The following is a 138,102-nucleotide window of genomic DNA, read 5'->3' as shown; positions in this document are numbered from 1 at the left end:
TAAAAGCTTGAACAATGAAATAATGTTGCACAAAAAGATGACATTAATTAATTTATTTCTGCAACGACTCGTTATATAATACAACAAGCTGTATTCTAAGTATTAATTATTTTACTTGACGACTAAAATAAGAGTAAAGTACATTAAGGCTGAGTAAGGCCGAAACATGCGCGCGCGGTATGACAAAAGTTTAGTCAAAGCAGTTGGCGTACTCTTGAAATTTACTGACCCACCCCCTGTTGGTTTGTCTTTGATTTCCAAAGTAGGCTACCGTTGGGAAAAAATGTCATCAGTGACAATTTGCCGACTGAATCCGATTTGATTCGAGTATAATTTTGCGAAACCGGACGGAAAAATCCCTAAGGCCAGCCAACAAAAGGATCATTGTCTTAAAAAATTTAAACCATAACAATAGGCAAAGTTTCATGTTACAGTATTTTTGGCGCTCGAGACAATTCACTTGCTTAATTTGTATTCTCCTTGGCTTCTTGTAATAATTTCCTATGTACTGTTTGGCTGTTGTGATAAATTTGGTTTTGGTTTCATAAAAATCAATCGAAAAGCACTCTATGATGAGGGCAACGGTGTGTGTCTTTGCTTTATGAAGTGGAAGAAGGAAAAAGTGAGCCTGCTAATAAATCAAAATCCGTAGCGATCAGCCTAATTTACGGTGAACTGTTCCGTGTGCTCGAGTTTGATTTGTTTACCCATTTGACTTTGGCTTAATTGTCTCCACAGGTACCAGGATCTGTAGAGGAGGGAATTTATGAAGAAGTAGGTAACTTTCTGTTCACAAAGCGCGCATTTACATCTGTATAACTTTTTTGCGATTTTCAGGTGGGGAGCTACGGCAAAGGTGTGGGGTTTTCTTTAGAGAACTCAAAATTTAGAGCGAACAGCCCATTTTATTATTGCATATACCTAACCGCTTTTCAAAACAACCACGGCCTAAACTTTGGAAGTTTGGAAAGACTCGGGTCGATTTTGTTTCTTTGAGGCTGTGATTCGTTAATGCTAAAGATAGGAATCTGTCTTTGTATGTGTAACAACCATTCACCGAATTTGAGGTGACTAGTGATGGATGTTAACCGAGCTGCGAAATGTCCCGGTAAATATCCACCGCTGGCCACCGACACTAAGGTGAATAGTTGTTTTAGTAAAAACTTGAACAATGAAATAATGTTGCACAAAAAGATGACATTAATTAATTTATTTCTGCAACGATTACAGTATTTTTGGGCGCAAATCCCGCGCGAGTTGCGCCGAATTGAATAAGAAGGGTTATTCGGAGTTTGAGTAGCCAATCAGAGCGCCCCTTCAACGCCATCCGCTGGTTTAATATATACTAAGTTTTGATTACCTACAATGTTAAAAGCTTAATTTACAATGCAACCTTTGACGTTTATTTTAACTATAACGATCTAATTAGGCCCCACCTTCCAATAAAACAAAGTCCAGAGCGATCACCCTAATTAATGTAGTAAACTGTTACGTGTTTCGTTTTTTTTCGTTTTTTGTTCGGCTAAGTAGAATTAGTTATTAGTTATCTTGGTCTATTTGGTGATTACCATAAGGTTATGAGCTTAATTTTAAGTTGAAATTTTAATATTCATTTCAGTTACGCAATCTAACCAGCCCCCGCCTAGAATTTCAGTATTTGAATATTCTTTTCTCGTCGCTGGGTCCGCCCTCTCCTCCTCGTCTCCTAGACACTGCACAAAATCTGAAGCAAAATCATCGCTTAAAATAACAATGCCATTATTACGCTTTGCGAATTTTAGACTTTAGGCTTGTTATTAATATTAGCTGGGAGGCATATTAATCCAAAATACTCTTTAACCCTATCGGCACTTTAAAATAAGAACCCTTATGAGGGTGGAAAGTAATACACACATATTGTTTCGTTTGTGTCATTGTTTCAGAGGCCAGTAAATATGTGTTATCTTTGGATGCGAGGTATCAGAGAGAGTCTGCTAGAGAATTGAATTGGCAATAATAAATTTTAAAAAGACAGCGCTAAATTTTTCAGAGGCGAACAGAATTTTTTTTTTAAAACAGCCATTTAGACCAGGAAAAAATGCTGCATCAGAAAAAAATGCTGCTGTGTTAGGTTAGAGGTTATCTTACCTGTCATTGTGAAAAGTCATGGTGACTAAAGGGAGATATTCTGGTATACATAAAGGTTGAAGAGTAATATATCCGTTTATATCTACTTGCTAGAGCTCATCTGACGGTGTTAACATGTCCAAGCACTGGACGCTTTTTAATAGTGACTTGATTTTCAATTTTTTACCTGGTTTTAGGAACACCGAAAAATGTCTACCTTCTTAGATAAGTCAGTTATTCTATCACCATCAATTTGTTTATTAAACAGCAAATGCAACTTGGTAATCACAGAAATGAGATTTTTCCCATTTTATCTCATCAATTTTGTACTTGTCAAGATGATAAACATTTTTTCATACAATAAAGGCAATTTTGTAGCAACTCGATCGCACCGTTCATGGTTTATACTTTTTGAAAAAATCCGGAGCGATCACCCTAATTGATATGGTGAACTGTTCCGTGTGTACTCGCGTTTGAATTGTTTACCCATTTGATATTTGCTTAATTGTATTAAGCGCATTTCATTATTGCTTATACCAAACTGGGTCCGCCCTCTTCTAAATAACTGCTATGCTATCATTATGCTTTGCGAATTTTTAGGTTGTAAGCTTGTTATTAATTTTAGGTGGGACGCATATCAGTCCAAAATATACTTTAACCTTATCTGCACTTTAATATGAACCCTTAAGGGCGTGGAAGGTAATACATGTTGCTTCGTTTGTGTAATTGTTTCAGAGGCCAGTAATTACGTCTTTACTTTTGGATGCGAGGTACCTGAGCGAGTCTGCTAGAGACTCGAATTGGTAATGATAAATTTTCAGATGCAAACGGAGTTTCATTTCTTCCTTTTCAGCTGTTTGCAGCAGAAAAAAATGCTGCACCAGAAAAAAATGTTGCACCAGAAAAAATTGCTGCACCAGAAAAAAATGCTGCACCAGAAAAAAATGCTGCTGCGGTAAGTAAGTGGTTATCTTACCTGTCGTTGTGAAAAATCATGGTGACCAAAGGAAGGTATCCTGGTATACTTTGGGGTTGAAGAATAATATATCTAATTGATAGAGTTCATCTGACGGTGTTGATATGTCCAAGCACTGGATGCATTTCAATAATGACCTGATTTTCAGTTTTTATCTGGTATTAGGAATACCATAAAATGCCAGAAAAAAGTTTACCTACTTAGATGAGTCAGCTAGTCCAACGCAACCGATTTTTTTATGCAACGGCAGATGCATCTTGGTAATAACAGAAATTACACTCACAGAGGAGGCTTTTTATTTCATCAATTTTGTACTTAATTAGATGATAAACATTTATTCATACAATAAAGGCAATTTTGTAGCATTTTGATCGCATCGTTCATGGTTAATACTTGTTATGAGAAAACAAGTTTTCAATTAGGTGTATACTGCAACATTCAAAAGTTACTGGTGTAGTGGAGAAGACAATCCGAACGCACAATATAAATCACGGTTTAATCAAGTGAAGTACGTAAACAAAATTACATACGAAAATAAGGAGATCGCTACTAAAAGAAAATGCAACAGAAACTAAACTAAGAAAATATCCCTGAGAAATGTAACACTAGCCTAATTAAAAATGAAGCAATTATAGAGTGAACTGAAAGCGAGAAATAGATCGATATACGGATCAAAAAAAAGAGGAAATATATTAAATGTGAAATAAAGAAAAACTTACTTTGGTCTAGCTCCTAATGATTATAGGTAAATCGCCAATAGCGGATCGCACATGAATAGCAGAGAAAATAAGTGGCGTCGACAGCAACTTATAGCGATGAAATATGAAATATAATATCTTGTACATGTGCTTAAATGAAACTGATTTAAATTAAAAAACTTATTAAGTAATAATCATTAACCAACGAAGAAATAATAGACCGGAACAAACCTAACAGAAAAGTACACAAGTTACGCGTTTCGAAACTAACACATACTTTTGATGTTGCATTCATCTATACAGAGGTCAGTGTTGTCACCTGGAACTAGAGTGGTAGGAAAATATGATTTCAGGCGTAGAACAAGAGAGGTAAGCTTTTAAATGATTTTACAAAAAATTGACCTGTGCTTGAGCATAGTTAGTAGTACTAACTATGGCTTGAGGGAGTGGTGATGTTACAATGCTCACTGATTACTCAACATTTATTTATTTTTCTTTTGCAAACTAGAACACACAAAGTAATCCGTTATTAACACAAAGAAGAAAAAACTCTCTTGAGACTGTGTTTCATCAGTTCATTACGATTTTTAACAAGGAAAATATTGATTAGCCGAAAACTGAGCCTACAATTTCAGTTTGTACTGTAGCTACTTTCGTTTATGAACAAAAAGGGACAAAGCTAATTAGCTAGTTCTTCAAAGTTCTATTTCAGGATGTGATGGAAACAAATCACGGATGGGATTGAGGGCTGACAGATCTAATTTTTGATTTAGGACTTGCCGTTTAGAAAGGGAGAATTTCTCGTCATTGAAAGTGTTACTAGGGTGAGTCATATAAAAACTTTGCAAAACTGTTTTGCATTTTCCCGGCTGTTTTGTGCGTTATGCTAGCTTATGGAACTCACGTGGAAAAAGGTATATTTTCGTGCTTCCTCTTGTTTGTGAGATGGGTCATTTCTAGTATTAATTTCCGGTGAGACTCACCTTTCTCGGGTTGAAAATTTCTCGGAAGTTTGGGGACGAGCGTGGCTGCCGAGTGGATAACATGATGAAATGGGGTTTCGGTTTGTTCATATAGTTTTATGTTATCAAGTTGAACCTATGAGTGTAAATGACCTGCATTTACTGCGCTTACGGATTAGTCTGTCTAACAGGCGTCTACACAAGGATAGAGCATTAATGATGTTCATACGTACCCTCCGAGACTCGAGCCTTGACCTCCTTCACCGTTACTCGGCGCTTTATTAGCTGAGCACACCAGTCGGCAGATTCAGTTGGTTACTGAGGTCTCGGATCAGTGAAAGTCAGTCTTGTAATCAATAACATATAAATATCTCGGAAGATATCTTAGAGATGTAAGGTAATTTCAATTTGGGTTTATCTGACGGATATTGTTAATTCTGTCTCTTGTCTGTTTTCTCTAGGACCCCTACTGGTATAGAGTAGTTAATTGTAATGGACGAAGAGGGTTCATTCCTTACAACTTTGTTAAGGAACTAAGCCCTGTGGAATTCATGCCCATGCCGTAAGTTAATTTTTTTGAATGCCCTCGGAAGAGTTAGATCTCAATGTTTGCAAATCGCCAAGTTTGCTAAAATGTTGTAGACTTTGAAGATTGTATTATAGTTCAGCTTGATAATCAAATAATTCTCTTGACCGCGCAAAGGCTTAGCGTTAACCAAAATATAGTGATTGGCAATAGTGGCAGGTGCTAAGCACGAACTTTCAATTTGAGTGAAAATGGCCGCACTAGAGGGGTTACGCGTATTATGAAGGTCAGAAGTGATAACAAAGAAGATGGTGATGCCAACGAAGACTATGATAAACTCTTTCGCAATGCGTGGTAAACAGATAAAACTGTATCTATGTTAACAGTTCCTTTACCTTCCGGATTGCGATTTCTTTTAACTTAATTGTTCTTGATAAGTTGCATGATCTTTTCAAACCTTTAATTTTTTTAATCCACCTGCCGGCTTGTGCATTTTTGATGAATGTATTGAATCGTAGAAGCCACTCGTAGTTGCAGCTTAGATTATCAATTCGTAACTGGAAGCTATCGTTGATTTTTTTTTTCGATCAAAATCACAGATGGTTTCATGGAGATATACGCAGAATAGAGGCTGAGAAGCTCCTCAACCCTTGCGAAGACGGAATGTTTCTGATAAGGAACAGCGGCAACTTTAAGGGGGACTATGCTCTTTCGGTCTGGTATGTCTGTAGGTTATCGTAATTACCGGACTACAAAGTTAACTCTTGAAGATTTTGAAGAGACAAACGCTTCGCTCATCGCAAGGTGTCACTGGCGAACTCGTTACGTAATGTTCTTAGAAATTTGGTCGTGATAACCCCTAGGTGGTACGTAGTCATCACTTAGCTCTTTGAGGTGATTCCTCGGAAGAAATAGTTATCTAACGATTTTTCTTAAACTTTCCTTAAACGTTCCCTACGATTGTCTGTTTCGGAAAATAATAAGAGGTGTAATAGGCTCGTCTTACCCCATTTATGCCTGTGCTGTAGTGGCTAATTTTCCTCTTATTTACTATTTGGCAGTCTACATGGAAATGCCTTTACTGTTGATCCCCTATTGTGTGCATTCTGCAGCTTTAACACATCAATCAATTCACCGTTTCGACATCATAGCCTACCGCTCACAAGTTTACATATCCTGCATTCCTCTTCACAGCTATGCTAACAAGATTGAACACTACAGAATCAGGACGACGGATGACGGAAAACTTACAGTTGACGATGAAGTTGTTTTTGAAAGTCTTTTTGAATTTGTAGAGGTAAGAAGGGTATTTATATTAAGGTGTATTATAATCAGTGCTCCAGTATAATTGTTATAGGACTTCAATGATATTTTCGTAACTAGGTCAAGACTCTTGCAAATGTTAACCACCAGGCGCAGTTGCCATGACGTCATGACATCATAAAATTAGTTTAATTTACTTCCATTTCAATTACGGAAAGACCTCGAGTATTTGGAGTTTTCGCCCTATTGCGAGTTCGCTACCCATCACCTTGGGGAGATCGCGTCCTGAGATAAAAAAATGCCCCCCCTCTCTTACAAATTAATTCTCACTGAAATCTTTCGGCTTGTTTCTTTACAAAGAAAAGTATTCTACTGTATGTTAGAGTCACTGTGCCTCGAATGGCGGAGCAGAACACTAAGAAGAGAGCAAACGAAGCTCGGAGCAAAGCAAAACAAACTAAACGAAGCATAGAAGGACATGGCAAATATTTGATTGATTCAACCTATACTGCTCCAGACACGTGAATCTCTCTTAAAAAAAAAAACACGTGCTCTCACTACATTTTGTTCATTTGACCTGTTCCCAACGTTCGCTCCTTTGCATTACGGTGTGGCTTTTCTTAGCGTTATTCAAGGTCAGCGGATGGACTTTGCACGAGGCTAGCAAAACCCTTGCATAGCGGAACATTTAACTCTGGTGTTTCTCGAAGTTCCTTTTACAAAGGTAAGCAGCCAAACAAGATCTGATTATTGATCTAATAATTGCTGATAAGTAACTATGACGCCCTTGAGGTGACATAACTTTTTGGAATCTCTATTTTTTTTTTATCGTAGGCTCTGGTAACGGGAAAATGTTTTACCTTCAACGGATGATTTTGCCTAAATATTTTTTGTTAATTTTTATAAAAAAAATTAGGTTTGAGTAATATGGGTAATCTCCACTTCATTTTCCTTGTAAAAAAGTTAACTGGTTGAGGAATTTTTTGTTTCCGAATCTCCTAGTTATTTTAACCTCAAACCTTTGGCCTACTCATGGAGGAAGGCTCAGTCATTAGACGCTCTTACAAAAAATTCATCTCTCCTTGCTAAAAGAGCAGCGTATAAATATTTTCCATATTATTGTTATTTTTACTGGTTGTTTGTATTTTGACAAGCACAACCCATAAAAGTACTCAGCGATACTACACACCAAAACGTCTGATGAGATATATATATATATATATATATATATTGTACAGTTGGTTATTTTTACTGTAAAAGACCTGTTTAACCTGTAAGCTGCGCGCGCTGCGCTTCTCTATCTGCTTTGTTTAATGCGCATCCATTACAAGGTAGGAAAAGCGAAGTAGATAGAGAAGCGTAGCATGGCCAATTGACCGGTTAAACAGGTAATTATTACAGTATGAAATATAAAACTGTCCAATTATTGCGTGATATTTGTACTCTATTCGCGGGTTACTGGTACTCTACACAGTTGGGCAATAAGTTGAAGTATACACTAACGCTAGTAAATGGTACGTAACCTCAAGTTGTAGTGAGTGGGCAGTTTGAGATCATTGGATGCGATTAACGTGGCACAGGTTAACCAAAAAGTAGAATCTTTACCAAATTTGTTTTATTTTCAGGCGGATGGGAAATAAAACGCAGTTGCCTTTATTCCAAGGATTGCATAAGAAGAGGAGACTTCGGGAGTAAGTATAAATAATCACTCTCTATTTGATTTACATTTGCCGTGAGGGTACATAATGTTGCTTGAGCTTCAAGCTCAGAAGCGCGTCCTCTCTGGGCTTTGTAGGGACTACCTCTGCGAGTAAAAAGTCGTTAGCTTTCTCGCATCCACACGAGCACCTACAAAGTATCTGACGAAGAAAGCTGCTGTACGTTTCCAAAACCGGTTTTGCTACCTATATCAGTTATTTAAGGAAACATTGGCCACCATTGACGACAGTAAAAGTAACGCATATTCGCTGAAGTGAGTCCGTGTTAAGAAGGGTTTTGCTACGCTCACTGAGAACAAACGCGGTTAAGGAATCTTTTAATTTAGAAAAGAGAGAAGTTTTAACTCACCCTATAGAACGAGACTATCCTCAGGACCTCGTCGAAAAGATCTTAGCCCAAGTACAATTCTCATCACGCAACACGGCTTTGAAAAAACGAACCGAAAACAACTAAAAATATTTTGCCGTTCTTTATGACTTTCAACCCTGCTAACCTGAATCTTAAAAAGATTCTTATGAAACACTAGTATTCTATTTCAGACAACAATACCCTAGTGCAAAATATCCTAATTCCCCCAACTGTTGCTTACCGGAAAGTCAGGTCTCTAAAAGTTTCTCTTGTCAGAGCATACCTTCCGTCACTTTAATTACACAATAATATTTTAGGAGTTACACACTGTAAGGGTGTTATAACAATACTACAACACTTACATAGGATATTACCAAATGTGTAGATGGATAGATAGGCCAACAGATAGAAAGATAAGAAAGAATATGAATGAATCGATTCATTGAGAGATCAAGGTTTTTTCAATGAGTGAAATTTGCGAAACTAAATGAAGAAAAAAAATTAGCAGATTGACCCCCAACTCATTGGATTCTGGGGCTTATAGATAATCACCAAGTGACATGCCCTAAACGGTCCTAAACGGACTTTTATCCCTACACCCGTGATACCCTACCACAGTAACCAGGCCTTGTTATATTTCTTGCCCACGAGATATTCATTTCACCCTTTATCACGAGCTCATTCGCGGGAAGTAGCATTTGTTAAGTAGACATGTAATTTTAGTGAGGAGAAAATTAGAGCAGTTAGCTGTAGGTGCATGGAAACATAATTTACCTTAATATCGAAACTAGGATTGATCGATTATTCATTAACCCCTCAGATATTTTTCAAGCTGAATACCTTGATCAGAAGGTGGCTGTGAAAAAATATTCACCAGAGATTTATCAAGATGTTCAGGCGTTTTTAATAGAGGCTGCCATCATGACGTATGTAAAGCGTGACATTGTACTGTTGTAGTGCTAGGGCTTTTTGCTTCTTTAGTGAGTTTGTTATCTTCAAAGGGCAATATTTCAAGCACGTTGATCTCTTACCTGGCTTGTCCTGTGAACATCCATTTGTGAAGGTAAATAGGTAATTACAAGAGAATATAATTATATTCTCATGGTAACTAACGTGACGAAGTGCATTAAAGGAAAGTTCTTGTATCTCCATTGGCTGTATATACGGAGGCGATCGGATTATATTTCAAACATTACCATAGTTCGCAAGGTCTTTTAAAATAAAGATTTGAAGGAACGGTTGCTCATGTCACTTTTTCTTGATAGAGGACTTAATAAATTGGTGTTTATCAAGCTAATTCTCAACTTTTTGTTCAGAAATAGAAACATTGACAGGCTGACAGGCAACTGTGCTTGCCTTTTATGTTTTGCAGGAGTTTACAACACAGGAATATTGTGACATTACTTGGAGTGTCTATGGCCGAAAACCCTTTTTACCTTGTGACAGAGTTTTGTGGCAAGGTAAGCGTTTCCGCGCCATGTGAAAACTTGCTTTTGATCGAAAAGTTGCAGGTCATTTCAATTGAACTTTCAGCAACATGTCCACAACAGTGAAAAATCAACAGACTTCGGGAATTTAATGTCTTTTAAGTGTGCACCGAGTTTTGTAAAGTTGTACTGATGTAATATGTATTGATCCATATTTCCTCGAGTCAGTTCTAAACTTGAAGAATATCGATAACATTGTTGCGAGACTTAAATTAAAAAAGTGTCAATGCATAGAGATAGACGTCCGTCAATGATTAATCTGCGTGTTTGGAGAGTGGAAAGTTTGATGGTACTTGACTGTATAATGATAAAGAGAGGTCCAATATAATGTTTGTGAAAGGATGAAATGTGCTATTGGGCCAAAAGCCGTACAGAGTCGGCTTTCCAGTCAGTTAATTGAGGTCTATTTCATTTGATTATATTACTTATCATTTTTGGATTAGTATTCCCTTTCAAATTATGGTAAATATTTTCTACCTTTTTTCTAGGGAAATTTATTAGAGTTCTTGTCGAAAACAGGCCCGGGTACAATCCAAGAAGATGATCTCGTGAGACTTGCTGAGTAAGGAAATTGACCTCACTAAACATTTATTGAGAGGCTAGATTCAATTTTTTTATTTTTTTTTTTTATCTTTACTATCCATGGTTATTCCAAATGTTACGAGCAAATAATTTGATTAAAAGGCGTATTTTCCTGTGTGAAGGATCAAATCAAGGGGTGGTGTGTCTGCAACCGTACTTATAGCGTTATTTTTGTTTGTTTTTGTTTTGTTTTTCTTATTTTTTTTCGAAAAAATGTCTCTTTTCGAAAAGAACGAAAGATTCTTTGCGGTGAGCAATGCAGCTGTTTACTCCTTACTCGTTCTCAGTATGTCTTGCTCTGAAAGCTTGCTTGAAACAAAAAAAACACAAGCGAACAAAACCTATTTTGGGGAAGTGATTCATGACAACTCAAATTGAAGAAAAAGAGAGACCACTAAGCAACCTTTATTCTGTATGCGTTAACCTTTTCACCCCCAAGATCTCATCAGTAATTCTCCTTATTATTTGCCATGCAATTCTTATGATATTAGTTTGGAGAATTTTAGGCATTGGATCGACTAAAAATCCCCTTATCGCTATTTTTCTCTATTCTCATCACTTTTCTGCTAAATATTGGATTGAAAATGTAAGGAGAAATTCTCTCTTGGTCACTCATGGGAGTGAAAGTGTTAAACGGCGAAAAAGTTGCACGTGAAAGCGGTCCAATGATAAGTTTCAATTAAAATGATTTCTTACTTAGCTTTTTTGCTTCGAAATTAACTTGTAAAAACGTTCCGTTCCACAGGGATGTAGCCGATGGTATGAGGTATTTACAATCCAAAGATGTGGTTCACAGGTAAAATTTCTTGCAACCAACAAGTGGAACACTGAGGTATAAAATAACGACACATGATGACAAATTTTGGGGAGCTTGGATTTTTAGTTGAAAGATTCATAAGAGACACGATTGAATCGTACCCGTATTTTGATCGGTTCTCACTTGTGATCTATTGGGGGATAGACGTATAGATGACGTCACCATTAGCAGCATTTTTTTCTTGGTATCGTGGGTCTGTACGGTAATAAATCACAGAAGACGTCAAAATGAGATAAAAACATTAGTGACCAACTCAGCGGCGCCTGTGTGCCACCTTGTTGTTCTTGCCACATTTTGACCTAATCTGTGATCCATTACTGAAAAGACGCACCGCAGCACGGAATCAAACGAACCGAGTGCATTTCGGGATTTATGAGCATAAGTGATATTTTGAAAACCTATCAAAACATCACAAGTGGCCTTCAACACCAAATGTTTTTGATTTATTGCACCCTTAACAAAACTCTCCTAACGAACACTATGCTGTCTTTAAATTGATCATTTAAGAAACTTAAAGTAGAAATGGTGCGATACGCAAACGATATCTTCGAGAAGAGAAAGTGCTTAGAAACATTACGAATCGTATCACTAGTAATGTAACCTTGAGAGCTATTGATAAAAATTCTGAGGTAAAAAAGGGTATTTTTTTTTTTTGCTCGGAGTGAAATGAACTGGGATATGCTCTCAATATTTGCGGCTCTTTTTATCCTAACTATCACCTCTTTTCATATTTATATATTTTCCCTCCAGGGCGTTAATGGCGAGGAATATTCTGATCGATGAAGATGGAACAGCAAAAGTAAGGTTCTTCATGAATATAGCTAACATGGAGCTATACTGTTATATAAGATGAGGAAATAGCTTGACTTCCCCAGCTGTCATCTATTCTGTGATAAGGTTAAGAGAGTGAAACATTATTCAGACTCCACAACTTACTTTTAAACGTCAGATCGCGGAAGTTGTCTTCTGTCCACAGAGGCTTTGAGAACTATGGTTTATTTGCTTTCTGTAATCTAACAGCTTCAAACTGACTAGCTCAGACGATGCCTTTTAAAAAATTGCGAAGCCGAGTGTGGGTCACTTTTCAAGAATTCCTGCATGTGCACGGATGCCATCAGTGTTTTGTCGTCTTTCTCTCTTTGTTAGGTGTCAGAGTTTGGACTCGCACAGGTACCATCTTCAAGCTCTGAGCGGAAAACTACTTCTGACAAGTGGACAGCTCCAGAGGCAATCAGATGGGAGGTACGGCGTACTTTACGATGAATTGCACAAGTAGTACAATTTAAAGAATATCCAAGGATACAAATGTTCTTAATCAATAATTTTGTTGTTGTCTTTGTTGTTATTTTTTTCATATTTCATTTTTATTTGCATTAATTAAAACTCTTTGGTATAGATGGATATTTTTTCGTCTGTCGAGGAGAAAAGTTTCATAACATGTTTGCTACCGGACTTTAGGTCACACGTAACAATTATCCTTTCGAGGAACGTGCTGTATATACAAAGCGCGCACATCATAACTGTAAACCAGGTTTCGGCGAATAATTGGTCCAGATTTGTTGGTTTGGTTTTATCTACAGATATTTTCCTCCCGGTCCGATGTATGGAGTTATGGCGTCTTATTATGGGTGCTTTTTTCATTTGGTGAAAATCCGTATTCCGACCTGGTTAGTGTTGAGTTTGATTAATTTCAGATTACGTAGCTGGTAACGTTAAAACTTTTGATTTCGAATCGTGTAGTTTATTCTCATTTGCATTTCAATTGACTTTATAAAACCCCAATATGACGAAACAAGAAAGAAAAGCTATGCCATTCTTGTAAGTTCAAAGTTAAAAGCTTAAAGTCCAAACAGTTCAAATAAATAGACAAATGAGAGGTTTACTGTTGTATTTTTTTACTCTGGATTTATTTGGAAAGTAAAAATTGGAATGAAAGTATTTCACCATGGTTGCTTCTAATTGGGGTCTGGTTTAAGCCCGCAGATCATTTAGTCGACGAGATCGAAAGAGGATATCGAATGGAATGTCCTAAAGGATGTAATACCGTCATCTATGATATGATGAGCAACTGCTGGGATATTGATCCAAAGCGACGTCCAAATTTCAAAGAGATTTGTAAATTATTGACTGATTTTTATTACGGTTAGTATTCTCATGTATTATAACTGTGCCATAAATTTTTCCACTGAAATCTCTTTTGCAATGAAAAATCTTTTCGGATAAGCGTTTAAGATTATTTTTTTTAATTTTTGTTTAGCAGTTGGTCTGTAATAAGTCACTTTTTTGAGATTTATTGAGCGTATTTACCATTTCATCAACGCTTTCTTCAGATGTCGTGTCAAGTTTGATGTTTTGTTCCCCACTCGCTGCTTTGTGGTTCACGAAGTTCTTTATAACTTTGTTGCCAATACATTTGATCGATTGAGTTTTGTTATTGTAAGAATTTATGGGTATTTGTCAGTGTCTTACCGAATTAAGGTAACATTGTAACTGGAATAAAGTGGGGCTATTGTCTTATTCATATAAATAGACGAGGTGCCTCAAGAGATTCGTGCACGGGGACGTTTGGCTTTAAGAGCATACAAAAAGGCCTTGTCAGAGGGGAGGACATGTATCAAACGCGTGCCAATCATGTTAATTGGACAGGACCGCTCCGGAAAAACCAGCTTGGCGAAATCTCTCAAAGGAGAGCGATTCAATCCAGAGGAGGATAGCACCGTAGGCATAGACGTTGATCCTTCTCATTTCAAAGTGTCAACTGAGATTTGGAAACCAGGAGAGAAAGACGAACAACGAAATGTTGAGAGGGCATGGTCTTATGAGCATCATGCAGCGCGCTTGGTCGTCCAACATCTGAGTGAGAAAAAAAGTGCTCCCAAAGAAGAGAGTCTAGAATCTGATGAATCCGAACTTGTGCCGGTGGAATCAGTCGAGGTAAGCGTAAGCGAAGCTATCGTTTCAACATCGTGTGCACGAGATGAGAATATGGTAGATAGCTGTTCACAATCAGAAGAGGACTTATATCCCATCCCCGCAGCTTCAGTAGCATCTAATACATCCAGCCATGACTCTGTTTCCAACTCTGTGCCTGAGGATTCACTTGTGGGTTCGGATTCCATCTCTATTTCACAAGATCACACAATCAGCGATCAAAGCCCTGCTGGCGATATTCAAACTGTGCCAGATGATGTTGCAAGTTTAGTTGAGGTTTTCTTGCGCGAAGATAAGGACTTAGAACGCGAAGAGGATATATACTCCGTTTTGTGGGATTTTGGCGGACAGACAGTTTACTATACTACACACCCACTCTTCCTTACGTCGAGAGCAATATACCTTTTGGTGAATGACCTCAGCCGGCCCCTGCACGATAAAGCCAAATCAGTTATGAAACAAGGAATGTTCACGAAATTACAGGACAGCTTTCGTTTGAAAACGAATGCCGATTATCTTGATTTTTGGATGTCATCTGTTGCGTCTCTCGCCATTCAGGACGAAAGTCATTCTAAAAAGACGAAATCTGACTTGTTGCCTGAACTTCCACCGGTATTTTTAGTGTGCACTCACGCTGACAAACCTTGTGATGGAGGAGATCCTCGTGAGCTGGGCCGGATGGTATTTGGTCACCTACAGACCAAACCCTACAAGACGCACCTACATGATGTCTTTATTGTGGATAATACCAAGTCTGGCCATGAACTGGAATGTCCAGAAGTCTTGCGCTTGCGCCAGGAAATACGTACCGTCGCCAAGGAGCTACCCCACATGAAAGAAGCAGTGCCAATCAAGTGGCTCAAGTTTGAAAAAGAAATGCAAGCCAAGAAAGATGAGGGTAACAAGTGGATTTCCCTTGAAGAGACAAAAGAAGTTGCTCGGGAGGTGTGTAACGTTTTTGACGAAGAAGAATTTATAACTTTACTAAATTTTTTGCATGATCAAAGAGTTTTAATACACTTTGATGAGACTCCAGAGCTGAGTAAAATGGTAGTCTTGGACACTCAGTGGTTGATCAATGTTTTTAAGGAGGTTATTACCATTCGGCCATTTGACAGCAAGGAGAAAAAATTCAAAGAGCTCTGGTTTAGGCTTGAAAAAGAAGGAGTCTTGGAGGAACCTCTTTTAGAACATGTTTGGGGTCCTTTATATCGCGAAGAGGATACTTGCCAAAGTCTCATTGCTATCATGGAGAAGTTCAGTTTACTTTGCTCTTGGCCTTCTTCGGATGGCTCACGTGGTAAGCAGTACCTAGTGCCTTCCATGTTAATGTCACACCCACCAGATGAAATAATGGAGCTGATTGAATCTGCAGAAATTCCCTCTCTTTTTCTTAAATTTGAGACTGGACAAGTTCCACCTGGCCTGTTTCCCCGACTAGTGCTGCAGTTTTTACAATGGTGCAAACAAGAATGTTCCAGCCCAGAGCACCCTCAGCTATACCACAATTTTGTCAGAATTTACCATTCTGAAGAAGTAAATTGCTCCGTAATCCTTCTGTGCCATATGTCATCAATTGAAGTCATTGTTCATAGAGGCAATGGCGGTGACGAGGTGGCCCACTGTTCTATGTCTGCGAGTAGTTCGCTTGTAAATAATAACCATGACACCTTTGCTTGTGCAGTACTTAGGCAACTCAAATTGATGCTTGAGTCCATGCGAGGGGAATTCTGTTGGCTACAGAATATGAAATATGAAGTGAGTTTCTTGTGCCCTGTTTGTTGTGAAGGAGGTGTCGTCAGCTACTGCCGCACACATCTTTTAAAAGGCTGCAAGCAAGAAGAATGCTTGCACTTCTGGCCCGAGTCAGAGTTTTGCAGCGGAAAGAAGATAATAGGTTGCACCAGATCTGCAGTTGCTAAGATGAACAGGGTGTTGGTGAAAGACTTCGAGCCTTGGTTTTCTCCTATGAGAAATCAGGTAAATAATTGTAGATAACATGTGACCGTTTTCGGAGGTGACTTCCTTTTTGTAAAGATTAACAGAAAACTTGGAAACGTTGTATTTGTCATCAAAAGATGAGATGAGACCACGAACGCTTACTGAAAGCGGCAGAAGTCGGGTCCATAGAGATGATAAAGGCACTTGTGGTTGGGTTCAGTTGCAACAGTTAGAGATCTGAAATATGCTATGTTTCCTTAAAGTAAGCCAAGTAATCGCCCTATCACACTTGCCTAAGGTAACTATTGTATTGAATATCAAGCAAAAAGTTTCCTCATTAAACGTACAACAGTTCAGAAATGTTGCATTTCCATGATGATGTTTCATTATCCTTCTTTCTTTCCAACAGCTGACTATTGATAAATGTGATGGCGGAAACTTAGCGTCAGTTGAAGGTAACATTACTGTATAAGTTTTTTGGTGGTTCTCTCTAGATAACGGAAAGAGAAAAAAATTCATTTTGTTTGAAAAATGCATTTCATTTGACATACCAGAAGAAGCAAATAGTGCATGGCTAAGAAATTGTCATCTTTTATTTGTTTTAAGACGATGAGGAAACTTTTTCTGCCGACGAGGTTCTACAAATCCGTTTAACACAACAGCGAGACGACCAAACTATTTCGCCGCAGTTAAAGGGGAGTCTGCAGCTGGAGGGAGCCTGTCCTGATACCCCGGACTTTGAGTCCAAAAGTGGTGAAATGTTGCCTAATCTAGGTAAAACTACCGGTGAGTGCATCTCATACTTCCCCTTTGGGATTTTTTTTTATATGAATATAACGGCTAAAAATATTCGCTATTTTATTCAAGCATAATACGAATAAATGATATGGAAAGGTTCTAAGCTATATTCGTGTAACTTTGCTGATATCGTGTTGGGATATTGTGTAATTACTAATGTGCTGAAAATCTCCGAAGCAGTCGTCAATAATTTCCGAAGAACGTATGCTGTGAAAACTTATATTTAATTATCATTGATTTATGACTGGTCTTTTCCTTTTGTTTTTTCTAAGCAACCACCGAAATTTGCCTACCTGATAATGTTGAACAATCCCTTCTGTCAGCGTCGTGCGACGCCAAAGAGATTGTTCATCAACTGAAGGAGAAGCTGCAATTAAACAAAGACGTTCTTGAAAGGCCAGACTATGACACTAAGAAAATAATCCGTAGTCTGGCACAGAGAGCAAAAGATTTAAAGAGGCTTGATGTCTTCGAACATCTAAGAGAGATTACACCGGCTGGAACTGCTGGTTAGTTACTTATCTCGCGAAACCTATCTGCCATGAAACTATGGGATACGTGAGAGTGCTGCAGAAATCAAATCAAAATCACGAAGAAAACATAAACTCTTGCAAATTTTTGATTTGAAGCGGATGTTTGACCTGACGAACTACATTTTTTGAAGTCTCTTTATTATGCGTTAGCAGACTTACTAGCCGTGTCCCAAAGAAAGACTGACTAGTAGTGGGTTCAAGGTGTTTGTTTGCGCTAAAACAAATTTTCATGTATATTTCTGATGATTTTTCAACTATTTATCTTCCTATATTAACAAAAGGTTTCTTTTTCCATTATTAGGTCCTTTACTTCCTGAAAACCTTCCTGTTCAAGACATGCCAATCATTAAAGTCAGGGACCTTACAATCCGCTTATCTGGTAAGCTTTGCTATTTATTTCACAAATAGTTTTGGAAGAAATTTCTTGCAAGCACAACTATATTTTAATTCATGTGCATTTTTAATTTGAAATGTCAGTTCTAAAATTAAATTCCAAGTTTACACTTCTTTTTACAATAGACTTAATTGAAAATCTTTTATGTATCTTCAGAGGCTGTTTATCATAGTTATTCATAGGCGGACACAGTTAGTGTGTCATTTTGCTCACTTTAACTGGGTGCCATTTCACTCGCTGCCGTGCCTTTTCGCTAACTTAAACTGCGTATTGTTCTTGTTGACGCGCACCTTTATTTTTGTCGTGCTCTTTCTACAAAGGAAAAATTTTTACGAAGTCTTGCCATCGGACACGCCGCTCTGAAGCCACCACGCACTGCCTATTGTTTAGGGTGCCATTTTACCTTGCCCGTGCGTTCACCTGATCAGGTCACATTTGGTTGAAAAAATATTATTTATGCAATTTATAATTCTTGATACGTATTCGGAATATTGTTATAAGAACATAAAAAGAATCAAGCAAACAAACAGATAAAAAACCCCTTTGATTTAGGTGGCGATGAGTGGATGGAGCTTGCTGAAGGACTTGGACTGACTCCATCAGAGATTCGTTTTCTTGACAAGCGTACACGGAACCCAATGGTAGCAGCTTTATCTTTTATAACCAAAGAGCGCTTCGTAAGCGTGGGTGAGCTGTACGAATTGTTGAATGAACGTGACCTTCCTATGTTGGCTGATCTTTTGTAGGAGGATTGTCTGACCTCAGCGTATTGTTGATTTTAGGTAACGGTCATTCTGAGTTCTTCAAGGACCCTATATGCCTGAATGTTTGAGCTTATATCTTTGCTTCGCCCAAAAAGAAAAAAAAAACAGAAAAAAAAAACTAGGAAGTGAGGTTTAAAACCCCTCATTATTATGCTGGGGATCCGCTAGAAGGCTTTAGAACTGATACACTTGGTAATATTAGGGACTTTAGCTTTATGTATTATACTTTTGAGGAGTTTTTCGTTCGGTTCTATGCCTTGTCTGTTAGACATAGGACTGCCAACCATTTGCCCATTGCTATTCGGTCATCGTTAGTTGTACGCGAGATTAACAAAATTGAACCACTGCAAAGTGGGACTCCGCTTTGTTTATCACAGATATGATCACGGACCGAATTAGACGACACTAAGTCTTGTTGCCAAGCAATCCTAACCATTGCAATTTCCGAGAAAAATAAAGTGGATTAATTGAAAGAGGGGCTCGTTATTCTTATTTTGAAACACATTACCTCATGGAGAGGAACATTGAAAAGCTCTAAACATAGTGTCTCCAGCTTGGGATGGCAAGCCATTGCCATGGTTATTCGAATCAATTCAGTGATCGATGGATTCATTTGAGTATACCAATTTGATCGATCACACTGTCCAAGTACAATTCTACAGATTTATTAGTAAGAAATAAAGGAGTTCATCCACCAATCACATTCGAAGAAATTGTAATGGTTATAATTTGTGATATAAGGAAAACTTTCTCAAGGCGTTTTATAGAGTACTCGATATAGTAAGATTTGGGTAATGTTTGGTAAAGGACTGGTATATCCATTTAAGTAAAATGACATAGTGGAGATGGAGTATCACTGCTTTAAGAATTTCTGATTCATTTTTGTTGGCTATAAAGTTAATGAAAGGACCTAGAAGTTTCAAAGTGAATTATACTTCTTTGGAAAGTTATTGCGTCGATGAAATTCAGATTCTTACCTCGTAGTATTTCAATACAGTTAATGTCTGATGAATCTGGTGTTTTAAATGTAAAGGTAAACTAATCGTATATTAGAGATACTTACTTAAGTACCAAAAGTTACATGGAGCGCGAAATTCGAATAATGTTGTCCTCTGAGGCAATGAATGAAGCTATTCACAGATTTTTAATTAAGTAACGTTTGCATTTCAATGGTTGCACTCAGTTCTCAAAATCATGATTAAATAAGCGCTTGCCATCGGTCACAGCGGTTTACGTTTGAAAACAAACTAAGGCTTGGTTGATCTTTTAGAGAAAAAAATAATTCATTTCTTGCCTCTTTGAGGAAAGCTTTTGAGATATTACGCATATCTGAAATGAATTAGACTTTTCGATGTAGTTTCCAAAAAATAAACCTTTTGGAGTGTTTATCATTTGTGCTGTTGACTTGTTGTGGTGTGATCACCAGTATTTCCCCCGCAAAGAATCCCTTCTAACTTTATCTGAACGCTAGAGGCAGTCTGATTTCAAGGGGTTTCCGACACAGCACGCAGATTCACCAACAATAAAGGGTTGTGCTTGGAATTCCATCCTTCTGGATATGTAGTAACGTGTGGACAACTTTGTTTTCTTGGAAATCTTTTATCAAATATATGTAAGGATTCATAAGGGATACAAGCTTATGACAGAAATGACATATACTCCAGTATTCAAGCAATCTTTGGAGTAAAGTTTCGTACGCATGGAGCTCAACACATTTTCAGCGAAGCGAAACGGATGGAACAGTAACGCAGCCAGTAACTTAGCATGTGCAAAGAAATGAAACGGACGGAGCAGTAACATGGCCAGTAACTTACGCATGCGCAAAGCGTAGTGACTATACCCTCCTTTAGATTATTGGTCTCCAATTGTTTGTGCGCTTGCATTTCAATAGTTTGTTAAATTTTAAACATTGATGACTTCCCCTTAATTTGTTGAGACTTTCTTGGGCACATTCTTGAAATCCCACAAATATTGAAAGCTACTTTTATTTACAAGAGAACTCACCCGGAAAGATAGTTTTCTCAGGTGGGCCGAAAAGCTAGATCACATAATACAAACTAATTTGAGAACAAGTGCAGCACTCGGAATCTGGATGATACGCACACGACTTGAGGTATATGTTTGTAGTTACGTCGAGTAGTCCTCCATGAAGGTTGATCAATTGTTTTTTTCAAAGATGACAACCAGAGGCGAGATTTCTCTTCGGGATATTGCTCATAAGATAACATTCTTTCGAAGCCTTGCATGTTTCATTTGTCTGAAACATTTGTTGTTGAAAACATTAGATGTAAATATCGCCAAATTATGCAATATCTGATTTTTGAGCTTCATTCGCGAATTGCCCCTAGTATAGGCAGGCTTACAGAACATGAACATGATAAAGAAACCGTTGCGTACATTAGAATTTCAATTAAAACGATAACTAAAGAGAAGATCAAAGGGCTCTTGAAGCCAGCTTATTCATGTTATGGCTTAAGTTTGTATTGATTTCTTGGACTTGTTGATTATAGGTACGGTTGACTACGGTTTATGTGAACTTTCAAGAATTATGGAATAAATTTTCTTTTATTTTTTGGTAGTTGTGTGATAACAAAACTTGTGTATTCGTCGTGATGGGAATTAGAAAAAAAGTTGTGTGGGCTGGAGGTGGGATGGGCAGGGGTCATTAGGCAGACAGTGTCCTTTTTGTCGGTGTGTGTGGGTGTGTTTGTGGGGCGGAGGGTGGGCTGGGTGGGTATAATCAGGCATCAAATGTTGCTCTAGAAGCAAAATATTAATAACCCTCATCTTTCACGATCATTTGCACTATTGTGAAATATTCCTTGCCCGTTTCATGATATCTTTTGTTTTAAACAAAGCGACTATTGCATTTTGTTTTTAAAAACGAGGCCCCAATCGTTCTTAATAGTATTTCAAGCCTTCATGTAGTCTGATTTTCACATATTGATATTTGCGTAGTCACCGAACAAATGAGAAATAAAACCACCAGGAAAGTAAATAAATGACCAGCCACGAAAACAACACTTCGCTTTTCCCTATCAAAATCGCCACTTCCTCATGTAAGCCAATAACAATATAAGGAACACATGTGAAAATCAGTGCGTGTACACCTGTGAACAGTTTTGGTCTTGGTCCGCATTTTGGTCAACAAAATGAATACATATCGGTTAAAAAGATGAAACGTATGGACCACGTGCAAAGCTGTCAACTGTTTCTCGAATATTGCGCGTTTAAAATAAAGAATAATACATGGGCGCGCGTGGATATGAAATTTCTCTTCGAGTGTTGCAGAGCGCAGCGAACGAGTGAGATGTCGAGTTGAACACGAGAAGAGAAATTCCATATCTTCAAGCAACCATGTATTATTTTGTTATCATATAAACACAATAGCCCTTTAATGGGAAGAAAAATCGATTTCATTAATGAATGAAAATAAATGAGTCGACAATCCTCGAATAACAATCGTAGAGTGCGTTGGTGTTGATTCTTAAGATGGAAAAATGCGTTGAATCATGACTACAAAAACAAAAATGGTCGTAATTTTCAATTTACAAAATTCTCATTTATTGACTTTGTCCTTACCGATAGATGAAGGTCTTCAGGTAAACGGCCAAGATCGGCCAGAAGCAAATCTTCCTGTTGTCGATTTTCATTCTCAGCCGAAAGAAATGCTAACACCAAAGCCACGGAATACACAAATTTCGGTTTTTCTTTTAATATATTGGTTTTATTCCCCTTCTAGGAAAGTTTGAACCTTACCGTCTATCAACGATACGGATTTTTTATTGTTTTAGACGCCATAATTTGAGAAAGCTCCGACAAACAACTCGTATTGAGAATCATGAAGGCTTGGCCGTTCATTCATCAACCTGACCGGGTGGCGCCAAAGGCAAGTGACGTGTAAGCAGCCGATTGGCTATATCAACACACGTGAAAAAATACGATATTTTTTCACGAATGTTGTTACGGCTTTTCTCCGGGCCAGACAACCTTGTACAACGCCGGAGTTTATGTGATAAATATTCAATTTACATCTGCAACCAGTTTTATTAATTTGGTAAATTCTGTACAGACATCACACCAACCAACTCGCGCGCAAAGTGAGAACACTGTGTGGAAACTTGAAATTATATTAAGAACGATTGTGATAAAGAAACAGGCAAAGAATATTCCACAATAGTGCAAATAATAGTGAGATGGTCGCGGAAAAAGCATTGCGTGACGCTCGGTTAGTTGTAAGATGAAATGTTATCACGTATCAGACGAAAAAACAGTATAAATTCTCAGTCTGCATTTTGTACCCAGTCTGCAGTCTGCATTTTGAGCCTAATCTGCATTTTGTACCCGGTCTGCAGTCTGCAGTCTGCATTTTGTACTGACCAGATTGGTATCGCTGGTTATGTTCGAGCGAGCCTGAAGTCCGGACCGAAATATCGGAGCTCGAAAAAAAAAATTTAGTGAGACTGTATGTTGAAGAGCTCCCGAGGACAAGCACAATGATAGAACAATGATTACTTTATACCAACTGAGGACGAACGCAGATGCGTGGCTCTTATAGTGCTTCTAAATAAGATGTAATAAGCTTAATGTTCCTTTGCCGCGCACAAACTATTACAAAAATATCTTTAGCTATAGTGGCACCACTCTTTGGATTAGACTTCCCCGTGACATAAGACAAGCAGAGTCCCTTGGGTTATTAAAGCGTTTAATTAAAGAAGTACGTTCAGGCACGGCATTCTTGGAAAGCAGCTTTAGTTAGGTTTGTGCTTTAAGTATAGTTTTTATCATATCTTATCCATTTAATGCATGTTTATATGTTTGAATGTTTTTATGGCTGATGAATTGTCCATGGGTAAATAAAGATTATCTACCTACCTATGTGCCTCAATTTTATCGCTTAACAAAAGATAAAATAAGTACGTTTGGCTCTTTTGTTAAAGTTGTACTTTAAATACGTCCCATCTCCTGTTCTAAAACTTTCTTCATGCCCATTGACAATGGCAGGTCCGACTTGACTTCTTCCCACATTTCCTTAAGGACCATGACAGTGTTGATTTCCTGTCTTCTCAGGTGGTCAAGTACAGAATTTACTTTCCCTTGTTCGGTCCAGTGGTGCTTTTGCATGAGACGGGCAAAGAACCTCTCAACACTGTCTGCTCCACTTTTTGGTTCTGTGGAATGATTGCAACTAGCTATCTTATTATTTTCTTCCTAAAAATATTCAGTTGGATAGGGTAGGCTGGAAATAACAGTAGACAACCATTGGCGTATTTTCATTTGGCACACTGGGTAATGAAATTTTATGCATTTCAAATACACATCTTCCCGTTGAAATTAGTGTGTGCTTATTAAACCTCTATGCAAAACCCAACAATGATATGAGAGAGAGTAAGTGAAAGCAATGATTGTTGTTTTAGTCATTGTTGGCGTTTTCACTTTACCTCTTCAATGTGATTGTTTGTTTGTTTAATGGTTGATCCCATCCTAAGAACGTATAACAACCCATTACATGTCTCTTTCAACGGGAAACAGATAGGTTTGTTTCACCTTGGTGTGATTGAGACGCTGTTTTCAAACATTGCTCGCCCAGTTACAAATTTAATTGACGCGGGAATAGTCTCACTAAGATATATTTTCGCATTGTGAAAGGAAACATGAAGCCATTTTCTTCATGAGTGCTGGATATAACTGTTTACTTTTTATCAGAGGGTTCAGTAACGAACTCTGAAATCCTGCAATCTGATTGATTCATCAGCCTAGGTCGGTCTTCATTGGGATAAACTGTGGCCGAGGTCGTGAGGCCTTGGGCGGTGCTTAAGACAGAGGGCACAGTTTTTCCCGATACAGACCTCCTGGCTACTGTAGGCATTAGTTTAGTACCTGAGGCCATTATTTCCCTTTCTATCTGATTTTTCTCTTTCTGCTTGTGTACTCGTATGAAGCTTTCAGCAGAAATTAAGGCAGACTCCAAAATGTCAAGAGCGCTTCTTTCTACTGCAAGAATCCTGCAGTTATTTTCTTTATTCTTTAGAAATGAGGTGAGTTCTTCCTCCTGGACCGCCAGTTACCCTAGCTGCCAAGTAACACGCATCTCTTTGGTCCTCTTCAGTTTTCAGTTTGTCCAGACACGTGATTACGGTTACAGGAGCGTGACCTGGTATAGATGAAATGAGGTGTGATGCATCTATGTCACGTGCAAAATAGCAAATTAATCAAAGTTCCTACCCTGTTTGTCTCAGAAGTACCCTCAATCTTTGGTCGTAGCATGACAGACTAACTAGGTGAGCTAAAATGCAAGCAAATCATTGAAACATTTTACTTTCGCTATTACCTTTTCAAAAAGGTGCCCAAATTAATAACACCAAAATGACATACTTGCAAAAACAATTTTACAATTTTGTCCAAACATTTCTTGGTGGCAAGCACTAATTGCGTTGTTTGTCTGAATTTGTAAATACATGCACTTCACTATAAATTTGCACAAAACTACTGGTAGATAATGACTGAGTCAGCGGAGAAGGCTGACAGATTGCTTTGTTTTGTTTTTAATTATTATTATTTTTTGGACAAAACCATGCACAACGCGAGGGGGCACCTCACATATATTGCAGTTGCACAGTTTCTACCGGTGATTTTTCCCCAGTCCTCTCCGACAAGACACTTCTACTAAACATGATAATTGCCATAAAGTTACGTAATGAATTATTAGTAAAATTTTGCTTTCATAATCTGATTATATGATTGTATGAGCTCCTACCATTTCTTTGAAAGTGAGCCCGGATTTTCCTAAGCGGCTCAGTGTAAATGCCTTTTTCCAGTCGACGGTCGTTTCCTTTTACGACAAAAATTACAGCGTGTACGCATTTAGAGAGCGGAGAAGTCTTCTTTGTTGTCTTCATCGGGTCCTGCCCTCCATCGCTAGAGCGATTTTCAGATTTTTCGTGTTCTCTCTCAATTTCCTCTCCAGGGCGAATTCTGTTCACAAATGAATCAACACAGGATTTAATTTTAGGAAACTTGCACATATAACTTTTGCAACCTAAGGGCCCTTACGAAACTTCCCTTCGAGGCTGCAATAGCGCAGGTTGTTTGGCAATTCCATGAATGAGAATCGGAGATAAAAAAAAATGTAGTTGATCATGCAGCATTCAAACTTAAAAAATTTCCAGCATGTGCATATAACCGCATTTGCATTGAGTTTTTCACAGACAGAAAGAAGGGTTGATATTTCAGAGGAAAGGGGGTCAAGATTTAGTTGCTTAAGTACTGTTTCCACAGCTGTTTCGTTTAAGCCCGAATTTAGATTTAGTTGAGGAATGCTTGGCCAAACCGCGCACCAAATATATTGACTGTTTATTCTTTTTCATCGTCATGATAATTCATTCCAAAACATTGCATGATAAATAATGGTAATAGGACTGAATGGAGTCCAATTCGGTCTGTAATCAAACGAGTGATCAACAAAATCGGACGACCGTGAAGCGGGAGTCCGATTCGTTAATCACGAGTATGATTACGGACAGAATTGCACGACACGAAGTCCTGTTACCGATTAATCATAACCAGTACAATTTTCGAAAAAAAAAAAACATCAAGAACAAATATCTCCAATAGAAACAATATCATTTTCAAGGTAAATATTTTTCCATTTTGGAAATTCCCCAGTTTTTACCCAGGATAAGTACTTGTTGCTATGGTTATTGTGATCAATTCTGTGATTGGTGGATTTAGCTGAGTGGACTAAGTATGATTGGCTCTTTCAACTGTCCGATTGCAGGTGTCCGCTTATAGTCAAGTATCCGATTATACTGTCCGATTACAACTCTACAAAATGGTTAGTGAAAAATTAAGCAGTCAGTGCACCAATCACATTTGGGGAAATTGTAATGGGTAGGATTTTAATGGTTTGCAGTGTTGATGTCTCATGTTTTAACAATAGCCTACATCTCGGATATTTATCTGCGGAGGTTCAGTGTTCGATCCGAGATGTAAGCAGTTTTCGGAGAGCGAAGCTCAGTTAGGAGCATATGATATTCACGGAAGTACAAGCGTGACCTTGCTTCTTTAACAACAGCATAACGCTTTCCATCTTGAATGAAATTTGAAAAGAAGACTTATATTATCGGTTGGTATTTTCCCCTTGTAGCTGGGGCAAATTCGGTCGTGGAAAGCGCTTAGACCAACCGCGTGCGGACTAAAGTATTTGACATATCTTATATAGATGTTATGCTTTGTCTTCGATTTTCATCGGAGCCAAGCTTTTCACACGTTTCCCCGCTGCAGGATTATAAAATTATGTTTATTTACCTTCCTGTCAGGATGTCCAGGCATTCATCCACAAGCTTTTCGTCCTGAGCGAAAAATCCCCTCGTGTCTAGCATCCGAATATATTTTTGCACGTAATATTCATGGAGCAGAATAGTACCTTCTCCTCCAAGTCCATGTTCGAAAGCGCTTTGAGTTTCTCCGATGGCTCGCTGTAGTGTTCCTGGTAAAAATTTTGATAAGAAGATGGAATTGGGGATGAATACGTACAGATAATAATTACTATTTTTCGCATCCAATTCTGTGAGCTCTATTTGAAAGCAAATAAACAAACCAAGATCAAAATAAAACAAAAGCATTGAAAATTGACACAAAAAAAGTAAAGTTGTAACGCATCACGAAGTCATCGTGAGTTAAAATTTCCAACGCTGTAAGTTTTACTATGAAGTGAAGTGTAAGACATCCAGTTTACTTTTAATTAACAATAACAGTTAACTGAAAGGCCTGAAAATCCTGGTCAAGAACCTGGCTGGACGTATCGCAATATGAAAGATGAAACAAAGCACTTCTCATTCTGCCTGAATAAACTTTATTCTTACCTATGAAACTGGTCTTTCCGGAACCTGCTGGCCCGATTAAGGCAATGCGGATTAATTCAATGTCGTCTACCTGCAAATCAAGGAAGGCTTCTTTCCTGATAAGTGGGCGACATTGAAAGTCGTAATTCATCAGTGTTTCTTTTAATTTGAGCATTTTTTCCTCTTCCTTTAGTTCTCTCGCTAACCTCTCTGCTTCGCGTCGTTGGACATCCAAATTCTCTCTTTGTTCTTCGTCTTCAATTCTAGTAGTTTCTTCGGCGTCACGCAACGCTTGCAAACGCAGTCTCTCTAACTCATCTTGCAACATTTTCATTTTCCTCTCGTGCTCCTCTTGGGCTCTGAGCCGACCTTGTTCGCGCACTTTCGGATCCACGCTGTCTGTTCCTGAGTATTCCTTATTGAAGTAAAACAAAACAAATAAATATGCAAAACATTATAGAAACTTGTTAGGATCTCTAAATATGTGAAAATTTTCAACGAAAACAGGTTAGTGTTCCTGGGCAATCTCCTTGCTAAGATAATACTACCGCATCTATTTGTTCTGGGACGATATTGGGAAGGATACGTCAGTATCAAATTAAAATTGACTTGTTCTAGACTTGTGTATTACTGAAAACTTTTGTGAATGGGAGAGAGGCTTACTTTGTTGATGTGTTATCAAACTTGAATTAAAATCCCTGTTCCGGTGACAAGTTTTATCTGTTCGCTTCAAGGGGCTGTTTCCATGAGCGGCGGCAATGACCATCTCAGAAGAAAGGAAACCCATCGATTTTTTGATCCAATTTTTGATAGTATAGCACATTGACAGAGGTGTTTTTTCTTAGAAAGTTCACGGAAGTCGCCTTTAATATGTCTTGAGGTAGCGACAATAGAAAATTCATTGTGGCCATGGAATAACGATAATGTCTTGCGATTGATGTTGAAGTTTTTGGATTCATCATCTTAGTAACCGTACTCCTCAGCTGATGTTTTGTTAAAGGAAACAAGGCGAACTTCAACATCAATTGAATGTTTATTCGAAGCGCCGCAAGGAATTCGAAAGTAATTGGAATTGGCGCATTGCCTGCTTCCATGGCAATTCCCATGCATCATTACTAAAGTTAAGTCTTTAGAATCAAATTTACATATACTCACAATTTTTGACTCTTCACTTCCCATTTTGAAATAGGAGACGATTTTGCAACACTCTTTCTCTTCTAAACTGACTGCACGATACAACGCTTTACGCTTTTCGTGGGACTTTGATTCTAGGAAATGACGTAGTTGACCCCAGATCTCCGGCCGTTCGTTTCTAGTTTAGCTCAGATTGCTTTGTTGTACATAACGTAGATAGTGAATAAGACATTTAAAGATCATTTCCCTAACTAAGGAGAAAATTATCTGCATTTGCCGACGTCGGCGACACTAGAAGGTTATCAGCGAAGTTTGCAATCTCAGCTAAATATTCGCTTCAGACCTTCTTTAGTGCTTCAATGTCGGGAAAACTGTAGTAAGATTTATGGTAGAACTCGATCCTCGGGAAATTGACAGGTCCGCTGATGATTTTTCAAAAAAAAATTATCCAAATCAGTTCATCGATCATATAGTACAATTCACTAGCTTCAATTTATTTGGTGGCCGTGAATTTATGATAAGCATCGTCTGAAATGATGAGATAGTACGCTATTACGTTACGACTAAGGACTTATTTCTCAGAAATAGTTTCCTCCCTGTCTGGAAGTTTGACGTTTCAATGACTTTCCACTGGCTGGCATTTCTTTCTAAAAGTACCTTAATAAATAAATAAGTATCGGCTAGAGATAAATCACACGGAATAAACAAAGTTAATTGTCGCCACCGTCTTGTGAGCGGAAGAGAGCCTTCTTAAGGAAACCAAGCCGCTCGGTGTCACGCACCTCCTGTCTGTTTGCGTGACGTTCTGTTTACCGGCATGTATTTTTCTCAGAAACAACGTTATTCCGGTTTCACAGAAAATAGCTGTTAAACATGGATAGACAGAGCGAAATAGAGCGATGTCGCAAACGACGATAGGTTGTCGCAAACGTGTCCTACTTTTTAACTGCGACCAAACGTACAGTTTTTAGCCGGTGGAGAAACTGCCTCGATATGGAGGCGGTATTAGATAAGAACTCAACCTAGACATGGCTAAGACGTATATTTTTGTTTGGCGAGAATAGGTTCAACATCCGACGAGGAATTGCGATTTCCTTGCATTCAGCAAGCTAGTACATAATTGAGCTACGAGACGGCTTACTCATATCGTCGACCGAGTCATAAATCAGGTAAATCGTTAGTAGGCTAAATGCTCGCTCTATGCAGTTAAAATCATCGGTGCATACAATATGAGTATGATCAATTTTGAATGAAAAGCATCTCTAAAGTCTACCGTAACATGATCTACATAAAGGGTCATCAAGAAAACTACGTAAATAAGGACTACTGTGTACGAGCATGGTCATTTTCAAACGTTTGAGACCAAATCTTCAAATTATAGCTGGGTAAAGTAGACTGTAGATTTTTTGTAAAGTGTAAGGATGTTCTATTAAACATGGGTTTTAAGGAATACATTTACGTAATATTAATTCTGTCTTGTGCTTTTGATAATAAGTGCTCAAAGCTGTTTGCATGGCGGCTAATCGAAGATCAGTTTCATTGTTTGACATCTGTAGCTTGGTTCATTTCCTGCCTCATCTGTCATTTTAGATTATCTGATGTTATTCGTTATATTTTGTTTCCTTCAATTGGGGGGAAGATGTCTCGTGCCGCGTTTGTAAACATTTAATTTAAAAAATATCTGTGAATAAGAAATTCCCGGTATAATCTCGGTAAAACAATAAAAGCACCACATAGTCTGGCAGATATGTTTTTGTATTTGGAGAAAATGCACACTGTAAAGGACAACATTATGTTGGAATGAGTTTGTGCGCTTGAATATATCATAACATGAAAGGAATAAGCAACCCTAGTGACTTAGAACAAGTAATACATGTTGGAAATGAACGTTACAGTAGCTTGTCACAACTAGCGAGACAATCGTATTTACTGCTAACTGAATTACCAACAATGCTCTCATATCAGAAGATAATTACCAACTGGAATACAGTGAAAGCTATAGTGGTAGAGTTCATGGCGAGGTCACCATTGAGGACATTTAAGGGATATGAGTACTGTGTAGGCTTTAAAAGAGCTTTTGAGTCATTGAAATCAGAGAAATACAGATCATTTATTTTGGCAACAATTGCTTTTGTTTACTCCCCTAATAATGAACATTTTAAAGTGTTTGACACTCATGCTAGAGATATTTATGGTAAGAGTCATTCTCAAGGAACTTGTGTACTGTTAGACATATCATCTAAGCACTACGTAGTACAATACTTTCAAAATTTATATGGAATGACTGAATTATGTGGGGTTAAAGGTTTTTATAAAGTTATATATAGAAATAGTTTTCGCGGAATATTTGTTTCTCTATTACTAGTAACCGATCGGAGCAGAGCTAAGACGATGCTCATTTATATGTATGACTTGAAAATTGGAATCTTTGATACCAGTAGTGTAAGCATGGAAGAATGATCTGATTTATTAGATGAAAATTGTGCGAATTATGATATGCGGGAATTATGTTTCGCGGGAAATCTAGTTATGAAAACAAAATAAAACGGGAAAGGGTTGACTCAAGCGTAAAGCACATATGGAGTTCCGAGTAAGAAGTTCCTTTGTTTGTTTGGTCATGCTCAAATTGTATGCACCGATGATTTTCACAAAGAGCCAGCATTTAGCCTATCAACGATTTACCTGATTTGTTATTCGGTATACATAATTTTTGTATTTATGTGACTTCAGCTCTTATTATTATTGCATTTAACACGTTTTTCTGAAATTGAGTACTTTATCAATTTTTTCTTTTCGCCATTGGGTCCCAGTAACTGTTTTCAGTAACTGGCACCCTTTACCTCATGACTGCAATGGTTCCAATACCTACACGCATACCACCGAAAAAATAACTCGCTCTTTACTACTTATATACTCCTCAAGCAAGCTCAAGTTAACGCTTTCAACAGCGTCTTGTTCTATTATGTCTCCCATATCGAAATTTTAGAGGGGTAACAATGAGCCCGATCACCACAAAAATCCCTTTCCTTCACTAACATGGAGAGATTCCATTACCGTTTACGTGACCGAAGCCATAATTAGATTGTCCCTCATGTAAGAACTGAATTTTTAGGAAAACCATTGTAAGTAAGTGATTATTTAGATTTGATTGATCACATTTATCACAGTTTAGTAATCAATCAAATCGTAAAATGTGCACGTTTGTTGCACATTTCGGGCAATATTTATTTTTTTCTTCGTTTATGATTTTTTTTTGTTATATTTTATAAAGGCTTCAACCATTCTAAAAAAAATATTGGATTTCCCTTGCATAAAAGCAATGAACAGAGCTCGGAGATTGGCGATACACTTGAGAGCACTCAGGGGTTGAACAAACATTTCCAACCACGAAATCAGATTTTAGGCTAGTTCGGGGAAGATTCGTTGTTCAAACTTTGAAATAGATCGAAACAACTTTTGGACAAACCATGCTAAGTTTTATGCAACACAGCAGTAGTTGAAATAACTGAGAAATTTAGGTTGCCTTTAGGTTTGTCGTGTAGAAAGTAAATTCCAAAATTATGTTATCGAACATCCACAAAATTGAGACGATTCGACAGAATAGGTGGTTTGTATCTCAACCAGATTGTCCGTTCGCTTTCTTCTGTAACAATAAAATGTTAACTCACTAACTTCCTGCTTGAGATAAATCACTTGCAACGAATAAAATTAGTTAATGCCACCGTTTACGCGAGCTGAAGGAACCAAACCGCTCGGTGTCACGCACTTCCTGTCTGTTCGCGTGACGTTCTATTTACCGTCATGCATTTTTCTCAGAAACAACGACATTTTCATTTTCACGGTAAACAGCGGTTAACATGGATGAACAGAACGAATTAGAGCGAAGTATTTCAGACGCAATTGATGATGAACCATATCAGAACGCGAGGACAGAATGTCGCAAACGTGTCTTTCTTTTTAATTGCGACAGTACATACAGTTTAGACTCGGTGGAGAAATTGCTTCTTAACATGAAAGGCGATATCAGACAAGAACTCAGCTTCGACATCGTCAAGACAAGTTTTCGCCTTTCTGAAATGTCGCATGTGGCTGAAAAGGCCATTCCTAAACTGCAGATGGATGTTGCCTTTTTTGTGGTTCATGCGAATGAATCTCGTCTTTCCATAAACGAGGAAAATGCTGGAATCGGTTATGCGAAGCTCTATAAAGCCTTACTCCAAGCCACTGGTAATTCAATGACGTATTCTTTTATTTTTTTCAAACAATAGTTCTATTTTGCCAGTAGTGATTGAAAAAATACGTAATGATTTTACGGTCCGAGCCAGAAATGTTTGAGGAAGACATGATATCATTTACTGGTGACGGATGCACGATGAGATTTCTCCTAGAAGCAGTTTTAATTTGTAAACAAAAGACGGCCATTCCATTTCTATTTTAACCTACGTTGGAGTCGGTGGCGTGACTTAAGCGATTGACTCTCAAAAGCTTTTGTTTGTGCAGTCAACGAATGATTAATCGTTCTTTTTTTCCTTTAACCAGACGGAAAGGTTATAGTTGTTATTGGTGGAGACGATCACTACAAAAATCAAGATGAAGAAGAATCATATGTGATATCACGTTGGGTTAAGAGAAAGGTTTCTTCTCAGTTTAAAGATGAGTTTCTTGACGGAAGGAAAAGCTTCATCTTTTCGTGGAACAAGAGTTACCGAAAGATTCACGAGGAAGCGCTATTGCATTATTTTGACCCGAGTAAGAGTGGACAGAAGTTTGAATGGAAGCCAAATGATCGGCCAAGAGTACCTCAGGAAACTCTTCATAAGACACCCGAGACTGAGAAGCTAGAAGCGAAAGAGCATGAGCAATTCACAGATCATCCACATGATCGGCCAAGAGTACCTCAGGAAACTCTTCATAAGACACCCGAGACTGAGAAGCTAGAAGCGAAAGAGCACGAGCAATTCACAGATCATCCACATGATCGGCCCAGAGTGCCTCAGGAAACTCTTCATAAGATACCAGTGAATGAGGAGCCAGACGCGAAAGCGAGTCAGAAATTTACAAATCATCCACATGCAACGGATATAGCACACAGTTCAGTGGAGGAAGAAGTAAACAAACAAACGTCTGTGTCGGAAGCGAGATGTTATGACAAAGGAGATAAATTGAAAGAAGAAGGAAAGAAGGACACAGAGGGTAAAGATCCTAACGGGGATGGACTCTCGGAAGGCTGTACCAGAGAAATCGCTTCGAGGGAGACAACAGAAACAGAAGATGACTATGTAATGGTAAATGAGGATGATCATGCTGGTGAGGAATGAAGTAACTATTTGAGAGTATCGATGTGTTCAATTTTATATTATTGATAGGTTGATTTTATTTTGAGTTGACACAAGTTTTTCTTTACTTTAATGAATACTTCGATGAAATTTCTGTCAGATGTAGTTCGATTTTTCCAGAATTATCGATTTTCAAATGTCTTTATCCTGTGGATAATTTAGTTCGATTAAGAGAGGTGATTTTGCGCTTTTTTTAATTTGATTTCATTAGCTAGTAAAGTATAGAAGACAATGTTCGTTCCGTGGTAATGCGTTAGGGGTCCAGCCCGTGTGAAATATTTCTTCTCGTCCAGAGGATTGATTGAGGTCCTTACATATTTAAAATAGTGTGAACGATATACACAACATCTTCCTTTTCTGAGAGTATTAACTTAGGCGGACGCAAGTTTCGGTTTTTGAATGCTGTCTGAAATAATGTACTTCCTTTCTCAAAAGGACTGTAGTCCATCAGTAAGTTTACATTTGTTACTTAATCCTTACCTCAAGAAAACCAATTTTCTTATCGCATGTTTAGTGAACAAAACACGTTCAAGCGATAGTTTGCTTAACAGATATTTCAAATGTTTCAGGGTTTTCTAAGGGAGGGCAAATGAACGGCAAAACCAAACATGGGACGCTTGTGATGAAAACCAAAGTGCGAAATGGCAGCTTCTCCTTCAGAGACGAGGAGAGGGAAGGGAGCCTGCAGTGGAAACCACCGGATAAATTGTTACCAGATATATCTGAGAAGCTAGAACATGTTGCAGAAGCTGAAGTGGAAATCTACCTTATGGAGGAGACAGGAGCTGTGACCGTTATAACGAGAGAGGTTTCCAACTTGTCGGTCATCTACGCCATGATAAAATATGTTTACGAAAAGTTGACCGGGATGTTTCATCTTGTCTGCCATGCGTTTCTTAAAGGTAACGAGATAGAAAGAGGGCTCGATGAATTCGAGAACTGAAGCGCAAAAGTTAATTCATAATTTGAAACAAGCGAGAAGAACGCATAACCCCCTCCGTCCTCCCTTGTGTAAATAGTGGTATGCCAGAAGCATATATATCTCTAAAATACTTTTCTAGGTTGTCAAATAGTAATCTGGTTGAGGTTAAGGTAACGTAAACTAAACACTTAATTTATTGGGAACATCAAAAGCTAAGGTTTAGCCAGAATAGACCCCTTCGGAAAGTTTTTCTCCAGCTGGAAATTTCTGGCTGCCTGATTACCCTCTCTTGCTTGTGTGGTGTTAATTTAGGTTTAGAATCCAAATGGTTTAGATGGCTTTAGGGACAATGAGCCCGAGCGAAATGACTTTAAACTCATGTCGATGAAATAGGTCACTGTGTTAAACGATAAAAATAGAACTATATTTAATCTGAAATATTGTAAGGGTTTCCATATATTGGTGTTGGGAAAAAGAATGTAAATATTATATTTCTTTCAGCCATTCGATACAAAAATTATAATATGACAGGTTGAATATTTCTTATTCCTTTTGGCGATCTCATCTAAGTACAATTTCTTTCACCTTTTTCTTATTGCGGTTGTGAATTTGGTACTGAAACAGTTGCTCCGTTTCTACGGTGATAAGATCTTGTTGTACTATTTTGTGATAATAAGCTATGTTTTTAATTATGTCAATTTTCTAGTTGTAAATCTCTTTGGTAAAAGTTAACCTCGCACAGGAATTCCTGGAAACTCCTGCTTCTTATGCTATTGATTACTTTCAGACTGGTTTTTTTTTGGTCAAATTCTAAGTCAAATTCACGATTCAGAATATTTCGTAAATTTTAAGTTACCTTCAACACCTCTTCTTAAAAAGGTGACTCTGATTGTAAATAGCTTATGTTTTTTCATCTCCGCACTGAATTTGTAATTATATAACTTATGCGAATAACACATAGTTTTCTTAAGGGCGGTACCTTAAGTACGCCCCTTCTTCTCCGAATTTTCTGTTTACTCTGTTGTTATATAACAATCCTCTACGGCTATTTTCTCGTAAACTATCTTTTCAAGCGTAATTACAATTCTGCCAATAGGTTGATTATAATTTTTATATTATCAATCTTGCCTTCGTTCTGGCCGATCTTAAACGTAAAATTAAGAAATTTAAGGCAGAAGATGATTTTGTGATTCAGTAAACAATACGAAAGTGTATACTTAGTATGCAGGAACTGTCGCACGTACTCTAACGTGATTCGCTGGCTGAAACGGAGCGATCGCGATGTAAGAAGATTGACAGTTTAGAAGTGTCATCTTCGGTGTCACCTTTATAAGCTGGTGCACATCATCTTTCAATCAGCGAATATAGCAAAGTAGAACAATGTGGACTTATGTCGAAAGAAATAAGTTGAACTGTGGTGAATAAGATCAATACTGGGCAAGTTCCCGAGAGTAAGAATTGTACCAGGAGCTCAACCAGGAAAAAAAGAAAGAAAAATTCAACCGAGTGTTAGAGAGTAATTCTTTTAACAACTGTTTTGCTTTTACCTTTAGGTGAGCAAGTACTATGCTTGTTCTGGTTTGACTTAGATTAGAAGCATATTATCATTATCTTTATTCAAGAACAGATTCAAGAAAATTGACCTTTCAGGCCTTTTAACCTAACTTTTTACAGTATTGTTGTACCATTGTTAGTATATATGATTATCGTTGTTACTCCCTAGCATGACTTAAATTGCTTTTGTAAATTCTCCAGTTTTTGTTCATATGTTAAAAATTTAATTTTAATTTATGTGAAACACCTGTTAATTAGGTGGTGTGTCATTTCATTTTGTAATGTCACACCTGAAAAACTTAGCGTGTGACACAATAAAACTTGTATGGTATTGTATGGTCTTAATTTCGTTTAGTTGACTATGTGAGTGTGTTGAGGGGGAAATCTCTATTCTTCTAATGATCCCCCTTATTGGCATTCAATTTCTTGAGTGCTCCCTTTTCTTTCTTTTAGAGACGATCAATCCCTTTCGTTCTCAAAATCCTGCAAGCCCCCCTTCCGTTCTCAAAATTCTGCAACCCCCTTTCCGTTTTCAAAATCCTGTAAACCCCCCTCCCCTCCCCCCCCCCCAAGTCTTTTGCTTCAGTTCTTACCAGATATTCTATTTTCCCTTTCCCGTTTTACTTGCCATTCCACCATTGTCAATTAGAGGCGTCCAGCTTTGGGGAGACCCTGGGCCAATTTTTAACCCGCCTAAATAATAAGTACCAGTGGACTGACCAAGGAAGATTGGGGGCTCTGATGAAAGAATTAAATAAGAAAAGGAGGATTACCACTGTAAGAACCCTCAGAGCAATATGGGACGACATTAATTCAGAATTGCCGCTATCGATTGGTATTAAGATAACCTTGGAAAAAGAGTTCAAACGAATGTAAAATGGAGAGCGGTTTTACCGAACATGATGGGTTAAAGTCTTCTGGGTTTTATTTTGTCCTCGTCGCATAACAAATCAACGTTCAACTGGAAGGAGAGAAAGATCTTACGGTTTTACAGCTTTGGAGTCTACCCGAGAAGTAATTCGTTAAATATATATATTAATATCTTCTATAAGATTGGGAGTAATATTCCCCTTCGGCAGATTCTCATTCGTCTATGGTATTTCACGCCATGTGCATGGGCACTGGTAACTGGCCATGGAATTAATTTCTGACTGAATTTTCTAAAACTTAACCACTGACTTTTTTAAAGCTCTAAAATTCAGAATTCTCTTCCATTTGTAGGTCATTATTTGCTGTGTTAGATTCGACCTGCCAAACTATTTAAGTTTGTAAACAATTGCCGCAGAATGTGAACTTTAAGGTTTGAAATTTTTACAGCTTTAGTTTTGTACAGCCAATCAGATAATTTGAACCATTTTAACGATGATTATGATTGGCTTATTATAGCGTGCTTTAGGAGAGTATAGAGCATGCTGACGACACTGTGGTTCGCTTTAGAATTAAAATTGATTTTGAAAAGTGAAATTAGAATGCGCGGGGAATTGAATGGATTCTTTATTATAAAACAAATAGAGAAAATAAAAATATAGAAGCCTTGACTTTGCTTTGTTCTATTGTAAAGCACTTAGAAGCAGTTAGAGCACTCAAGAAGTGGGGAGAAACACTCGACTACGTCTCGTGTTTCTCCCTACACTTCTTTCATGCTCTAACCGCTTCCTGCGTGCTTTACAACAGAACAGAGCACAATCAAGGCTTCCCTATTTTTTAAATATATAGCCTTGAAGGAGAAACAGGTTCGAATTTTTATCGCAATAAAAGGCTCTGTAACTGCTAACTGTAGTTGTGTGAGATTACATGCCCTCAATACATCAATACAGAGTGAAGTTCAGTAGTTTTTCGGAAATACGTGCATCAATAAATTTCCATTTATCGTCACAGTTTATTATTTTGGTATGTAAACATTTTTCGTTCCGAGACCGAATCAAGTGTCTCTCCCACCCCCTTATCGACCAAGAACATAGGTGACTTCCTGGAACCCTACACATAATTGCAAACCTGAATCCAAATAAAACTTAAAATTTCTTCTGGAATACCATACAACCAATGCTAGGAGATATGTCCCGCCATTTCTTCTATCTCGACAGTGCTAATGGTTGCTATGAGTGAAGTATCTTTAATCAATCCAAAGATTGCTATTTTTCCCATCCCAGCTGAAAATGATGAAGTCAGCATTTAAGCGAGTATGGTGACCTTCCCTTTGGTGAAAATATTTTGATAAACTTTTTCTTTTGCAGAGCAGTTTTAAACAGTTCAATATCATCCAATGAAAATTTCCACACAACAGCTATGTTTATTCCTGCCACAATTTAGAACATAGCCGTTTAATCTAAAAGTAGTCTCATAACAGACATAACATAACATTCAGAGGTTATCTAATGGTACTGCATTTTTTAATTGCAGGTTGTTTAATCCTACTGTTCAATGGACATAAGATACTTCGTTGCTTTCCTTTCGTTTCAAGTGTAAACCAAAACGTTTTTTCCCCATAAAGCTTCGTAATAAAAGAAAAAAAAAAAAATCGAGCGTTATTTAGTGCTTCTGACTGTCCCCTCTTCTCAAAGTCAAATAAATTTTGCCGAGGTCACCGATAGCCTGTGAGTAAATATCTTTCAATCAAGCTGTCTTCTTATCAAAGCGGTTGTTTTGTAACAGTTAGAGGAGAAACTCCCTTACCAAAAAAGAAAAAAAAACCTACACAAAAAAACCCGAGAAATTAAAACTCAGTTAATTAATCATTGAAGCCCGAGCTAGGAGGTACTAAGGCTATTGAAATCGTAAATATGCGGTGATTTCTAATAAATAACTCGGTGAGCGTCCAATTCTTTCGGGGACTGATGTATAGGGAATCTGTATAGGGAATCTGAATTAGCTCTTGCAAAGTTTTGCTATTAAGCGACAGCAGGTGGCGAAAACAAGCAGATTCCTTGATTTAACAGTGTGGTAAAGATCTGAAAATCGAAAGTCAAGAGAGGACACCCTTCCTTGCCACAAAGTCCTTACTGATTTTAATGACAACAACTACAAAAACAACAACACATCCTAAAGCAATCAAAACATCTGCGCCACCAAGGTGTGGGGATAAAAACGTAGCTAACCCCACCGTTCCCTTTACTCTTAAACTGCACTGAAAAACTTCCTTCTGACTTGTCTGCTTTTACATTCGAAACTTGTGAGTCAGAAGGCTCCCATGCACCCTGTCGTTTTCTAATGTGCCACTTTTTGTATGAAATCTCGCCATGAACCAAACGCGTCTCCAGGAGTACAATGCCCTCTGGGTAATGAGGATCGCGTCTCACGGCTGCAGCTTTGATAAACAAAGACAGGTCAATAACAACTGAGAATTAAATCAGAAAATATTCCACATTCGAATTAAGGGTTGAATTTCTAAAGAAACTGTGGTGATGCTTCGATGGGAGAGTATAATAGGCTAATTTAGTGTTAAATATATCAACTGAGTTGATAACGTTCATCTGCCACCGTAGAGAGTATCTGATCTGACGTTTCTAGCGTTAGCTCTTAGTCCGAGAGCGAATGGCTAACGCTCAAAACGTCAGCTTTGAAACTCATCGGTGGCCAATTTACGTTATCAACTCAGTTGATAATATTAAACTACCCTGTAGTATTCCACACTCGATATGTTAGAATGGGGTTCAGGAAAACTCGGGAAAATAAAAGTAGTTCCATTCTCAACAGAAAGTTAGCAAACTAACGCTATTACCTCCATAATAAGGTTGATTTTGGGAACGTCTTAACTCACTAGTTTCGTTCATTCCTGTCCTTTCACTTGCTTCATTTCCTTCATAATGATGTTTCTCGCCTACAAATTTCGGCTGCAAGATAAAAGCCCAGTTTTCATTCCACTCATTCAACCATTCATATCATCTCCAGACATTTCCTTTCGACCCGAACATGCATATGAACACAAACATCCACTTTTTCTTTAAACTTTCACCAAATTGAGAAATCTTTTTGTTTGGTTTTTAAGTCGTTTGGCGCTAATTCTGTAAGTGGGTTAACCTTGGTGGGCTAGCCTTGGTAATCTCATACCTCAACGGAGGGTTTTTCCTGCCTTGCATTTCCTCTCGGAAAAGGTGTTTCCTTGCTATCTCCAAGCGGTGCCTGCAATATGAATGACCAGATGCCGTGTATATAACATCTCTCTTAGCCTTCTTTCAACTTGCACTCCGCATAATTTAATACATGCATTTTGAAATTTCTGGTGATGCTTGTAAAGTAATTGGCTCTCAGTAATGCAGTATATTCTCGATTCGCACTGTTTTCCTCTAAAAACATCTCCCCAACCAATGAAAAAGTAACATTAAAACCAAAATAACCAATCAGATGTCATGGCTTTTTTTACGTATAATCGATCAAATTGCAGGAAAACGGAAGACAAAGAGGCCATTGGGTGGAGAATTCCTCTTTTTGCCAAGAATGGATGAATTCTCTTTCTAACAGCATTTGAATAAAGACGATGTAGTCAATAGAATAAAAGAGATGGTTAGTTTTGAGCTCGTTAAAGAAAAAGGGAAAGGTGTTTCATCCTGTCACGAGCTTGGGACAAAGAAAGAAAAAATGAATGATAATGAAGAATTTGTACTGACTTAAGTCCTGTATCAGTTTTGGCGCTTAAAAATTGTAATTTAAAAATAGAATGTAATAAAGTGATGATTGGACTTATGTCGTGTAACTTTGGCCTGAAATTATACTTGTGATTTCAAATCAAACTCGTGCTGCGCGCTAGTTCCGTTTTGCAATCATGCCGATCACGCATATGATTTCAGTTCAACTTGCACTCCACTAAGTTCAATCACCATTATATACCTCTGAGCCTTACTAGCACAAAGCACAATACTATAGCTTTGATAATAGAGAACAATATTGCATGACCAAGAAATTTGTGTTATAATTGTTACTATACCTATCATCCTCGTTACCGTTATCATAATTATTTGTATTTTTTTTTTCACTATTCAGTTTTCTTTCAGGACATTCAAGGACGCTTTTTTGTTTTGACGGCGTTATCAGTGACTTTTTGGTCCAGCGTAAACATTTGCAAACGTAGTTGAAATTTTATATCTCAACTATTCTAGTATAGGAACATCGCACTAATTCATTTCTCACCAACCAAATATCGAGATTATAATATCTGAACAAACCTGGCCTATTTCATTGGTTTCAGAGAGTGTCTAAAACATTTTTCCATAACTCACCATGTCGCTTAATTAAGTCATACCTCGTCGTAGTGAGTTGTTGGTTCTTGTTTTTGTTTCAGTTTTGGTTGGTATTGGAACTTTTCCCCATTTTTGCTTGGATCAAAGTAATGCAATAGCGCCTCTTCGTGGATTTTTCTATGAGTCTTATTCCAAGAAAAAATGAAGCTCTTTCTTCCATCGAGATACTCTTCATCAAACTGTGACTCCACTTTCCTTCGTGCCCAGCGTGAGATAACAACCTGTCCTTCCTCGTCTTCATCTTGTTTGTATTCATCGTCGCCACCGATGACGATCAACACCTTGTTGTCTGATAAAAAATGATTCAAAAAAGGATTAGACAACATGAAGCGTGCAATAATTACTTAAGTGCACGATATTTGCAGTTCTTCTCTGTTTTGCAACTATTTTCTTTGCGACACTTGTAAACTAACCTTTTCCTAAAATAAACTAAAAGTTCAAAAGATATATATTCTATCAAATAATCAAATATAGATCTTATATGAAAAAGTACATCTATATTTTTTTCCCTCTTTTTTTCGAAGTTCTGACCGTAAATGAAATTTAGATCCGTCTTTTTTCCGAGAAAAATACCCCTTATATTTTTCTACGTTACTCATTAACTGAATTTTTGTTCGGCCATTCGTGCTTCTTCTAACAATGAGTAATCAAGCTAAATTAATTCCCCCATGACTTCAGTCATTGCTTCCTCTGAACTTAAATTTATCGTTGTTGTATCGAATTGGCAGCATTTAGTAACCAATAGTTAATAGTAATAGATAGTTAAGAAAAAGGAAGCGTTGTTCGCCGACTTGCTATTTGCAATTCATCCGAGTTGTTTACCACAAGCGTGAATATTGCAGTATGTACCAAGCTTTTTCATGCGTGTCTTACATGTATATTTGTTTCCATTTCGCTCCGCCAGTGTGTTGCGCGGTTTTAATAATGTCACAGATTTAACCAATACCCTCTTTTCCCCTGATGACAAATGCGATTCTTTAGCTTCTGTTAGAAATAAACTGAGTCCCGTGCGAATTCCAACTAGAAGATTTATCCATCAGCATTCGCACACCTAGACTACCTACCAGACAAGTTAATTCAAATGTTTTGAATATTATCACATTTCCCATCCTTTGTAAAAGTAAATTTCTCCTTATTTTCAAAAGTATGACCTCGAATGTTGTATCACGAACATGTCATTTCGTTTTCACAGGATAAATTGATCAAATGCCAAAAAAAGACTCTAAATTCTTTAGCTTCTGTTACAAATAAACTGAGTCCCGTACGAATTGCAAGTAGAATCTTTATTCATAAGCATTCGCATACCTAGACTACCTACCAGGCGAGTTGAATCAAATGTTTTGAATATTATCACATTTCCCATCCTTCGTAAAAATAAATTTCTCCTTATTTTAAAAAAATATGACCTCGAATGTTGTATCACGAACATGTCATTTCGTTTTCACAGGATAAATGGATCAAATGCCGAAAAAAACCCCCTAAACCGCTTCCGCCTTATGGTGTGTGACAACAACGGCTCGAAAGAGAAAGTAAAGTATTTGCGCATATTCTCTTTTACCGAATCTCCCGTTCAACACTTAATAACGCGATAAACTGTCTGTTGTTTAGTTCTATGCCATCCATGCCCGTTAAATGAAACAGTTTTTCTCCCTTAACTTACCTGTGGCATCTAACAAAGCTCTGTAGATCTTCGCGTAGCCAATCCCCGCATTATCTTCGTTGATCGAGAGACGCGACTCGTGTGCCTGTACGACAAAAATTGCACAATCCATCTGAATTTGAGGAATTTTGGTCTTACAATAATCAGCCAATTGTTGCAATTCAAAGTTGTGCTTCCCAATCGCGAAGTTGAAGCCATGTTTCTTATTCATTTCCATGAGGAACGCCTCAACCACATCTAGCTTATAGGTGTTATCGCAATTGAAAAGACAAATGGTTTTCTTCGACTTATCCGCCATAATATGACTACTATTTCTTCGCCAAAAGCTCAACTTTATGTTATCAGTGAGTGTCGTTTATCTCAGGGTGATGATTCTATGAATAGCAGATTTCCCAGAAACGGTAATCTTGTGACGTTGTTTTTCATCTGTTTTGTCACGCAATGCAGTCTCAAAAAAAGAAAAGAGTGTTTCACACCGTGATGTGATACTTTCTTACTTCAGCGCACAAAGTGCTCAACCAAACCTTCAACAAGAGAAAAACTCTGCTTCTCGTCTTTCCTTAGTTGTTAAAACGAAAAACGGATTGAGCAAAATTAAACAGTTCCTTTCAGTCTCAAAAGGATAAAGATATACATTGAACCTCGCGATGGACGATAAACAATGATTGTTATGCTTTAAGACATTCTGTTACCCCAACGGGAATTAGCAGCCAACATAACTCCCTCTTTGGCCTTTTCTTCGGTCAATTGAACAATGCATAAATATGTCCTGAACAAAACCTTAGCCCAGGATATGTTCTTATCATGAAACCTCATCTCATTTCAGCATCACTATTCCCATGTAAATATTACACGGCCATGTTGAGACACTATGTTAATAAACAGTTGCTTGGATTTTCAAGGCAAGGATGGGATTGGTGGGAGAAGAGAAATTGCAATGCTAAATCATGTCCATTGTATGTGTAACGTCCATTTTAATCTTCCTTTAGACCTCCATCATTGTTTTATGTTTTTTGAACAACTTGGATAACATAGTCGATGATCATGATGTGAACACCTAATGATAACTTATCACAGGAAAGAAAAAACTGATAAAATATCTAATGTTGAAAACAGTTGGTTAGTAATGATAATAAAAAAAAACTACAACAACAGAAAATTATTTTTTCCCCAAAGGTAAAAATAAAGGCATACTAGCTATAATAGCTACAGTAGAACTTCCTTGAATCAAGTCATAAAGAAATCAGCTGATTGCTTACTTTGACTTCACAAAACAAAAACCGTTTTTTGTAATCCTAATAGAATTGTTTTTTGCCATAACAACTTAAAACTGACAATATTCTCTTGAAAATTACCAATTACACTCGAAATGACATTTTAAATTTTTCAATAAAGTGAAAAAGGTATACTACAGTACTGAAGTCACGAACTAAAATATCAAAGGACAGGCAGCTTAGAGGCCTTACAGCCGATTCTGTCGGAGCTCATCACTGTTTCCATGGCACAATGTGATGAGAAGTATTATTACTCTTTGGATGGGTTGCTAGACCATCCAAGGCTGTCACCTGTAAGCTGAGCAGCAAACTTGAAAGAATAACTTCATGAATTCCCAAAGCCAGTTCATTGTGTTGGTAAATCTGGTTTGTGTTCGCAGGAATACCAAGTTGAGCTAATCTCACCCCATATAACATAATAACCTCGGATGAAAGTAAGCAACAAAAGTGGGAAATAGTCGACAAATCAGATTTTTTGTATATCTGACCAAATCTTTTCTAGGAACCCTCTAAGTTATGATCTGTTTTCTAGGTTTAGCTATCTAGAAGAACGAAAGGTTAATTTTCCTGTGCACTGTTTTTAATGTAGACTTAAATCTGTCTGGGGTTGTGGCAGTTCAAACGAAAAGCTGTTATAATATTTCAACATCTACACAAAATAATATTTAAACTGTTTTAAAAGTACTCTAATACTGTCCCTACTGATCAGGCATTCTCGGTCGGTTATAAACCGGAGCTAACCTCCAAATACAATAAGTACCCAGCATCGCCACACTGAGAAGAATTAAAAAAGCGATCTGTGGTTGCTTCTTACACCGTTCAAACAAGCTCGCCCAAAGACGCGGCTGAACCTTAGAAACAGTGTAAGTGACATTACCGGAACCAAGAGATCTAAATTGCACTTTAGCTTCAGGGACTGTTCCCCAATCTCGTGCTATGTCCAGTATGGTCCTCTCGGACGGTTTCCATTGTTGGTGCCAGATCATAACGTCACCGTCCTTGAAAGAGATCCTACCATAGCGAACCAGAGTTTCTAGCAGGACAGTGCCCTCTGGGTAGTGCAACGGGCCTGAAGGTCCAAATCAAGAAGCAAAGGTTAGTTTAGAGAGGAATGATGTACGAAAGGTTACAACAAGATGGAGGTTAACTGAATTTTAAAACACGGGTCGTTTGTCTTGGTTCAGAAAACATTGTCAACATTTTAAAAGTGGGCGTAAAGTCTGATTTTTCTCATGTTGGCCTCGATTATTTAAAAAATGAGAAGCATTTGAAAGTACTGTGAGCCATTGATGTAATGTTTTACCAGCTTTTCGAATTCTTTTTTCGTATGCCAATTATACGGTAGATTTTACATGTATATAAAATTTCATTTTAAACAAGTGTAAAAACCGTATGAATCGAGCACTTCGATGTTATCATTACGAACACCTGGGTACGCGGAAATTTACGCATAGTTTTACAAAAGTTTCGCCTTCAGCTGTTTCCAAAACTAGCTGCCAATGACTGTCGTAATTTGATTACATTTACTTATTATACCTGGATACGGACCTGATTCTTCCACGTCAACTTTCGTTTCTCCATGCTCTAAAAGCTGATAGGAAAAAATTATTGGATAGGGAAAGCAAATAATCGAGCAAACCAACGAAATGAGAATTCTAAAGAGCGAGTAGTGATAAATGAGGACCTAGATTGCTAGAAGTCTATGACAAGACGAGAGCAACTTTTTGCTGACTTTGATCAGGACCCTATGATTATGGGTGACATTTTGTAATCACTCGATGGTATTAAACGATATTTTTTTGCTGACTGTTTAACCAAGATGTTCTCTTGGTGAATAACTATACCCCTTTCTCATGACACCAAATAATTATTTTATTTATACAAAAAAGCTCATTCAATTTTCTCATACTTCCTGACGAATCGGCTCTGGCTGTGGCACTGGCTTTGGTGGTGGCTTTGGTTTCGGCTGGTATTCAAACTTCTTTCCTGTTTTGCTGGGATCAAAGTAATGCAGCAATGCTTTCTCATGGATTTCCCTGTAATACTTGTCCCAGGAAAAGATGAAGCTCTGTCTTCCGTCAAGATCTTCCTCCCCGAACTGCGAGGCCACTTTTCTACGTGCCCAACGCGAGATCACAAATCTGTCTTCCTCGTCTGTATCTTTGTAGCTGTTGTCTCCACCGATGACTATCAACACCTTGCCACCTTGGATAACAAAATGAATCAATCAATTTGAAAACTGTTATGAGTCAACGATCGATGCTGAGGGTAGAGACCTCTCTCCCAGTTGAACACACACACGCGCAAAAAAATAATTTTATTTAATTTATTGTATCACTGTCATCATTAAAATCACTGAACTAAAAATTGCACGTAATTTTACCGAAAAAGCTACCATCACATCTATCGGATATCCATATCTGAATATAGCAATACCCAATGCTTTTTCTCCTCCTAAGCATGCCTTAACAAATACTTATACAATTTTTTCTCTATTATTTTCAGACATCCAAGTTCCTTCCGAGAAACCGTGAATCATAGAACGGTTTGTGAAAGTGAAACTCGAAGCGAGGTCGGAAGTAACTTCCGCTTTTGGTTAGTCCCAACGTAGACACAACCAAGTGTTTTCCACGAAAGCGAGAGAGTTAATACTGAGCAGCAAGCTTTGAAAGTTAATCGGACCAATGGTTCGCGTCTTTTCTTTCATCAAGAAAATAAAATTGAAAACTCGACTTCCTTAAGAGATAAACGCCAGTTAATGTTTCTCACGAACAAAAATACGAATAATAAATAGAAGCATTACAAATGCCACACAGCCACAATTTTTAGAATCGATGTATCGTTTTTTTATCCGGGACTGAAAAGACATTTAACCTCTTCAGAGAGTATATATCGTCATAAAAAGGAAAAAGTGTATCGTTATCGCTCTGAAAAGATCTGATGCAAAACACTATCTACTCAATCGTTTCGACTCACCAGACGCTCTCTTTAAAGCTCTGTAGAGACTTGCGTAACCAATTCCAGCATTGTCTTCGTTGATCGAGAGCCGTGATTCATGGGCATGGACAGCAAAAACAGCAAAATCCATTTGTAGTCCGGGAATGACTGTCTCGCTTATCTCTGACATTTCACTCAGTCGAAAATTAAGCTTGTGTACAGTAAACCGCATCTTCACGTCGTTTTGCACGGTTAGTAGCAAGGATTCTATTGGATCCAAATTACAAGTACTATCGCAGTTAAAAAGATAGATGTTGGCCGGCTTTCCTTTAGTATCCATGGCACTTTTCTTTGGAATGATTTCACCAACGAACAGGAAAGCAAACCCTTCTTGAACACAGCCGAACAAAGTCTCTTTGATTGTCGTTCCCGGAATACGAATTCTTAGAATGTTGCGTTACTCCCATTTGTAACCGAACCTCTTGATGACGTGTACGGCAACTGCACGTGGACACAACATTTTTCTTTTTATTTTTACTTTTTCAAATCCTCAACTGAAACCAGTAACTAAAAAAAATATGAAAGTTAAATTTTTAGTTTATTTAAATACTTGCAGCTGGAAGGGTAAGAGCGGCTAATTACCCGAGGCGAAGAGTTTCAATTTTTGTCATTTTTCCTCAAACGTCTTCATTAGCTTTCTCGCGAACAAAACAACAAGTTCACTCAAGAATACAGATTTCAGTCACTTGTAACACAATATATCTGTCACCAAATCACCGACAGCTTTCGAAAGAGAGGAAGCTTATTGCAATTAAAAGCTACGATTTCTTCGAAAGATAAGACAATTAATCAAGCGAATATGACCTTTGGTTGAAAATGTCTCGGAAACGGTCGCTCTCTTGTCAGTATCGCATGCATGGACGAGCAAGATAAACAACACGAAATCAGAGCATAACAAATCAGGTCGTGATATCTGAGGTCGATGCTGTCCATCCCGCTCTCTTACTTGGAGGCGTTCAGTTAAGGGGATGATATAAAATGCTAGATTTTTGGACCTTAACTTTACTATCAAACAGACTAGAGACATTTCGACCGCTTAGAGTGTCGACATCACTTTCCATTCCCCCTGGTTTGATTAATTCCTTACTGGGAAAATAGGATTTTGGAACCTTGGACTGAGGTATGCAAACAAATATAGGAATAAAGGGATGAAATCCTAACTGATTTAAACTGTGAAACCACGCAACAGATATTTCCACAAAATATTAAAAATCTGTGTTTCCAAGGCACTCAATCGTTAGGAAATCAGTTAATAAAAATAAAAAAAGAAATAATAAAACAGTTTTGGAAAATGTATCCATCCTACGAGGTTCTTCATCTCATAACTAACTAAATCCAGCTAATTACGATTAAAATCACATACATGAAAAAATTACTTAGGTCTGATTGGTTAAGATAAATGTAGTTTTCAGGTAATTCAATGGGGAAGAGGGTTAATTCAGTGTAATTTTGTATGTCCTTGAAAAAATTGACTCGTGCTTATTTATTCCAAATTGCACTCGAAATCATTTGATTACCTATACTTAAGATGTGAAAATATCGTGGTATATTATTGTTTTGATCGTAGGCGGTTGTTTTGACCGAACGCACAGTGTCACTTGTAGGGTTTGAATAAATTATTTTTGCATTTGATGAGCGCGCTTTGCTTCTGCATAATTATGATAAGCTATCTCGTATTTTTTCATGTATATTATTAATACGCAATCACATGATTTTTCTCGTGCAATTTGGAACAAATAAGCACTGTAAATTTTTTCAAAGACTACAAATTGCACCTGCCCTACGGGCTCGTGCAATTTTGTTAGTGTTTGAAAAAATTTACTCGGGCTTATTTATTTCAAATTGCACTCGAAATCATGTGATTACCTTTACTAAACATAACTAACAGATAAAATAACAATGCAAATTACAAATGAGATGACGAATGAAGGTAAAACTGAGCCGTTAAAAGTGTGAATATAGGTAACAGAACTGTTTAAGCAAAATACATTTTTCACATATTCAGAGACTGTTTCTATTTCTCTTAACGCTCGACAATTATACTATCCTTTCCTAGGCTATCCATTACAGAAACCATGATTTTATTTTTAAATTTTGACGTGATTTGATACCCTGTAAAATTTTAAAACAAATAAAACAGAGATCGCCCATCGCTAATTGCTTTCCGTTGCCTATCTTGAGGTACAGGTAAAGCTCTCGAATATCGAACACAAAAGGAAAAGCAAAGAGCATACACAATCAAACCTAAGTAAAGCTGATATGGCCACGAAATTAAAAAAAAAATATAAAAAGTAGCTGTATTAGAAGGGTGCCCGCTTTGTTTGGGTCATTATGATGACGTTACTTCGAATTTCAAAATGTCCTGTATCTAGAAACAGGCGTACAAATGCATTTATTTTATCATTAATAAGCAGTACCTATTTCCTGCCAAGTGTATGAATAGTTTTCGTTTCTTTTCGAATTTTGTTTTCCTTTAGAATTTTTTTATCTTAATTTGTTACTAATTGCAACAGTGTTAACTTTTGTAAGGCTCAGCTCTGGTAAATAAATCGTTAGTATTTAGCATATAACTGAAAACAGGAGGTTGTTTTACATAATTACGGCAACTCTGAGCTGAGATTTAATGTCCCCTTTTACCGTATTAAAGAGATTGCATATTACAGAGGTTTGTTTTAGAAGAAAGCATGCTAGAATACGATCGGAATATATGAAGCTGTCCACAATGAATAGATGTCTTAAAGAGGAAGTTCGACTGTAGTTTGAACTTGACTTGATGAGTTGCAATAAAATTTGAAATTAGGTTTAATTAGGTTTAATCAGGTTTAACTAGGCCCAAATGTTTATAATTTTTATGGACAGCGATTTTTATCCGTCATTTTTTTCCAAGCCATTCACATACTGCTACTAAAATCCACAGTATGCAAGACCAAATCCAAGCAAGGAAATCCCAGACTAACTTTAAACAACACAGTATGCTCGCCCAACTACAAATACTCTGAGGTCGCACACTGTAAGAGACCCCACCGTTAGCTGAAGCGACAAATCTAACATTTGCAAGAGGTGTAAACATCCAATCTTTCGACAGGTGGTGAACAGTTGTTCCAGACGGCTTCCATATGCGGTCCCAGATCCTCACGTCCTCTTTCTCATACGAGATTCTCCCAAAACGTAGGAGTGTGTCCAGCAGTTCGGTACCTTCGCGAAATTCCGGTCGGGAATCAGTAGGATCTGGCCTGGGCCCTAAGGCTAGATTAAAATAAATTTCTGAATATATAAATAAATAAATAAATAAATAAATAAATAAATAAATATTAATAACCCTTACTGAAGGTTTCAGCCCTCGCCTAATACTGAGAAGGTAAGGTTGAGGTTACGCAATTTGGTGCTTGGGAACTGGGACAAAGGATGAGAGCTTGTGGCTTCTAAAATTAAACTTTTAAAGATTTTGGGAACCCTTTAGGGACTCGAGACTGGTGTAGAGCGTAGAGTTTGTGTCGGAGAGCTCGCAACCATGGTTGACATGCAATGTCACAAGGTATGGAAAGTAAATATTAAAATAAGTAAATATTTAATCTGAACCAAATTATTCGTTTGATAAAGTACACTGCCTCCAAAATGAGTGTTCAGCCTCTGAGAAATGATTTTATCACAAGAAATGGATTCTTCAAGTAAAATAGTTGACTCACATTTTTCTCTTTCTTGGCCTGTGGGCCTTCTTTGGGTTCTTCCTCCTTGAGGAGGTATATCATCACCAGAAATACCGTTCTGCAGGATACATGAAAGAAAGCGTTCAACAAACTTGAATGAGAAGCACAAAGGATTTAGGAGGAACAAGATTAGAGGGAACGAAAGAATGTGAATGAATGAATGAATGAATAAACCACATATGGGACTCCAGATTGGCTTGATAAACAAATACAGGAATCTTGACTCAACATGTTTTAGAGGTCTTAAACGCTTTAACTCGGTATTGCAACATGCCTGTCTACTATTTACATTGAGAACAATGGAAGAGAGGACACCAATGAATAGACTTGATGACTCTAAAATGCAATTCCACAACCCGAATAGTAATTTAAGGAGTAGTAAGCTAATAATTGCTCTCTTCCACCTCTCTAAGTTTTCAATTTGTAAATAATTTAAGGTGGATGCGTTATAAACAAATGTCGAAATAAGGTTATAGGTTACCATCAGAGGGTACAACCATAAACGAACTTCGATCTCATCGTTGTGTGGCACTAGATGCTACCTCTCCTCTTGATATTACATTATGTGTGTCTTGAGCCGGATGCATGCTTGATCATCCTTTAACTCCCAAGATCTCATTAGTTAATCTCCCAACTGTCTGCTATATAGTTCTAGTGATGTTAGTTTGGAGTTTTTGGTATTGGATCTACTAATAATCCCCTAATTAATCTGTTTCTTTATTCTCATCACTTGTCTGCTTAATGTTGTATCGATATTGTAAGGAGAAATTCTGCTTTGGTCACTCATGGGAGTTAAAGGGTTAAACAAATAAAGACAAAAAACGGTCAAACCTTGTCTGGAGAATCATTGACTGGTGGAGGAAAGGTTGTTGGCTTTTGTTTTGGCACATACTGGAACTTTTTTCCTTTCCAACTTGGGTCGAGGTAGTGCTTTAATGCTTCCTCGTGGATTTCTCTGTGACTTTTGTTCCAAGAAAAAATGAAGCTTTTTCTTCCATCGAGATACTCCCTATCAAACTGTGACTCCACTTTCCTTCGTGCCCAGCGTGATATTACAACCTGTTCTTCTTCGTTTTCATCTCTGTATTCATCATCCCCACCAATAATGATCAATACTTTATTTCCTTTAAATACAAGACACTGTATTACACCTTACTATTCTAAACGAGTTATACTGATACTGAAGTGGTAGTGGTTTTCACTGTTGAAGGGCAGTTCACACATTGGTCAAGGTTTGATAATCGTTAATGTCTCACTTTGCACGTGATTGCCCTCTTCGACTGGATCCCACCAACAGAACGTTTGGAAGAAAGGCAGTATTATTTGGGTAAAAATACACAAGGTGGAACATTTGGAAATGACAGTTTTTATACCACGTTACTCAACCAGAAAAATTGTCTGTAAATATTTGACGCTACTGTCTGCAAGCTTACCAGAATTACTAGTATCATGAAAAAATAACTTATTCGTTAAAAAACCAAAACAAATAAAAAAAAAGACAAGTGAATGTGGGTAAGAGACCGAGAGGAAACTCCTTTGGCATATAACGTGTCTCAGCTGGTAGCACGTGAAGTTAAAACATTTCTTCATTTTTTATGAAGATGAAGACGTTTTTCTTCTCTCGAGAATCATTACGGTGAGGCTGAGAGGCTAACGTTGTTAACGTCAGTTACTGTTCATATCAAGGTGAACTCTGATCTGAACTTTGTTATCTCGAGCTTGCACACACTTTCAGAGGAAGTATATGGGACATTTTGCATCTTTCCTTAAGCTAAATGTAGTAACATCAGTTTGACTCAATTGACATAATTTCCCCCAAATGCCAGAGAACAGGACAATTCGGCATTGTATGCAATCGAGAACCATGTTGCTTCTCGGAATAAATGTTCCGCATTATTTTGATTATTTATCGCTGCACAAACATCACTGTACTTATTTCAATGCTTACAGTCGACCTACCAGTCGCTTGCTGCAAAGCGAGAGTGATAACAATGAGAAACTAGCTTTGAAAAGCGAACTTTCATTGTCCAAGTAAAAGTAAAAGTGGAAAAACTCGACCACCTTGAGAGACTGACAGACCATTGTATGTTTGGATTGATTGCTTTGTGTTCCTCTCGGAGTAAAAATACGAACAACAAATTAAGGCATAAGTTTTACGCAACACTAATTCTCAGAATGGTTGGTTTAATCAGGGACATAAAAGACGTTTAAGCCTTTTGACTATGAATCGTCAAAAATTAGGAAATGGTAAGATTTTATGGCTTGACACGATATTGTAGAAAACCCTATGAACTCGATCTTGTTTACTCACCAGTTGCTTTCAGTAAAGCTCTGTAGATCCTTGCGAAACCAATTCCAGCATTGTCTTCGTTGATTGAGAGACGCGATTCTCGGGCATGAACAGCAAAAATAGCATAATCCATCTGCAGTTCAGGAATAATATTCTCGCACATCTCTGACATTTCGCGCAACCGAAAAATGCGCTTGTCTACAGCAAACCGCATCTTCACGTCGTTTTGCACGGCTAGTAACAAGGATTCTATTGGATCCAAACTGCAAGTATTATCGCAGTTAAAAAGATAAATGTTGGTAGAATTTCCTTTCATTTCCATGGTATTTTTCTTTCGTAACAGTTAAAAAGCGAACAGGAAGGGCCATCTGTCTTGAATGCAGCCGAACAAAGTCCATTCGTTTGTCATTCCACGAAAATGATTTCCGAGAATATTGCGTTACCCGGGATTTAACATTAACTTTTTGGTGACGCTTAAGCCAAAGGCATGTAATCCTTTGATGGAACCAGAGATAAAATACGAATAAATCGTATATATCTAACTATTTAAAATCCTTTCAATTCTGGAAACAGAAGTGGCTAAGAGCCATTTTTTGTCACACGCGACAAAACAAAGCAGCAGGTACAGGGTGGCATTGAGAGTACAATCAAGTGTCATGAAACGTCTTGGGCTATATCACTGTGCATTCTCCGAAATGGAGAAAGCTCACTGCAATAAAAGGAGCGAAAAGGCAAAAGAACTAAACACATTTCAGAAGTATGCTAGCCGCCGGCATAACCATATTTGAAATTATCTATAAGGCTATTTGTATTTTGTCCAAATATTTCATTACTCTGGGGGAGAAGAATTACCCTGAGCTTCAGTTTCCGGCATCAGTGATACATTACCAACTGGAACTTATAAATTTCCCAGCAATGGTTGAAAAGACTCTTAGCACGAAGGCAGAGAAAAGGAAATTGCTAAATAAGCGCGATATCAACTCTTCGCCATAATCTTTACACAGAGGTTGTCGTTCTGTTTGTGCTAACCTTTGTTCTTTACGTGTCACCGTTCAGAAGATGGGGGGGAGGAGGGGACAGGGGTGTTAAAACCTGAAGTTTGATTGTTATTTTTTTGGTTTTGCAGGATGGAGGTATATACAGTTATAAGAAATAGAGGAGACAGTTTCATTCGTGTACACGTGTGTGTTTGGTTTGGTGCATATCCTCATCTTTTCACGTTTCATATCTGACCAAAGCACCACCCTTTTCATATTCATAAAGGAAACCCACTGTCCTTTTTTCACATCAAGCAAATATTTCCCTGAACATTTAAGTTTCCTATCAGCCGCCTAATGACAGGTTACAAAGGTAGCCATATTTTTTGAGTCTTTATCTGCTCTCATAAAAGCCATCCACTCTGAAGTACATAACCATGTAGCTAATCATTGCAAGTTAACCCCTACCCTCCCCCCCCTCAAAAGAACATCGAGCGGATGCTTGAATAGAGATTTTGCCATTCAGCCGCTGCGTCTACAAGATTGATGGATCGACGCCACGACAATTTGAGTCAATTGAGGACCTTTATTTTTATCATTATTATTACTAAAATACGAAAATTCAGTTTACACGTCTGTCAGTTATTAAATTGCTTACATACCTGGCAATACACATTTAGTACAGATTACTATTCTAACATTAATTACAACGGTTCAGTGCGGCGTAAATTAAATTATTTCATAAACACTGAGATTTACACTGTGAAGTACTATCGTTCGTGTCTCTGATTGGACGAACGCCGGTGATGTATTTTCACACGCGTTCGCTACCTCACAATCATGACACACTTCCTTTAATATGCCAGTTTTTATTTTTCTGAACAAAGAAGTACGTTTCGTGTTTTCAAGTTTGAGATAGGCTGTGAAACTCGAAAAAATACTCACGGCTACATGATATCAATCCCGAATTCGTACTTAATAAAGAAATGGTCATTCTTAAAGTTACGTCCAACGAGGCATAAATCCAAAAGTGATTCTGCATCGATTGATTCGTTCTCTGAGCCATTCAAAACACCTTGAAAATTTCCTTTACAAGCACTAACACATCCAAACAAGGCAATCCCTTGTTCAAAATACACATTAGATGATTAGTTCTCTGAACCATTGAAAACACCTCAATGTTTTCCCATTCAATAAAACATCCGGAAAAGGCAATCCCTTGTTCGACATGCACATCGCTTAACTAGTTCCCTGAACCATTCAAAACACCTTGATAATTTCCCATACAAGTAATAAAACATCCGAAAAAGCAATCCCTTGTTGGACATGTACATCGCTTAATTCGTTCACTGAACCATTTAAACATACAAAGAAGGCAATTCCTGCACAACTTTAAACAACTTATTATGAACGCCCAAAGGATCAAACGCAGTCCACAGGAACTGCGAGGTCTCACAGTGTAAGATACCCCACCGTTAGCTGTAGCGACAAATCTAACATTCGCAAGCGGTCTACACATCCAAACTTGAAACAGGTGGCGAACAACTTTTTCCGATGGCTCCCAGCTTTGATCCTAGGCCTCCACATCCTCTTCTTTGTAGGAGATTTTCCCAAAACTATAACGCCACTCTTTATGAATTGTTAAAATAGCCCCACCCATTCGATGTAATATTTTCATACCTGTCAGTTAGCGACATGCATGTAACAAACCGCAGTAAAGAGTAAGGGAAACACGATTGAGGTCCTAAAGGGCAGGGAAGATTGTGCTGACATCAATATCGTCCTAAAATTGATTGTAACTACAACCTTCTCCGACCCACGGCGCAACCACTCATTGGTGTACAAAAATTGTTTCCAAGTGATGTTTATTAAGAGACGGAATAATGTAATTTTTCTCATTATTAAAAGTTTGTTTGAACGGTGCTGCTTGCTTCAGTCCTTGTTCTCTCTCGTTCATCGCTATCAGACAACCTTTAATGAGGCTCATCAATTTACACCATAATTAATAGTAATGAAAATACTAATAACGATAAAAATAATAATAATCAAACGAAATAGATAATAATAGAAATAATGATAATAATAGTGATAATTATGAACGCCCAAAGGATCAAACGCAGTCCACAACAGAAACTGCGAGGTCTCACAGTGTAAGATACCCCACCGTTAGCTGTAGCGACAAATCTAACATTCGCAAGCGGTCTACACATCCAAACTTGCAACAAGTGGCGAACAACTTTTTCCGGTGGCTCCCACCTCTGATCCCAGGCTTTCAGATCCTCTTCTCTGTAGGAGATTTTTCCAAAACGCAGGACCGTGTCCAGCAGAATGGTGCCCTCGTGAAATTCCGGCTGAGCATTGAAAGGATCTGGCCTAGGCCCTAATTATGGTTAGATTATAATTCATTCATTAATAACTGAAAAAAACCCTTACTAAGGATTTCGGCCCTTGCTCAATAGAAGCCTGGGTTAGTTTATGATATAAAAAAAGATGACAAAATAATTTGCATAAAAGCATCAATTTCATTAAGTCCCTTAAGATATAAGTTTGTTAGCTAAATCAAATCAATATTTGCCAAATAACTTTCTGATTCCAGCGCTTCCTTTTCCTCTCTTCAGTTAGGACAGGGTCAGAGGACCTCTCAAATTGATACCCTAATCCCTAAAAATTCGTAAGTGCAATAAGCAAGGCAACTTTGTGAACGAGAGGTTTTGCCCCTAGAAATAATTTATCTCCAGATTTGTATTCTGCGCTTACTTTTTCTTCCCTCTTTCCTCTTATGTTTCTCTCGGGTTGAGTCGTCTCCACTTCGAGGTAGAAGAGGGATCTTGGCATCATCACTTACGTCCTACGTGAATAAATGGATGAATAAACAAAAAATTCTGACAAATGAGAAAGAAAGAAATTAGGAAGAATGAATCCAGGTGGGAACGACAGAAGGGAAACAATGGAAGATGGTTAATAGATCAATTGAAAAATGAAACAAACAACCAGTCAGGAGATAAGGGTACCCAGGAATCGAGAAGTTAAAGATTAAAAGGATCTAGGGAATAAAATATCAAGGAAGTCAAAAGAATCACAAGTTTGGTAACTGAAAAAATGTTGGAGCTATCACAGGAAATGAAGCATGCATCCAGTCGACTTCCTCTCTCGTTCAGTTTCCAGTTATGTCTGCCTGCCTGTCTGTTTGTCCGTCCTTATATGCGCTATACATCTGGTCTGTCTGTCTTTCTGTCTGTGTTCCTGTCACTCTCTGTATGCTCGTCGTCCCGTCTTGGCACAACATATAAATTAAACTCCAACTGCCCTGTCAGAGAAAATTACGATAAATTTTCCATACAGTGTATTTTCAGTGAACATATAAGTAACTGCGAATGGAAGTCACAGACAGCACAAGGACAGCTCTTTTTTGTTTCAGGTATGGTTTGCGTGATTTAAAGCTTCAAATTAGTCTAATGATTCACGCATTGCTTGTTGAGACAAATTTGGTCGATAGCAAAAACTTGCAAATCATGACGTCAAATTTCCAGCTTATTCAAAAGCCAAACTTAATCGGATCTTACGTTCGCGTCGTTTTGTTTTTAACTGAAACATGTGTAAAACAGCAATATTTTCATCTTAGCGTCTTTCGCTTTTCGTCATTTGAAGCCTTAGTATTGAGTAATTGGGTAGATGGCCGACGATTTAAGAATGATATTGATTGACAAGCAAAAATATCATGGCACTTACTGCAATGAAACTGACAAGAGTTCAAATGAGAATTTATACTAGTATGGCATCGTTATCATACTGAAATAGGGACCTTTAGTAGTTAGGACGGCAACGCCAAAGAAGACGTCGAATTTAAAATGAAGAGATATTTTCAGTTGAAATTTCGCGAATGAGTGGATGTGACTACTATCCCTTACGGCGCCGCAAGTTAACCTCATCACAGCGTATGAAAGAGCGTTGAGCTCCAAATGCAAACTTAGATAATTTGCCGTCGAGGTTTCCTTTCTCGAACCTCGGTAATTTTGAGGATTTCACGTTGTTATTTTGCAGAGGACGGCTAAGAAATGTACAAAGTTCGAAAACGTACGAACTGAGCTATTGTTCTGCTCATTAGATCTTTTGTTTTGCCTCCTACTCGCTGCCGTCGCCGTCGTGGTTTGCTAAAGGTCCCTAATGTTAGACGACCGACCATACCTGTCGCTCGCAGCAAAGTTTTGTAGATCTCCGCGTAGCCAATACCAGCGTTGTCCTCGTTGATGGAGAGACGAGATTCATGCGCATGGACAACAAAGACGGCATAATCCATTTGTAGCATTGGAATAGTCTTTCCACACACATCCGTCATTTCATGAAGGCGAAATTTTCGCTTATCCACCAATAGTCTGAGGTTACGATCGTCTGCCATTTTGAGCAACAAGGTTTCCACTGAGTCCAAGCTATACGTGTTATCACAATTAAAAAGGTGAAACTTCCTTACCCTCACTGGACTCGCCATTTTTGTCGGTTATATCAGAGAACTTTCAATGAATACGAATCAGTTGCTTGCCACAAAACTTTGTTTACTGCAGTATAGCGACCATTTGGCTTTGTGTAAAGTCCGCTCGTCTTTCTCGTAAATTCAATTCGTCACGCAATACTCTCGCTCTACTTAGAAATTACTTCCGGTTTTTTTAGAACCTAACTCGCATTTCAGTGTTGTTCCTTGTTTTTCATCTCTGGTAAAGTGAGCTGATTTGAGAAATGATTTGCTGGTGGCTGGAACCCAAGGGTCAAATCCAAATAAGAAAAGAAAAAAGACGCAAGAAAAGCTGAAGTGAAAAGTTCCTGTTTAAATCGCCAAGTTAAGGCCACAGTTTACATCATTCTACAAGAAGCGTCAGCGAGTAAAACAACTTACCGGCTCACATCATAATTACACTTAAGATATCACGCTTGCATTACACAACTATTCACCCTTCAGCCCAACCATGTCTAGATAAACAGCCAAATTAATCTTATTTTAAGCATGGAGCATTAAAAACAATTATAAATGAACAAATGTAACCGGGGCAATGTAACGGAGGGGGGGGGGGGAGGGGGGAGGGGGAAGGGGTTATGAAATAAATAAACACCTTTCTGGTTTACTGGTTTATCGGCTGACGAAAATCGCAACAACAATCACAACAACAGTCGTAACAACAATTGCAACAACATGCCCTTTTACGATAGAAAATGGCCAAGCAGCAAAACCATCGCCGACTTGAGGGCATCAATCTTTGCCAAAAACTTCTTTCTCTGGTAACGTGACTATTGACCGTACCATCATCATTAACAATGAATCGCACGTTTGCATCACGGACTAATTTCCATTTTCGTTCCAAGTCTTCTACGGCTTCTAAAGATGGCTGCCATACTTTTCCATAACGCATACGCGTTTCAAGCAGCAAGGTTCCCTCTGGGTAGTCTACTGAAGCAGGTATTCTGTCTGTACCTAAAGTGGCCGCCAAATGATAAAATAATTATTTTATGAAATTATTGGGTACGGTCGACCCTCAATATCACAGCCACCCCTGTGACAGGGAATAACATTCGCATGATTTAAAATGTTCAGTGTACAATAAAAATACCAAACATGATCAAAATATGTCAGTCAGAGGGAAATTTCAGAAGAAAACCCTAAAAAGAAATAACGCAGCAAAAGAAAGCTAGGAAGCTTTTGGGTTTTTGGTAATTGCAAAGATGTTATCCTCTTTATAATGGAGTTTGTCTGCCAAGTCTGAGTGTTTACTCGCGCTTTTTTTTTTTTTTCATTTAAGTACACTTTAGACTGGCTATGTAAACTGTTAGTGTTTCTGTTCTTTCTTACTAGCCCTGGCCTTGGTTGTTCATAGGGTTGGATAACGCTATCCATTGGATAAATCGCCATCCAGTGGATAGTGCAATAATTTTGTCTATCCACTGGATATTGATTTATCCGTTGGATAGCGTTATCTGCACATTGAACAACCGGACCTAGTGATTATCGAGATACGCGCTCTCTGATTGATCAAGGATTGTATCATATCTCGCCATGATCATGTCGTGCGAGGTGTTTATATCTGGGGCGCGGAAGAAAAACAGTTCTGCAAAAAAATAAAAAAGCTGCATCTAAGATTGGCGTGGCACTTTTGAGGGAGGAAAAAGGACGACGTACTTGTAGATCCACATGGAAATATCATGTCATTTGCATAAATACAATAAAACGCCTTTATGGACTGGAGAACATTTACGGTGCCCTGCACGGTTTTCATGGAGCCATGCTTAAGCTTGTTCAAATAAAATTTGATAATAGGAGTGCATAAAACAAATAATCATTGTTTACCTCCATAACGTTTGTGCCTGTCCCTATTATTTGAATTAAACTCAATATCCAGTTCATCATTCTCCACAAGTAGATCACGGGAGCCTGCTCTTGTTACCTGTTGGGGGAAAATGATGTAACATTGAATATTTTAAGGATAAGCCCCTTTCCTTATTTTTTTGAACTTGCCTTTATAAATAGACTTTATATAATAATATCACAATCAGCCACAAATTTTAATTGGTAAACAGTGCTTTTAAACTACGACGCCACTCTTTATGAATTGTTATAATAGCCCCCACCCATTCGATGTAATATTTTCATACCTGTCAGTTAGCGTCATGCATGTAACAAACCGCAGTAGAGAGTAAGGGAAACACCATTGAGGTCCTAAAGGGCAAGGAAGATTGTGCTGACATCAATATCGTCCTCAAATTGATAATAACTACAACCTTCTCCGACCCACGCCGCAACCGCTCTTCGGTGTACAAACATTGTTTCCAAGTGATGTTTATTAGGAGACGGAATAATATATTTTTTCTCATTATTAAAAGTTTGTTTGAACGGTGTTGCTTGCTTCAGTCCTTGTTCTCTCTCGTTCATCGCTATCAAACTATCTTTAATGAGGCTCATCAATTTATACCATAATTAATAGTAATGAAAATACTAATAACGATAAAAATGATAATGATCAAACGAAAAAGACAATAATAGAAATAATGATGATAATAGTGATAAAACCGTAGCGATGTTAACACAATACCATGAAAATAAGAAGTAAAATAAAATAAATCTGGTAGTTTTAGGATGTGGGCCACTCATTGCCACAATACTGGTGTATGCTTCTCTCAATAGGAAGAACAAATGAGCTGAGGAGTCTTTCACTTCCAGTTACCTAATTTGGCGGTGGAAAAGTCGTTGAAAGGAGTTGTCTGCTCGATGTTACAACTATAAAATAAAGTTCACAGCTAAATCTCCAGATACAAGTAAATTGCTTTGCTCCTCGGCAAAAAGTCAAAATATTTGTTCGCGTATTTCATTAATGACTTTTATCCTCCCTGTCCAAAACATAGCAGATTTAAAATTAGTGGAAAATAAAACATAAGCCACACCTCGTCTTGTGTTGGTTTTGGTTTGGGTTCTGGTAGATACTGGAACTTCTGTTCTAATGAGCTGAGGAATCTTCCACCTCTAGTTACCTAATTAAAGGGTGGAAAAGTAGTTAAAAGGGGTAATCTGCTTAAGTTCACAAATATAAAATGATGTTCTCTGCCAAATCTCCAGGTACAAGCATATGGCTTTCTCCCTCGGCAAAAATTCAGAATACTTGTTCCCATATTTTACCAATGACTTTCATCCCCCATGACAGAAGCATAGTAGATTTAAAATGAGTGGAAAAAAACATAAGCCACACCTCGTCTTGTGTTGGTTTTGTTTCTGCTCTTGGTTTTGGCACATACTGGAACTTCTGTTCTTTCTTAATAGGGTCGAGGTAGTGCTTCAGTGCCTCCTCGTGGATTTCTCTGTGCGCTTCATTCCAAGAAAAAGTGAAGCTTCTACTTCCATCGAGATACTCTCCATCAAACTGTGACACCACTTTTCTTCGTGCCCAGCGTGAGAACAACCTGTTCTTCCTCGTCTTTATCTCTGTATTCATCATCGTCACCAATGATGATCAAGACTTTGCCTCCTTAAAGTACAAAACACACTGTTACACATAACACCACTAAACAAATGATACTGATTCTGCACCGAAAGTAGTTTTAACAGAGTTAAGAGCTTTTCACAAATAAAAATGTGACGCCCCTGTTTCTCTCGTGCCCAGCGTGAGATAAAAACCTTTCCTTTTTCGTCTTCATCATCGAAGTTATCCTTCCCTTCAGAGATGATCAATACTCTTTCCTTGAATTAAAAGAAACAGTATTACACCTTATATCTTTGCACAAGTTCATTTGATAAGCGTTTTTATTGCTTCGTTGACAAGTTGTTCGTTTCTCATCTTTGTCATGTTTTCCTTTCGGCCTTAGTTCACTTGAAATAATTGGAGTTGGATGGATTAGCATAATCATGTTATTTTAAGTTATTGCTTTTGACAATTTAAACTGAGGTTTGGAAGCTGCCTGGAGTCCCCGGCTACCTCCACAATGAACTGGAATATTTTGAACAAATGAAATATTATTCAAAAAGAAGCTTGACGGGTGGTTTAGGGGGAGAATGTTTCTTGCCTTTGGGTGCTTCAATAGGGAGCAACAAAATGGCCGCACTAAACTAACTAGGCTTCATCTTTACCGAAACGAATTTTTAAGCACGACAGATCATTTTCTTGGGCACAAAGAACACTTAAAATTTTTTCTCTGTTGCTTTCGTGTTAAACCATCGAATTAGGTTTTTATATCATACTCGAGAAATAAAGAGTAAAATATTGACACATTACAAATCACAATAGAAAGTTCATTACGTTTGGCTTCAACTGAAATCATTTTAGTCAATGAATTTCAATTTCTGAGTGGAACAAACAAACATTAGTAACGTCCTCGAAAGAATCATATGACATGACAAGTCTGAGGCTCGTAGTATAATGAAAACTGTTGTAACCTGGAGCACTTTTAACATGGTTAATTCAACTTAATAAGCCATGCATTTAGGATGTCTCTGTAAGTTTGAGTAAACATGGATTTCGAGGATATTTTTAACGACGAACTGAACAATGAGCTATTATCAGATATTGTGCTTAGGTATTAAGCATTTTACTCTCATTACTGACATCTAGTGGCAACAGATCCACTTTTACTCTTCTCTCCTTTTCCCTGTAGCCGGCAGGATAAGATGAGAGTATGGAACTACAGAACATGCACAAATACCTTTGATATCTAAACTTCCTCTTGAAACCCAATGTCTTACGTTCATTATCACTTTTACAAGAAACTCCTTAAACAGTTCATCCCAAGCAAATATGGATAAGTTGCCAAAACAATCATTCCAATGTTTACAGTCGACTTACCAGTCGCTCGCAGCAAAGCTCTGTATATCTTCGCGTAGCCAATACCAGCGTTGTCCTCGTTGAGAGAGAGACGGGATTCATGTGCATGGACAACAAGGACGGCATAATCTATCTGTAGCTGAGGAATGATGTTTTCACACACATCCGACATTTCAGGAAGGCGAAATCTCGCCTATCAACCAATATTCTAAGGAGATCGTCTCCCATTCTGAGCAAAAATGTTTCTATTGAGTCCAATCTATACGTGTTATCACAGTTGAAAAGATGAAACTTCATTACCCACACTTGACTCGCCATTTTTCTTGGTTCTGCCAAAGAACTTTCAATGGATACGAATCGATTACTGCAGTATGGCGACCATTTGGCTTTGAGTAAAGTTCATTCGTCTTTCTCGGAAATTCAATTCGTCACGCAATGCTATCACTCTACTTCAAAATGACTTCCGGTTTTTTTTAAAACTTAACTCGCATTTCAATGTTGCTCCTTTTTTTTCGTCTCTGGTAAAGCGAGCTGATTTTAGAAATGACTGATTTGCTGGTGGCTGGAACCTGAGGGTCTAGTCCAGAGTATGTCTGCATAGTTTTCATTTCCATAAAATGTTTTAAAGTAAACATTTCTTCTGAAACTAACTCCCAGAAAATATTATTCTAGGAAGATACAATATATTTCATAGATTGGTCTCTATAAAAAGATTAGACGTCATAAGGCATCACAATTATGGCTAGTATGGCTTTCTTTTAATAAAGGGCGATATGGAGGGTAACTAATTCCAAGGAAAGTGAATTGTCTTGATAACAATGAATGAATCCTTGGATGGTTCTTTCGCGGTGGAATTCACGGAGCCCCGGCCTTGCCGTAATCACGATCTTAGGAAAACCTCAGGATGCCCAGACAACCCCCTCCACCAAAAAAAACCAAGTAAAAAGGAAAGCTGCGTCACATCAAATGGCGAATAGTCAGACCCTAAACAAGATCAGTCTAAAATCGAGTTATCGTTCCAAATGACACTTTATTATCATAGAAAAATATCAGAAAGGTAATACTTACATTGACACGACCTAGATAGTCAACATTAATGGCGGCTGGCATTGATCATGAATACCAGCGCAAGCGACATAACTTGAAACACTGTTCATTAACACTATGTGACTTGTCCACTCTACCTAAACGAACGCAAAACCTGTTTCTGAGAATTAGGCATATATGTTTCATATTCAGGCGGGACAAAAGATAATAATTCAACAAAATTGCATCGACTACTCCGGCAATCACATATAAAAGTTGCGTAGAAACACTGCGAAAGGTTTCCTACAAGATTAACCTTATAAACCGAAAAGTTAAAGGTATCGCCAACTTGGGTAGCGAGCAGCCTATCCTGGCAGAGTTTCCTTGCCTTGAAAACAACAAGGAGCGCTATTACTTCCCCATGAGCAGAAGGTCAGTGCATCACAGATTACCTAGCATTAGGAACAGTTTCGGTCCCCGACAGTTTCGCGGAAAATCGATTTCTCTACTGTGTGCTTGGATGCACCTGGAGAGTAAAGTGTCTTACTTAGGAACACAACACAAGAAACAGGCTAAGGCGCGAGCTCGCGTCTCCAAGAGAATCACCTTTTGGGTAAATCAGGATTGTCTGAAAAGTATTGGAGCAAAATAAAGTGATCATTGTACTTGAGAGAAGAATCATGTTTTTTTTTTCATGCAAAATTCTGTAACTGTTTACAAACCCTACCTATGGATAATCATTCACCAAGATATCGATCTCACGAGATCACACAAAAACTAATGCACAGAAAATGTGTCCATAATTTCCTACACTTTCCACCAGCCAGATTATTGATTGGGTTATTTATGTATATAATTGCTCTACTCTTGCTTTAACCACATCCATAAGCCAGGTTATGGATTGGGTAATTGTGTTTTTTACTTGCTCGACTATCGCTTTAACCTCTTCTATAAGCCACTTAAAAAACTCACAACAATTCAAAACGGGTAACAACACAAACAAAGACTGGTAGAGTTGAAAATGTAACCCAGAAAACAACCAATTCAAAATACCCAGTAATACAGCACTCAACCAGATAGCAATACTCTGTGGTCGCACAATATAAGAGACACCTCCGTCAGCTGTAGCGACAAATCGAATATTCGCATGAGGTCTAAACATCCAATCTTTCGACAGGTGACGAACAATCATTCCAGAAGGCTCCCATCTCTGATCCCACACTTTGACGTCCTCCTCTTCATACGATATTCTTCCAAAGCGCATGACAGTGTCCAGCAGAACGGTACCTTCAAGATAGTATGGTCTGAGATCAACAAGTTCTTCTTGTGGGGACCCTAAAGTTTGGTTGAATAAACTTGTTAATAACAGTTAAGAAGAGGCATCAGCTAGCATGAAAATGGGTTTAGGAAAGCGCAGTGGGAGCTAAAGAATCTGAGGCTTTCAAATTCAGTGAAGCCAGGGACTTGCAGATTCGGGACTCGGTGAATAGCTATGAGACCTATGATCTATGGAGTGGGAGTCTTTGGGTGTTAAGAGACGCTTAGAGACGCTGTATTAATAGTTTGATATTGATAATTGAAGTATGACTTGAGATTTGAAAGTCTTGACTTGGATCCAAACTAGAAGCTCAGCAAACGGAATTTGAAAAGTTTTGTTCTGATCTTCACGACAAAAAAAGGCTAATGAGAGGCAAGGTGCGTCGCAGAGGCAAAAGCGCTGCAAATACGTTCAGGTATCAACTGTTTTAAGAAAATAGCAAAGGATATGAATCATATCTGTACCATGAACTTGTTCTTTAATCTAGCGCAATTTGTCTTTATGGGCTCAAGGCCTTCTTCTGTAATTGTCAAGCTGGGTGAGGAAAGGCTTTGAGAGGAAATTTGTGAAAGATGCCAACATCTCCGTGACAGTTACAAAGAATCTTGTCATTCATCTAGTAAGCTTAAATAGCAAGATTACCTCTGAACCGAGGGCCAATCCACACAAACAAAATTTCGCATTTAGAATTGGATTCTACAGGGAATGCTTTAAACTCACCACTTCCTCCTATTGGTGGAAACTCCTTGTCATCTTCAGATTCCTTCGGTTCAAAAGGAATAGTAAACAGGAAGGTAAAAAGATAAGAAAGAAAACGGCAAAATATTAACAAAAAGAAAACAAATGATGTTGGAAGTAATTTAAAAATTGGAGATTTAAGTAGTCAGGGTATCAGGGAGTCTGAGGTTTGATGAACGGAAATTCCAGTTTCAGTCCTACCCTCATTTCCTGACTAAATTTCATCAAAAAGGGAAGGACGCATTTCTGGTAGTTCTAGGATGTGGGGTTCACTCATTGCCGCAGTATTAGCGAATGTACCTCTCGAAAGGAAGATCTAATGAGCTGAGGAATCTTTCACCCCCAGTTTCCTAATTTGGCTGTAGAAAAGTAGTTCACAACAATAAAGAAACGTTTACAGCCAAATCTCCAGAAACAAGTTCAGAATACTTGTTCCCGTATTTTACCATGACTTCAATTCCCCTTTGACAGAAACAGTAGATTTCAAATGAGTGGAAAATAAACATAAGCCATACCTCGTCTTGTGTTGGTTTTGGTTTAGGTTTTGGCACATACTGGAACTTCTGTTCTTTCTTACTAGGATCGAGGTAGTGCTTTAGTGCCTCCTCGTGGATTTCTCGGTGCGCTTTATTCCAAGAAAAAATGAAACTTTTTCTTCCATCTAGATACTCCGCATCAAACTGTGACGCCACTTTCCTTCGTGCCCAGCGTGAGATAACAACCTGTTCTTCCTCGTCTTGATCTCTGTAATTATCATCGCCACCGATGACGATCAAGACTTTGTTTCCTTAAAGTACAGGACAAAATGTATTATATTACACCTTTACACAGGTGATAGTTCAACTGAGGGTGGCTTTACCTCTTGGTTAAAAGTTGCTCATTTTAAAGTCATCAGTGTCTCTCATATTTCTTACTTGCCCCTTTCTACCCCACAACATGAAGAGGAGGGGCCATCGTTGTGGGGGGAATGCAAGCGCTCAGAAATGTTCGTTTTGACGTGTAATTATTAGTTTTGACCAATTGAAAGAGGGTTTGAAAGCTACCTAGAGTCCACGGTTACCTCCACTACTAGTAAAGTATTATATAGGATAAGTAAACGATTCTTTAAAAGAGAGCTTGACGGGGAGAATTTTCCATGCTTTTTCCAGAGTGCTTCTGTCAACTGTATGTCAACCATGTTCAACAGACCAAAACCCCGCAAAAGGGATATCATAATACCATTACGTCACTCATACATGTTGGAAAATGTCTTACATCTCAGCTTCAATCTTTCTTCGTACCAAACATCTCAATGAATCAAAGCTCAGAAAACTAGCGTATTTTGTGTAAGTGATGTTTATTTCGGCAGGGATAAGATTCACGAACGAAAGCAATCGCTGTACTTTACCTCCGATTTCATAAAAAGGTATCTTTTTTACAAAAAGTACAAAGTCCGGGATATGTAAATAAGTCGTAAATGATATCATCCTCCTAACAATAAAGAGCGGAATCTGGACAAAATACGAATGACAACCGAAAGTTTATCATTATTGGCTTCAGTTGAACTGATTTTGGTCAGAGAAGAGTATTATAATTAAAATCTTTTTCACAACTAACATGAATAACGTAATAGTTCCTCTCGCGAATCATAATACAGGAAAGGTGAGAGGCTTGCAAGGTATGAATGGCACGTGTGTTTTAGAAAACAAAAGTTCTTACGCCATCATGATGGACTCTGATCTGAAAGTAAGGTATCTCGACCTAAGCTAAATAACGTTCTCTCTAAAAATGTTTTTGCCCTGCTGAATAAAATTAAAATTGTTGTTATTCAGAGCACTCTGAGATGTTTAATTCGGCTTAATGGGTCCCTTTACGTTTGAGTGCAGATATATTCCAAGAAAGATTCAAAAGTCGACCACATTGATGAGACGTTGTTAGATTTTATGCTTGGGTCATTTTGTATTATAAGCACTATCAACGGCATTTACAAACGGATCCAGTTATGTTCTTTTGTCCTTTCCTTCGAAGCCAAATTAGATGAGAGTATGTAAATATACATTAATTAAGCGCCTCGGTTATGCCTTTGATATCTTAATTTTTCTCGAAGTACGACGATTTACCACTTTTAAAAGAAAACCTCTTACGTTGCGCAAATAACTCATCTCACGAAAGTAGCGATAGGTTACCAGTGCACAAATTTTAAACAATCATTTCAATGTTTACATTCGACCTACCAGTCGCTTGCAGCAGAGCTCTGTAGATCTTCGCGTAGCCAATACCAGCCTTGTCTTCGTTGATAGAGAGACGAGATTCATGAGCATGGACAACAAGGACAGCATAATCCATCTGCAGCTGAGGAATGATATTTTCACATACATCCGGCATTTCATGAAGGCGAAAATTTCGCCTATCCATCGATATTCGAAGGTTAAGATCGTCTGCCATTTTGAGCAACAAGGTTTCTGCTGAGTCCAACCTATGCGTGTTATCACAGTTAAAAAGGTGGAACTTTATCGACCTTCCTAGGCTGGCCATTTTTCAACAATTCTTATTATCAAGGAGCTTTCAATGCATGCGTCTTCGTTCGTTGGCCTCAAAACTTCGTTTACAGACGGATAGCTTTCTTTTTACTAGTACAAAGTTCATTTGCCTTTCTCGGAATTGTCACGCAATAATTTCTTTATTTCTTCGCCACTTCCGGTTTTTTTTTATCGAATATCTCGCCATTGGGTACCCCTCATTTGAAAAACCAAGTAAGGTTGAGAAATGATTCGACACTAACGGGGACTTCTGTCCCTGAATGGAATATAGCAATACTGATATCTTGGAGTGTCTCAGAGCAAATCTGTTGGCGGTATCTTATGTTACTTCTTGTGTTCCATTTCTGCGAGGACATGCTTCTGAGAAGAAATCGGCGATTATTTTTATTTGGTTTTCCTCGAAAACTTTGGGTTCGTGCTGAAATTTTCAAGCCACATCTAAGAATGTTCAGAGCTATTTCCTCCTACACAAATTATAATGACATCCAACTGTAATAAGACAAGAAATTATGTAAAATCGTTGGTTTCACTTCCGAAGTGACTTATGTTAATTACATTATTGACAGACAAACGATTATACTTCGTATTTGTTTCAGAGTGATCACCACGATGAATCGGTACAAACTTTTTTTCGTGATATTGTAATAACAGAGCGACTGAGATGATTTTGTACTTTACAATAGCTTCGCTAGATATCTTAAGCTCTTTCTCATTTTAGTACATGTTATTTCAATTGTATTTTATTTTTTTAAAATTTCATTTCAAGGGCAAATTATTTTTTTTTAGCCACGTGACGAAGTCAACAACACAGCTATTGTTCATGATTGGCGAAGGTTGATCTCGTTTCTAAGAAATCGATCTGTAACAATCGATTCCACAGTTCACGGAACGGCGGTTAACATTAATTTCCAAAACACAGTAATCCTTCCTAAAGCGCTTGCGAGTTCTAAAAGCTAGTGGAAAAATGGAAAGAGAATCAATGAAAGGTTACCTGTTCAACTGTGACAAGACATGCGAGCTAAAAGAAGTCGAAGCACTTCTCTTTGAAATGGAAGAGAAGCACAACCTGAAGATCGATGTTGAAAAGCTATATTTTGGATTGAAAAGCATGTCTGAAATTTGCGACAGTAAGATTCCTCACTTAAAAATTGATTTTGCCGTTTTCGCTGTCCATGCAGATGAATCTCGGCTTTCGATCAACGAAGAAAACGCTGGAATTGGTTACGCCAAGTTGTATAAAGCATTGTCAAGAGCCACGGGTGAGTATTTCAAGGGCGGAAGCGTTTGAAAAGTCGTACTTTCGTAAATAAACCCGTTCCGGTGTTACACAACAAGCATAAAAGGGTCTGAAGTACCACTTTGTTATGAAACATCGATGACAGCTTTTACCAGTCTGGTTTACCTTATTGTTTTATCATTATTCAGTTACTTTCACTTTCGATAATGGCTCCAACAGAGTCCCGCCGCTTAGACTAACAAGTCGGGCCATGCTTGGTTTGCTACAAAGTATGAGTTTGAATCTTGTATTTAAGGGTTATTCTGGTGAACTGAGGAAATAAAGTATTAAGAGTATCGACAAAATTAGGAATTACACAAGCGATGAAAGCATTATTTTTTAATTTTAAGTGCAAAATCAAATGGAGGGTACCCTTGGCAATTTTAACAGAGGTATTTTCAAGCCCAAAGCTACAAAAGTCATGACACTCACATTGATATAAATTGTTTTCCTTTTCATCATTATGATCACTGTCACCGTCTCTCTTACTTTTACTGTCACTGTCACTTTCATTGTCACCGTTAATGTCACTATAATTTACTGTTACTTTCGCTGTTAGTGCCACTGTTTTTGTCACTGCCACTGACTCTGTCGTAAAAATTTCCACTGTCGCTGTTACTGTTTTTTTCTTTGCACTCACCCTGTCACTGTCTCAGCCACTGTCACTCACATCGTCACTGATGTCGTCTCGGTCACAGACTGTCACTGTTGTTGTTATTGTCGCCAACGCTGTCGTCATTAATGTTACTGTCTCAGTCACCTTCCCTGCCATTTTCACTGCCATTGTCTCTGTCACAATCTCTCTCAATTTCATTTTCACTGTCACAATTTCTGTCACTTTTATTCTCTCTGTTACAGTATCTACCACTTTTATTGTCTCCAGCACAGTCTCTGTCACAGTCACTGTTATTGTACCCGTAACTGTCCCCGTGCCTGTCACTTTCGACTGCCTTTACCCATGCCGTTACTATTGTCATTGTCATCATTATGGTCGTCGTCAATATCATTCATCATCATAGTATTTTTTATGACACCATTGCTATTAATATTATTACTACTATTATTATTATTTAGTTATAATGGTTGTTTGATTATACAGGTGACAAAGTGTTGATAGTCATCGCTGGAGACAAGGATTACAAAGATGAAACTGAACAGGAACAGTTTGTGATCTCACGCTGGGCACGGAGAAAAGTGGCCTCGCAGTTTGATGACGAGTACCTTGATGGAAGGAAAAGTTTTATTTTGTCTTGGAACTCAAAGCACCGAACGATCCACGAGGAGGCACTTCTGCACTTCTTTGATCCAAACAAGGAAGGACAGAAGTTTCAATATCAACCAAAACCAAAGCCTCTCCCTGAGTTCCAGGTCACCTCGTCAGTAACCACCCCAGGAGAGGGTGATAAGGTAGGGTGGTGCCAAATACCTTTCTTTTTATCGCTTTTCGGATGGCTGATTGAAGCATGTTCCTCTCCTTCCCCTTCTCTTTGTTCACAAGTTATCATCACTTGCAAGAAATAAGGAGAGTATTTCTTTACGAGTCAATGCTACTTAATTTCCCTAAACAGGTTATAGAAGAAGGTGCCTCTGATCAGCTTATGGATAATGATGTACTGAATCTTGAACATGAAAAATCAACCCAGGACGAGAGGTCAGAAGAATATGGAGGTAACTAATCATTTTATTGTTTACAAACTTAAGTTAAAATGATTATTTTCGAATAGGCTAAATTGTAGCAATATGCAAGATCTACCGTTAATGATTCTTGTTTTTTTTTATTATAAACAAATATATTGCCTAACAAATATAATTATCACTATCTTTCTGCGAGAAAAAGGGCAAGTCGGGTCAATGTGCTTCACAATTCAACAAAATAAAACTCACTGATTTCTTTGTTTTGTTGAATTCGAGTAATCCCTTTTACTTTTCTCTTTGTCGAGATACTATTTAACGTGCGTTGAAAACCAATGTATAAATGAATTGGACAGCTCAAACACTGTGACTTGGATAATAAAAAAGTTTTCTGTTTTGACTTGGATGAACTACTGGCGAATCCTTAAAGTGTTTGATTACGATTGAACCACCATGAACAGGCGACAGTGACTGCAATCATTTTTATAATTAGCTAGTATGTTAAAATCTGGCACTCTCCTTAGGCGCTGACACAACACCTGCTCTAGTAAACCACCCAAAAGGAACAGTGTTGCTTGAAACGCACCTGAGATACGGAAAAATCTCTTCTGAGAATAAAGACGTTGTGGAATGGCAACAAGGGTGGCAGCCATCTGAAATAGTCATGCAGGACCTTGAAAAAAAATGGAAGCTGGTCCCGGATGCTAAAGTACTGTTCACCGCCGATGGTGACGGCCAAGACAACTGTGCCGTAAAAATGAATCATTGGCAAAACTTTAAGTATCATATGTGGAGGGCACAAATGCGCGCACGTGCACACATGCGCATGTGCGCGTGCATATGAGAAGAAATGCATATGCATAATAGTAATGATAATAATAATAATACACTTTACATGAGGGTAGCACGGAATAGTTACAGAAACTAGTGGCATGCAAATCCGCGGTGTGGATGTTTGTAATCGCCTCAGGTTTTACTATGGATTTGAGCTAAATTTTTAGGTGAAGTATTCCCATGTATACTTGATTATCATTATCATTATCATGAATGTAGTCGAACTACATTAGCTTGGTGTTCGAAAAAGTTAATAATCAGCTCCGTAGAAATGAAAACATTTTGAAAATGAGCGCGCAGTCTCACATATGGACTGCGATATAATGTTCTGAGTTGTCGAACTTACCTATTCTTTAGAAGCTGCCGCATTGATGGTAGTGAAATATTCTCAGGTGTGATAATAAAAAAAGGAAATTAAAGCATCGTAAAGTGGAAGTCTAGTTACAAAATAGCCTTTCAGCTTTTTAAAATTAGTTGTTAGTCCTTACTGTGTAACTTTCGCGAAAATTCCACATGAATCTCGCCCCTACTTGAACACGGAAGTGTAGAGGGGGGGGGGGGGACACGAAACGTAGTCGCTCACTCTTGAGTGCTCTAGCCCCTTACTGAGTGCTTTATAAGAAAACAGAGTAAGCTTTTTTATTGGTCAGTTAAATAACCAATGTTTACTGCGATGTTTACTGGTTATCTTTACTCGACCTACCAGTCACGATTACAGCTTTATAAAATAGGATACGCATGTTCTGTTTAGAGAATCAAAAATAATTTATGCAATGACATATTGAGAAAGACAAAATGAATTCTATGGCTATGAACGCAACAAAATATACAATGTATACACATTTTTCACTGCATCGGCGAACTCTTAAATATCATAGCTATGCTTGTACGTCAAGGCCGTGAGTGGAGGTTCGTCGTCATTCTCCACTGGGACTGGAAACTTGAGGCCATCAACTTCCGACTTTGAATTCCGTGCCTGCTTCTTAGGGCTCTCCCTTTTAGTTTGGCGCATCCTGATTGACCGCTCACCGCATTTTAATGCCTGTTCCAACATTTCCAAGACACTTTTCTTGTAAAAGGGATCAAGGTCTTGTCCTCGTGCTGGGTTGGCAATGAAAAATACCTTTCTCTTGTCACCACCGGTGACTTCAATAGCTTCACTGGTCAACCTCTCTCTCTCGTCATCAGCGTTGGGCCTCTTTTGGATCTTGTCATCAAATGTTATGACAGTAAATACCGTTATTGCTGCAAAGTGACGATGACGAATTAGTCATACTGCAAACATTGCTGAGCTCTAAGTCGACTTAATGGGGGTCATACCTTTCTTTTGACAGTCTGAATAGACCTCTGTCATAAAGACGGACACGATTATCACTTTTTTATGCGCATGCAAATTAGTTTTCTTTTCCTCACTTTTGAGGGAAAATTTTTTTGTTTTCAAACTCGTTGTCGAGGCAAGGTAGGTAAAAAGACCCGAAATAAAACTGGTTTGAGTGAATGACATCACCACGCCTCGATCAGTCGTTCAATTTGCATATTTACTGATTTTAATCTCCTGAATTAGCGTACATGTAATTCTATATATGATGCTCCTACAAATCTGCGATTTGATTAACAACGGCTAGCTTGGATATGCTAATGAGGAATAAGATCCACACCTGAAGATGGTAAAAAAAAAATCCAAGAATACTTATTGTATAACGCACATTCATTAAATGAAGTGGGCATTGCCAAAAGCTCTTGACATAACAATCACCCACCATTATGATTTGACGAAGGAAGGAATGGGAGGTTACTTTTCGAGGAATATCCTCCAAAGGAAAACCAAATAATAGCATTGGATGACAAACACTGCTTGCACCTTACCTTTCATAATGATACTCAAAATTATATCATAATTACAATTATCATCAACTCACTTGCACTTTGCAACTGTTCTTGTACAAATTTTATGATTTCTTTGTACTTTCCCTTCTCGAATCTGATGTCGACACCTTGTATGACCCAAAAGACAACATGCATCTGTTCGACCAGGGGGCGTTTTTCTAATCTATAGGCAGCAGGGCCAGCGGCTACCGCTAGTTGTGCGCTCACGTGATCTCGACACAAGTCTTCTCCTGGTCGGTGAATGCCAAACAGAATACGAAACAGCTCCCCTGTGTATAATATGGAACAAAATTATCATTTTGTAAGCGTGGTTCATTTTTGGATTTGAATACGTACTTCAATAATACTATATTATTAACTTCTTCTCCTCTTCCCTTCTCGTATCTCCTTTGACTGGAAAATGGCTGCCGACAATAAAGAGTTCGTGACTGTTCTATCCACTGATATGAGCTAAGCTTTTGATTCGCTGCACCCCGCACTAATGATTCAGAAACTCAAAGCATACGGCTTTTCCGAAGCATCACAGAATCTTATGCGATCCTTTCTTGAGCGTTGAAGAAACAGAGTCAAACTACAGGAAGCGCTCAGCGGATGGAAAGAATAAAAAAGGGGGTGTCTACAAGGCTCCTTCCTCGGGCCTTTACTCTGGAACGTGTTCCAAAATGATCTCCCACTACATAGGCAGTCTACTAATCTATTTTGTATGCTGATGACCATCAGGTTGGGGTTGGGGTCTTACTGAGACGTAATTTAATCCCATGTACTGCAAAGTTACAGCTGTACAAGTCTAATACTTGTCCCCACCTTACATATTGTGATATTGTGTAGCACTTTTACAAATCATCTGATAAGAAGAAAATGGAAAGAATTCAAGAGCGGGCACTCAGGGCAGTCTTTAGATCCAAATCGGAGACCTACAGCAAGCTACTTACAAGAGCAGGTCTACTAAGTCTGTACCAACAAAGGTTACAAAACATCGCCATTTTCATGTACAAAGTAAAAAACGGACTTATGCCCTCTTATATAACAGAAATATTTAATACTACCCCGAAACGATATATTCTGAGGAACGCTGATTTCAATATTCCACGTTTTCGAATAGTACACTATGGAAAACATTCTCTACGATACTTTGGGTCCCATCTTTGAAATAAATTGGAAGAAAGTCATAAAGAGAATCCTAATTTTATGAGTTTTAAAAAATATATTAATGGCAAAGACCTATCACTCTTGATAAATAATTATAAAAACTGTGATATATGCTTCTAGGATGCTTTGAATTTTACATTTTATATATATTTAATATCTTCTGAGCTTATTTTAGTCCCTATACGTCATTCATTTATTCATTTATCTATCTATTCAATACATAATGAGTTGAAGTGTAAATAATTTAGCTTTTAGATTTCTGGTCCAATTCTTCCTGGATATCTCTACGTACTGCATCATCTACTAAGGAAATCACAAGGAGGAGACTTCAAAGCCACCTTCTTCGTGCACCAATCATCAGTAGCATTTAATGTCCCAAGCATTACAACAGAGGAAAACTGTATTCAGAGTGGGTGTAATTTACAGCAAAGCATCTCACTTGGACAGTGGAGACACTACCAGGTGGCAGAAAAACTTAAGGAAATGAGTTTAAAAGACCTTAGCTGCAAAGACAAACTTTTCTCTTGGACAACTTGAGTAAGACACTGCAGCCATTTAAATAATTTTTCCACAACAAGTACAGTCATTTGGATTTAAACCGTAGCTGGATCTTAATAGAATCGGTATTTACAGTGCGGCAGAAGTGTATTCGGCTTAACTGGATTCTAAAGGGATCTGAATTTTATAAAGGGAGCCTTTCTAACATAACCAAGGAAAAATGTTATAATTATATTATTTAATGGGTTTATACAGACAATAAATTATTAGTATCAATCCGCAGACACGAAAATCGTGTTTTTTCAAGTGTACAGCTTGACGTGAAATGTTGTATTATAATTGTAGCTTAGGTACTTTTTAATGTGTAAACAGTGTCCCTAATTAGTTTTCTTTAAGCTAAATACTATTGACACTTTAATAAAGTCCTCCATTCATTCATTCATTCATTCATTTATTCTCCTTCAATTTAATGTTGAGTTTCGCTTTTTCGTCGACTGTATTTAAATCCCCAGCCCCCTCTTTTTAGCTTCCCTTCCTCTCCCCGTTTATGGCTGGTACCGTCAGCTTTAAGATATTTGTTGAAGAACGATATTCTACACCTTGTGTGTAACATTACCATGCTAAGCTCGCCTGTCCATCAAATATGACAACCTTGTCATTGGTTATGTGATATTTTTCAAACCTTGATGAAATTGACAAGTAGATTGAATGAAACTAAATCAGCAAAGAGACCTGCCAGGATTTTTAGTTATAAAAATATGCTGATGTTCCGTTACCATAATCGACTTCGTTCCCTTTATAAAATCACAAGGCTCAAATTATATCTCTCCTTCACTTACCAATTTGCGCCTGCTACTTATACAGGCTGCCGAATAAGGGGTGGTGCATTTGTAATTAACAGATTGAAAAAATAAGGTTGGGCTTCCCCAAAAGGTAGTTTCTAATATAAAGCATGAGATTTCATTAAAATTGCGAGTACACGTTTGAGAGCCGATCACGCAACGGCGACTAAGTAATTTAAGCAAATCTCGTCAGCCCGTCCACTTCCGGTATGACTATTTTTCGTTTGCTAACGTTTGCCGATTTCGAGAAGAGAGAGTTTTTCATTAGCCCGTGAGGTTGTGCACTTTATAATTCAAAGTATTTCAACAAGTAGTTTAAAGTTTAACATAACCTACCTTCTTCTGTTATGTCCATGGCGAAAAATCCACGCGTATCATAAAGCTTTACTGGAATTCCCGGAAGAACAAAAGTCTCCAAAGTCTTTGTTCCATCCTTACCGGTAGTTTGAATTATGGCAGGCTCTTCATTGAGATCTAAAGCCTTGTGAATAGAATTAATCAAAGCGGATTTTCCGGAGCCAAACATCCCAAAGAACACAATGTTTAGATAGCATTCTTCCATTTCGCCCTCCAGAGCATCGTGGAACGTCTCGTACTTTCCGATGTTGTAATCAAGTACTCGGCTACGTAGCGATGAAATCTCATCTTCTATCGACTCCATGACTTATGTCCATGAAATAATCAGATCCTAACCGAACCAGCTATCGTTACAATTCTGTTTCGGAAGGCGATATCGTTGCTACGTCACCTTACACAGTCATTACATGTCTTTGACCGACGTATCATGTGACCTCAGCTACAGATTTCCGAGAAAACCCAATTTACATTCAGTCTTGTGGACAGCTGTCCCTTGAAATGCAACGTAGAGGCTTCATGAAACTGAAATTGGTGTATTATTTTAAAATTTTTTTTTTTTGCAGTCATAATTGTTGAAATTAATTACCCTGCAGTGGAATCGACGTGACATAGATTAAAAATATTGGTGAATTGCGTGACTGTAAAGTGTCTTCGCTCACTATTATGCAAATTATTATTGGAAATTCTCGGCGTCACCAAACCTGTGCAATTCAAGGAAACAGACAGAGAATGAAAATACTGCCCCAAAAGTAGAAGTGAAAAGATCCAATCACAAAGAAAGATGAACAGTTCTAAGTGCTTTTATCTCTTCAACTGCGATAACACGTACGATTTAGATGTTGTTGAGAAATTTTTGGACGTCATTAAAACGAAAACGACGGGGATCGATATACAATCGAAGAAGGAATATTTTCGCCTCCACCATATGCCTGAGTTAACTAAGACTATTGATGACCAGACCAGTGATGGAAAAATGATGGATTATGCCATTTTTGCTGTTAATGCACACGAATCTAGGCTGTCGATTAACGAGGATAACGCTGGAATTAGTTACGCAAATATCTACAGAGCTTTACTAAGGGCAACGGGTGAGTGTTTAAATTTTGTTCGTCCTTGATTGGGATAAATTCAAATCTTCAGGCGATTTTCAAGTTTCATCTTACACAGATGAAACGAAAAAAACAACGTTGCGGTATCAAAAAGGTTTTTGCGACAAATAAGCAAGGGTGAGATCCGTTACTATTGTTAAATAACAACGAAAGCAATTCGTGGACAAACCGTGCGTGACAGCGCGAGCTCTCTCTGGTGTAACGAAATGAATACCAAGATGTCAAACTTCTCTCAGCTGAAGTCGGAGAAGTAGCTGGCCTGTTATTGTGTTACTACTTGTTTTGTTTTTGTTTTTTGTGCCTTTTGGCAAGTGGAGAGACAGTTGGAATAAAGCACAAACAGACTTTTCTCCTTCACTCTTTCAAAAGAATACAAGACAATTTGGAAGGAGAATTTATCAGTATGTCACAAGTCACTTAGTCATTCTTTCCGGGCATCTCATCATTCTTGCCTTCATCCAAAGGTGTGAAATTTTATATGAAACGAGGAAAAACATTCAAACAAAGTAAAGCCTTGATTTACTGTCTTATTGGAGCATTTGGAACTACATGTCACTCAAACTATCTGTTTGTTTTGTTTTGCATTTCTAACTCATCCATTTTGTTTGATTTCTTAGTATAGACCTCTTTCATAATGGAGGGCATAGTTGTTTTTTCTTTTATGTGCATGCAGGTTACCTTTTTTGGATTGGCTTTTGCATGAAGACTCTGTTCTTTTGACATGGATAGGAAAGGAAAGCAGTAAGGCCTGCCATTTAGAAACAGGTTTAAGCCACTCAAAATTATGGGTGGTTTGTTCCTTGCTGAGACTCATGAAGGATAATGAAAATCCTCACCACTTGGCTGATTATATTGTTTTTTCACATTTGTTATGACCCCAGATGAAAGAGTAATTGTTGTTATTGGTGGAGATGACAACTACAGAAATACCTCTGAGGAAGATGGATCTCTCCTGTCTTGCTGGGCCCGAAGGAAGGTTTCTTCTCAGTTCAAAGAAGAATTCATGGATGGAACCAAGGGGTTTATTTTTTCTTGGGACAAGAAACACAGGGGGATTCATGAGGAGGCACTGTTACATTTTCTTGATTCCAAGAAGAAGGGTCAAAAATTTTTTTACAAAAAAAAACCTCAGGCAGAGCCCATGCAGAGTGAAACTTTAGGTGATCAAAAGCAGGTGTGTCTTCCCAATAAAAATGCTGCAATAAACATTCATTAATTGTAGCAAACGTTAATAGAATCTAAAAACTTTTCTAGCAATTATGCCATTGGCTGCTCTGCATTTCCTGGAAGATGTATAAAGAGTTGAGTATTATATCAATGCAACTCCCTTCAGGTGTTGTGTCTGCTGACTCTCACTACGCTTTTGCTAGAAATCAATGATATTTAAGATGAAGTTGCTTTCTTACCATTTCTGGGCTGACTTGTAGTGTTCCCACTTCACGTCTCCACTTTAGGCAATAAGATATTGAACTATCACCCTTCAAAGGGTAAATTGTCTCGGTTATCCGGCAAAGGGCAGAAGAAAACACTTTTAGTCAAACTACAGTTAAATTATATATAAACAACAGCTTTTTTCTCTTATTTCAAAAATTTCTCTGTTCTCGTGTCCTAGACAACTGAACTACACAAAGCAAAAACCCAAAAGGAAGAGGGAGGAGCACTTAGAAAGTTTGCATCTGAAATCTGTCAGAGGCAAAAGGATGTCCCTACCTCCAATCTTCAAAAAGAAATGGCTGAGTGTGATGATTCTGGGGCAAAATCCAAGGAGGAGATGGGTAAGTAAACCCCTTTGAGTTATTTCTGTATTGGTATCTCTTTTCTATAAGTACTTGTGCATTCACAGAGAGGACTCGTAAATCCACATTGACTTAGTTATTTTTGCAGTACACAATGATTAATTTACTATAGCTTTTTATTTCTTGACGAACCTTTAGACATATTCAGAGATAATTTGTTTCTCGTTTTGAAAAGAATCATAAATTCGGAGCTTATTAGCTTCGTCAAGAATATAATTTTCAAAGACAGAAAAATGTTAGCCTTATATTACAGTATTCTTTTAGCGCATTATTTTGTTTTGACGGTGTATGGAGACCATTGCCAGTCTCTGCAGAACACACGTATGGGTTAATAGCTCCAGTATCATAGCTTTCGAAAAGTACTGAGTCGGGTGTACGGTTCGACGTTACCCAAAGTCTGGCTACTTTGCCTAACCTTGTAACGCAAACTTGAAGAAAAGTCTTTCAGGCTCTTTATGACCCCTTATTTTCAATTAATTTGATAGAACGGTGTTCGTCTAAAAAATCAGAAACTGTCTACGGCCACTTTCAGGACGCAATGGACACGAACATGACACAATCGAAATCTGAGGCGAACCAGGTTGTAGTGCTTGGCCGGAATCAGTCTGATTTAGCTCTTTCTAGGAACCTTTTCGGTGATGAATTCTCTGAAAAGGTTCTATATATCTCCGGCAGCCCGGTGGAATTCAAAGATGCCCTAAAATCGCATTCAATAAATTCCATAAGATCTTATTTCATCTTTTTGGATGGAGCAGCCATCTTGGAAGAGTTCGCACCGCATTACAAAGACCTGCTTCTAGTTGCCAGAGATAACGTTGGTAAGAAAATATCTTTGAAGTAAAGGGGAACAATGAAGCAGCGCTCTGCAGTTGTGTTCAAAGTGATAGCTTATTTTTTGTGGCGTGCATAGACACGTGCTTGTATAGTTGTTATGGTCTTCTGCGCGTCTTAGTCTTTGTGGGTAATCCCGCTTATTATATGAATTTAAAAGGACACTACAAAAAAGACCTTAGTTTGATATTACCTCTTTTGTTATCATTTTTAAAATGCAACTAGACTTTTCGCTTACAGTTGGCTGTAAGGTTTTCATGCAATTTAGTAAAACTCCGTATTTTATGTATGCATAGATTGTTGTTTTGATTTTCGTTAGGGTTTTCCTTAAAAAAAATGGGCGAGGTAAACTAAAGATGTAAATTGTCACCATGCTGATAACTAACGCCGCCTTTTTCTCTGCTTTACAACTGTTGCTAAAGGTTTCGATCTTTCTTAACTTAAATACTTTTGTTGCATTTAGACAAAAAAGTCGTCACTATCATCTGCTTTGGTAATCGTCCGATTCACGAACACACCATTACAGATGAGATTACTAAAATTCTCGGAGAAAAGGTATGTATTCTTTGGTGGCGAGAAACCTTTTCGCCTCAGGAGCAATTTTCTAGACGCAATGCGCCGTTCCATCGATCACAATCTCTTCCTGAGGGTTCGCCAAAGGGATTTGCAGATCGCTGCACACCACCAAAGCATGTCGAAGAGCCAACACTGGTTTTGAAGACCCGACTTCGCTATGGTAGGATTTCATATCACGAGGCAGAAAAGAGGTCCGGAGAATGGACCCCTCCTAAAGGGATAGAGGACAACTTATACGAAAAATGGCACTCTGCTCCCAACGTCGAATTACTGATACATGAACATAGAGAGACTGGAAAAACACAACACCATGTTGTTGTGAAGGATAATCAGAACAAATCTATTGTACAGTTTCTTAACGGCATTGCTGCAAAGGGGATTAGCCATCTTCCATTTCGCCAAGATAGAGCACATTCCCCTCCTCTTAACTGACTCTATTTGAGAACAGTCAATTCACTTTTCTCTTTCAGACTAGCAGTAAAATTTTTTACAGACGCATAATCTGCTTGTTGTATCCATCTTTCGTTACGAATACAACACTTTTCAAAGCGCTTTAAGATAAAACTGAGATGAGAATATGGGGTGAAGGCAACTCTGATTTTTATCCAAATCATTGAATAAAAGTTCCTTTAGTTGTTTTATACCTTAAGGCTTCAGTTTCGTCCCATATCTATCTCGAAAAGATAATAAAATAAGTGATATGTCCACAAGAATATCGTAGATTTTGAGGGCTACTTAGCATGCCCGAATATCAAAACTCCTGCTGCTTTCGTATTTTTTGTGTCATTTAGAAGGAGTCTGCTCCGCATAATGATATATTAAGATCCAAACGTTTGTCTTAGGATTTTGAGCCTCTGATCTTTATGAACTGTAGATTCAAGCTGTCATTTATTATCGTGAGCCGTGTTGTAGCGATCTTCAATCAATAGCCTTACTCTACAATTGATTTTAACTCCTGAGACATACGTTTGGACATCAATTCCCCATAACCTCGATAAACAAACACATCTTCATAAGTTTGCTCCTTTCATGATGATACTGTTACATAGTAAATAAACAAATAAAGAATGTGTACTAAAAGTTTTTGGAAAAATTTCGATGTCTCTTAAGCTAATGATAAGTCAAAATGAACACAAGAAAACACATCAACGATTTGGGACATGTGGCAGTGTTCATTGTCATTTAGCTCCATCTCGAAGGTTCCTGGTGAACGTTGTAGACTGGTTGAGTTCAGGTGATTTAAAATCTGGCCTATTAAGAAACAACAAAATGAGTTAATGAGTGGGACGTGGCGTCGTTGCTTATACTTTCCCTTGTCTTTGTCCGTCGGAAATGATAAGGAAAGGGATAAAAACGCGGGGGAATGTATTTGCGAGGTAGTTTTTTCAAGCCACAACCAAATACGTTAGATGAGAACAGATGCGAATGCAGGGTCAATTCTCATAAAATAACGAAATATACATTTATGATGGATCCAAATCTGAGCGCAGGTTTACCAGCCGACTTCGTTTACTTAACAGTCAACTGTAATGTATGGTAATCGTTAATCTTTTAAAAAACTGAGAAGATCATTTGGTTATCCGATAATATTATTCTCGAGCATGTCCCCTTTATTACATTCTTCGAAAGAAAGCGTTTTACCAAATTCGAGTCAATTTCTTTGAAGAAGCACGAATTCCTTTCAGGCTCAAAATAATAGGTACTGAAGAAAAAGAAGTGAACAAAGTAATAGGCCCTCAGCTTAGTTCGTGATTTGAATTCTCTCTCATCCAACTCCCGTCTAGTTGCCTTAACTACTTAGTTGATAAGGCTCTACTGATAATAATGAGTAACTTACGGCAAGCTTTTGCATTTACGATCAGTCGGAGGTTCATATTCGTGCTCCACTGGGGTTGGATACTTGAGCTCACCGGCTGCAGACTCTGAATGCCGAATTTCCTTTTTTGGACTCTCCCTTTTAGTTTGCCGCATCTTAATGGAACGCTCTCCGCACTTTAATGCTTTTTTCATCAGCTTCAAGACACGTTTCTTGTAAACTGGATCAAGATCTTGTTCTGGTAACGAGTTGGCGATCATAAACACATTTCTCATGTCGCTACCAGTGACTTCAACAGCCGCCTCTCTCAATCTTTTCCTTTTTTCATCGGCATTTGGCCCTCTCTGGACTTCATCATCGAATGTTATTACAGTTAAGATGGTGATTGCTTCAACAGGATGAAAAGGGACTTCAAATGAAGCACATCTTCAATATCAATAATGGTAAAAGTGAATCATTAAAATTAGCCGGCCAGAAAGTCAGACAGGCGAGCTGTGATGTATCAAGCAGTCTAGTAGTCAGACAGTCAAGAATTCAGTCCAGTGGGTCTGTCAGACGGTCGGATATTTGAATGGCGCGTGATCATAGTGATGCAACTTAAAGTACTTGAAACGGTAAAAAATGTATGGCATCTGTTAATCGTTCTGTTATTTTTGACAGACTCTTTTTGAGCGTCACACCTAAATTTGAATGGTGTAGCGGGCGTCAAGAAGTAAGTTGTGAAATGCCTTACTGGAAAAGTCCTACTTACTTGCCTCCCGCAGTTGGTCTTGAGCATACTTGATGATTTCTCTGTACTGACCCTGTTCAAATCTGATGTCATTAGCTTTTATGACCCAGATCACGACGTGCATTTGGTCGGCTAGCGGAGGCCTCTCGAGTCTGAAGGCTCCCTGGCCAGCGGCTTTTGCCTTTAGAGCGCTCTCGTCACCCCGTGTCAAATCATCTCCCGGCCGATCAATTCCAAACAGGATGCGAAACAGTTCGACTATAAGATAATTAGATGTTCCAATCAATATTTAAAGGGATATATATTCCGTGATTTTAAGATTTGCAATTTTTTTTTTGCAGTTTTATGAGGTACTGGAATCGATGTGGGGAGAATTAACCAAAGCAGTTCTGAAAAGATACAGCAATGTCTCCTTATTCAAGAACAAAGATCTTATTGCTATCTAAGCGGTATAGAATACTTTAGGAGATAAGAAATGGATTAAGAAGTTAACCAAAACATCCTAGTTAAAAGTTAGGCCTGCTTTGTTCGAAGGTTGGATGACACCATCCACTTAATGCATCCCTATCCGGCAGGCAGCGTAGTGCGGTTTGTTGTCACTTTTTCGCCGGACATGTTTGTCACGCTTTCCCAGTTTTTTTTTCTTTTTTTCAAACAAGTAAATAAATTTTCTTAAAACCTGAACGCTCAACACACGGTGAATCTTCAAATCCTTTTCAGCATCGGCTACATTGAAATTCATGAGTTAAAAAGGACCTACCCTCTTCAATGATATCCATCGAGAAAAATCCTCGCGTGTCGATAAGCGCGATTGGGTTTCCGGGAAGAAAGAATCTATCCAAAACCTTTGTTCCTTCCTTCCCAGTGTTTTGAGTTACAGCTGGAGTCATTTCTTTATATCCTAAAGACTGGAATATGGAGTTAATCAAAGCTGATTTCCCAGACCCAGCCATGCCAAAGAAAACAATATTCACACAGCAACCTTCCATTTCGCCTTCCATGGCATCATAGAACTTCTCAAACGTTCCGATCTTGAACTCGTGTATTTCGCTGCAAAGCGAGGAAATTTCGTCTTCTAGCTCAGCCATAACTTATTCAAAGAAAGTAACCACATCAACTATGGCTTTCTTTGACTTTGGGAACGACTTATTGAAGACCTTTGCACGTTCGGTTTTCCTTCGCTTGACATGAAGTAAGCTAAGATGCAAAACATAATCATGTGACGTCACAAATGTTTTCCGAGAAAGCTCAAAATTATACTCGCATTCTTCTAGCACTTGGCCATCGAAAGACACTGGACAGTTTTCAAAGAATAGGGATTGATTTAATTTTTTTTAAATTTAAGCCAGCACTGTTGAAAATCTTAGCCATGGGGTTCTCAAACCAATAATGAGAAAATCGTGACTCAAGTGTCATGAGATTTCCACGTGATGACAATATGCAAATTATCTCTGAAATTTTGAAACTAAACGGTCCTGCGCAGATAGTTTCGAGAAAATTAGGGGATGTGAAACACAACCTCAAGTATGTCTGTGGAGCGATCGGAGTCAAAGAATCCTATATGTTTTCATCTTTTTAATTGTGACAAAACGTATAATCTAGATGTCGTTAGTAACTTACTGAGCGCTGTCAATGAGAAATCCACTGGCCTTGACATAGACTCGAAACAGAAGTACTTTCGTCTCCCCGAAATGTCCAACTTGTGCGATACTATAAGGTCCGGGCCGGCCATGGATTTTGCGATCTTTGCCGTCAATGCGAACGAATCACGGCTGTCCATTAATGAACAGAACGCCGGAATAGGTTACGGAAAGTTTTTCAAGGCTCTATTAAAGGCAACAGGTCAGTAATGAAGATGATTTTTTTTCAAGGCTTTAAAGTTTTTTCTTTAACATGTATAATAATGAAAACGAAATTAGGCATGAAGTTTATGGGAAGGGAAGGCAAGGTAAAACTATAAAGGGTGAGTTAAGGGAAATACGACATGGGAAAGAGCCGCCATTGCTTGTAACTGAATATAATGATGAACTGATAAGAAAAAAAAAACTTGTGTTTAATACATTATTGCGTGATGGCGCGAATTATGTGCATCAAATACAATAGGACGATCTTTTGAAATTTTGCTTTTCATTTTCTAAAAAAATGAAAGATATCATTTTCCAATTTGGAATATCTTTTTAGTAACCTTAAGAGCCAATATCAACATGCATCAGACAAACGGCGGCAAGTCCCCCAAAATTCGTTTTCTCTCCTACTTTCATATTTTGTAGTCCAATATGTCCTAATTATTGTGGTGCAGTTTTTTGGTGAAATGGTTTTTTTCACTCGACCGCTCAATATGCAAATTTTCATCATGAATTTTACCCGAGTTGTGTGACCTCTTGTAACGAATTTACTTGACCTCCGGTACTTCTGTCAACATAATCCTTTGTTTTATCATCTAAACTTATTAATGCCCTGTCATTATTGAAGCTGGCAAAGAAATATTTATTTTTTTGGTGAATATTTTTGTCCGACATACTTTTTCTATGTCGAAAAGTAGCATCGAAACAAAGACAGTTTTAACAATGACCGATATGACAGAATCTACTGAGCTTCTAGCTTTTAAGAGACAAAAGGACGGTTATAAAGTTACTGTAAAACTTTCCATGTGTATTTGTGTTGTTCTTTCGTGAGACGAACTCAAAGTCCGGCAAATTTTACTTGCTAGCGACTACGAAATGTACATGATGTGCCTACTTGACGCCACCGTTTATTGGCATAAATCACTACAATTTGTCAAAAAAACTAACACTCTTACCTTGTTTATTTATGATTTTATAAGACCAGTAAGCTGTTTCGGTTATTTGATTACGCAAAAAGTAATACCCAAGCGTATTAGATTACGATAATAACTTTTTGCCAGGAGCCCAGGTTTTACGTTGTTTCCTCCTACCCCATGTATGTCACGCAATAATTGATACCAACACAAATGAACGCATCCTCGCCCTCTTATGTGTAGGGGTTCCCCGGGGGGTGCTGATACGTGCGGCACACTTGAAATTTAGCAAGGACAAATTTTTATGTGATTTTCGGCGAAGAGAAAAAAGTTTTGTTAGCAAATCTCCTTGTTAGTATATAAGATGAAACGCTTATACAACAGATCAATTAACTAAATCAGTATGTAGCTTGTCAATCGAATTGACTTTTGAGAACATTCTTTGACTTCCGCCGGTAAAGGAATCTTTGATGGATCTGGACATGTAGTTTTCTGAATACAGTAATTCTTGGTAGGTTTTTATAGATATGCAAAGAGGGGGAAAAAACCCATCTCTTGGTAACTTGGAGGTTGATCCATCTTTGAATTTATGTGTCACGCTTGTCATGCAACTGATATAATGATGGGGAGAAGTTTTATAAACTGCAAGTTAAATCTGGCTAAACTGTGGTAGAGCATAACTTGATCATCGAAACAGCTCATAAAATCGTAAATAAATGAGGTAAGAGTATTATGCTAGATTTTTTTACAAATTGTAGTGATTAATGCCAGTAAACGGTGGCGACAAATAGGCACAAGATGTATATTTCATGGTCGCTCGCAAGTAAATTTTGCCGGACTTTGAGTTCATCTCATGTTAGAACAACATAAACACACAAGGAAATTTTGTCTTTTAAAAGCTAGAAGCTCAGTAGATTCTGTCATATCGGTCATTGTTAAAACTGTCTTTGTTTTGATGCCACTTTTCGACATAGAAAAAGTATGTCGGACAAAAATTTTCACCAAAAAATAAGTTTTTATTTGCCAGCTTAAATAATGACAGGGGATTAAGTTTAGATGATAAAACAAAACATTATGTTGACAGAAATATCGGAGGTCAAGTAAATTCGTTACATGAGGTCACACAACTCGGGTAATATTCACGGTGAAAATGTGTATATTTGAGCGGTCGAACGAAAAAATCATTTCTCGAAAACTAAAATATATTTTCACAAAAAAACTAAACCACAATAATTAGGACATATTGGGCTACAAAATACGAAAGTAGGAAGAAAACGAATTTTGGGTGACTTGCCACAATATTTCAAATTTGTTCGATGGATGCTGCCATCCTCTCTTAAGAATTTTAATATTTTGTTTTGAACATTAATAATTATAAACTGGGGGTCTCAATGCTGTTATAAATTTTACGGCTAATGGTTAAAATTTCGGCCACTTTACGGCCATTTTTTAAGCTCATTCCATTGCTGTCACCAGAAATTTATTTTTTTTAATTTTTTTTTTGTTTAAGGGTTAACTTTTTTAAAAACTATTGGTTTATTGTTCGGCCGTTTTACGGTTTTCGGATAACCCCATTGAGACCCTCTAGGTTGTTAACGTTGTCATTGAATTCGAACCTTTTCCGCTGATAATATATCTTAAAGGCAATACATTATATAATATTTAAAAAATGCTTCACAGATATCTTAACGTCGAAGGATTCGACCTGTGATTATAATTTTCCACCACTAGGCATAGATATTCATTAGTAGGAGACGTGGTTAACTGAAAGTTAGTGCACTGGCTCCAATTCGAGAGATCTCGGCTTGAGACCTGGCCAGTGTATGGAATTGCGTTTTAAGGCGGATTCTTCACTCTCATACAAAATAGCGCCTCTCTCTTCACTCAGTTAGTAAAAGTGGGTACTAACGTGGCGAAATGCGGTGATGAATTAGCATTCCATTCACAGGGAGTATCTCTACACACCCTTTTTATCAGCAAATGAAATTTACTTTTCCACATTTGATCGTTTCAGTTTTTATGTACTTTCAGTCCGCCACATTCAACCCCAGGTTGTTTCTCTAAGGATACAAATTTTACGTTAAGTCGTAGCTCAATTCTTATCTTAACCAATAGGTGAACGAGTGATTGTGGTTATTGGTGGAGACGATAATTATAGAGATGCTGCTGCAGAAGACACATCTCTCCTTTCACGCTGGGCGCGAAGAAAGGTTTCATCCCAGTTCAACGAAGAATTCATGGATGGAAGCAAGGGCTTCATTTTTTCTTGGAACAAAGCTCACAGAGTGATTCACGAAGAGGCTCTGAAACATTTCCTCGATCCTAGCAAGAAGGATCACAAATTTGTCTTACAGAAAAAAGATGAATCAGTAACGTATTTCAAGTCCTCTGATCGGAAAGAGAGGGTAACGAGTGGAACTGTAACAGTTGTCTCTGAGGTAGAACCTCATTTAATAATCACTGTTAGAGCTAAGGGGTAATTTTTGATAAGAGGGAAGGTATTTTTTGATCCCAAACCCTTTAACATTTTTTTGGAAAGTGGGTATTCTCAGAGGTCTATTTACAACTGTTACTCACCTCGCAAAAAATACTGAAAAGCGTAGTAAACAAAGTTGTCTCTGCTTTTGTGAATGAAAAAAATTGGATTGACGTGGGAACCCTTGCCAAGTTTTGATGCATAAACATCATGTTTGCGTATGAAATTTCAAATGGAGACTGTAAGTTGCCTAGATCGATCAACCATAAGAAATTTTAAACTGATACGTTTATATTTGGATAAAAATATTTTCAAGTATCGTTTGCTTTAGTACGTGTGTGCCGTTTCGTCTGTTACAGAAAGCTGAATCTCATGATCAAATGAGCAGGAATACCACTGCATCAAACAATACACAAGGGAACTTCTTGGAAATGGAAAATGAGAAACCCCCTGAGGGATTTCCACTCGACGCTAGGCCCAGGCCCAAGCAGGACTCTTTACTTCAGTCTTGTGCATCTACTGACGCTGATACGCGTGACTTTGACGAGAAACCTACAGATATGAGCAGTACGTTGGTCCAGTTTTAGTTGTTTTCTATTTGAAATAGAGAGATCTGTAAGGAAAAATGATCCCTCACCCACCCCCCCCTTTTTTTCTTTTCGACCTCATCGTTATCATGATGATCTTCGTTATCATCATCATTATCATAAAAATCATCAACATCATCATCATTATCATAAAAGTCATCAACATCATCATCATTATCATAAAAATCATCAACATCATCATCATTATCATAAAAGTCATCAATATCATCATCATTATCATAAAAATCATCAACATCATCATCATTATCATAAAAATCATCAACATAATCATCATTATCATAAAAATCATCAACATCATCATCATTATCATAAAAGTCATCAACATCATCATCATTATCATAAAAATCATCAACATCATCATCATTATCATAAAAATCATCAACATAATCATCATTATCATAAAAATCATCAACATCATCATCATTATCATAAAAATCATCAACATTGCACAGATTAACATCCTTTTCCTTTACCATCATAACTATTACTATTGGTAATGACTGTAAATATATGAGAGCCATATATGTGCACTGCAGTTGAAGAAACGAGTATAGAAGCGATCCTCGCAGTTATGAACACTACTGAACTAGTATTTGAAATAATTCAGGCCCGTTCACTAATTTAAATTGAGCTTGGTCAATAGAGAGAAGCTAATATTTCCTTTTTGTATGTCAGATATAGAGTCAGAAAAAAGGATGGGAGCAGCTTGTCGGGAATCCTTCGATTCCATGAGCACAAAACCATTATCACCAATGAAAAAGGTACTGATCCTTGGTTGGAACCAGTCTGATATACGTTTGGTGAAAGAATTGTTTGCTGATGATGTTCTTAGCAAGGTTTTTATCTTCAGCGGGTCTCCTGATGATCTCGGGAGCGATTCATCAATCTTCACTGGCCCTCTAAAATCCTGTTTCATTGTGGTAGAAGCCAGAATCCTAAGGGATGAACTTCAATTCAAATCAAAAACAAAATCATATAAATGCATGTTGGAATCGGCGAAAAGAAATGTAGGTAAGAACATCTTCTTAAAGTATGCATTCGTATTGGCTTCAATTGAACCTAGCTCTCGGTGTTTTGGTCTGGCTTTGTTTTTGTTTATACAGGCCCTATTTAAACCAGCTTTGAGCTGTATTAGGCCAGCCTGTCAAAATATCGCCAATACATTCATACACAACATTGTCATTAGCTTTTCTTTGGTGAAACTTAACCCTCGCTGTGCGGAGACCTCATATACCATGGAAGGAGAAGTGGTGCATACAGACTAAGATACATAACACCCATAATTAAAAACACTTCATAACTGTTAAACATTAGATTATATGGTTTGCTGGACAGAATTATGCTATGCAACAGTCATTTTGACCATCAACACTTAGTTTACAAAAATCGAGCGTTTGTCTGTTTAAGATAATTTTATGTGCTGTTGTGAAAATTTGTTCAATTTTGATTTCAGGCGGAAAAATTGTCGTAATTATCAGCGACCGTAACAGTAACATGTCACCGAATGAGGAAAACTTAATTACATCAAGAATCAAGGGACTTCTTGACGACAAGGGCGTTATTTTTTGGTGGAAGGGGAACAACCCGCAAAAGCAAACTCCAAAACGCTCGTGGTCACTTAGACGGAAAAGAGCTCAAAAAGATAATGATGGTGCAGCAGCCACAGTATCAGAAACTAAGGAACGTCATCTGTGCCCCGATGACTTTACCCTCCTTTTTAAGGCCCGCCTACGCTATGGTGAGATTTCTCTTCAAGATGAAAATGAGAAGTTCGATGAAGATATGCTTCCCTCAGAGATCAAGGAAAACTTGAGGACAAAATGGCAATCGACTGCCGATGCAGAATTGCTAGTTTTTCGGGAAAAAATAACTGGTGACTATCGAACTATTGTTAATCCCACTGCAATTTCCCCAGTAAGTAAGGTGTATGAGATGTTCTTCACAACTTGAATAAATCTCTTTCGTCGGCTATAAAAAATAAACCTGAAAATACAACTGATCATGCGATATGAGTGTATTTGGATAATGTGTAAAAGAGTAGCATCCATTGCTGTCAGTCACTAAGTCTTTTGGTTGGATGTTATCATTGGTACATCTTAATTAGTTCAGTTTTGCTACCAGAAATATGACTGTTGTTGAGATTGTAAATTGCATAATGTCGAGCAATATCTACATTTTCTCTTTAATTCTTCAGGAATTTCCACCCAGTTTATTTAAAAATTCTTAACTGGCGGTCATCTTTGATTACAGCAGTACAGAGCCATTTTTTTGAAGGTCAAAATGAAGCGTAAAAGTTTATCTAGGGTACAACATAAAAGAAAAAGTTATGTAATTAAAACAAGATGTCTCCCCTGCAGAAGCGAATCTGTCTCTTATCAGTAAGTTCAGACTTGAACAATAAGTTGTTACGAACATAATAAAACTGAAATGTGAGCCAATAGGACCATTATGGCTTGGTTGATCTCATTTCATCTGTTTGCTCTATTCTATGTCACCGGATAATTTAGACGATTGACATGAGGGAATGAACCATTTGTCGAATGTTTTGATTTCCTAATTAACTGTTATTTAAGGAAAAGCATTCATACTTTGATATGTTCGAGAGCGGTACCGTTTGAAAAGGTCAAAATTTTTATGCCGCAGAAGTAGTAAAGGAACATTATCTATTTCCCTTGAGTATTCACTTGTTATTGGTTACGACGAACTCGATTAGGTGAAAAGTCTTACCTCAGTCAAATTAATCCTTCGTTTCATAACCGCAGCATCAAAGATAAACGTTTAACCCTTTACACCCTAAAATCAATTCTCTGAGGTGCTGACAAAGAGAATTTGTTTTCTAATCAAAAGCTTCTCTCGTTGATAATCATTTCCTTTATTCTCATGACTCTAATGTGTGATTCAGTGGTGATATTTTAAGGAGAAATTAGATGCAGGTCACTCTTTGGGTTTAAAAGGTTAAGTAACGGGTCGTTAATGCATTCACAGATAGTTCTTGTAAGTGACTGTATACTTGAAGTGCAGTTTAACGCAACTATGTCTTTACAATATCATATAAACTCTGTTTTCGTTGGAACAACCAACTTGCACTCTTGGGTAGTACCATAGAAATTGCGTGACTCTTTTAATAGTGACGTTTATTCTAGGAATCGAAACAAAACCGTAAAGGTCATTTCTAAGAACGCGTCCAACAAACTCGAAGACAAACAAACAAGTCGGAAAGCAGCTCAGTTCATACAGTAGTCTAAAATTTCGCCTCGAAACATAACCAATGTCCGAGAAGAAGCGCGTGTATCTTTTCAACTGCGATAACACTTACGATCTTACCGTCGTTGACGCTTGGATTCGATCCGTCCAAGAGAAAATACCTTTCACTTTTACGGTATCGAAACATTATTTCAGTCTCCGTGACATGTCTAAATTATGCGAAAACACCATTTCTAAACTTCACATTGATTTCGCTTTTCTTGTGGTACATGCCGATGAATCTTGTCTATCATTCAACGATAGTAAAGTAGAAAGCGGTTACACCAAAGTTTACAGAGCACTGCTGGATGCTACTGGTAAGTCTTCTCTACTGTCATGGCGGAAGTATATTTTGTTGACATTTTCTTGCTCTCATCTTTATACATGTTTTAGGGAGTTTGTTCCATAAGCCTACCTGTGCGATTGTAAATTGGTGCCATCGTTCGAAAAATTGGTTAAACAGGCTGATTTTAACTATTATTTATAATAAAGGCTAACCAAGCAAAACTGTTTCGCTTTCATACCTAGATTTTTTGGCTTGAAGATTTACAAACACTCAAAACCAGAATGAAATTTTAGTGCAGTTGTCTTCGCCATCTGGAGACTAGCTTTCTTTTGTAATCAGGGTAATACGACATCGCCATTGTGAGTGAAACGTCGAGAGACGCTGTACATAAATTATATACGAGTCCAACCTAGTTGAGTAATCATTGCCAGCTTTGAATACATTATATGAGTCAAGCAAGAAACCTTTGAAAGTAAGTTCAAGTGTCGTCCATTCTACTTGCCACAAGTTTCTTTGAAAACAAACGCTAAACTTCATTCAGTTAGCAACTTGCACGAAAGGTTGTATTTCATTATTTGGAGGATAATTGAGTGCGCTCCAATTACATAGTATACGGAATTATATCTTCTTCTAATTCAATTCTTCAATTCCGTTCTCAGCGCAATCAAATCTATTGTCGAGACATCTAATCGGAGGCTGGATCTTTATATTTTTAAGGAGACAGGGGCAACTTGCAATTCCAGAAGACAAATACTTAATGTGAGCAAGAGAAAAATCGAGGTAGGCCGCGTCTAACCTCGAGATCGGAGGGATAAGGTTGTTCGCAAAAGAAAGCAATAATTTCAACAGTGTAGTGTATTTGTGATAAGCCCTGAATACATCATAAGACGTTTACGAGTGGACTAAAGGTTTGGTTCCTGATAATTTTTAAGGTGAGAAAGTCGGTGTGGTTATTGGTGGAGACAGCCATTACAAAAACCAAGCAGAAGAACACAAAAATGTCTTATCACGCTGGGCACATCGGATTGTCGGCTCACAGCTCAAGGAAGAGTTTCGTGATGGGAGAAAAAGCTTCGTATTTTCTTGAAATGAAAAACACCGAGCAATCCACGAGCAGGCACTGCTGCATTTCCTTGATCCGAAGAAAGCAGGAGTCAAATTTGACTGTCAATCAGAGATGCCCGCCAAAACGGATGCAGCTAGTGTTGTTGAGAAGGTACACACATTGTTCATGCGCAGTTTATATAAGCAGATTCAATTTCGGGCGAGAGCTAAAACCTAGGACTGGCCTACAAAGCCGAGGTGTGTTGGTAAACTTCAGAAAGACTAATGTGGAAAGTCAAATGTAGCTAAGATGTTGTTTTACAAAGATCCATGGCACAACCAAATGTACAAACCAAACCAGGAGAGAAAAGTTTTGGACTTTACTTCCCTGGAATTTGAGCAGCAAGCCTCGACTCGATACAAATAACCCAGTTTTCCTGCCACAGGTCTAAATATGCTTACTAGGAGACGGCACTGTATAACAGTGGCAAATGTCTACTCTGTTTAAGAGTTACCAAGGTATACCGGCCAGGAAAATAGGTTAGGTCACTCGATGGTCAAAGGATTGCCTAAAACAAAGACACTGAAAATCCCTATAATTACGGTGGCCTCAGGCGAGAAAATTAGATTGAACAGTGTGTGCTTCCTATTTTCATTTACATGGCGAAAGTCAAGGGAAAGTTAGAGGCTGGCTCGCTTTTAGTAATTTAGGACATTAATTTTTTTTCTTCCGCAGTCAATTTCCGCACTTGACAAAGTAACTTGCGATGTTGTGGATTCCTCGACCAAGGAAAACAGAAAAGGTATAATTAGCATAACGGTCAGTTAGTGACCCTGCAGCTGAGCCAGGTTGTTCGAAAGGGGGTTAGCGTTAATCTAGCAAGTTAACCTTGGCTCTTATTTCTCGTGTTGAAGAGCGCGTATAAGAGTTAAGGTTTTGTTGCCGATTTTATCTCGATATGACTTGAGACTAGCTGGAAAAAAATACAAAAGAAAAAATTAATTTGCAAAGCTATTAAACTCTTTTGAAAATTATACTAATATTATACTAATCCCGTGTAAGGTTAGTCGTGTTTTGAACAACTTGGCCCTGCTGATGACTTGGATGCCATGAGTAGATTCAGATCTCACAATCAGTCAGTGTGGGATCGACACTGCTCTGTTAGCTAGGCTTGGGTGATTAATATTTTCACTGCCTGCCTTTTGTCGGGAGTGAGTATCTTATGAATTAAGAAAAATTGTTTTTCCTTTTTTGGGGAGCAGGACCGTCAAATTCAAGAAATATTCCCAAACCACTTTAGCAACAAGATCCAGGCCAAAAGAATCATTTATTAAACAGGCATAAAACTCAATATCAACATGTTTTAAAAATGTCAACATTTTCATGACATTAACTAGTGAGTTGAAAGTTGGATCATGCCTTAAATATAGGTGAAATGAATTAGATATTAAACGACTGACAGTAGAGAAGTCACCAATACTTTGGAATTTTTTTTGTCCATAAGCAATATGTGCATGATGTTCGGAAGGAAATCCTCTTTAATGGTTTTAATTATTTGCATTTCATGCTGGACTTCAATCACATGTCCACTAAGTGTCCAATATCGACTATCTGTCTTCTTCTCAGGCGTTGTGGATTTCATGGTTCTCTGCAGTGACCAATCAGCTGTGACAGTTATTTGCAAAATGTACCCCTTGTCAGGCATGCGTACTCACTCTGACATACATGTTGGCAGCCCCAAAGAGCTGAAATCTCATCTGCAGGAGGGTACCTCTGTGTCGTTATGTGCCATTGGGCTACAGGCGAGTGCTTTAAAACAGATTGCATTGTCAAACGAATGGAAGAGATCTGACTTTGGAGAACTGTTGAGGACTGTTCAAAAAGCAGCTGGTAAGAAAAGTCACAGAAAATGTAAACTTAGTGTTTGAGGACACGGTCTGACCCATTATAGGGTCAAAATGGCTATCGGTTAAAATCTAACGGTTAACCCTATTGAGACCCTCCTGCTATGGTAGAGTTAATACCCAGTAGGGTTCCTTCCAGATCTTCCTTGTTGGGCCTCTGTCAAAGGCTCAATTTTATAAACTAAAGATGTAGCTGCTAGCTGTGGTCTACTAAATACCCAATTAAACTCAATCCTGATTTTTTAAGGGAGGGTTTTAGTTCGATTTCAGTTTTATAGCCGACGATGATGGCCGGATAATCAATTTTTTGTCTTAGCTAATAATAAACAATAGCTTCATCAGGTCATTAGTAGGCCCTGTTGAAATAGAATCTACTTTGCAATACCATTTTGTGTAATTTTAACTATGAATTTAGTTCGACGAAACATTTAAAATCTATTTTCTTAAAAGATACGGGAATATTGAGGAGTGATAATTTCCTGTAAAGTTACCAATAAAGTTATTGAATGTTATAACTGCAGGTTTCTTTCTGACGTATTTTTACCATTTCTATATCCAGACAGAGTGGTAGTCGTAATAATGCACTCAGACATAATTGCGGAGACGTTGCCACTATCACAGAGCGAAGAAGTCCAAGTAACTGAAAAAGTGGAAATGCTACTTGGCGAGAAAGGCCAAAAAAGGTCCTTTGGTGGAGAGGACACCCGAGGTCTTGTTTTCAAGGGTGCTGAAAGTTTCTTTTGTTTATTTACTTTGCAGTTACTTTGCTCTTTTATAAAGAGCACGATTTTTTTTCTATAGCTGAAAAAATGAATTAGGAACTATGTGTGATTCACTAAACATGACGAAGCTGAGCTAAGTCCTTCAAGAAGAAAAAGGTACGAAATCCCATTTTATTTGACGTCACTTTCTGATCGGAAATTGTATACTTACATTATATTTGAATAGGCAAACAATCAAAAAAGTGTTGAACAACACTTCAGAAGTCAATTTCCTGACGGAAACTTAAAAGTCGCAAGAGAATGTTTTTGCATGAGCAATTTATGTAAATCTCAAGTAGAAAAAAATGACTCATTAAAAGTCCATTTTTCCTCTCCTTATAGGATTCTGGTCTTGATAGCTATGAAAAGCTTTCTATAAGCTGTGTGGCCATAAAATCAAATACCTCGGCTCTATTTTGTAGTTCCTAAAGTTATAAATTTAATTTTTGCTTAAAACAAATTTCAATTTTGGTAATCATCACCCACAGAAGAGAGAGGCCAGTATATTTTATCCCTGTTCTTTACTGCGTATGTTCAGTTTGAAAACGGACGCGCCGCGGTTTATAAAATGAGTTCCTATTTGGTCACTAGTGAATGATTGAGAAGACAGCTGAGGGAGCTGAGAGAACTGTTCTCTTTGATGAAGTTTTTCTTTATTTACAGATTCATATACGAATTAACCTAATACTATTCATATATCTCTATTTATTTATTAATCTTTTTTCTTCGTGTTAACCCGATTTTCGTCAAATGTCTTGTTATTCTAGCGCGGTCAGAAGTTTTATGCATTGAGAACAGTAAAGTAAGTTGCGTGACTGTCACGCAGAAGCATTCTCGGAAAAGTTGTAACGGGCCGTTGCAACTTAATTCCCTGAATTACACAGTAAGAGCAAATCGTGAGCAAAGAAGTAAGTGTACACAGTGATCGAAAAGGACGTGTTTGGTCAGAAAAAGCTGACTGAATCACATCATGGCGAAAAGCACGACTCAAACCGTTTATCTTTTTAACTGCGATAAAACGTTTAAACTGGATTCAGTGGAAACGCTTTTACTCGAAGTGAACGGTAAATGCAATTTCAAGGTTGAAAAGTGTCATTTTCGTCTGAATCAAATGGAGGAACTTTGTAAAACCACTATTCCTCGTTTACAAATGGATTTTGCGGTTTTTGTGGTTCATGCACATGAATCTCGTTTGTCGATCAACGAGGACAACGCCGGAATTGGTTACGCGAAGATTTACAGGGCTTTGTTAGGCGCCACTGGTGAGTTCAACAAGAAAACAGTTTCTTTGGAGTAGAATATTTATCTGACGCTAAAAAATTGATAATTCATTACAGATTATGTTTTTGCTGCAAAGAGATGGATTTGATTCGGGTGGGACAACAACTAGATTTTCGAACATTGCTGAAAGACAATAACAAACCAACTTTCGCTTTTATGAATCGGCCATTGGTCACATGATATTTGCATTCCATGTACATGTCACGCAAGAGCAAACGGAAGTTTGTCGCACTAAAGAATGTCATCCCTATGAGTCGCTTTTAAAGACAAGGAATCAAAGGATATTTGCTATCTTTTTCAAAACAATAGAATAAAAATACGTTACGCTCGCACATGCCGTAAAAATCAAACAGTGTTTTGGATGCGAATATCTTGTTGAATAATTACAGCATATTATTTACAAGAGTTGATGTCAATCATATTAAGTTGGCAAATTTCCATTTCATAACGGTCAATTTTCATAACGGTCAATTTTAAAGTCAAACAAATAGTTGTTAGAATTCTGTATTTATTACTATCAGTTGTCAAAAAAAGTCTGAAATTCATAATTAGGGGATAAAGTATTAATAGTCATTGGTGGCGATGACAACTACAAAGATGAAGAAGAAAAAGCCAAGTTTGTGATCTCACGTTGGGCGCGTAGAAAAGTAGCTTCACAGTTCCGTGAGGAGTATCTTGATGGCAGGAAAAGCTTCATTTTCTCATGGAGCGATAGATATCGAGCGATTCACGTGGAAGCACTGTTGCATTTTTTGGATACCACCAAGAGTGGGCAGAAGTTTGAATATGTACCAACATCAGAACCTGTTACTTCGGCTTCAGAGATAAATATTGAGAGAGAAGTATTGCATATTTGTTTTTCTCGACAGTAAAGCTGTGAATGTTTCTCTTTTTCCTTCAGTTTCCTTTTTTCCTTTGTACTTTACCTTTACTTTTTGATTAGTGGGAAGGTATTTTTTGATCCCAAGCCCTTTAACATTTTTTTGGAAAGTGGGTATTCTCAGAGGTCTATTTACAAATGTTACTCACCGCGCAAAAAATACTGAAAAGCGTAGTAAACAAAGTTGTCTCTGCTTTTGTGAATGGAAAACCCTTGCCAAGTTTTGATGTATAAACATCATGTTTTGCTTATTTAATTTCAAATGGAGACTGTAAGTTGCCTAGATCGATCAACCATAAGAAATTTTAAACTGATACGTTTATATTTAGATAAAAATATTTTCAAGTATCGTTTGCTTTAGTATGTGTGTACCGTTTCGTCTGTCACAGGAAGCTGAAACTCATGATCAAATTAGCAGGAATACCACTGCATCAAGCAATACAGAAGGGAACTACTTGGGAATGGAAAATGAGAAACCCCCTGAGGGACTTCCACTCGACGCTAGGCCCAGGCCCAAGCAGGACTCAAACTCTTTACTTCAGTCTTGTACATCTACTGACGCTGATACGCGTGACTTTGACGAGAAACCTACAGATATGAGCGGTACGTTGATCCAATTTTAGTTGTTTTTCTATTTGACATAGAGAGATCTGTAAGGAAAAAATGATCCCTCACCCACCCCCTCTTCTTTTTTCTTTTCGATATCATCGTGATGATCTTCGTTATCATCGTCATTATCATCTCAATCATCAACATCGTACAGATTAGCATCCTTTTCCTTTACCATCATAACTATTACTATTGATAATGGCTGAAAATATATAAGAACCATATATGTGCACTGCGGTTGAAGAAACGAATGTAGAAGCGATCCTCGCAGGTATGAACACTACTGAACTAGTAGTTGAAATAAAGCTTGAAAAAAAATTCGGGTCCGTACACTAATTTAAATTGAGCTCGGTCAATAGAAGGATGCTAATATTTCCTTTTTGTATGTCAGATATAGAGTCAGAAAAAAGGATGGGAGCAGCTTGTCGGGAATCCTTTGATTCCATGAACACAAAACCATTATCACCAATGAAAAAGGTACTGATCCTTGGTCGGGACCAGTCTGATTTACGTTTGCTTAACGAATTGTTCCCTGATAATGTTCTTAGCGAGGTTTGTATCTTCAGCGGGTCTCCTGGTGATCTCGGGAGCGATTCATCAATCTTCACTGGCCCTCTAAAATCCTGTTTCATTGTGGTGGAAGCTAGAGCCCTAAAGGATGAGCTTCAATTCAAATCATATCAATGCATGTTGGAATCGGCGAAAAGAAATGTAGGTAAGAACATCTTCTTAAAGTATGCATACGTATCGACTTCAATTGAACGTAGCTCTCGGTGTTGTGGTCTGGCTTTGTTATTTTTTATACAGGCCCCATTTCAACCAGCTTTGAGCTTTTTTAGGCCAGCCTGTCTAAATATCGCCAATACATTCATACACAACATTGTCATCAGCTTTTCTTTGGTACAACTTAACCCTCGCTTCGCGGAGACCTTATGTACCATAGAAGAAGAAGTGGTGCAAACAGTCTAAAATACATAACACCCATAACTAAAAACACTTCATAACTGTTAAACATTAGATGGCGACTGACTAAAAATTCTACGAACGTTTTTTATGTGATTTGCTGGACAGAATTATGCCTATGCAGCAGTCATTCTGACCATCAACACTAAGTTTACAAAAATCGAGCGTTTGTCTGGTTATTAAGATATTTTTTTTATGTGCTGTTGGGAAAATTTGTTCAATTTTGATTTCAGACGGAAAAATTGTCCTAATTATCAGCGACCGTAACAGTAACGTGTCATCGAAAGAAGAAAACTTTATTATGTCAAGAATCAAGGAACTTCTTGACGACAAGGGCGTTATTTTTTGGTGGAAGGGGAACAACCCGCAAAAGCAAACTCCAAAACGCTCGTGATCACTTAGACGGAAAAGAGCTCAAAAAGATAATGAAGATAACCCTCCTTTTTAAGGCCCGCCTACGCTATGGTGAGATTTCTCTTCAAGATGAAACTGAGAAGTTTGATGAAGATATGCTTCGACAATCGACTGCCGATGCAGAATTGCAGAATTGCTAGTTTTTCGGGAAAAAACAACTGGTGACTATCGAACTATTGTTAATCCCACTGCAAGTCCCCAGTAAGTAAGGTGTATGAGATGTTCTTCCCAACTTGAATAAATCCCTTTCGTCGGCTATAAAAAATAAACCTGAAAATGCAACTGATCATGCGACATGAGTGTATTTGGAGAATGTGTAAAAGAGTAGCATCCATTGCTGTCAGTCACTAAGTCTTTTGGTTGGATGTTATCATTGGTACATCTTAATTAGTTCAGTTTTGCTATCAGAAATGTGACTGTTGTTGAGATTGTAAATTGCATAATGTCGAGCAATATCTACATTTTCTCTTTGATTCTTTAATTCTTCAGCAATTTCCACCCAGTTTATTTAAAAACTCTTAACTGGCGGTCATCTTTGATTACAGCAGTACAGAGCCATTTTTTTGAAGGTCAAAATGAAGCGTAAATGTACCTAGGGAACAACATAAAAGAAAAAGTTATGTAATTAAAACAAGATGTCTCCCCTGCAGAAGCGAATCTGTCTCTTATCAGTAAGTTCAGACTTGAACAATAAGTTGTTATTAACATATAATAAAACTGAAATGTGAGCCAATAGGACCATTATGGCTTGGTTGATCTCATTTCATCTGTTTGCTCTCTTCTATGTCACCGGATAATTTAGATGATTGACATGAGGGAATGAACCATTTTTCGAATGTTTTGATTTCCTAATTAACTGTTATTTAAGGAAAAGCATTCATACTTTGATATGTTCGAGAGCGGTACCGTTTGAAAAGGTCAAAATTTTCATGCCGCAGAAGTAGTAAAGGAATATTATCTATTCCCCTTCAGTATTCATTTGTTATTGGTTACGACGAACTCAATTAGGTGGAAAGTCTTACCTCAGTCAAATTAATCCTTCGTTTCATAACCGCAGCATCAAAGATAAACGTTTAGCCCTTTACACCCTAAAATCAATTCCCTGAGGTGCTGACAAGGAGAATTTGTTTACTAATCAAAAGCTTCTCTTGTTGATGATCATTTCTTTTATTCTCATGATGTTAATGTGTGATTCAGGGGTGATATTGTAATGAGAAATTTGATGCTAGTCACTCTTTGGGTTTAAAAGGTTAAGTAACGGGTCATTAATGCATTCACAGATAGTTCTTGTAAGTGACTATATACTTGAAGTGCAGTTTAACAACCAACTTGCACTCTTGGGTAGCATCATAGAAATTGCGTGACTCTTTTAATAGTGACGTTTATTCTAGGAATCGAAACAAAACCGTAAACGGTCATTTCTAAGAACGCGTCCAACAAACTCGAAGACAAACAAACAAGTCGGAAAGCAGCTCAGTTCATCCAGTAGTCTAAAATTTCGCCTCGAAACATAACCAATGTCTGAGAAGAAGCGCGTGTATCTTTTCAACTGCGATAACACTTACGATCTTACCGTCGTTGACGCTTGGATTCGATCCGTCCAAAAGAAAATACCTTTCACTTTTACGGTATCGAAACATTATTTCAGTCTCCGTGACATGTCTAAATTATGCGAAAACACCATTTCTAAACTTCACATTGACTTCGCTTTTCTTGTGGTTCATGCCGATGAATCTTGTCTATCATTCAACGATAGTAAAGTAGAAAGCAGTTACACAAAAGTTTACAGAGCACTGCTGGACGCTACTGGTAAGTCTTCTCCACTGTCATGGCGGAAGTATATTTTGTTGACATTTTCTTGCTCTCATCTTTATACATGTTTTAGGGAGTTTGTTCCATAAGCCTACCTGTGCGATTGTAAATTGGTGCCATCGTTCGAAAAATTGGTTAAACAGGCTGATTTTAACTATTATTTATAATAAAGGCTAACCAAGCAAAACTGTTTCGCTTTCATACCTATATTTTTTGGCTTGAAGATTTACAAACACTCAAAACCAGAGTGAAATTTTAGTGCAGTTGTCTTCACCATCTGGAGACTAGCTTTCTTTTGTAATCAGGGTAATACGACATCGCCATTGTGAGTGAAACGTCGAGAGACGCTGTACATAAATTATATACGAGTCCAACCTAGTTGAGTAATCATTGCCATCTTTGAATACATTATATGAGTCAAGCAAGAAACCTTTCAAAGTAAGTTCAAGTGTCGTCCATTCTACTTGCCACAAGTTTCTTTGAAAACAAACGCTAAACTTCATTCAATTAGCAACTTGCACCAAAGGTTGTATTTCATTATTTGGAGGATAATCGAGTGCGCTCCAATTACATAGTATACGGAATTATATCTTCTTCTAATTCAATTCCGTTCTCAGCGCAATCAAATCTATTGTCGAGACATTTAATCGGAGGCTGGATCTTTATATTTTTAAGGAGACAGGGGCAACTTGCAATTCCAGAAGACAAATACTTAATGTGAGCAAGAGAAAAATCGAGGTAGGCCGCGTCTAACCTCGAGATCGGAGGGACAAGGTTGTTCGCAAAAGAAAGCAATAATTTCAACAGTGTAGTGTATTTGCGATAAGCCCTGAATACATCATAAGACGTTTACGAGTGGACTAAAGGTTTGGTTCCTGATAATTTTTAAGGTGAGAAAGTCGGTGTGGTTATTGGTGGAGACAGCCATTACAAAAACCAAGCAGAAGAACACAAAAATGTCTTATCACGCTGGGCACATCGGATTGTCGGCTCACAGCTCAAGGAAGAGTTTCGTGATGGGAGAAAAAGCTTCGTATTTTCTTGGAATGAAAAACACCGAGCAATCCACAAGCAGGCACTGCTGCATTTCCTTGATCCGAAGAAAGCAGGAGTCAAATTTGACTGTCAATCAGAGATGCACGCCAAAACGGATGCAGCTAGTGTTGTTGAGAAGGTACACACATTGTTCATGCGCAGTTTATATAAGCAGATTCAATTTCGGGCGAGAGCTAAAACCTAGGACTGGCCTACAAAGCCGAGGTGTATTGGTAAACTTCAGAAAGACTAATGTGGAAAGTCAAATGTAGCTAAGATGTTGTTTTACAAAGATCCATGGCACAACCAAATGTACAAACCAAACCAGGAGAGAAAAGTTTTGGACTTTACTTCCATGGAATTTGAGCAGCAAGCCTCGATTCGATACAAATAACCCAGTTTTCCTGCCACAGGTCTCAATGTGCTTACTGGGAGACGGCACTATATAACAGTGGCAAATGTCTACTCTGTTTAAGAGTTACCAAGGTATACCGGCCAGGAAAAATAGGTTAGGTCACTCGATGGTCAAAGGATTGCCTAAAACTAAGACACTGAAAATCCCCATAATTACGGTGGCCTCAGGCAAGAAAATTAGATTGAAAAGTGTGTGCGTCCTCTTTTCATTTGCATGGCGAAAGTCAAGGGAAAGTTAGAGGCTGGCTCGCTTTTAGTAATTTAGGACATTAATTTTTTTTTCTTCCGCAGTCAATTTCCACACTTGACAAAGGAACTTGCGATGTTGTGGATTCCTCGACCAAGGAAAACAGAACAGGTATAATTAGCATAACAGTCAGTTAGTGACCCTGCAGCTGAGCCAGGTTGTTCGAAAGGGGGTTAGCGTTAATCTAGCAAGTTAACCTTGGCTCTTATTTCTCGTGTTGAAGAGCGCGTATAAGAGTGAAGGTTTTGTTGCCGATTTTATCTCGATATGACTTGAGACTACCTCGAAAAAATACAAAAGAAAAAATTAATTTGCAAAGCTATTAAACTCTGTTGAAAATTATACTAATCCCGTGTAAGGTTAGTCGTGTTTTGAACAACTTGGCCCTGCTGATGACTTGGATGCCATAAGTAGATTCAGATCTCACAATCAGTCAGTCTGGGATCGACACTGCTCTGTTAGCTAGGCTTCAGTGATTAATATTTTCACTGCCTGCCTTTTGTCGGGAGTGAGTATCTTATGAATTAAGAAAAATTGTGCTTCCTTTTTCGGGGAGCAGGACCGTCAAATTCAAGAAATATTCCCAAACCACCTTAGCAACAAGAAGCAGGCCAAAAGAATCATTTATTAAACAGGCATAAAACTCAATATCAACATGTTTTAAAAATGTCAACATTTTCATGACACTAACTAGTGAGTTGAAAGGCAGATCATGCCTTAAATATAGGTGAAATGAATTAGATATTAAACGACTGACAGTAGAGAAGTCACCAATACTTTGGCTTTTTTTTTGTCCATAAGTAATATGTGCATGATTTTCGGAAGGAAATCCTCTTTAATGGTTTTAATTATTTGCATTTCATGCTGGACTTCAATCACATGTCCACTAAGTGTCCAATATCGACTATCTGTCTTCTTCTCAGGCGTTGTGGATTTCATGGTTCTCTGCAGTGACCAATCAGCCGTGACAGTTATTAGCAAAATGTACCCCTTGTCAGGCATGCGTACTCACTCTGACATACATGTTGGCAGCCCCAAAGAGCTGAAATCTCATCTGCAGGAGGGAACCTCTGTGTCGTTATGTGCCATTGGGCTACAGGCGAGTGCTTTAAAACAGATTGCATTGTCAAACGAATGGAAGAGATCTGACTTTGGAGAACTGTTGAGGACTGTTCAAAAAGCAGCTGGTAAGAAAAGTCACAGAAAATATAAACTTAGTGTTTGAGGACACGGTCTGACCCACTATAGGGTCAAAATGGCTATCGGTTAAAATCTTGACCAATTTACGGCTAACGGTTAACATCTTTCTAAGTGGTCACAGGAAAATTTTCACGGTTAATGTTTGTTACGACTAACGGTTAAAATTTGTTGATTTTTACGCCTAATGGCCATTTTAAAACTAACGGTTAACCCTATTGAGACCCTCCTGTTATGGTAGAGTTAATACCCAGTAGGGTTCCTTCCAGATCTTCCTTGTTGGGCCTCTGTCAAAGGCTCAATTTTATAAACTAAAGATGTAGCTGCTGGCTGTGGTCTACTAAATACCCAATTAAACTCAATCCTGATTTTTTAAGGGAGGGTTTTAGTTCAATTTCAGTTTGATAGACGACGATGATGGCCGGATGATCAATTTTTCGTCTTAGCTAATGATAAACAATATCTTCATCAGGTCACTAGTGGGCCCTGTTTAAATAAAATCTACTTTGCAATACCATTTTGTGTAATTTTAACTATGAATTTAGTTCGACGAAACATTTAAAATCTATTTTCTTAAAAGATACGGGAATATTGAAGAGTGATAATTTCCTGTAAAGTTACGTTTATTGAATGTTATAACAGCAGGTTTCTTTCTGACGTATTTTTACCATTTCTATATCCAGACAGAGTGGTAGTCGTAATAATGCACTCAGACATAATTGCAAAGACGTTGCCACTATCACAGAGCGAAGAAGTCCAAGTAACTGGAGTTGCTGCTTGGCGAGAAAGGCATTGTCCTTTGGTGGAGAGGACGCCCTCGCAAGTGTGACGGAGTCCTTAACGAAATGCTAGTGTTGAAGACGTCTATTCGCTTTGGTAGGATCTCATTCGCAGAAGGGGATGTGGTGGAAATGAAAGAGGGCTATAAGCCACCGGAGCACTTGGTCTCTGATTTTCTCGAGAAATACAGTCATGTTCCACGGGCAGAAGTAGAGATCTATTGTGAAGAGAGTTCGGGAGGCGTTCGCACTGTCGTCAAAGAGTCAGCCATGTCCCGCGCGCTGTCAGACTACAGGCTAGCAATGAAAATGTAATAGGCCATCAGAACTGAGAGACGAAAATCAGAAAGACAAAATAGCTTACAATCTTAAACCGAGGTCTTGTTTTCAAGGGTGCTGAAAGTTTCTTTTGTTTATTTACTTTGCAGTTACTTTGCTCTTTTATAAAGAGCACGATTTTTTTTCTATAGCTGAAAAAATGAATTAGGAACTATGTGTGATTCACTAAACATGACGAAGCTGAGCTAAGTCCTTCAAGAAGAAAAAGTTACGAAATCCCATTTCATTTGACATCACTTTTTGATCGGAAAATGTATACTTACCTTATATTTGAATACAGAAACAATCAAAAAAGTGTTGAACAACACTTCAGAAGTCAATTTCCTGACGGAAACTTAAAAGTCGCAAGAGAATGTTTTTGCATGAGCAATTTATGTAAATCTCAAGTAGAAAAAAAATGACTCATTAAAAGTCCATTTTTCCTCTCCTTATTGGATTCTGGTCTTGATAGCTATGAAAAGCTTTCTATAAGCTGTGTGGCCATAAAATCAAATACCTCGGCTCTATTTTGTAGTTCCTAAAGTTATAAATATAATTTTTGCCAAAAAAAAATTTTAATTTTGGTAATCATCACCCACAGAAGAGAAAGGCCAGTATATTTTATCCCTGTTCTTTACTGCGTATGTTCAGTTTGGAAACGGACGCGCCGTTCTAAATTGCGGTTTATAAAATGAGTTCCTATTTGGTCACAAGTGAATGATTGAGAAGACAGCTGAGGGAGCTGAGAGAACTGTTCTCTTTGATGAAGTTTTTCTTTATTTACAGATTCATATACGAATTAACCTAATACTATTCATATATCTCTATTTATTTATTAATCTTTTTTCTTCGTGTTATCCCGATTTTCGTCAAATGTCTTGTTATTCTAGCGCGGTCAGAATTTTCTTGCATTGAGAACAGTAAAGTAAGTTGCGTGACTATCACGCAGAAGCATTCTCGGAAAAGTTGTAACGGGCCGCTGCAACTTAATTCCCTGAATTACCACAGTAAGAGTAAATCTCGAGCAAAGGAACAAGCGTACACAGTGATCGAAAAGGACGTGTTTGGTCAGAAAAAGCTGACTGAATCACATCATGGCGAAAAGCACGACTCAAACCGTTTATCTTTTTAACTGCGATAAAACGTTTAAACTGGATTCAGTGGAAACGCTTTTACTCGAAGTGAACGGTAAATGCAATTTCAAGGTTGAAAAGTTTCATTTTCGTCTGAATCAAATGGGGGAACTTTGTAAAACCACTATTCCTCGGTTACAAATGGATTTTGCGGTTTTTGTGGTTCATGCACATGAATCTCGTTTGTCGATCAACGAGGACAACGCCGGAATTGGTTACTCGAAGATTTACAGGGCTTTGTTAGGCGCCACTGGTGAGTTCAACAAGAAAACAGTTTCTTTAGAGTAGAAGATTTATCTGACGCTAAAAAATTGATCATTCATTACTGATTATGTTTTTGAAAGTTGCAAAGAGATGGATTTGATTCGGGAGACGAAAACTAGATTTTCCAACATTGCTGAAAGACAATAACAAACCAACTTTCGCTTTCATGCATTCGGCCATTGGTCACATGATATTTGTACTCAATGTACATGTCACGCAGGAGCAAACGGAAGTTTGTCGCACTAGAGAATGTCATCCCCATGAGTCACTTTTAAAGACAAGGAATCAGAGGATATTTGCTATCTTTTTAAAAACAATAGCCTAAAAAATGCGTTACGCTCGCACATGCCGTAAAAATCAAACAGTGTTTTATATGTGAATATATTCTTTCAGCTCTTGTTGAATAATTACAGCATATTATTTACTCGAGTTGAGGTCAATCATATCAAGTTGGCAACTTTCCATTGCATAACGGTCAATTTTAAAGTCAAACTTTGTCCAAATAGTTGTTAGAATTCTGTATTTATAACTATCAGTTGCCTAAAAATTCTTAAATTCAAAATTAGGGGATAAAGTATTAATAGTCATTGGTGGCGATGACAACTACAAAGATGAAGAAGAAAAAGCCAAGTTTGTGATCTCACGTTGGGCGCGTAGAAAAGTAGCTTCACAGTTCCATGAGGAGTATCTTGATGGCAGGAAAAGCTTCATTTTCTCATGGAGCGATAGACACCGAGCAATTCACGTGGAAGCACTGTTGCATTTTTTGGATACCACCAAGAGTGGGCTGAAGTTTGAATATGTACCAACATCAGAACCTGTTATTTCGGCTTCAGTGACAAATGTTGAGAGAGAAGTATTGCATATTTATTTTTCTTGAAAGTAAAGCTGTGAATGTTTCTCTTTTTCATTCACTTTCCTTTTTCCTTTTTGCTTTACCTCCTCTCCAAAACCATTTTCTAGTTTGGGGGAAATCAGGCTGTGTGAAACATTGATTCCGGGAAGGAAATCATAATTTTTCGTCTTCGTAATTAAAACTCTTTATCCCTTTCCTTTGAATAATATTTAGAAAATAAAAGGAAATTATAGAATAACGTGTTCATTCGCACCCCAGAGAGAAGATTCTCCGAAAAAGCCTGAGCATGCTAAAGGAAATGGATCCTATGGACAAAATGATCAGAAAGGGACAAGTCAAAATGAAGTATATGGTGGGAAAGGTAAGGATCGAAAACAGGATTCTCATCCTCAACTCAAGAATTCTTTCCAGAGTGTTTTAGTCTGTGGGGTAGATGTTATCGCAAATGGCACAACTCTTCTGTCTCTCTAAAACGCAACAGAGCTTTGCGTCGCAAAATCAATGTCTCTTGTTTTCTTTTTTTTCCTTTTTTTTATTTTCTTAATTTTTATCACAGAACCAGATAAAGCTACCTGTGACTACCCAGCTGGAATGGTGCTCTTGGAAACTTGCATGCGTTATGGAAAGATTTCTTATCAGCCTCTGGACGTTGTGCAGTGGAAGAAAAGTTGGCGGCCTTCGACCCAACACGAATCAGACGTCATGGAACGCCATAAGCAGACACCGAAGGCTACAGTTAGGTTTATTAGTGATGGAAATGCAGCAGTTAGATGCGTTGTTAAGGACGTGACGCCTGTTTGGAGCAGGTTTTGGTATTCTCTTAGGCCGTATCTTTATTGCATATTTTTCATCTGTGGTTTCTGGGGGATAAGTCGTTGTATCAGAGCACTGCGGCCGCGAGTTTGCTTTTTTCTATGGCTAAACAACCAAAAAGAGAGTAAAAAGTGACTTAAGCATATACAATATATAATGATGCTCAAAGAAATGTATAAATGTTTTGGGACTGGTCAGAGGAATCTGACTTTTTCTGAAAAAATACCGTTGTCATTCTCACCTCTGTTTCATCAGTAAAGTTCCACCAGATTATCGTCAATTGCAGGCCTAGGCTATGCATAAAGCGATAAGAGGATTATTATTTCCTAGAGGACTAGACTGACACATGAAACCTAATACAATAAATGGTTTGAAGCTAGGAGTTGATCTTTTACCTGAGATTAGTACTATTAAAAGACTTTCGTTGATACTACAGCCAGCTTGGACAGAAGTAATGATCAGATTCCGGATGATGAATTTTCGAAAATAAAAGGAAACAGAAAGGTAGTACATCATCAGAGTGTAATGACCTCCGTCATTATTGGAACCTTTTCCATTTTCCATCCCGTTTTCTTGATGTTTATCTACATTTGATTCACTCAAGCTGACATGATTCTTTGTGGAATGTTCTCTTTTAGACAGTTTCATCGACGAACTAGTGATAACTTTAAAGAGTTACGTTATGCACAATAAATTCGCCCGTTTTGTGTGACATGAAAAATAATCTTTGACGCTGTTGACGGACGGAAACCACAAAAAAGTTATTTTGGATAGAAAAACACCAAAATAGGAGAAACTGAAGGGAGGTTCATCTAATGTTCAAAACAGCAAAATGGGCATATTTCGAAAGATCAACCAAGACAATACTTAGGTAGTAAACGTTTTGAGGATCAACAAACCTTGGTTTAGCTCCTTGAAGATTGGTACTAATATGCAGCTGTGCAATCTGCTCTGACTTCCGTTGTTTAAAGGAATAGGGTAGTAAAATGTTCGGCAGGGCTCTTAAGACAAAATAGTAGCAAAACAATAGGAACAGCTTAAAGAAAATGTTCTCTCTTGAGGACGTGAAAAATGCTTCATATATTTCATTCCCTTTGCAGTTTTGTCGAACTCTCTACCCCAAACCATTTCAGAATCATTGTCAGTAACTGAGAACAGAATATGAATTCCATCCTTATTTCTTTGGCAGAGAAGAGAAATTGCGTTATTTTCCATACCAAATGTCTCGTTGCGTGACAGAGACGCTATTTCTAAGAAACAGCTCTTCTTGAAAACTGAAAACAATCGAACTACCGTTAGTAACGCTAAATATGGCGCCCACGAAGGAGACATACATTTATCTTTGTAATTGCGACAATTTATGTGATTTAAACGAGGTGGAAGAGCTTTTGAAAGCTGTCGAAAAGAAGCTTGTAGTGAAAACTTCTTTTAAGATCGTAAAAGGCTACTTCAGCGGCGGACAAATCTCGGATATGGTCAACGAAACTATCCCCAACTTGAAGATGGATTATGCAGTGTTTGTTGTGCATGCCGGTGAATGCTGCCTCTCTTTCAGCGAAGACAGTGGTCATGGAAAGATTTATGAGGCTCTCAAGAAGCGAACAGGCTCTGGTAGGTTACAAATTTACCTTGAACAAAGTCATGGAGTGCGGGATTCCTAATTCGTCAAGTTATTCGTCGTGTGTTGTTTCTAAGAACCTTTGCCGGGTAATTCTTCCTGTCCAAGATAGTCAGAAATATTTTACTACGCTCAAAAACATAGATGTTCGGTACAACCAATGAATAAAAATCAGTACTGATTATCTTAAAATTTTAAAAATAGAAAAGTGACTCGATATATGGGGAAAAATGAAAGAGTGAGTTTCTCGACCTGCGCGAAAGGTTGTCGCCAAAGTGGTGCAATATATAAGATAAAAGAGACTTCTTTTAGAGATAGGGCTCCTAAAGACTCTAATTTTATCTCAAATAATATCACTTTACCCAATTCGCATATGGACATAGTTTGATGCTACACTGGTTTGCAGATTTAATGAATGTAACCGAAGAAGTTACAATTCATAGACCCAACGTTTCGACACTCCTGTCTAGTGCCTTCATCAGGGGTGATCTAAACGCTGCAACAAGAGGTCCTTTTATATGATCACTAATTAGCGGCCTTTTTTCTGACGAGGTGTAAATAAGCGTCAGGAAGCAGACCGCCATCGTCACGATTTAAAGGAGCAAACGCCAGTTTGGTACACGGTTAAAAGAGCACCAAAAAGCGGTTTTTCTTTGCAAAATGGAAAATTCAGCTTTATCGGAGCATACTTGCCTAACCAACCATACAATTGGGTGGGATAATTCTAAAATTATCACCACTAATCGGCGTTACCACCAGCGCCTTTGTTTGGAGGCTTGGCACATTAACTCCGCCCACGCTCCTTTAAATCGTGACGATGGCGGTCTGCTTCCTGACGCTTATTTACACCTCGTCAGAAAAAAGGCCGCTAATTAGTGATCATATAAAAGGACCTCTTGTTGCAGCGTTTAGATCCCCCCTGATGAAGGCACTAGACAGGAGTGTCGAAACGTTGGGTCTATGAATTGTAACTTCTTCGGTTACATTCATTAAATCTGCAAACCAGTGTGCATCAAACTATGTCTGATTGTCCACCTGGTTGCTGTGTGAACTTTAATATATTCGCATATGGAGTTATGGCTACAATGTGACGGAACTCCCAATACATCTACAGCTTTATTGCATCATGTATCATACATTATTATATCCCTCTTTTTTTTTCATTTCAAGATGAAAAAGTATTGATTGTCATAGGAGGGGATGACAATTACAGCGACGATGACGAAGAAAACCGTTCTATGCTTTCTCGTCGGGCCAGGAACACAGCATTATCCCGCCAACTTCGTCCACAATTCATTGATGGTAGAAAAAGCTTTATATTTTCGTGGAACAGGAAACACAGAGCTATTCACGAAGAAGCACTAATACATTACTTTGATTCCACCAAAAAGGGACAGAAGTTTACGAGTCAATTGGTGGCAGAGCCCGTTAGAATTGAACCCAGACCTGAAGAAACCTGGATAACATCCCCAGTAGCCACACAGAGTCAGGTGATTATGACATGTCTAATTATCGATTTACGTATTCTCAGGTCTAATGCGGTCCAGTGAGCTAAGGGACTATGTAGCCGCGATTTCACTGATCATCGCATGGTAGATCTGAAGATTTTCCACTGCTTTCGGGCTAACCGAACAAGTTTCCTATAGCTTTGCGGTAGAGCACCAGGGCGGGAAGTCTGACTGTTTGAGGCTAGTTTCCTTTTATACCCGTCAAAGAGCGTAACGTCGTCCTTAAGTTGATAAGCAAACTGTAAATTTACCATCTTTCTCGATTCATTTGCGACCAAAAGCCTGTTCCTTAGGAGGAAAAATGTTACAGTGCCTCCTTTGATCAGACGTAGGATCCAACCCCCTCCCCTTTAAAGATAACGCTGAAGGGGAGGGAGGATTTTATTTAGGGATATTCACAGCAGGAACTGAAGTACGACATCTTTATCCGATATTTCTGTCATGGACAGCGTCATGATTATAAACTTTGAGAAAAACTCAAGCGAGGCCTATGGTTTGCATTGTTTGCTAAAATGTTCGATGACCTTTGCTGTTGCACCAAGCTTGCTTGAATCAATGTTTTATGTCACTAAACTGTTCATTGGAACGTTTTTTTGTTGTTGCTATACTCTCTTGAGGGGACTTCGAGCCCCATTAAGTAACTCAAATTAATATTTTTAGCAATCTTTGAATTCATGGCGAGGTAAAATTGGTTAGACAGTTATAGCTACTGTTGATGTTCTTGTTGCTTTTTTGATCTGGACATGCATGGTTGTACTGTTTGATAAGCTAGTTAATCGTTTACACCATAACATCAGTATGCAAATTCTTCACACTTTTCTTTATACATTTCCTAAGGTGCTGACAAGAAGAATTTGTTTGCCAATCAAAAAGTTATTTCCCCAGTGATCATTTCCTTTATTCTCATGACCTTACTGTTTGATTCATGGGTGATATTGTACGGAGAAATAAGACGCTAGCCTCTCTAAGGGTTTAAAGGGTTTATAAGTCCTCAAATCAAACCAATGTAAATCCTTGCATACACAAATAAGCTTCATTTTACGATAAAGTTTAACACAGAGCCACAAATATTGATTCAGACCCTGAGTAAATGTTCGTTTTATTTTTTGCTTTTCTGTATAAACCACTCAGTCGCCCGAGATCTCTCAACAAGTACCTTCTGATGCCGAAAACTCTCTTGATGAACAACAGACAGAGGAGAAAATTGAAGAAGAGAATGAACCATGTGTTCTTCCAGGTATAAAAAACGGTAGTAATACTATGACATGGGTATTGACCCCAGGAAACAGAAGCCAGATGTCCCTTGCGCGTTTAACCTTTTAACTCCCAGAAGTGATCAACCAGTAACTTCTCCCTACAATATCCATGCACTATCTAGCAAACAGGTAATGAGAATACTCAAATGTATCAGATAGAAGTTGTTATCTTGATCTAACACGAAATTCTCGTAACTTATATACGAGGAAATGTCTAGCAACCAGAGGGGAGAATCAACATTCAGTTCTCGGGAGTTAAAGGGTTAAGTTTGGCTGAGCTGTGTCCTTTCTCAAAAGCCTTGCGTCGGTCCTTCTCAATTTGGGTCTCGAGCAACTACGATTACAGCTTTGTTGTGCATTTCATATAACCCACTTACGTATATGAGATGCCATTAAAAGGTCCCTTAACTCATAACAGATCAAAAGGTAACTGGAGGATGATGACTGTGGTGAACACCATGCAGGATTCAATCATCCAATGACAACCACAAGTTTTGGAAACTATTAAAACATTTGTAAGCATACTGAAAATAGGTAGGACCAATGGCACCATCCCCAAAAAACATCTTCTTAGCAAGTGCTCTCTCCCGTCATCACCTGGATAGCAAAGTCATTTTGGGCAATTGGGTGACCATTGATAACATACCCACTGTGTAAACATATTTGCAAGATACCGAAACATTACATGTCACTAGCTACTAAATGCATTTTCATGTTACTATTTTTCCAGTTTCCGATTCACACTTCAGCACCGATCACGAACAATCTGGATTTTTACTGCTCGAAACACGCATGCGTTATGGAAAAATTTCGTTTGAAAGCAAGGACGTGGTGACCCGGGTAGAAAGCTGGCAACCATCTGAAGAAGATGCAAAAGATTTGGAACAAAAATGGAAGTCAACACCATTTGCCAAATTGAAGGTGTTTGGTAACAAAAGTGGAGAAATTCACAATGTCGTTGTCACACCAAAGAAGGCATGGTGTTCAATTTCGTAAGGAGATTAGAAATTAGTAGAAACAGGAGTTCTCATAAAACAAAACTGAGGTGAACACAACTTCCCTTCGTTAATTGTACCCCCTTTGTTCTGAGGATAGGCCAGCGATGTTTCCGACTGTCACCTATACAAATCTGTGCATCGCTATGTGAATTCCAAAGGAAATTCTATAGGTAGCTCTTTTCCTATTTCAATCATCAACATTAACTGTAACGTTAGCATGTACATCCTCCAAGAATGCGTTGGTCTTAGCCTGGGCTATGTTCGACTTGTACTTGTGCTACAAAGCACTCCTATTTTTAAATATGATTTGACTAGTAATAACCACAGGTTAGGAAGTGCGGATGATATCGATCCCTGGAGTTGTTATGTAAATAAAAGTTTTATTTCCCCAAGGTATAGTCAGCAGTTCAACCAAAAAACTTGACAAAAATGCGATGTGGCTTTGCCATGACTGAGAGACTGATTGCCCCTAATCGTCTAGTCATCAGAATATCATAAACCTCTATTAGATGACAAAAAGTGTAATAAAAATTATTTAATGAGATATGACGAAAAAAACAAAAGTAAGCAGATTGCTTCATTTCGCCGCATATATTTGTCATAAATTTCATTAATGGAATTTATTACGTGCGCAAGTGGGCAGTACTCACAAAATAGACTTCAGTTCATTTCGCGTCGCCAATCACCTTGTTGCTGAACAGTTTGTTTTTTTCTCGGAAACAAGGACATCCGCTTACAACCAAAAACAACAAACATGGCGAGTAATACGCCAAGAGGCTTTCACCTCTTCAATTGCGATAACTTGTGTAAGTTAAGTGAGGTGGAAGCTTTGTTCAAAGCCGTTAAAGGGAAGGTTCCCTTCAAGATTTTACAACTCAAGAGAAACGAGTTTAGGCGAGAACAAATCGAGGAAATCGTTTTCCTAACGGTTCCAAACATAAAGACAGTAGATTACGCTGTGTTCGTTGTTCATGCAGCTGAGGCCTGCCTCTCCTTTAGCGATGATAGTGGCTACGGAAAGATTTATGAGGCTTTGAAGAAGCGAACTGGCTGAGGTAGGAATGAAGCTGACACAACTGGAAAGAAACACTTCTTGATAGTCCTAACCCCGTTGAAGTGTTTAATCCATATCTGCATGAAGTTTCCCGCTTTGTTGATCAGTTTGACACAAAATATTAGAGGCTTCATTGTCAAGAAGATTCCAAAATTCGTTTTTAAAAATGAGATAAATGATGATCAATAATTAAAGAGAAATTATAGGTGTGGCATTGTCTTTCATTTAGAGATTAAAGCCCTGTTTAAATCAATAGAGGGTGACCCTCCTAGAAGGTTCACCCCCTTAAAAGGGGCCTAAGTTAACCCTCTCTATTGTATTTCTCACTTTAGTTTAAATTTAGTAGTATTTTAACAGAAGGAGAGTTACCCTGTTCCTAACCAACTACAAAAACAGGTCTCTTTTTCACTTTCAAGTTGATGCTTTGTGGAAAGATGGCCATCCAACAATGGAGCTAAGGCAAAAAATTGAACCTTACTTAAGTGAAGCTGACCTTGAAATCGATAGGCTGATTGAAGAACCGGGACAAATAACCTAAGGACTCATGCTCTACAACATCACCCTTAAGCGTAGGCTTGAGCTAGATGACATTGCCAAAGTTAGGAGAATAACATTACCTTGAAAAACTGATCATTACCAACTATGGACAACTAGACATCTCAACGAAGCCTTGTGTTTTGACTTATTAGGAATGGAGGAGGTTGGTCTACACACTGCCCTGGTTAAGTGGCCGGCCCTGTCTTCTGGATGTCATTTTTCCAGAAGAAAAAGATTGAATGATATGAGGAGATGAGTTCAAAGGGAAGATTACTTTCGAGGAAAAAGATGCTACTTATAAAAATTCGAGGGCAGCAGACTTCTTCACAGATTACATCACCCTAATAGAATCAAGAAAAGAAGGTTCGTTGATGTCAATGATGAAGGTGTAAAAAATTACGTAAACCATCTTGACAGCTATCATCTCCTCAGTATGAGAACTCACCATTTGTATGAAAGTAATCACAATTTTTTAATTCTCTCCCTCCTCATCCCATTGTCTTGGAAAGTTAAGAACTAGATTGCCTTTCTGGTCAAAGAAAAAATGAGTAGTTTTTTTACTGATTTTTCTTTTCAGATGGAGCAGGACTCATCGATCTACGAAGTTTCTGGACAGGAACTAACATCCTGCCCGCAAGGGACGTCCTGTTAGTCAAATTTGACGCAAACACCGACTTTCCAATAGCAGAAACATGTTTCCTGAGTCATACTATTCCAACAAACTATCATTGTTTTGAAGAATTTACGAAATACTGTGACATGGCTCTCAAGTATGGTGCCCTAGGGTTTAGCTTCACATAAAGTGGAGCTTTTCCATATATGACATTCTGTCACAGCTACACGAATGATTTTGACCACTAACTTAAAGTACAAATCGGTGTAGCATTTTTGAATGTTATTGACATACAATTCTTTGTTGCCATGGCAATGTTAAGAGAAGTGAAACACTCGGTGTTTTTTTTAATAATAAGCATTGCACTAGCTGTTATAGAATGTCAGTATGAAAGATCTGAGGCTGTCATAACAAAAATATATAAATCAATAATAATGTAGTAAAACTTCAGCGGCATCCAGCTGGCAGGAAAAATATTGGCTACAAAGAAAACAAAGAATAAATACTTCCAACCATTCATTTTAGTTTCTGGTAAAATGATATGTTCTGCATTCCCAGAATTAACATGAGTGAAGTTCTGTTTCCCAGCTAGGTCTTGAAAAATTCCCCAGCTAGCAGGAAAGAAACCCAAAGACTTGCACACGAAAAAACAAGATGGGTGTGGCCAGAGGTTCAAATTTACCCCTTCATTTGGGGAGTTATAGAAAAAACACTATCCAAAGCATGTCACCAACTGAACCTTACATGTGGACGAGGACAAAAAAATGAAGATATATAAACACTTGTGATATCTGTAACATTTTAAAAATTTTTGTAAAGTGCTATTGGACATCGCTGGACATGGCGCTATATACATGAAGTATTATTATTATTATTATCATCATTATCATTATTATTATTATTGTTATTGTTATTATTGAACAGTAAGTGCACTGTTCTCAGGATAAATATTTTCGAAATTTCTCAGAAAATATATCAGCTCATCTTTCAACTTTCCCACCAGGCAAGAAACCCCTTACAGAACACATATTAGGCAGAATACCTCTGTTGGGTGCCCCTGGAACTTGTTGGAAGTTTTTAAACCCATTGTTTTCTGACTTTTCTTAACAGTCAATAATCAGCAAGTGCTAGCCAGATTGTTGAGTGAGCCTTAAATTTGGTTATTTAAATTGTTGGAATGCATTTAGTACTTCAATCTAAATATAATATTGATGATGTTTTAGAAATATTTAGTTGATTATTACTAACTTTTGTTGCAGTTCATATAATGAAACAGTCATTTGTTGTGTTACCAGTCAACTCCCAACTTGTACACGCCAATATTAGGCAGTTGGAAAAATTAAAGAAAATTGTGATTCCCAAAGTGAGCATTTGCAATAATTAACTTTTTATTTGCCTCTAACTGACTACCTTATACAAGCTTCTACAAGGCTTCCATTCAGTTAATTAATAAATAAATACTACTATGGTATTTTGTGAGAATTAGCACTTTTTTATTGAATGTATGTTTACCAGATTATTTACCCAAAAGGTCTTGAACTTTTCCAACCAAGTGAATGCCTGCCAAATCTTTCCTACCACAGAGGAGACCTTGTTCGGTATTACTGCAAGCTCCCACAACACAACAATAATACAGATATTCAACTACACTGCCTTGTTTATGCGCCATTATATTTATTCAACCAAGTTAAATAGCCTGGCCATCTCCTCTCAGGATTTTATCAGTAAGCTACTCATTATATACAATTTTGAAAAATTGTCTTAATTATATGTGTTATTGAGAAGTACTCCTGCCTCCTCAAAGTCAATATACCATATAATGTATTGTAAGTAGCTGTATATTCAGAAGTAATATTAGTAATATAAGTATTATTAGTAGAGGAAGTAGCCTGTATTGCAAGTAATTATATTTTTTGTAAGTAACCATATTCAGTACTGTATTGGTAGCATTAAGCATTGTTCTGTAAGTAGAGTAGCTTAATGAGTCTTGCATTGTAAGTAATGTTTTGTAGAATTGTGTTTTGTAATAAAAGCAGAGGTTTAAAAAAGAAAAAAAAGATTAATTAAATGCTTACAGGTACTTGCATAAAACATAAATAACAAAGGTTGTCCATGAACTATGACAGATGTACTTGTTGTTATTATAATAAGAATTTTATATTATCAATATTCTGTGTTTCTACATGGGAAGCTGAAGAGTCAACAGCTCATTAATGTGTTCAACAATACATATAAATAAGTTGATGACATGATTGATTGATGCACCTTGTGGCAGATAAAATCTTGATAAAGATTGCATTCTTTCTGGGTCAATGGGAGATCAGGTTTCAGGTAAGTCAACATCTTCATTGGTTGGTGATGGTACTGATCCACCCCAATCAATGCCATAATCAGAAAAATCATTTTGCAGATAAAAGTACATCATTTATCAACGGCTAATATGTATGCTTAATTTTTTATAGAAGAAAGGATATGTCTACCCATGAGTATTATGTAGACTTTTTTAATGTGGGATAACTACATTTAAGTACATTACAGTGCAGTACAGTACGTTCATTAGTCCACTCCAACTTAGTTTTTCAGATCTATTTCACAATAATTGCTTGATGTGGTAAAATTACACCAAATACATCTACATGTATGTACATTCACCTGAAAGACCTCTCTATCAGTAGTTGAGTCGCTTCCTCAAATGCTATTGAGTCCCCTGATCCACAACTGCATGAGAGTGGAATTTCTCTCACATCTTAAACGATGATGAACCCATGCATTCTTCCAGTTTGTCTGAAAAATAATAACTGGTAAGAATGTGTAATGCAGGCACCACAGATGAATGTCATTGTTAACTAACTCATAAAACAAATTGTAGAACAAACTTATGCAGCCAGCAAACACATCCCCTCGATGCATTGATTATGTGTGCTTTTCCCTATTAAAATATAAACATTATTAAAACATATTCATAATATACACAAAAGGTGTGGAATCCCTTAATCAATTTGAGAATCCTTCTTTATTGCCTGTTATCATACTCCCTCTTCCAGGACCTCTTTGTGGATGTGTCAGCATTTACCATGAAATGTCTACATTCTCTCCCCCCTTATCTGATCGTACACATGATGGTAACCCATATTCACCAACTGCATCAACGAACAAACCAAGAACAGTTTCTGCCTTGTTGTTATCTGATGCACATAGATACACAGGAATTCTGGAATATCTACCAATTCCACAATCATGCAAAACTATTCACCACTTGTTAACATTTAGAAAATGTAAGGTTGTGGAGAGTTTAAAAAATAAAATTATTACAGGACTTTAGTCCACCATGTCACCTCAAGCATGCTCAAATGCAAAAAAATTGCCGCTTAAGAATTCTGATAATCAAGGATGCTTGTTTTGCAAGTATCAATTTTCATTCAAAATACTAATAAAAATCAATATCAATCACTTAATTATATTCAATTCATAAAATTATTATTGATTAATTTGATGATTTTTCTATGATCCATTGGTCATGCCAGGGTAGAAGATAATTCAGTTATTTACCTTATTAATTTATGGTGGCCATCAATATGCCAAAGAACGAGGGGAGATTGGACATTGTGCTGTCTTCTTCTGACTGCAACACTCCAATGCTGCATTACTCTAATGGGATCAGCCCTCAAAAGAGACTGCCTGATTCTCTCCTGCTGCACACAATGTCCTTTACTTTGCAGTAATCCTTTCACCGTTCTTATAACAATATTTGGGTGAGATTGTTGTGCAGATGTCACAAAATCATCCAGTTCTCATCCACTAATCTGACTAAACATACCTAACAGAACAAAATAAAATCCAATGTGCTAATAAGTAACAAGCAGGAATGAGGTGGGATATAGTCCTCTACAGAAAGATTACCTCCTAGGCCATTGAATTAAATGTTATTCATAGGTTCTTCAGTGCAGAAACAGGATAGGAAAAGTTAACCCAAACTGACTCACAATTTTGATTATTCGTTGTTTTGATGGGACTAATAATTATATAACTATAATCATAATATTATACTATTTATACTATTTATACCATTTATCAATTGGGTGTCATAAGTGATTACTGGAGTATCAAGAGGTACAGCCTCCTGACACACTAGACTAGTGTGATGGCCAAAAGAAAGTTTGTGAGGAGGCTTATATACTTGTCAATACTTCTGTAATGATATAAGATGGATAAAGCTGATAAGCCTGCAATGAAGCATGTAGCTATAGCCTGGGAAGCACGCTCTCTGGGGAGGGGCTTTAAATCTACAATCTGATCCTCAAAGTCCGTTAAAGTGACAGAAACAGGCTACTGTACTCATTTATCTTTGTCTGCTGGATAAAGGTAACAGGAATTCTCGGTCGAGTCTGAGAACGAGATTGTTAAAACCGGGTTGTGAAGTCATGCATATAAAGTACCTTTACTGTTAATGAACATGTAGCGTCATAAGACATTGTTACATTAATAAAAATATATTTCCATGCAATATACAATCAGAACTATAAAACAGAACCGAATATCTCTCACCAGAGACACTTAGACCGAACGAGGACATCCTCTTTTCGATATTTCATTGTCCAACTCCCAACAAATTATTGCATTCTTTCACTTTGAAGCCTTGCTCCAATAAAAACGATAACTTTTCCCTTGTTATATCAAACGAGGATCGCCCTCAACGTCCAGTATGATTTAATTGCGTCTGATATCCTTGGCCAACTGAAGAGTTGCCTTCTGCCTCGATCGCCAGGACAGTCTCGTGCAAGCAACTCATTGTATTCACAATGTCGTCCGCCACATCGAGATTTAACAGCATCCTGTTGATGTAGTCTAACTTTAGAACTACTGATCCGATTTCGCATGGATTGTTCAATCTTTCAATTCTTACAAAAAGATCACTGATACCCCGCAGGACACTCTATAGCTGGGTTAATTTGACAAACAAGCCTACAAATACGACCCAGATAGCCTGATGCAGCGTAATTTGACATTTGATCTCTCTGGCGGCTCTTACACGTTGTGCATTACGAAGACGACTTTTTGTCGCAATGTTGATTTTATCGCATCCATCTATCAACATTGTCTGACAAAGTGGACATTTCGGAACAATGTCGAGTGTAACGAATCTAACTTTACCGCTACGGTATTGAGTTTGATTACCAACATAAATGATCCGGAAATGAGCTCGACAGTCCAATCTTACATTTTGACATTGCGTTGAAATGTTAGAAGTTGAAGTATACATACCGACATATCGTATTTTTAGTTGGATGTTCATCTTACCAAACTGTCGACACCATCGCCAATATAGATGTTGAAATTACGTTGTTGGATGCGGGGTGTAATAGTGTGCTGTTGAAAGCTTAAGTTCGATGTTGAGTGGTAAAGTTGATTTTTGCCGGGGATAGAACTCCATACAAAAAGGGCATTTCGTAGGAAGATTAGAAATTGTTAGAAGTAGGAGCTCGCATAAAACAAAACTGAGATGGACGCAATTACCCTTCGTTAATTGTCCTATCTTTGTTCTGAGGATAGGCCAGCGATGTTTCCAACGGTTACCCTTACAAATCTGTGCATCGCCATGTGAATTCAAGAAGCAGCTCTTTTCCTATTTTTATCATCAACATTAACTGTAGCGTTAGCTTGAACAATGCGTTGGTCTTAGCCTGGGCTGTGTTCGAATTGTACTTGTGTTACAAAGCACTCCTACTCCTAAAAATTGTTTGACTCGTAATAACCGCAGGTTAGGAAATGCGCCGGGCGATAACAATGCCTGGTGTTGTTGGGTAAATGCAAGTTTTATGCCCCTAAGGTAGAGTCAGCAGTTCAACCAAAAAACTTAAAATAAAAACTGCGGCATGGTTTTGCCAAGACTGATCTAAGAGACTGATGGCCTCTAATACGACGAAATAAAACAAAAGTAAGCAAATCGCTTCATTTCGCCTCATATATTTGTCGTAAATTTCATCAATGGAATTTATTATGTGCACAAGTGGGAAGTATTCACAAAATACTCTTCAGTTTATTTCACGTCGCCAATCACCTTGTTGCGTGACGGTTTGCTTTTTCTCGGAAAAAAGGACTTCCGCTTAAAACCGAAAGCAACAAACATGGCGAGTAATACGCCAAGGAGCTTTCACCTCTTCAACTGCGATAACTTGTGTAAGTTAAGTGAGGTGGAAGCTTTGCTCAAAGCCGTTAAAGGCAAGATTCCCTTCAAGATTTTACATATCAAGACACACGAGTTTAGGCGAGAACAAATCGAGGAAATCTTTGTGTCAAAGATTACAAACTTAGGGAAAATGGATTACGCTGTGTTCGTTGTTCATGCAGCTGAGGCCTGCCTCTCCTTTAGCGATGATAGTGGCTACGGAAAGATTTATGGGGCTCTGAAGGAACGAACTGGCTCAGGTAAGATTGAGGCTGACGCAACAGTAATAACACTTCATAGTTCTAACCTCATTGCAGTGTTTAATCCATATGTGAGGGAAGTTTCCCGCTTTGTTTATCAGTTTGACATAAAATATAAGAGGCTTAATTGTCAAGAAGATTCCAAAATTTTGACCATTCGTTTTTCGTTAAATGACTTATCATAATGATCAGCATGTCGAGGTCAAACTACAGTATCTACGGGTCTATTCCTTAATTCCTCGAATCAACGAGGACATTGGCGCCTTTTATTTGAGATATGTTCTCATGTCCGCGTTTCCATTTAAGAATTGTTACGACAATGATCAAAACGCCGTAGACTGAGGACTACGGACTACAGAATGCTCCCCAAAGAGCATTTATTAATTAATAGAGCCATACTGTACTATTATTTTTTCTCTTTTTTCTTTTCAGCAAACATAATATAGTAATGGCCGTGGCTATCGTGTCACTATACCCATAAACAACGAACTGATAATGTATGGGTCAAATAAAGTGTCATTGCCTTTATTCTTTGTCGTCTTAAAGTTAAGAAATCACTGCAATTATGGCATAAATAGTGATATCGGGAACGACATCAAAAGTGCAGCCTGGCATAAGAGAAAGATGAAATTGAAAACCGTACAAAACGCAAATGACCGCCATCTTTAGAATGGAGAGTTGACCTTCGTATCCATTTCTACATTAACTCACCCCGAACTCACATGTAATTTTGTCTTTGTTTTGTTTTGTTTTTCGAGGTGAAAAAGTTTTGATCGTCATCAGTGGGGACAAAAATTACAAAAGTAAGAGTGAAGAAGATCAGTTTTTCCTCTCCCAGTGGGCAAAGGATAATATATCTCCTCAGTTTCGTACTGAACTCGTCGATGGGAGGAAGAGTTTCATCTTCTCTTGGAACCAGAAACACAGGCCAATCCATGAAAAAGCGCTTCTGCATTACTTTGATCCCAACAAGAATGGTCAGAAGTTCGCGGTCTCTCAAACGGATCCAGCGGCAACGTCAACACCCCCGAGAGGACCTTCTGTTTCTCTGTCACACCACTTCGACTTACAGCAAGAGGTAAGACATGATTTTTTTCTTTCGCAGATTTAGTAGACCCTAGCGGTTTACGCTGCTTAAATGACGGTTATTCTGATAAAGTTGGTGTGTTTGCTGTAAACGTGTGAACAGAGAATTGTCATAGAATGCAAGAGTGGAAAGAAAGGGAGTACCGTAATGATTCGATTTAGTGCTCCTCATTGCAATAACCACTTACTCTCTAATAAGCGCCCCCTTTATTTGTCTTTGTTGATAAGCGTCCCTATTCTAATAAGTGCCCCTGTTGATTAACCAACCCCATTCCAATAAGCGCACCTATCACAGCAAGCGCCCCTATTTCAATTAGCATCTCTGTTCTGTTTCAGGGATAGCACTGTTAGAGTACATGTACATTGAGATCAACCTTAGTTCATAATCCTTTAATTTCACATCTCATTACAGAGACAGTGCTCTTTCTCTCAGTCTCTCAGCTATTATATCCACGTGACCTCAAAGATCCTTCAAACAAACGATCTTGTCTTACAATTTTTCGACGATTGCATAGGCCCGAAGGTTGCGCCACAGACTTTACCGGTGTACACTGTCAAAAGCCTTCTCAAAGTCCACAAAGTTGATGTAGAGTTGTCTCTGCCACTCTGTGCACTGCTATAGGATGTTACGTAGGGTGAAGATCTGGTCTGTGCATCACTTTCCTTTCCGAAACCCTGCCTGCTCTCTTCTCAGTTGTTGGACCACCGTGTTGGTTATACGCTGGATGATGATCTTGGGCAGGATCTCGCTAAGCACAGATAGTAAGGTGATTCCTCGCCAGTTGTTGCAGTTGTTAAGGGCACCTTTCTTCGGAATCTTCACAATGACTCCCTCTTCAAGTAACGTCTTCCCCCCCCCCCAGATGTATGTAAAGAGCGGCTGGAGTACGTCTGCTACTAACTATGGATTTGCTTTAAATACTTCTGCAATGAGATTATCTTGTCCAGGGGATTTTCCGTTCTTGAGGGACTTGATGACTGCTATGATCTCTTCTTTTCCTGGGGGATCGGTGTTGACATCCAGGTCTGTCTCTGCCTCTTGTATATCTGCCTCTGTTGGTGGTGGTGGTCTGTTCAGAACTTCACTGAAGTGTTCTGTCCCATCGTGCGTCTTGCTCGGCTTCTGTCGTGAGAAGTCGCCCCTGCTTGTCCATGATCGGAGCGTCAGTGCCTCCTCTGTACCTGCCACACACCAGCTTGGTGATCTTGCAGACTCTGCCTCGCTCTCCCCTGCTTGCTGCATCTTCTGCCTGGCTTGCAAGGTGGTTTATGTGGCTTCACTTTTCTGTTCTTGTCATCCTCTTCACTGTTAGATTCGCTTCCCTACATTGTTGCTTGTATCTCTCTTTCAGGCGCTCTGATTTGACTTCCACGACTTTCTTCTTGAGAGTTCTTCTGTTCGCAATGGCTTGCCAGGTATCCTCTGTGATCCACTCCTTCCTTCTGCTTTGTTCCAAGGCAGGCTTTGCGGGTCTGCTCGTAGGCTATCTTAAGCTGTTGCCACTTTGCATTGATGTCTCCCAAGCCTTCCTGCGTCTGGTCTTCAGCATCTGCTAGTACCTGGAACTAATTATTCAACTGTAGTATGAAGGCAGTCTTTACTTTAAGGTCTCGCAGCTTCTCCACATCAAAGTGTCGTCGCCCTCTCGGACTGGATCTGGTCTTCCTTAGCTTCAGCTTCAGTGTAGTGGTCACAAGGTGATGGTCACTTCCCACAGCAGCTCATCTTCTTACTCGGACGTTTGGCAGTGATTGCCTACACATCCCGTTGATCATCAGGTGGTCAATATAGTTCTTTTCTCTTCCATTGGGGGAGTACCAGGTCAGCTTGTGGACGTCTCGGTGTGGAAAAAGTGTCCTTCCGATGACAAAATCATAGGTGGTGCAGGTGTCCAGTAGTCTCTCTCCATTGTCATTCATGGTGCCACATTCTTCTCTCCCCATGGCCCTTTCGCAGTTCCTGTTGTCATTTCCAACCTTTGCATTGAGATCTCCCATCACAATCTTCATCTCGTGAACGTGGTGTGTTCTCCAGTTCTGCTTGAAGCTGTTCGTAAAAGGTGTCCTTGCTGTCTTCCTCACTGTCGTTTTTTGGTGCGTAACATTGGATGATAGTTATGTTGATGTGTCCCCCTTTCAATCTCACTTTTCTGAGCCTGCTGTTGATTGGATTCCACTCCATCAGGCACTTCTCGAGACCTTTCTTGAGGATGATGGCTACTCCCTCATGGTGCTCGTCATCTTCTCTTCCAGAATATAGCACTGTCTCTCCTGTGTTGGTTTTGTGTCAGCCTGAACCTGTCCATTTGCTCTCACTGATTCCAAGGATGTGTAGGTTGTAACGTCTCATCTCAGCTGTGGCTTGTGCCAGCTTTCCTGTCTCGTACATAATTCTTACATTGCATTTGGCGCTCAAGACTTCCATCTTCCTGTCAGCGGTTTCCTTTCGGCTTTTACTATTGTCATTCATATTAGTATCTTTCGACAACTCTGAAAGCCCGTCTCGCTCAGTAGTGTTGATTTTCTTCGTTGCCGTTTCCGTAACGTGGGTGTTTTACGGAACCGGGTTGTTAGCCCTGTGCCCAAACCCCTAGCCTGGAGGACCGGTGGATCGCGCTTCGTCGGACCTCTACCCTTCAACCTGTCCGTCTTGGGTGGCCCTACCACGAGACTAAGCTCCCGCCGGCATAGCTCTAGGGATCTCCGAGGCACTCAAGCTCGCCGACCACGACAAGGTGGGGATCCTTCGGGGGCCTGTACCGACTAACCCCCCCTTGAAAAAAATATCCTTGAACGCTCACTTACAGGTAATTAAGTATGTGATTGTTTTTTTACCAATTTTTTGACGAAGGATTTAGAAAGATCTGAACCTGAATCAGCTGATCAGGAGAGGTCTTTACTGAAACAGAATGGGAAGCGAGGGCAGAGTCAGAGACGGGGCCAGAAGTCGTGGAGTCGATCAGAAGAAGACGGCGGACGACAAACTTCAGATGCGACTGAATCTGAATCAACAGGTAATGTAGAAGGATATCACATTCTTCTATAAGTTCAGGGATGCTAGTTTTTGAGGCTCGCGAGACTGAAATGATCGCTAAAAAATGGAGTGAAAGTGATTTCCTTATCGAATTTATTAAGAGCTAAGAACATTCTTGGGGTTGCTTTAGTCCGCAGTGCATTCCACCCTGGAGGTGTTCTTATCCACGCTTAGTTTGGATTTAAAGCTTGTATTTTGTCTTTCTTTCACTCGGTTAACTCATATTCTTTTGTTACAAGTTTCTAGCGAGAATTCAGGAAGGGGTGATTCACGGCCTATTTTAAAACTACAAACACGCCTGCGCCGTGGGAAAATTTCATACGATAGCGCAGACGTAGAGATCTGGGACCAAACCTGGCGTCCTCCTCACAGCGAGGTAGTGAAGTTAGAGAGAGAATGGGGGTCAACACCGGACGCGTATTTGAAGATCTTTGCTGATGAAAATGGCACAATGTGTCGTGCTGAAGTGATACCAAGATCTTCCCTCTGGGACTATTGTTGGCCTTCCTGATGACCCCGAAAGTTTGGAGTAAGCAGTCACCTACTCTGCGTGAGTCTAATTTAGGTGCTGGATACTTGCAATTGCACATAACCCTATGAATACTTTGAATCTACGAGTGTTTTATCAGAAATGCAAACTGTTTGCATGGAATAAAAGAATGTTCCTTGGAGTTATGGATGGTTTCTTGCTTGACTAGAAGAAGTCCTTTTATTTTAAACGTTTTAAATTAATTCAAGATTACCTCCCACCTTCAGAGGCCGATAAAATCGATTTTTCTTTTATTCGGGAGATAACGGGCTCCTGTTTTATTTGACTAAACTGAATTCAAACATTTAACCTAAAGTTTCCAATTTCTGCAATCTTTAAAAACATCCGAGTTATTTGGAGAAACGTAATTTCAAATAAAAGTTAATGAATAAGGAAGGTGTCATAATCTCGAACCAGGACGAATCCCCCGGGGAATTTTCGAGGCAACCGCTAATGTTGGGGCTCGATTTTCATGTTATTTCCATGTTTCGTTTACATCGCGCACTTAACAAAATTCACGCGTAGAAGCTCTTTGTTTATAGAAAAGCCTTTGCTCATGGAAAAAATCAAAAGCGGAAGAAAGTCTTTGGTAAAAAGAAAAGATACAAAAAACAGGCCTAAAAGGAAACAAAGAGTACCATTCTGTCAAGAAAAGAAAACACATCCTTTGTAAAAGCGAATGGTATTAGCGGAGCTCTACGCTGGCATTCATATTTCGAACAAAGATGTAGCCGGCAAACCAAAATTTGCCATACATGATATTAAAAACGAAGTTTCCTTTTCTTCATGCAAGTACCAGCCTTGATAAAAAAACATTAACAATCGCCTCGAATCGTAGTTTTGAAAGCTGTAAGTCGATTCCCTGTCTTGCTCCTCAGAACGTTTTCCGGTTTTTCCACTTCTGTCGTGGGTTTTGCCTTTGCCTTTTGCAGTTTTGCTCAATATTACGTCGTCCGCCTCATCGCTCTACTGAGCAATCGAGATAAAAAGAAAAAAAACGTGTCTGAAACTTTTCCCGGGAAATCTTGATCCATCGTCATTGACGCCAGGAGGTCCCGTTGTCCTATTGGTTTGCGGTTTCAGGAGGCGAGAAAATCTCCTGGTGTAGCGCGGGTTGTTTGCGAACCTTTAGGAGCTAAAATCTCGCATTTGATTTTGAGAGGAATACAACCACTTTGAGCGAATTTATAGGTTTGACCGATTATCTTCAAATTTCGCCCAAACGTTCTCGGAATAATGATAAACGAAAGCGTGTCGGTAAATTTTGTAATTTGAAAAATTTGTCCGGTGCTGTCCATTTACGCAACACGCCTCGCATATTTTTTGCTACTCCAACTTTAGATGCCGATATCTAGACTACCAATCAGAATATTGAAAAAGCCCGTCACACATTTGCTGATTGATGCCTTGTGAATAAGACTGTGGAGCCATTTTGCTCGTGCTGCGGCAACCGATACCCAATAAATTTTATAGAAGAACCTTAGGTCGTTTCACGCCTTACCGGCTTTTGACTCTTCCTTAAATGAAAAGTCGCTTAAATTATATTTATATCGTAAACTGCAGTTATTAATCTTACTTCTGATATAAAGTTTTCTAAGATGTTAGTGAAACTAGCGCTCTTACGAATTTTTTCCTTAAGGACACGCGCGCAGATGGGAAGTAACCTTAAGAGCCCCATCTCATGCCCAACCAGTTACCTAATTGTGTTGAACTCTAGCTGCAAGGCAAGATTGCGAAAACCCCTTTTTGTCTTGGGGGTCGGGACGGGGAGGTAAACAGTAATGCTGTAGGGTAAGATAAAAAGTACTCGTGAAAATAACTTGACAAGGCATCATGTGACTTCAGGTTTCCCTAAGCACAGGCGGCCCAAGCTCCAGCTGTGAGATGATTATCTTACGCAATAACGGTCATGGCGGAATTATAAGAGTTTGTATGGGAATATTTACGACGCTCTAAGGAAAAAAAAAATACGTCAAATTCTCGAAAAAAATACCTCACCTCGCTTCCACAGCGTATTGCTTGTTATCTGACCGCTTACTTTGTTGAAAAGAGCCCATTTGAGCGAGTTGTTCATTTCGAGGTTTTCAACGTACATAAGAAAAGCCCAAGGCTGAACACTCCATTTCCGAACGCCTGATCCGAGAAGCGAAAAATCCAAGCTCAAAATGACCGGGCGGCCACAAACCCAACGCAGAATCCAAGCACACACACTGTAGTTTCATTTCAATTCACTACAAACTCAATCTTCCCCGTGCAACCGACGCTAAGCCGCAGTTTGCTTCAAAAATTTCCAGTTTAGAGGTTTCTAACAGCCCGCGACCACATCAACCTTGACACACGACCGTTGAAACCCTACCTCCTTTTCAAACTGAGCCTCGCCGGGGACCACACCGTCAGTTATTATCAATAAATTGTTTTAGAACCACGGGTCCCCTCCGGTCGAAATCGATCAAGAGGCTATTGTTTCGATCGGGCCAATCGAATTCGCCTTCGGAAATGTTTACAAATGTGTGATTATTTTCGGAGTCAGAGGAAAACCTGGCAAGGATTTATACCAGTATTCAATTTAGTTCTATCTGGACATACCTATTTTAATTCTGCCAACAAGACAACTGTTATTTCGCTTCGTCCGCACGAGAATGTGAGTCACAATAGAACAAGTCGCTCAGCCATGTAAGTATTCACTTTATTCTTAGTTGCCGGCTACGCTAAATTTCGCACTTCGTCTATGTGTTTCTTGCCAAGTGCCCTTGTAGATACTTATTTCTTTTACTTTAGGATAAAACAATAGCCTCTCGATCGATTTCGACCTGAGGGGACCCGTTGTTCTAAAACAATTTATTGATAATAACTGACGGTGTGGTCCCCAGCGAGGCTCAGTTTGAAAAGGAGGTAGGGTTTCAACGGTCGTGTGTCAAGGTTGATGTGGTCGCGGGCTGTTAGAAACCTCTAAACTGGAAATTTTTGAAGCAAACTGCGGCTTAGTGTCGGTTGCACGGGGAAGATTGAGTTTGTAGTGAATTGAAATGAAACTACAGTATGTGTGCTTGGATTCTGCGTTGGATTTGTGGCCGCCCGGTCATTTTGAGCTTGGATTTTTCGCTTCTCGGATCAGGCGTTCGGAAATGGAGTGTTCAGCCTTGGGCTTTTCTTATGTACGTTGAAAACCTCGAAATGAACAACTCGCTCAAATGGGCTCTTTTCATCAAAGTAAGCGGTTAGATAACAAGCAATACGCTGTGGAAGCGAGGTGAGGTATTTTTTTTGAGAATTTGACGTATTTTTTTATTCCTTAGAGCGGTCGTAAATATTCCCATACAAACTCTTATAATTCCGCCATGACCGTTATTGCGTAAGATAATCGTCTCACAGCTGGAGCTTGGGCCGCCTGTGCCCTAAGCTGCACTGCTAAATTTGTATTCATGAGAAGTGGCTGTACTTCATTTCAGCGCAACGATGTATATATTGTATTGCCTCAACATACTATGCAGGGTGGAGTGGGGTTATTTTTAGAGAATACAAGCCCTATGCTTTACAATGCTTGCCAAGCAATTGCACTACATGGAAACCTCACAAAACCTTATATATTCATAAAGACCATTAAATTCTTGTTCACATAAGATGCAAATGTTGTGGGATATATGAAATCACATGACATCACGGCGTACATAATTTGAATAATTATGCAAATTTTCTAAAGACAATGAAAAATTGCTCCTAAATCCACGATGTTGCAACAGCTGATCGTTTATAACCGACGGTTCAAATGATATCAGGCTGCGAAAGTGTCCTCCTACTAAACAATTTGCACGCTAATGCTTAAATAAGCTGCAAGGCTACATTTGAAAGGTAAAGATATGTAAATTTTGACAAAAGAAACAGTTTTAGTAAACCTTAATCGACTCATCCATACCATGTCCATGTCCTATTTCACAGATTGCATTGAAGCACACATCAAAAAAGATTTCCTTGCGTGACTAAGCCGGCCCATAATGAATTATGGATGTCTTTTGCGAAACCGAAGCTTACAAAGCCATTTCACAAAAATAACTATTTCATTTATCTGTGGATCTTTCCTATTTCCTGGTTTCATAAAACATGGAGCTACAAGTTCCAAACTGTAAGACTGTTCACCTTTTTAACTGTGACAATACTTTCAAACTGGACTCAATAGAAGCACTCTTGACTACAGTGAAAGACAAAGTTGAATTCGAAATATCGATCAAGAAGCATTGTTTCAAACTTTCAGAGATGTCCTCTGTAAGTGATAGCATAGTTCCCACTCTAAATATGGATTTTGCCGTATTTGTCGTTCATGCCAATGAATCTCGACTATCTATCAACGAAGACAACGCTGGCATTGGTTACGCGAAGATCTACAAAGCTTTACTGAGAGCGACCGGTGAGTCTTGCGTTAGATTATTCGGACTGAAGTGTGAACGTTGTTTTTTGATAGAGAACCTGTACGTACGGAAAGATTATGATCAGCCACTTGATCGATCGGGTTATGTCATAGATAATCGTTATGTGAGTTTCGGCTCACATTGCTGGACTGTCCTAAGGTCAAACTTCTTAGCCCGTTCAAACCGCAATAGTTTCTATCGTCTTTTTATTTTTCAATTTTAAGCTTTTAGTTTCATTTGTTTATGTAGCCATTAATTTAGCATTAACTTAAAAAAAATTATTAAATTCTCTTCACAACTATGGTAGAACCCCCCTAACTCTAACCCGGTTAACCCAAATCCCCTCCCCATCCCCCCACCACAGTTGCGAAATGAAATATAGTTGACCACTTTACATTGTTACGAATACTAGTGCTGTTTCGGTTTCGCGCGAGAATTCATATCAACGAATGTTCAACGTTCGATCGTTGAGTTTTACTATTTTTTATTCTGCTTGTTACCATTAGGCGAAAAAGTTTTAATAATTATAGGCGGTGACGACAACTATGTGGGGAGAGAAGAGGAAAACGAAGCTGTCATGTCACGTTGGGCTCGGAGGAAAGTTTCGTCACAATTCGAGGAGGAATATCTTGACGGACGAAAAAGTTTCATTTTTTCTTGGCACAAAAACCACCGAGAGATTCACGAGAAAGCTCTTCTACACTTTTTTGAACCAAGTAAGATGGGTGAAAAGTTTGATTATCATGAGCCAGAAATGAGTCTATCAGCCGACACTTCTAACGCAACAGCTGAGGAAAATATCCAAGGGCTGAATCCTCAACCAGAGATCACACAATCGACGCCGTCCAACGTTCCAGAGAATATTTCAGTGTATCCAACGGATGAGGTGAGTGTTTAACTGAAATTCTGTTCTTTTACACATTATACTCGGCATTCTTGGTGAATCGACGCATTTGAATCAACACTGCGTTTGTGGTGACGTAGCTTATCAATTATGCTTCATTACTGTTGCTGATGCTCTCTTCTGTTGATGATGGCTAAGTTATTTGTTATGGCTCTTCTACAAACCTATTGCGGCTTTTTTCTATTTGAAGAATACAGTTGACGTTATTCCTGGTTAAACTTTTTACAAAAGTATTCTGTTGCTATGCAGCGAAATTGTGAGAAATATCTTATTTATCCCATTAATAGGAAAAAAAGCGTTGTGAGGGGGAGGGGGGTGGGGGCATGGAATTAGAGAGACAAGCCTCCGTGAAGAATTTGGTCAAACCGTATGCCACATTAGCTAGGTTGTGGGGTTAATCTATTTCCAGGCATAATTCTATGACGAAAAATAAATTAGCTGGAGTTGTATGTGCTTACAATCTCTAGCAAATTTTGGTTCAAAATCCCAACCAGACTATCCCCTGAACTGCTTGCGTAAATTGGCGATCCAGGGGTCCTTAATGCAACCGAAAATAAAACGATTCATAGAGAGAGAGCTGCCATAAAACATTTATTTCATGTTTACCAATAGAGATACTGAATCATTTTTGATAAAATCAGTTTACATATTATCTATGGGTGCATGTTACACAACTCAAGGAAATGGTATTCGTTGCAAAACGGGAAAGAAACGTTGTAAGGTTGCAACGTTTTAATTGAATATATGACTTTGAAAATATAGGTCGAGTATGTAAATGAATTTGAAGCATCTTACAAAAAGAACAAGGAGGAAGTAATAGTTGTTGTGGGTCCTCGTGATAAGATTCCGTCAGGTAAGGCTACATTTAATTAATATTTAAGTTATTTTAAAATACTTTGGTTAGTGATCGGATGTAGAGATCCTAGTAATCAATTCTCTTTACGTCGTCGAACGCTTCCCTATTACGTATGGCGAGATAAATTCAATATCATTTTGACCCAATCATTTTTTCAAGCATAGAATGTTCGAAACAAATAATTTCATTCCCTTATCCAAGACAACTCATTCCCTGACTCATCGTGGATACCTCATGAGATGGTGTAGCTTTAAGGCACAGAGATGAGAAGGAAGGATCCCAATGACACTGTGACCCCCCTCTTTTTCAAAACGTGTAATTACTTAAAACAATATTTAATCCTAGAAGGCTCCGAAATGGAGATAAGGCGTCAGAGTCAGCTTCCCCTTCACTTTACTTGAATACTAGACCTACTCGTGCTCCTAAGGCTACAGAATTACATGCAAGAGAATTTCGTACGGATGTTCAGTCCGTAGAGCGTGTTCGTCCCGTGTTTACATTGTCTGATCTACTATATCATCCCAATTTTGTCGTGTGTTCTTTTTCTTTCTCTACCAGGGTTGTCCCTGAATTATCCAGAAGGTTCAGTGCTTCTAGATACTCGGCTTCGCCATGGGGAAGTCTCAGACGACACGAGAGATGTGGTGCATAGAGAGGACGGATGGCAAGTACCGGAAGGCTACAGGGACCATTTAAGAAGTATGCACGCGGCAGAAACCAACCTTAGAGTAAAGTTTGTAGTTCGCCAAAACCAACTAACCACAATTATAATCCGAAACTGGTTTGGACCGCTTTTGGGGGGATGTTGCACAATACTCTGAGCCTTAACAAAGGCTAAATTTTTCAACAAATTTTCGTTAGCAACCCAGAAGTAATCTATATACATATATTCTTTTTTCGGGCAGAAGGTTGACCACTCGTCAAAAAATAGATAATCTTTGACTGCGTTTTTGATGCATGGCAAAGTTTACTTTAGTACTGAGTTTGAAAGCTTGTGGAAATTGAAATCATTTTAATGACATTATTGATATAATACTATCATTAATTTCGAGTAAGGCCGTGAGAAAAGCTTGCAACGGTTGGAAAAAGGTGATTTGGCTTCCGTGATGCCTTGCATCAATGGCTGTACCAAAAATGTCCTCAAAAACCTATGTTTTGATGTTCAATTTACTACACCAAAAAAGTCACTCTTTCCTAGAGATCTAGCGACTGCCCACCACTTTTATTTAATTCACATTGTAAGTTAATTAATAGCTTTTAATGCGAATGGTTCTGACAATCATTGAATGTCATCCCACGACCATTCTTTGAAATCTATTGTGTCATATTTGATTTTCAAAGTGTTTTAAACTCTCTTTAAAAGACGATTAAACATATTAATGGGTTTTATAGATTCACATAGTCATTTTAAGATCTCGAACGTAATCTGTTTCAACTCACCCGAATGTTCTAGCTCACGGAGGTTGCAATGCTCTGTAATTATGACTAGCAAACAGGGAACTTTGCATAATTCACTTCATTTCATTTACAGCAAACATATCTAAAATAATAATCACACCTTTTTCGATGGTTTAACCCGGACATTGCGCAAATTGACTGGTACTTTTTCCGAGAAATGTACGTAAGGTCGAGGAAAATACGAGCGAAGAGAAAAATGTTCGCTCGTTTCATAAGGTAACCCATCGAATTGGGAAGTTATCATTTCGCTTTTGTTTAGTTTTCTAGTATTTTGGCTTCTAAGTTCGTATTATCAAGCTTAAAGAACGTAAGATAGTAAGAATTTGAATCATAAGGTGCGGCAATTTATTGATCCGCTTTGCTTTTGCTTTCCGTCCGTGTTTTGTACTGTTCTGCAGAGTTATGTACATAACCTTGTTCTATTCTACCATACAAAATCTCAAGTTGAAATGTCCGCATGTTGCGCGACACGTGAATTTAAAGACTGTTTACGTTCTATGATTTACTAATAAGAGAAAAGGCCTCCATAATATTCACTTTGTTTAAGTATGATGAAGAGGTTGTGTTGATCTGTCCATTAAATAATCAAACAAGTGGCTGCTCTATCAGTTTGTACGGTGGTTCGTAATTTGCCTTCCGTGTTGGAATAGATGCTTAGCACTCCGTTTGCTGTCGTTGAATATTTGCACCTCAAACTTTCCTCTATATGTTTGGGAATTACAAAACCAG

At 38.2% G+C, this 138,102-nt stretch overlaps 17 protein-coding genes and 5 pseudogenes across 23 annotated transcripts in view; 11 read left to right on the top strand and 11 right to left on the bottom strand.

Moving 5' to 3' along the window:
* Positions 1–20,233, top strand: part of LOC131783530 (uncharacterized) — a 23,839-nt gene extending 3,606 nt beyond the window's left edge. The window contains exons 4-26 of the mRNA XM_066169015.1: positions 739–774; positions 2,960–3,061; positions 4,084–4,149; positions 4,554–4,604; positions 5,204–5,304; positions 5,868–5,987; positions 6,463–6,565; positions 7,156–7,255; positions 8,157–8,222; positions 9,419–9,524; positions 9,971–10,058; positions 10,574–10,647; positions 11,413–11,463; positions 12,235–12,283; positions 12,631–12,726; positions 13,065–13,151; positions 13,461–13,626; positions 14,015–16,395; positions 16,766–16,811; positions 16,963–17,142; positions 17,427–17,663; positions 17,989–18,066; positions 18,634–20,233. Coding sequence (XP_066025112.1) covers positions 739–774; positions 2,960–3,061; positions 4,084–4,149; positions 4,554–4,604; positions 5,204–5,304; positions 5,868–5,987; positions 6,463–6,565; positions 7,156–7,255; positions 8,157–8,222; positions 9,419–9,524; positions 9,971–10,058; positions 10,574–10,647; positions 11,413–11,463; positions 12,235–12,283; positions 12,631–12,726; positions 13,065–13,151; positions 13,461–13,626; positions 14,015–16,395; positions 16,766–16,811; positions 16,963–17,142; positions 17,427–17,663; positions 17,989–18,066; positions 18,634–18,827 — 4,578 coding nt within the window. The 3' untranslated portion in view covers positions 18,828–20,233. The remainder of the gene's footprint in view (positions 1–738; positions 775–2,959; positions 3,062–4,083; positions 4,150–4,553; positions 4,605–5,203; positions 5,305–5,867; positions 5,988–6,462; positions 6,566–7,155; positions 7,256–8,156; positions 8,223–9,418; positions 9,525–9,970; positions 10,059–10,573; positions 10,648–11,412; positions 11,464–12,234; positions 12,284–12,630; positions 12,727–13,064; positions 13,152–13,460; positions 13,627–14,014; positions 16,396–16,765; positions 16,812–16,962; positions 17,143–17,426; positions 17,664–17,988; positions 18,067–18,633) is intronic.
* A 3,201-nt stretch (positions 20,234–23,434) lies between these two features.
* On the bottom strand, positions 23,435–27,319 carry LOC136281983 (uncharacterized; annotated as a pseudogene).
* On the bottom strand, positions 27,149–28,092 carry LOC136281984 (uncharacterized). Its single transcript, XM_066169016.1, has 2 exons — positions 27,710–28,092; positions 27,149–27,333 (listed from the first exon to the last, which is right to left on the bottom strand). Exons 1-2 carry the CDS (start codon positions 28,020–28,022, stop codon positions 27,149–27,151), a joined length of 498 nt encoding a protein of 165 aa, XP_066025113.1. The 5' UTR covers positions 28,023–28,092.
* Positions 28,093–32,651: 4,559 nt separating this feature from the next.
* On the top strand, positions 32,652–36,959 carry LOC131783561 (uncharacterized). The gene is made up of 3 exons (XM_059100321.2): positions 32,652–33,049; positions 33,362–34,129; positions 34,728–36,959. Exons 1-3 carry the CDS (start codon positions 32,680–32,682, stop codon positions 35,099–35,101), a joined length of 1,512 nt encoding a protein of 503 aa, XP_058956304.2. The 5' UTR covers positions 32,652–32,679; the 3' UTR covers positions 35,102–36,959.
* A 1,962-nt stretch (positions 36,960–38,921) lies between these two features.
* LOC136281518 (uncharacterized) lies at positions 38,922–43,916 on the bottom strand. 4 transcript variants are annotated; one of them, XM_066167933.1, is made up of 5 exons: positions 43,529–43,916; positions 41,871–42,157; positions 40,682–40,753; positions 40,353–40,464; positions 38,922–39,938 (listed from the first exon to the last, which is right to left on the bottom strand). In XM_066167933.1, exons 1-5 carry the CDS (start codon positions 43,824–43,826, stop codon positions 39,640–39,642), a joined length of 1,068 nt encoding a protein of 355 aa, XP_066024030.1. In that variant the 5' UTR covers positions 43,827–43,916; the 3' UTR covers positions 38,922–39,639. The 4 variants fall into 4 exon arrangements, with proteins under 4 accessions (XP_066024030.1, XP_066024031.1, XP_066024032.1 ...); XM_066167934.1 differs by having other exon boundaries at positions 38,922–39,932; XM_066167935.1 differs by having other exon boundaries at positions 40,392–40,464.
* A 562-nt stretch (positions 43,917–44,478) lies between these two features.
* Positions 44,479–48,198, bottom strand: LOC136281519 (uncharacterized). 2 transcript variants are annotated; one of them, XM_066167937.1, is made up of 4 exons: positions 47,779–48,198; positions 46,712–47,007; positions 46,339–46,393; positions 44,479–45,871 (listed from the first exon to the last, which is right to left on the bottom strand). In XM_066167937.1, exons 1-4 carry the CDS (start codon positions 48,077–48,079, stop codon positions 45,501–45,503), a joined length of 1,023 nt encoding a protein of 340 aa, XP_066024034.1. In that variant the 5' UTR covers positions 48,080–48,198; the 3' UTR covers positions 44,479–45,500. The 2 variants fall into 2 exon arrangements, with proteins under 2 accessions (XP_066024034.1, XP_066024035.1); XM_066167938.1 differs by having other exon boundaries at positions 46,351–46,393.
* A 111-nt stretch (positions 48,199–48,309) lies between these two features.
* LOC136281520 (uncharacterized) lies at positions 48,310–54,133 on the bottom strand. The gene is made up of 4 exons (XM_066167939.1): positions 53,818–54,133; positions 52,338–52,630; positions 51,486–51,564; positions 48,310–51,045 (listed from the first exon to the last, which is right to left on the bottom strand). Exons 1-4 carry the CDS (start codon positions 54,116–54,118, stop codon positions 50,672–50,674), a joined length of 1,047 nt encoding a protein of 348 aa, XP_066024036.1. The 5' UTR covers positions 54,119–54,133; the 3' UTR covers positions 48,310–50,671.
* Positions 54,134–56,621: 2,488 nt separating this feature from the next.
* Positions 56,622–64,448, bottom strand: LOC131783514 (uncharacterized; annotated as a pseudogene).
* Positions 64,449–65,073: 625 nt separating this feature from the next.
* LOC131783513 (uncharacterized) lies at positions 65,074–69,762 on the bottom strand. The gene is made up of 4 exons (XM_059100274.2): positions 69,359–69,762; positions 67,661–67,932; positions 67,128–67,170; positions 65,074–66,424 (listed from the first exon to the last, which is right to left on the bottom strand). The coding sequence occupies exons 1-4, from the start codon at positions 69,657–69,659 to the stop codon at positions 65,934–65,936; spliced, it is 1,107 nt and encodes a 368-aa protein (XP_058956257.2). The 5' UTR covers positions 69,660–69,762; the 3' UTR covers positions 65,074–65,933.
* Positions 69,763–70,463: 701 nt separating this feature from the next.
* LOC131783503 (uncharacterized) lies at positions 70,464–73,841 on the top strand. Its single transcript, XM_059100263.2, has 4 exons — positions 70,464–70,923; positions 72,040–72,347; positions 72,509–72,608; positions 73,097–73,841. The coding sequence occupies exons 1-4, from the start codon at positions 70,629–70,631 to the stop codon at positions 73,414–73,416; spliced, it is 1,023 nt and encodes a 340-aa protein (XP_058956246.2). The 5' UTR covers positions 70,464–70,628; the 3' UTR covers positions 73,417–73,841.
* Positions 73,842–73,978: 137 nt separating this feature from the next.
* LOC131783505 (uncharacterized) lies at positions 73,979–78,515 on the bottom strand. Its single transcript, XM_066169023.1, has 3 exons — positions 78,119–78,515; positions 75,326–75,562; positions 73,979–74,651 (listed from the first exon to the last, which is right to left on the bottom strand). The coding sequence occupies exons 1-3, from the start codon at positions 78,441–78,443 to the stop codon at positions 74,272–74,274; spliced, it is 942 nt and encodes a 313-aa protein (XP_066025120.1). The 5' UTR covers positions 78,444–78,515; the 3' UTR covers positions 73,979–74,271.
* Positions 78,516–78,842: 327 nt separating this feature from the next.
* On the top strand, positions 78,843–83,337 carry LOC131783529 (uncharacterized). The gene is made up of 5 exons (XM_059100290.2): positions 78,843–79,227; positions 80,130–80,422; positions 80,861–81,023; positions 81,530–81,862; positions 82,339–83,337. The coding sequence occupies exons 1-5, from the start codon at positions 78,921–78,923 to the stop codon at positions 82,881–82,883; spliced, it is 1,641 nt and encodes a 546-aa protein (XP_058956273.2). The 5' UTR covers positions 78,843–78,920; the 3' UTR covers positions 82,884–83,337.
* A 2-nt stretch (positions 83,338–83,339) lies between these two features.
* On the bottom strand, positions 83,340–86,358 carry LOC136281988 (uncharacterized). 2 transcript variants are annotated; one of them, XM_066169021.1, is made up of 5 exons: positions 85,980–86,358; positions 85,758–85,905; positions 85,019–85,255; positions 84,289–84,655; positions 83,340–83,702 (listed from the first exon to the last, which is right to left on the bottom strand). In XM_066169021.1, exons 1-5 carry the CDS (start codon positions 86,004–86,006, stop codon positions 83,630–83,632), a joined length of 852 nt encoding a protein of 283 aa, XP_066025118.1. In that variant the 5' UTR covers positions 86,007–86,358; the 3' UTR covers positions 83,340–83,629. The 2 variants fall into 2 exon arrangements, with proteins under 2 accessions (XP_066025118.1, XP_066025117.1); XM_066169020.1 differs by having other exon boundaries at positions 83,341–83,702; positions 85,758–86,357.
* A 158-nt stretch (positions 86,359–86,516) lies between these two features.
* LOC136281986 (uncharacterized) lies at positions 86,517–93,184 on the top strand. Its single transcript, XM_066169018.1, has 5 exons — positions 86,517–86,839; positions 89,871–90,193; positions 90,591–90,798; positions 91,515–91,850; positions 92,293–93,184. Exons 1-5 carry the CDS (start codon positions 86,524–86,526, stop codon positions 92,787–92,789), a joined length of 1,680 nt encoding a protein of 559 aa, XP_066025115.1. The 5' UTR covers positions 86,517–86,523; the 3' UTR covers positions 92,790–93,184.
* Positions 93,185–94,009: 825 nt separating this feature from the next.
* On the top strand, positions 94,010–98,048 carry LOC136281968 (uncharacterized; annotated as a pseudogene).
* A 100-nt stretch (positions 98,049–98,148) lies between these two features.
* LOC136281967 (uncharacterized) lies at positions 98,149–108,387 on the top strand (annotated as a pseudogene).
* Positions 108,388–109,012: 625 nt separating this feature from the next.
* On the top strand, positions 109,013–111,608 carry LOC136281987 (uncharacterized). Its single transcript, XM_066169019.1, has 4 exons — positions 109,013–109,413; positions 109,991–110,280; positions 110,539–110,641; positions 110,837–111,608. Exons 1-4 carry the CDS (start codon positions 109,122–109,124, stop codon positions 111,226–111,228), a joined length of 1,077 nt encoding a protein of 358 aa, XP_066025116.1. The 5' UTR covers positions 109,013–109,121; the 3' UTR covers positions 111,229–111,608.
* Positions 111,609–111,739: 131 nt separating this feature from the next.
* LOC136281989 (uncharacterized) lies at positions 111,740–117,456 on the top strand. The gene is made up of 4 exons (XM_066169022.1): positions 111,740–112,704; positions 113,882–114,201; positions 115,351–115,456; positions 116,206–117,456. The coding sequence occupies exons 1-4, from the start codon at positions 112,404–112,406 to the stop codon at positions 116,469–116,471; spliced, it is 993 nt and encodes a 330-aa protein (XP_066025119.1). The 5' UTR covers positions 111,740–112,403; the 3' UTR covers positions 116,472–117,456.
* Positions 117,457–120,075: 2,619 nt separating this feature from the next.
* On the bottom strand, positions 120,076–123,945 carry LOC136281966 (uncharacterized; annotated as a pseudogene).
* Positions 123,946–124,787: 842 nt separating this feature from the next.
* On the top strand, positions 124,788–129,894 carry LOC136282053 (uncharacterized). The gene is made up of 4 exons (XM_066169234.1): positions 124,788–125,103; positions 125,862–126,181; positions 129,041–129,203; positions 129,463–129,894. The coding sequence occupies exons 1-4, from the start codon at positions 124,803–124,805 to the stop codon at positions 129,732–129,734; spliced, it is 1,056 nt and encodes a 351-aa protein (XP_066025331.1). The 5' UTR covers positions 124,788–124,802; the 3' UTR covers positions 129,735–129,894.
* Positions 129,895–133,823: 3,929 nt separating this feature from the next.
* On the top strand, positions 133,824–136,966 carry LOC131770563 (uncharacterized). 2 transcript variants are annotated; one of them, XM_066168595.1, is made up of 4 exons: positions 133,824–134,154; positions 134,686–135,041; positions 135,822–135,912; positions 136,474–136,966. In XM_066168595.1, exons 1-4 carry the CDS (start codon positions 133,851–133,853, stop codon positions 136,734–136,736), a joined length of 1,014 nt encoding a protein of 337 aa, XP_066024692.1. In that variant the 5' UTR covers positions 133,824–133,850; the 3' UTR covers positions 136,737–136,966. The 2 variants fall into 2 exon arrangements, with proteins under 2 accessions (XP_066024692.1, XP_066024691.1); XM_066168594.1 differs by having other exon boundaries at positions 134,662–135,041.
* A 756-nt stretch (positions 136,967–137,722) lies between these two features.
* LOC131770552 (uncharacterized) overlaps positions 137,723–138,102 on the bottom strand; it is a 5,691-nt gene continuing 5,311 nt past the window's right edge. Inside the window, exon 5 of the mRNA XM_066168593.1 lies at positions 137,723–138,102. This exon is cut by the window's right edge and continues 447 nt beyond it. Within this exon, the coding sequence (XP_066024690.1) occupies positions 137,951–138,102 (152 nt within the window). The 3' untranslated portion in view covers positions 137,723–137,950.

The sequence above is a fragment of the Pocillopora verrucosa genome, chromosome 6, assembly GCF_036669915.1.
Source record: "Pocillopora verrucosa isolate sample1 chromosome 6, ASM3666991v2, whole genome shotgun sequence".
In the NCBI taxonomy this organism is placed as follows: domain Eukaryota; kingdom Metazoa; phylum Cnidaria; class Anthozoa; order Scleractinia; family Pocilloporidae; genus Pocillopora; species Pocillopora verrucosa.
Note: the sequence above shows the minus strand (reverse complement) of the source record. Positions and strands in the feature narration are given on the sequence as shown.

Excerpts from the sequence above, each read along its gene's own strand:
- LOC136281984 (XM_066169016.1), bottom strand. The coding sequence starts at position 28,022 with ATGAAAATGTTGCAAGATGAGTTAGAGAGACTGCGTTTGCAAGCGTTG. Across the intron at positions 27,334-27,709 it reads CGGAAAGACCAGTTTCATAG|GAACACTACAGCGAGCCATC; the intron begins GTAAGAATAAAG and ends AATTTTTACCAG.
- LOC131783505 (XM_066169023.1), bottom strand. The coding sequence starts at position 78,443 with ATGGAGTCGATAGAAGATGAGATTTCATCGCTACGTAGCCGAGTACTT. Across the intron at positions 75,563-78,118 it reads CATGGACATAACAGAAGAAG|GGGAGCTGTTTCGTATTCTG; the intron begins GTAGGTTATGTT and ends TATTATACACAG. Across the intron at positions 74,652-75,325 it reads AGAACAGTTGCAAAGTGCAA|CAATAACGGTATTTACTGTC; the intron begins GTGAGTTGATGA and ends GTCACTTTGCAG.
- LOC131770563 (XM_066168594.1), top strand. The coding sequence starts at position 133,851 with ATGGAGCTACAAGTTCCAAACTGTAAGACTGTTCACCTTTTTAACTGT. Across the intron at positions 134,155-134,661 it reads AGCTTTACTGAGAGCGACCG|GCGAAAAAGTTTTAATAATT; the intron begins GTGAGTCTTGCG and ends TGTTACCATTAG. Across the intron at positions 135,913-136,473 it reads TCGTGATAAGATTCCGTCAG|GGTTGTCCCTGAATTATCCA; the intron begins GTAAGGCTACAT and ends TTTCTCTACCAG.
- LOC136282053 (XM_066169234.1), top strand. The coding sequence starts at position 124,803 with ATGGCGAGTAATACGCCAAGGAGCTTTCACCTCTTCAACTGCGATAAC. Across the intron at positions 125,104-125,861 it reads GAAGGAACGAACTGGCTCAG|GTGAAAAAGTTTTGATCGTC; the intron begins GTAAGATTGAGG and ends TTGTTTTTCGAG. Across the intron at positions 129,204-129,462 it reads GACTGAATCTGAATCAACAG|TTTCTAGCGAGAATTCAGGA; the intron begins GTAATGTAGAAG and ends TTTTGTTACAAG.
- LOC131783561 (XM_059100321.2), top strand. The coding sequence starts at position 32,680 with ATGGATGAACAGAACGAATTAGAGCGAAGTATTTCAGACGCAATTGAT. Across the intron at positions 33,050-33,361 it reads AGCCTTACTCCAAGCCACTG|ACGGAAAGGTTATAGTTGTT; the intron begins GTAATTCAATGA and ends TCCTTTAACCAG. Across the intron at positions 34,130-34,727 it reads AAATGAGGATGATCATGCTG|GGTTTTCTAAGGGAGGGCAA; the intron begins GTGAGGAATGAA and ends CAAATGTTTCAG.
- LOC136281519 (XM_066167937.1), bottom strand. The coding sequence starts at position 48,079 with ATGGATACTAAAGGAAAGCCGGCCAACATCTATCTTTTTAACTGCGAT. Across the intron at positions 47,008-47,778 it reads AGCTTTAAAGAGAGCGTCTG|GTGGCAAGGTGTTGATAGTC; the intron begins GTGAGTCGAAAC and ends TTGTTATCCAAG. Across the intron at positions 45,872-46,338 it reads AGAATCAGGTCCGTATCCAG|GCCCGTTGCACTACCCAGAG; the intron begins GTATAATAAGTA and ends TTGGACCTTCAG.
- LOC131783529 (XM_059100290.2), top strand. The coding sequence starts at position 78,921 with ATGAACAGTTCTAAGTGCTTTTATCTCTTCAACTGCGATAACACGTAC. Across the intron at positions 79,228-80,129 it reads AGCTTTACTAAGGGCAACGG|ATGAAAGAGTAATTGTTGTT; the intron begins GTGAGTGTTTAA and ends TTATGACCCCAG. Across the intron at positions 81,863-82,338 it reads AGTTGCCAGAGATAACGTTG|ACAAAAAAGTCGTCACTATC; the intron begins GTAAGAAAATAT and ends TGTTGCATTTAG.
- LOC131783513 (XM_059100274.2), bottom strand. The coding sequence starts at position 69,659 with ATGGCCAGCCTAGGAAGGTCGATAAAGTTCCACCTTTTTAACTGTGAT. Across the intron at positions 67,933-69,358 it reads AGCTCTGCTGCAAGCGACTG|GAAACAAAGTCTTGATCGTC; the intron begins GTAGGTCGAATG and ends CTGTACTTTAAG. Across the intron at positions 66,425-67,127 it reads TCCACCAATAGGAGGAAGTG|GGTCCCCACAAGAAGAACTT; the intron begins GTGAGTTTAAAG and ends ACCAAACTTTAG.
- LOC136281989 (XM_066169022.1), top strand. The coding sequence starts at position 112,404 with ATGGCGCCCACGAAGGAGACATACATTTATCTTTGTAATTGCGACAAT. Across the intron at positions 112,705-113,881 it reads CAAGAAGCGAACAGGCTCTG|ATGAAAAAGTATTGATTGTC; the intron begins GTAGGTTACAAA and ends TTTCATTTCAAG. Across the intron at positions 115,457-116,205 it reads TGAACCATGTGTTCTTCCAG|TTTCCGATTCACACTTCAGC; the intron begins GTATAAAAAACG and ends CTATTTTTCCAG.
- LOC136281986 (XM_066169018.1), top strand. The coding sequence starts at position 86,524 with ATGTCTGTGGAGCGATCGGAGTCAAAGAATCCTATATGTTTTCATCTT. Across the intron at positions 86,840-89,870 it reads GGCTCTATTAAAGGCAACAG|GTGAACGAGTGATTGTGGTT; the intron begins GTCAGTAATGAA and ends CTTAACCAATAG. Across the intron at positions 90,799-91,514 it reads GAAACCTACAGATATGAGCA|ATATAGAGTCAGAAAAAAGG; the intron begins GTACGTTGGTCC and ends TTTGTATGTCAG.
- LOC136281987 (XM_066169019.1), top strand. The coding sequence starts at position 109,122 with ATGGCGAAAAGCACGACTCAAACCGTTTATCTTTTTAACTGCGATAAA. Across the intron at positions 110,281-110,538 it reads TGACAAATGTTGAGAGAGAA|AGAGAAGATTCTCCGAAAAA; the intron begins GTATTGCATATT and ends TTCGCACCCCAG. Across the intron at positions 110,642-110,836 it reads TGAAGTATATGGTGGGAAAG|AACCAGATAAAGCTACCTGT; the intron begins GTAAGGATCGAA and ends TTTTTATCACAG.
- LOC131783503 (XM_059100263.2), top strand. The coding sequence starts at position 70,629 with ATGGAAAGAGAATCAATGAAAGGTTACCTGTTCAACTGTGACAAGACA. Across the intron at positions 70,924-72,039 it reads AGCATTGTCAAGAGCCACGG|GTGACAAAGTGTTGATAGTC; the intron begins GTGAGTATTTCA and ends TTGATTATACAG. Across the intron at positions 72,348-72,508 it reads CCCCAGGAGAGGGTGATAAG|GTTATAGAAGAAGGTGCCTC; the intron begins GTAGGGTGGTGC and ends TTCCCTAAACAG.
- LOC136281988 (XM_066169020.1), bottom strand. The coding sequence starts at position 86,085 with ATGGCTGAGCTAGAAGACGAAATTTCCTCGCTTTGCAGCGAAATACAC. Across the intron at positions 84,656-85,018 it reads AGACCAACTGCGGGAGGCAA|CAATCACCATCTTAACTGTA; the intron begins GTAAGTAGGACT and ends ATCCTGTTGAAG. Across the intron at positions 83,703-84,288 it reads CGTAAATGCAAAAGCTTGCC|GCCAGATTTTAAATCACCTG; the intron begins GTAAGTTACTCA and ends GTTTCTTAATAG.
- LOC136281518 (XM_066167933.1), bottom strand. The coding sequence starts at position 43,826 with ATGGCGGATAAGTCGAAGAAAACCATTTGTCTTTTCAATTGCGATAAC. Across the intron at positions 42,158-43,528 it reads AGCTTTGTTAGATGCCACAG|ACAACAAGGTGTTGATCGTC; the intron begins GTAAGTTAAGGG and ends ATTTTTTATCAG. Across the intron at positions 40,465-40,681 it reads AGGAAAAACCCTCCGTTGAG|CCGAAATTTGTAGGCGAGAA; the intron begins GTATGAGATTAC and ends TTTATCTTGCAG.
- LOC136281520 (XM_066167939.1), bottom strand. The coding sequence starts at position 54,118 with ATGGAAATGAAAGGAAATTCTACCAACATTTATCTTTTTAACTGCGAT. Across the intron at positions 52,631-53,817 it reads AGCTTTACTGAAAGCAACTG|GAAATAAAGTATTGATCATT; the intron begins GTGAGTAAACAA and ends TTGTATTTAAAG. Across the intron at positions 51,046-51,485 it reads AGGCCAAGAAAGAGAAAAAT|CCTTAGGGCCCAGGCCAGAT; the intron begins GTGAGTCAACTA and ends ATTTTAATCTAG.